The following is a 144,179-nucleotide window of genomic DNA, read 5'->3' as shown; positions in this document are numbered from 1 at the left end:
TAAATCGGAATTCGTAGTTCGGCTGATTTTAGAGGAATATTTGTAAGTTTCAAAAATGGACACTTAGAAACTTTTCTGGTGAAAAACTCACAATGGATTCCTCTGGAAGGAAATACAAGTTACTGGTAAGTACGCTTAGAATTACTTTTCATGGTCAGTGTTGGTCTAAAAGATGCAGCCCTGGGTTCTCTCCTGATAACAGGTGAGTAAATCGGAATTCGTACTTCGGCTGATTTTAGAGGAATATTTGTAAGTTTCAAAAATGGACACTTAGAAACTTTTCCGGTGAAAAAAACAAAATGGATTCCTATGGAAGGAAATACAAGTTACTGGTAAGTACGCTTAGAATTACTTTTCAGGGTCAATGCTGGTCTAAAAGATGCAGCACTGGGTTGTCTCCTGATAACAGGTGAGTAAATCGGAATTCATAGTTCAGCTGATTTTAGAGAAATATTTCTAAGTTTCAAAAATGGACACTTGGAAACTTTTCTGGTGAAAACCACACAATGAATTCCTATGGAAGGAAATACAAGTTACTGGTAAGTACGCTTAGAATTACTTTTCAGGGTCAGTGCTGGGCTAAAATATGCAGCACTGGGTTCTCTCCTGATAACAGGTGATTAAATCGGAATTCGTAGTTCGGCTGATTTTAGAGGTATATTTGTACATTTCAAAAATGGACACTTGAAACTTTTCTGGTAAAAACCTCACATTGGATTCCTATGGAATAAAATACAAGTTACTGGTAAGTACGCTTAGAATTACTTTTCAGGGTCAGTGCTGGGCTAAAAGATGCAGCACTGGGTTCTCTCCTGATAACAGGTGAGTAAATCGGAATTCGTACTTCGGCTGATATTAGAGGAATATTTGTAAGTTTCAAAAATGGACACTTAGAAACTTTTCCGGTGAAAACAACACAATGGATTACTATGGAAGGAAATACAAGTTACTGGTAAGTACGCTTAGAATTACTTTTCATGGTCAGTGCTGGTCTAAAAGATGCAGCCCTGGGTTCTCTCCTGATAACAGCTGAGTAAATCGGAATTCGTAGTTCAACTGCTTTTAGAGAAATATTTCTAAGTTTCAAAAATGGACACTTGGAAACTTTTCTGGTGAAAACCACACAATGGATTCCTATATAAGGAAATACAAGTTACTGGTAAGTACACTTAGAATTACTTTTCAGGGTCAGTGCAGGTCTGAAAGATGAAGCACTGGGTTCTCTCCTGATAACAGCTGAGTAAATCGGAATTCGTAGTTCAACTGATTTTAGAGCAATATTTCTAAGTTTCAAAAATGGACACTTGGAAACTTTTCTGGTGAAAACCACACAATGGATTCCTATGGAAGGAAATACAAGTTACTGGTAAGTACGCTTAGAATTACTTTTCAGGGTCAGTGCTGGGCTAAAAGATGCAGCACTGGGTTCTCTCCTGATAACAGGTGAGTAAATCTGAATTCGTAGTTCGGCTGATTTTAGAGGAATATTTGTAAGTTTCAAAAATGGACACTTAGACACTTTTCTGGTGAAAACCACACAATGGATTCCTATGGAAGGAAATACAAGTTACTGGTAAGTACGCTTAGAATTACTTTTCAGGGTCAGTGCTGGGCTAAAAGATGCAGCACTGGGTTCTCTCCTGATAACAGGTGAGTAAATCTGAATTCGTAGTTCGGCTGATTTTAGAGAAATATTTGTAAGTTTCAAAAATGGACACTTAGAATCTTTTCTGGTGAAATCCACACAATGGATTCCAATGCAAGGAAATACAAGTTACTGGTAAGTACGCTTAGAATTACTTTTCAGGGTCATTGCTGGCCTAAAAGATACAGCACTGGGTTGTCTCCTGATAACAGGTGAGTAAATCGGAATTCGTAGTTCGGCTGATTCTGGAGGAATATTTCTAAGTTTCAAAAATGGACACTTAGAAACTTTTCTGGTGAAAACCACACAACGGATTCCTATGGAAGGAAACACAAGTTACTGGTAAGTACGTTTAGAATTACTTTTCAGGGTCAGCACTAGTATAAAAGATGGAGCCCTGGGTTCTCTCCTGATAACAGGTGAGTAAATCGGAATTCTTAGTTCAACTGATTTTACAGGAATATTTGTAAGTTTAAAAAATGAACACTTAGAAACTTTTCTGGTGAAAACCTCACAACGGATTCCTATGGAAGGAAATACAAATTACTGGTAAGTACACTTAGAATTACTTTTCAGGGTCAGTGCTGGTCTGAAAGATGCTTTACTGGGTTCTCTCCTGATAACATCTGAGTAAATCGGAATTCGTAGTTCAACTGATTTTAGAGAAATATTTCTAAGTTTCAAAAATGGACACTTGGAAACTTTTCTGGTGAAGTCCACACAATGGATTCCTATGGAAGGAAATACAAGTTACTGGTAAGTACGCTTAGAATTACTTTTTATGGTCAATGCTGGTCTAAAAGATGCAGCACTGGGTTCTCTCCTGATAACGGGTGAGTAAATTGGAATTCGTAGTTCGGCTGATTTTAGAGGAATATTTGTAAGTTTCAAAAATGGACACTTAGAAACTTTTCTGGTGAAAACCTCACAATGGATTCCTATGGAAGGAAATACAAGTTACTGGTAAGTTCGCTTAGAATTACTTTTCAGGGTCAGTGCTGGGCTAAAATATGCAGCACTGGGTTCTCTCCTGATAACAGGTGATTAAATCGGAATTCGTAGTTCGGCTGATTTTAGAGGTATATTTGTACGTTTCAAAAATGGACACTTAGAAACTTTTCTGGTGAAAACCTCACAATGGATTCCTATGGAATAAAATACAAGTTACTGGTAAGTACTCTTAGAATTACTTTTCAGGGTCAATGCTGGGCTAAAAGATGCAGCACTGGGTTCTCTCCTGATAACAGGTGAGTAAATCGGAATTCGTACTTCGGCTGATATTAGAGGAATATTTGTAAGTTTCAAAAATGGACACTTAGAAACTTTTCCAGTGAAAACAACACAATGGATTACTATGGAAGGAAATACAAGTTACTGGTAAGTACGCTTAGAATTACTTTTCATGGTCAGTGCTGGTCTAAAAGATGCAGCCCTGGGTTCTCTCCTGATAACAGCTGAGTAAATCGGAATTCGTAGTTCAACTGCTTTTAGAGAAATATTTCTAAGTTTCAAAAATGGACACTTGGAAAAAATTTCTGGTGAAAACCACACAATGGATTCCTATGGAAGGAAATACAAGTTACTGGTAAGTACACTTAGAATTACTTTTCAGGGACAGTGCAGGTCTGAAAGATGAAGCACTGGGTTCTCTCCTGATAACAGCTGAGTAAATCGGAATTCGTAGTTCAACTGATTTTAGAGCAATATTTCTAAGTTTCAAAAATGGACACTTGGAAACTTTTCTGGTGAAAACCACACAATGGATTCCTATGGAAGGAAATACAAGTTACTGGTAAGTACGCTTAGAATTACTTTTCAGGGTCAGTGCTGGGCTAAAAGATGCAGCACTGGGTTCTCTCCTGATAACAGGTGAGTAAAACTGAATTCGTAGTTCGGCTGATTCTGAAGGAATATTTCTAAGTTTCAAAAATGGACACTTAGAAACTTTTCTGGTGTAAACCACACAACGGATTCCTATGGAAGGAAACACAAGTTACTGGTAAGTACGCTTAGAATTACTTTTCAGGGTCAGCACTAGTATAAAAGATGGAGCCCTGGGTTCTCTCCTGATAACAGGTGAGTAAATCGGAATTCGTAGTTCAACTGATTTTACAGGAATATTTGTAAGTTTAAAAAATGAACACTTAGAAACTTTTCTGGTGAAAACCTCACAACGGATTCCTATGGAAGGAAATACAAGTTGCTGGTAAGTACACTTAGAATTACTTTTCAGGGTCCGTGCTGGTCTGAAAGATGCTTTACTGGGTTCTCTCCTGATAACATCTGAGTAAATCGGAATTCGTAGTTCAACTGATTTTAGAGAAATATTTCTAAGTTTCAAAAAAGGACACTTGGAAACTTTTCTGGTGAAAACCACACAATGAATTCCTATGGAAGGAAATACAAGTTACTGGTAAGTACGCTTAGAATTACTTTTTATGGTCAATGCTGGTCTAAAAGATGCAGCACTGGGTTATCTCCTGATAACGGGTGAGTAAATCGGAATTCGTAGTTCGGCTGATTTTAGAGGAATATTTCTAAGTTTTAAAAATGGACACTTAGAAACTTTTCTGGTGAAATCCACACAATGGATTCCTATGGAAGGAAATACAAGTTACTGGTTAGTATGCTTAGAATGACTTTTCAGGGTCAGTGCTGGGCTAAAAAATGCAGCACTGGGTTCTCTCCTGATAACAGGTGAGTAAAGCGGAATTCGTAGTTTGGCTGATTTTAGAGGAATATTTGCAAGTTTCAAAAATGGACACTTAGAAACTTTTCTGTTGAAAACCATGCAATGGATTCCTATGGAAGGAAATACAAGTTACTGGTAAGTACGCTTAGAATTACTTTTCATGGTCAGTGTTGGTCTAAAAGATGCAGCCCTGGGTTCTCTCCTGATAACAAGTGAGTAAATCGGAATTCGTACTTCGGCTGATTTTAGAGGAATATTTGTTAAGTTTCAAAAATGGACACTTAGAAACTTTTCCGGTGAAAAAAACACAATGGATTCCTATGGAAGGAAATACAAGTTACTGGTAAGTACGCTTAGAATTACTTTTCACGGTCAATGCTGGTCTAAAAGATGCAGCACTGGGTTGTCTCCTGATAACAGGTGAGTAAATCGGAATTCATAGTTCAGCTGATTTTAGAGAAATATTTCTAAGTTTCAAAAATGGACACTTGGAAACTTTTCTGGTGAAAACCACACAATGAATTCCTATGGAAGGAAATACAAGTTACTGGTAAGTACGCTTAGAATTACTTTTTATGGTCAATGCTGGTCTAAAAGATGCAGACATGGGTTCTCTCCTGATAACGGGTGAGTAAATCGGAATTCGTAGTTCGGCTGATTTTAGAGGAATATTTGTAAGTTTCAAAAATGGACACTTAGAAACTTTTCTGGTGAAAACCTCACAATGGATTCCTATGGAATAAAATACAAGTTACTGGTAAGTACGCTTAGAATTACTTTTCAGGGTCAGTGCTGGGCTAAAAGATGCAGCACTGGGTTCTCTCCTGATAACAGGTGAGTAAATCGGAATTCGTACTTCGGCTGATATTAGAGGAATATTTGTAAGTTTCAAAAATGGACACTTAGAAACTTTTCCGGTGAAAACAACACAATGGATTACTATGGAAGGAAATACAAGTTACTGGTAAGTATGCTTAGAATTACTTTTCATGGTCAGTGCTGGTCTAAAAGATGCAGCCTTGGGTTCTCTCCTGATAACAGGTGAGTAAATCGGAATTCGTACTTCGGCTGATTTTAGAGGAATATTTGTAAGTTTCAAAAAAGGACACTTAGAAACTTTTCCGGTGAAAACAACACAATGGATTCCTATAGAAGGAAATTCAAGTTACTGGTAAGTACGCTTAGAATTACTTTTCAGGGTCAGTGCTGGTCTGAAAGATGCAGCACTGGGTTCTCTCCTGATAACAGCTTAGTAAATCAGAATTCGTAGTTCAACTGCTTTTAGAGAAATATTTCTAAGTTTCAAAAATGGACACTTGGAAACTTTTCTGGTGAAAACCACACAATGGATTCCTATGGAAGGAAATACAAGTTACTGGTAAGTACACTTAGAATTACTTTTCAGGGTCAGTGCAGGTCTGAAAGATGAAGCACTGGGTTCTCTCCTGATAACAGCTGAGTAAATCGGAATTCGTAGTTCAACTGATTTTAGAGCAATATTTCTAAGTTTCAAAAATGGACACTTGGAAACTTTTCTGGTGAAAACCACACAATGGATTCCTATGGAAGGAAATACAAGTTACTGGTAAGTACGCTTAGAATTACTTTTCAGGGTCAGTGCTGGGCTAAAAGATGCAGCACTGGGTTCTCTCCTGATAACAGGTGAGTAAATCTGAATTCGTAGTTCGGCTGATTTTAGAGGAATATTTGTAAGTTTCAAAAATGGACACTTAGACACTTTTCTGGTGAAAACCACACAATGGATTCCTATGGAAGGAAATACAAGTTACTGGTAAGTACGCTTAGAATTACTTTTCAGGGTCAGTGCTGGGCTAAAAGATGCAGCACTGGGTTCTCTCCTGATAACAGGTGAGTAAATCTGAATTCGTAGTTCGGCTGATTTTAGAGAAATATTTGTAAGTTTCAAAAATGGACACTTAGAATCTTTTCTGGTGAAATCCACACAATGGATTCCAATGCAAGGAAATACAAGTTACTGGTAAGTACGCTTAGAATTACTTTTCAGGGTCATTGCTGGCCTAAAAGATGCAGCACTGGGTTGTCTCCTGATAACAGGTGAGTAAATCGGAATTCGTAGTTCGGCTGATTCTGGAGGAATATTTCTAAGTTTCAAAAATGGACACTTAGAAACTTTTCTGGTGAAAACCACACAACGGATTCCTATGGAAGGAAACACAAGTTACTGGTAAGTACGTTTAGAATTACTTTTCAGGGTCAGCACTAGTATAAAAGATGGAGCCCTGGGTTCTCTCCTGATAACAGGTGAGTAAATCGGAATTCTTAGTTCAACTGATTTTACAGGAATATTTGTAAGTTTAAAAAATGAACACTTAGAAACTTTTCTGGTGAAAACCTCACAACGGATTCCTATGGAAGGAAATACAAATTACTGGTAAGTACACTTAGAATTACTTTTCAGGGTCAGTGCTGGTCTGAAAGATGCTTTACTGGGTTCTCTCCTGATAACATCTGAGTAAATCGGAATTCGTAGTTCAACTGATTTTAGAGAAATATTTCTAAGTTTCAAAAATGGACACTTGGAAACTTTTCTGGTGAAAACCACACAATGAATTCCTATGGAAGGAAATACAAGTTACTGGTAAGTACGCTTAGAATTACTTTTTATGGTCAATGCTGGTCTAAAAGATGCAGCACTGGCTTCTCTCCTGATAACGGGTGATGAATCGGAATTCGTAGTTCGGCTGATTTTAGAGGAATATTTCTAAGTTTCAAAAATGGACACTTAGAAACTTTTCTGGTGAAGTCCACACAATGGATTCCTATGGAAGGAAATACAAGTTACTGGTAAGTACGCTTAGAATTACTTTTTATGGTCAATGCTGGTCTAAAAGATGCAGCACTAAGTTCTCTGCTGATAACGGGTGAGTAAATTGGAATTCGTAGTTCGGCTGATTTTAGAGGAATATTTGTAAGTTTCAAAAATGGACACTTAGAAACTTTTCTGGTGAAAACCTCACAATGGATTCCTATGGAAGGAAATACAAGTTACTGGTAAGTTCGCTTAGAATTACTTTTCAGGGTCAGTGCTGGGCTAAAATATGCAGCACTGGGTTCTCTCCTGATAACAGGTGATTAAATCGGAATTCGTAGTTCGGCTGATTTTAGAGGTATATTTGTACGTTTCAAAAATGGACACTTAGAAACTTTTCTGGTGAAAACCTCACAATGGATTCCTATGGAATAAAATACAAGTTACTGGTAAGTACTCTTAGAATTACTTTTCAGGGTCAATGCTGGGCTAAAAGATGCAGCACTGGGTTCTCTCCTGATAACAGGTGAGTAAATCGGAATTCGTACTTCGGCTGATATTAGAGGAATATTTGTAAGTTTCAAAAATGGACACTTAGAAACTTTTCCAGTGAAAACAACACAATGGATTACTATGGAAGGAAATACAAGTTACTGGTAAGTACGCTTAGAATTACTTTTCATGGTCAGTGCTGGTCTAAAAGATGCAGCCCTGGGTTCTCTCCTGATAACAGCTGAGTAAATCGGAATTCGTAGTTCAACTGATTTTAGAGCAATATTTCTAAGTTTCAAAAATGGACACTTGGAAACTTTTCTGGTGAAAACCACACAATGGATTCCTATGGAAGGAAATACAAGTTACTGGTAAGTACGCTTAGAATTACTTTTCAGGGTCAGTGCTGGGCTAAAAGATGCAGCACTGGGTTCTCTCCTGATAACAGGTGAGTAAAACTGAATTCGTAGTTCGGCTGATTCTGAAGGAATATTTCTAAGTTTCAAAAATGGACACTTAGAAACTTTTCTGGTGTAAACCACACAACGGATTCCTATGGAAGGAAACACAAGTTACTGGTAAGTACGCTTAGAATTACTTTTCAGGGTCAGCACTAGTATAAAAGATGGAGCCCTGGGTTCTCTCCTGATAACAGGTGAGTAAATCGGAATTCGTAGTTCAACTGATTTTAGAGAAATATTTCTAAGTTTCAAAAAAGGACACTTGGAAACTTTTCTGGTGAAAACCACACAATGAATTCCTATGGAAGGAAATACAAGTTACTGGTAAGTACGCTTAGAATTACTTTTTATGGTCAATGCTGGTCTAAAAGATGCAGCACTGGGTTATCTCCTGATAACGGGTGAGTAAATCGGAATTCGTAGTTCGGCTGATTTTAGAGGAATATTTCTAAGTTTTAAAAATGGACACTTAGAAACTTTTCTGGTGAAATCCACACAATGGATTCCTATGGAAGGAAATACAAGTTACTGGTTAGTATGCTTAGAATGACTTTTCAGGGTCAGTGCTGGGCTAAAAAATGCAGCACTGGGTTCTCTCCTGATAACAGGTGAGTAAAGCGGAATTCGTAGTTTGGCTGATTTTAGAGGAATATTTGCAAGTTTCAAAAATGGACACTTAGAAACTTTTCTGTTGAAAACCATGCAATGGATTCCTATGGAAGGAAATACAAGTTACTGGTAAGTACGCTTAGAATTACTTTTCATGGTCAGTGTTGGTCTAAAAGATGCAGCCCTGGGTTCTCTCCTGATAACAAGTGAGTAAATCGGAATTCGTACTTCGGCTGATTTTAGAGGAATATTTGTTAAGTTTCAAAAATGGACACTTAGAAACTTTTCCGGTGAAAAAAACACAATGGATTCCTATGGAAGGAAATACAAGTTACTGGTAAGTACGCTTAGAATTACTTTTCACGGTCAATGCTGGTCTAAAAGATGCAGCACTGGGTTGTCTCCTGATAACAGGTGAGTAAATCGGAATTCATAGTTCAGCTGATTTTAGAGAAATATTTCTAAGTTTCAAAAATGGACACTTGGAAACTTTTCTGGTGAAAACCACACAATGAATTCCTATGGAAGGAAATACAAGTTACTGGTAAGTACGCTTAGAATTACTTTTTATGGTCAATGCTGGTCTAAAAGATGCAGACATGGGTTCTCTCCTGATAACGGGTGAGTAAATCGGAATTCGTAGTTCGGCTGATTTTAGAGGAATATTTGTAAGTTTCAAAAATGGACACTTAGAAACTTTTCTGGTGAAAACCTCACAATGGATTCCTATGGAATAAAATACAAGTTACTGGTAAGTACGCTTAGAATTACTTTTCAGGGTCAGTGCTGGGCTAAAAGATGCAGCACTGGGTTCTCTCCTGATAACAGGTGAGTAAATCGGAATTCGTACTTCGGCTGATATTAGAGGAATATTTGTAAGTTTCAAAAATGGACACTTAGAAACTTTTCCGGTGAAAACAACACAATGGATTACTATGGAAGGAAATACAAGTTACTGGTAAGTATGCTTAGAATTACTTTTCATGGTCAGTGCTGGTCTAAAAGATGCAGCCTTGGGTTCTCTCCTGATAACAGGTGAGTAAATCGGAATTCGTACTTCGGCTGATTTTAGAGGAATATTTGTAAGTTTCAAAAAAGGACACTTAGAAACTTTTCCGGTGAAAACAACACAATGGATTCCTATAGAAGGAGATTCAAGTTACTGGTAAGTACGCTTAGAATTACTTTTCAGGGTCAGTGCTGGTCTGAAAGATGCAGCACTGGGTTCTCTCCTGATAACAGCTTAGTAAATCAGAATTCGTAGTTCAACTGCTTTTAGAGAAATATTTCTAAGTTTCAAAAATGGACACTTGGAAACTTTTCTGGTGAAAACCACACAATGGATTCCTATGGAAGGAAATACAAGTTACTGGTAAGTACACTTAGAATTACTTTTCAGGGTCAGTGCAGGTCTGAAAGATGAAGCACTGGGTTCTCTCCTGATAACAGCTGAGTAAATCGGAATTCGTAGTTCAACTGATTTTAGAGCAATATTTCTAAGTTTCAAAAATGGACACTTGGAAACTTTTCTGGTGAAAACCACACAATGGATTCCTATGGAAGGAAATACAAGTTACTGGTAAGTACGCTTAGAATTACTTTTCAGGGTCAGTGCTGGGCTAAAAGATGCAGCACTGGGTTCTCTCCTGATAACAGGTGAGTAAATCTGAATTCGTAGTTCGGCTGATTTTAGAGGAATATTTGTAAGTTTCAAAAATGGACACTTAGACACTTTTCTGGTGAAAACCACACAATGGATTCCTATGGAAGGAAATACAAGTTACTGGTAAGTACGCTTAGAATTACTTTTCAGGGTCAGTGCTGGGCTAAAAGATGCAGCACTGGGTTCTCTCCTGATAACAGGTGAGTAAATCTGAATTCGTAGTTCGGCTGATTTTAGAGAAATATTTGTAAGTTTCAAAAATGGACACTTAGAATCTTTTCTGGTGAAATCCACACAATGGATTCCAATGCAAGGAAATACAAGTTACTGGTAAGTACGCTTAGAATTACTTTTCAGGGTCATTGCTGGCCTAAAAGATGCAGCACTGGGTTGTCTCCTGATAACAGGTGAGTAAATCGGAATTCGTAGTTCGGCTGATTCTGGAGGAATATTTCTAAGTTTCAAAAATGGACACTTAGAAACTTTTCTGGTGAAAACCACACAACGGATTCCTATGGAAGGAAACACAAGTTACTGGTAAGTACGTTTAGAATTACTTTTCAGGGTCAGCACTAGTATAAAAGATGGAGCCCTGGGTTCTCTCCTGATAACAGGTGAGTAAATCGGAATTCTTAGTTCAACTGATTTTACAGGAATATTTGTAAGTTTAAAAAATGAACACTTAGAAACTTTTCTGGTGAAAACCTCACAACGGATTCCTATGGAAGGAAATACAAATTACTGGTAAGTACACTTAGAATTACTTTTCAGGGTCAGTGCTGGTCTGAAAGATGCTTTACTGGGTTCTCTCCTGATAACATCTGAGTAAATCGGAATTCGTAGTTCAACTGATTTTAGAGAAATATTTCTAAGTTTCAAAAATGGACACTTGGAAACTTTTCTGGTGAAAACCACACAATGAATTCCTATGGAAGGAAATACAAGTTACTGGTAAGTACGCTTAGAATTACTTTTTATGGTCAATGCTGGTCTAAAAGATGCAGCACTGGCTTCTCTCCTGATAACGGGTGATGAATCGGAATTCGTAGTTCGGCTGATTTTAGAGGAATATTTCTAAGTTTCAAAAATGGACACTTAGAAACTTTTCTGGTGAAGTCCACACAATGGATTCCTATGGAAGGAAATACAAGTTACTGGTAAGTACGCTTAGAATTACTTTTTATGGTCAATGCTGGTCTAAAAGATGCAGCACTAAGTTCTCTGCTGATAACGGGTGAGTAAATTGGAATTCGTAGTTCGGCTGATTTTAGAGGAATATTTGTAAGTTTCAAAAATGGACACTTAGAAACTTTTCTGGTGAAAACCTCACAATGGATTCCTATGGAAGGAAATACAAGTTACTGGTAAGTTCGCTTAGAATTACTTTTCAGGGTCAGTGCTGGGCTAAAATATGCAGCACTGGGTTCTCTCCTGATAACAGGTGATTAAATCGGAATTCGTAGTTCGGCTGATTTTAGAGGTATATTTGTACGTTTCAAAAATGGACACTTAGAAACTTTTCTGGTGAAAACCTCACAATGGATTCCTATGGAATAAAATACAAGTTACTGGTAAGTACTCTTAGAATTACTTTTCAGGGTCAATGCTGGGCTAAAAGATGCAGCACTGGGTTCTCTCCTGATAACAGGTGAGTAAATCGGAATTCGTACTTCGGCTGATATTAGAGGAATATTTGTAAGTTTCAAAAATGGACACTTAGAAACTTTTCCAGTGAAAACAACACAATGGATTACTATGGAAGGAAATACAAGTTACTGGTAAGTACGCTTAGAATTACTTTTCATGGTCAGTGCTGGTCTAAAAGATGCAGCCCTGGGTTCTCTCCTGATAACAGCTGAGTAAATCGGAATTCGTAGTTCAACTGCTTTTAGAGAAATATTTCTAAGTTTCAAAAATGGACACTTGGAAAAAATTTCTGGTGAAAACCACACAATGGATTCCTATAGAAGGAAATACAAGGTACTGGTAAGTACACTTAGAATTACTTTTCAGGGACAGTGCAGGTCTGAAAGATGAAGCACTGGGTTCTCTCCTGATAACAGCTGAGTAAATCGGAATTCGTAGTTCAACTGATTTTAGAGCAATATTTCTAAGTTTCAAAAATGGACACTTGGAAACTTTTCTGGTGAAAACCACACAATGGATTCCTATGGAAGGAAATACAAGTTACTGGTAAGTACGCTTAGAATTACTTTTCAGGGTCAGCGCTGGGCTAAAAGATGCAGCACTGGGTTCTCTCCTGATAACAGGTGAGTAAAACTGAATTCGTAGTTCGGCTGATTCTGAAGGAATATTTCTAAGTTTCAAAAATGGACACTTAGAAACTTTTCTGGTGTAAACCACACAACGGATTCCTATGGAAGGAAACACAAGTTACTGGTAAGTACGCTTAGAATTACTTTTCAGGGTCAGCACTAGTATAAAAGATGGAGCCCTGGGTTCTCTCCTGATAACAGGTGAGTAAATCGGAATTCGTAGTTCAACTGATTTTACAGGAATATTTGTAAGTTTAAAAAATGAACACTTAGAAACTTTTCTGGTGAAAACCTCACAACGGATTCCTATGGAAGGAAATACAAGTTGCTGGTAAGTACACTTAGAATTACTTTTCAGGGTCCGTGCTGGTCTGAAAGATGCTTTACTGGGTTCTCTCCTGATAACATCTGAGTAAATCGGAATTCGTAGTTCAACTGATTTTAGAGAAATATTTCTAAGTTTCAAAAAAGGACACTTGGAAACTTTTCTGGTGAAAACCACACAATGAATTCCTATGGAAGGAAATACAAGTTACTGGTAAGTACGCTTAGAATTACTTTTTATGGTCAATGCTGGTCTAAAAGATGCAGCACTGGGTTATCTCCTGATAACGGGTGAGTAAATCGGAATTCGTAGTTCGGCTGATTTTAGAGGAATATTTCTAAGTTTTAAAAATGGACACTTAGAAACTTTTCTGGTGAAATCCACACAATGGATTCCTATGGAAGGAAATACAAGTTACTGGTTAGTATGCTTAGAATGACTTTTCAGGGTCAGTGCTGGGCTAAAAAATGCAGCACTGGGTTCTCTCCTGATAACAGGTGAGTAAAGCGGAATTCGTAGTTTGGCTGATTTTAGAGGAATATTTGCAAGTTTCAAAAATGGACACTTAGAAACTTTTCTGTTGAAAACCATGCAATGGATTCCTATGGAAGGAAATACAAGTTACTGGTAAGTACGCTTAGAATTACTTTTCATGGTCAGTGTTGGTCTAAAAGATGCAGCCCTGGGTTCTCTCCTGATAACAAGTGAGTAAATCGGAATTCGTACTTCGGCTGATTTTAGAGGAATATTTGTTAAGTTTCAAAAATGGACACTTAGAAACTTTTCCGGTGAAAAAAACACAATGGATTCCTATGGAAGGAAATACAAGTTACTGGTAAGTACGCTTAGAATTACTTTTCAGGGTCAATGCTGGTCTAAAAGATGCAGCACTGGGTTGTCTCCTGATAACAGGTGAGTAAATCGGAATTCATAGTTCAGCTGATTTTAGAGAAATATTTCTAAGTTTCAAAAATGGACACTTGGAAACTTTTCTGGTGAAAACCACACAATGAATTCCTATGGAAGGAAATACAAGTTACTGGTAAGTACGCTTAGAATTACTTTTTATGGTCAATGCTGGTCTAAAAGATGCAGACATGGGTTCTCTCCTGATAACGGGTGAGTAAATCGGAATTCGTAGTTCGGCTGATTTTAGAGGAATATTTGTAAGTTTCAAAAATGGACACTTAGAAACTTTTCCGGTGAAAACAACACAATGGATTACTATGGAAGGAAATACAAGTTACTGGTAAGTATGCTTAGAATTACTTTTCATGGTCAGTGCTGGTCTAAAAGATGCAGCCTTGGGTTCTCTCCTGATAACAGGTGAGTAAATCGGAATTCGTACTTCGGCTGATTTTAGAGGAATATTTGTAAGTTTCAAAAAAGGACACTTAGAAACTTTTCCGGTGAAAACAACACAATGGATTCCTATAGAAGGAAATTCAAGTTACTGGTAAGTACGCTTAGAATTACTTTTCAGGGTCAGTGCTGGTCTGAAAGATGCAGCACTGGGTTCTCTCCTGATAACAGCTTAGTAAATCAGAATTCGTAGTTCAACTGCTTTTAGAGAAATATTTCTAAGTTTCAAAAATGGACACTTGGAAACTTTTCTGGTGAAAACCACACAATGGATTCCTATGGAAGGAAATACAAGTTACTGGTAAGTACACTTAGAATTACTTTTCAGGGTCAGTGCAGGTCTGAAAGATGAAGCACTGGGTTCTCTCCTGATAACAGCTGAGTAAATCGGAATTCGTAGTTCAACTGATTTTAGAGCAATATTTCTAAGTTTCAAAAATGGACACTTGGAAACTTTTCTGGTGAAAACCACACAATGGATTCCTATGGAAGGAAATACAAGTTACTGGTAAGTACGCTTAGAATTACTTTTCAGGGTCAGCACTAGTATAAAAGATGGAGCCTTGGGTTCTCTCTTGATAACAGGTGAGTAAATCGGAATTCGTAGTTCAACTGATTTTACAGGAATATTTGTAAGTTTAAAAAATGAACACTTAGAAACTTTTCTGGTGAAAACCTCACAACAGATTCCTATGGAAGGAAATACATGTTGCTGGTAAGTACACTTAGAATTACTTTTCAGGGTCAGTGCTGGTCTGAAAGATGCAGCACTGGGTTCTCTCCTGATAACATCTGAGTAAATCGGAATTCGTAGTTCAACTGATTTTAGAGAAATATTTCTAAGTTTCAAAAATGGACACTTGGAAACTTTTCTGGTGAAAACCACACAATGAATTCCTATGGAAGGAAATACAAGTTACTGGTAAGTACGCTTAGAATTACTTTTTATGGTCAATGCTGGTCTAAAAGATGCAGCACTGGGTTATCTCCTGATAACGGGTGAGTAAATCGGAATTCGTAGTTCGGCTGATTTTAGAGGAATATTTCTAAGTTTTAAAAATGGACACTTAGAAACTTTTCTGGTGAAATCCACACAATGGATTCCTATGGAAGGAAATACAAGTTACTGGTTAGTATGCTTAGAATGACTTTTCAGGGTCAGTGCTGGGCTAAAAAATGCAGCACTGGGTTCTCTCCTGATAACAGGTGAGTAAAGCGGACTTCGTAGTTTGGCTGATTTTAGAGGAATATTTGCATGTTTCAAAAATGGACACTTAGAAACTTTTCTGTTGAAAACCATGCAATGGATTCCTATGGAAGGAAATACAAGTTACTGGTAAGTACGCTTAGAATTACTTTTCAGGGTCAATGCTGGTCTAAAAGATGCAGCACTGGGTTGTCTCCTGATAACAGGTGAGTAAATTGGAATTCATAGTTCAGCTGATTTTAGAGAAATATTTCTAAGTTTCAAAAATGGACACTTGGAAACTTTTCTGGTGAAAACCACACAATGAATTCCTATGGAAGGAAATACAAGTTACTGGTAAGTACGCTTAGAATTACTTTTTAAGGTCAATGCTGCTCTAAAAGATGCAGCACTGGGTTCTCTCCTGATAACGGGTGAGTAAATCGGAATTCGTAGTTCGGCTGATTTTAGAGGAATATTTGTAAGTTTCAAAAATGGACACTTAGAAACTTTTCTGGTGAAAACCTCACAATGGATTCCTATGGAAGGAAATAAAAGTTACTGGTAAGTATGCTTAGAATTACTTTTCAGGGTCAGTGCTGGGCTAAAATATGCAGCACTGGGTTCTCTCCTGATAACAGGTGATTAAATCGGAATTCGTAGTTCGGCTGATTTTAGAGGTATATTTGTACGTTTTAAAAATGGACACTTAAAAACTTTTCTGGTGAAAACCTCACATTGGATTCCTATGGAATAAAATACAAGTTACTGGTAAGTACGCTTAGAATTACTTTTCAGGGTCAGTGCTGGGCTAAAAGATGCAGCACTGGGTTCTCTCCTGATAACAGGTGAGTAAATCGGAATTCGTACTTCGGCTGATATTAGAGGAATATTTGTAAGTTTCAAAAATGGACACTTAGAAACTTTTCCGGTGAAAACAACACAATGGATTACTATGGAAGGAAATACAAGTTACTGGTAAGTACGCTTAGAATTACTTTTCATGGTCAGTGCTAGTCTAAAAGATGCAGCCCTGGGTTCTCTCCTGATAACAGGTGAGTAAATCGGAATTCGTACTTCGGCTGATTTTAGAGGAATATTTGTAAGTTTCAAAAATGGACACTTGGAAACTTTTCTGGTGAAAACCACACAATGGATTCCTGTGGAAGGAAATACAAGTTACTGGTAAGTACACTTAGAATTACTTTTCAGGGTCAGTGCTGGGCTAAAAGATGCAGCACTGGGTTCTCTCCTGATAACAGGTGAGTAAATCTGAATTCGTAGTTCGGCTGATTTTAGAGGAATATTTGTAAGTTTCAAAAATGGACACTTAGACACTTTTCTGGTGAAAACCACACAATGGATTCCTATGGAAGGAAATACAAGTTGCTGGTAAGTACGCTTAGAATTACTTTTCAGGGTCAGTGCAGGTCTGAAAGATGAAGCACTGGGTTTTCTCCTGATAACAGCTGAGTTAATCGGAATTCGTAGTTCAACTGATTTTAGAGCAATATTTCTAAGTTTCAAAAATGGACACTTGGAAACTTTTCTGGTGAAAACCACACAATGGATTCCTATGGAAGGAAATACAAGTTACTGGTAAGTACGCTTAGAATTACTTTTCAGGGTCAGTGCTGGGCTAAAAGATGCAGCACTGGGTTCTCTCCTGATAACAGGTGAGTAAATCTGAATTCGTAGTTCGGCTGATTTTAGAGGAATATTTGTAAGTTTCAAAAATGGACACTTAGACACTTTTCTGGTGAAAACCACACAATGGATTCCTATGGAAGGAAATACAAGTTACTGGTAAGTACGCTTAGAATTACTTTTCAGGGTCAGTGCTGGGCTAAAAGATGCAGCACTGGGTTCTCTCCTGATAACAGGTGAGTAAATCTGAATTCGTAGTTCGGCTGATTTTAGAGAAATATTTGTAAGTTTCAAAAATGGACTCTTAGAATCTTTTCTGGTGAAATCCACACAATGGATTCCAATGGAAGGAAATACAAGTTACTGGTAAGTACGCTTAGAATTACTTTTCAGGGTCATTGCTGGCCTAAAAGATGCAGCCCTGGGTTCTCTCCTGATAACAGGTGAGTAAATCGGAATTCGTACTTCGGCTGATTTTAGAGGAATATTTGTAAGTTTCAAAAATGGACACTTGGAAACTTTTCTGGTGAAAACCACACAATGGATTCCTGTGGAAGGAAATACAAGTTACTGGTAAGTACACTTAGAATTACTTTTCAGGGTCAGTGCAGGTCTGAAAGATGAAGCACTGGGTTCTCTCCTGATAACAGCTGAGTAAATCGGAATTCGTAGTTCAACTGATTTTAGAGCAATATTTCTAAGTTTCAAAAATGGACACTTGGAAACTTTTCTGGTGAAAACCACACAATGGATTCCTATGGAAGGAAATACAAGTTGCTGGTAAGTACGCTTAGAATTACTTTTCAGGGTCAGTGCTGGGCTAAAAGATGCAGCACTGGGTTCTCTCCTGATAACAGGTGAGTAAATCTGAATTCGTAGTTCGGCTGATTTTAGAGGAATATTTGTAAGTTTCAAAAATGGACACTTAGACACTTTTCTGGTGAAAACCACACAATGGATTCCTATGGAAGGAAATACAAGTTACTGGTAAGTACGCTTAGAATTACTTTTCAAGGTCAGTGCTGGGCTAAAAGATGCAGCACTGGGTTCTCTCCTGATAACAGGTGAGTAAATCTGAATTCGTAGTTCGGCTGATTTTAGAGAAATATTTGTAAGTTTCAAAAATGGACACTTAGAATCTTTTCTGGTGAAATCCACACAATGGATTCCAATGGAAGGAAATACAAGTTACTGGTAAGTACGCTTAGAATTACTTTTCAGGGTCATTGCTGGCCTAAAAGATGCAGCACTGGGTTGTCTACTGATAACAGGTGAGTAAATCGGAATTCGTAGTTCGGCTGATTCTGGAGGAATATTTCTAAGTTTCAAAAATGGACACTTAGAAACTTTTCTGGTGAAAACCACACAACAGATTCCAATGGAAGGAAACACAAGTTACTGGTAAGTACGCTTAGAATTACTTTTCAGGGTCAGCACTAGTATAAAAGATGGAGCCCTGGGTTCTCTCCTGATAACAGGTGAGTAAATCGGAATTCGTAGTTCAACTGATTTTACAGGAATATTTGTAAGTTTAAAAAATGAACACTTAGAAACTTTTCTGGTGAAAACCTCACAACGGATTCCTATGGAAGGAAATACAAGTTACTGGTAAGTACACTTAGAATTACTTTTCAGGGTCAGTGCTGGTCTGAAAGATGCTTTACTGGGTTCTCTCCTGATAACATCTGAGTAAATCGGAATTCGTAGTTCAACTGATTTTAGAGAAATATTTCTAAGTTTCAAAAATGGACACTTGGAAACTTTTCTGGTGAAAACCGCACAATGAATTCCTATGGAAGGAAATACAAGTTACTGGTAAGTACGCTTAGAATTACTTTTTATGGTCAATGCTGGTCTAAAAGATGCAGCACTGGGTTCTCTCCTGATAACGGGTGATGAATCGGAATTCGTAGTTCGGCTGATTTTAGAGGAATATTTCTAAGTTTCAAAAATGGACACTTAGAAACTTTTCCGGTGAAGTCCACACAATGGATTCCTATGGAAGGAAATACAAGTTACTGGTTAGTACGCTTAGAATGACTTTTCAGGGTCAGTGCTGGGCTAAAAAATGCAGCACTGGGTTCTCTCCTGATAACAGGTGAGTAAAGCGGAATTCGTAGTTTGGCTGATTTTAGAGGAATATTTGCAAGTTTCAAAAATGGACACTTAGAAACTTTTCTGTTGAAAACCATGCAATGGATTCCTATGGAAGGAAATACAAGTTACTGGTAAGTACGCTTAGAATTACTTTTCAGGGTCAATGCTGGTCTAAAAGATGCAGCACTGGGTTGTCTCCTGATAACAGGTGAGTAAATCGGAATTCATAGTTCAGCTGATTTTAGAGGAATATTTGTACGTTTCAAAAATGGACACCTAGAAACTTTTCAAGTGCAAGCCACACAATGGATTCCTATGAAAGGAAATACAAGTCACTGGTAAGTATGCTTAGAATGACTTTTCAGGGTCAGTGCTAGTCTAAAAGATGCAGCCCTGGGTTCTCTCCTGATAACAGGTGAGTAAATCGGAATTCGTAGTTCGGCTGATTTTAGAGGAATATTTGTATGTTTCAAAAATGGACAATTAGAAACTTTTCTGGTGAAAAACTCACAATGGATTCCTATGGAAGGAAATACAAGTTACTGGTAAGTACGCTTAGAATTACTTTTCAGGGTCAGTGCTGGGCTAAAAGATGCAGCACTGGGTTCTCTCCTGATAACAGGTGAGTAGATCGGAATTCGTACTTCGGCTGATGTTAGAGGAATATTTGTAAGTTTCAAAAATGGACACTTAGAAACTTTTCCGGTGAAAACAACACAATGGATTCCTATGGAAGGAAATACAAGTTACTGGTAAGTACGCTTAGAATTACTTTTGATGGTCAGTGTTGGTCTAAAAGATGCAGCCCTGGGTTCTCTCCTGATAACAAGTGAGTAAATCGGAATTCGTACTTCGGCTGATTTTAGAGGAATATTTGTTAAGTTTCAAAAATGGACACTTAGAAACTTTTCCGGTGAAAAAAACACAATGGATTCCTATGGAAGGAAATACAAGTTACTGGTAAGTACGCTTAGAATTACTTTTCAGGGTCAATGCTGGTCTAAAAGATGCAGCACTGGGTTGTCTCCTGATAACAGGTGAGTAAATCGGAATTCATAGTTCAGCTGATTTTAGAGAAATATTTGTAAGTTTCAAAAATGGACACTTAGAATCTTTTCTGGTGAAATCCACACAATGGATTCCAATGGAAGGAAATACAAGTTACTGGTAAGTACGCTTAGAATTACTTTTCAGGGTCATTGCTGGCCTAAAAGATGCAGCACTGGGTTGTCTACTGATAACAGGTGAGTAAATCGGAATTCGTAGTTCGGCTGATTCTGGAGGAATATTTCTAAGTTTCAAAAATGGACACTTAGAAACTTTTCTGGTGAAAACCACACAACAGATTCCTATGGAAGGAAACACAAGTTACTGGTAAGTACGCTTAGAATTACTTTTCAGGGTCAGCACTAGTATAAAAGATGGAGCCCTGGGTTCTCTCCTGATAACAGGTGAGTAAATCGGAATTCGTAGTTCAACTGATTTTACAGGAATATTTGTAAGTTTAAAAAATGAACACTTAGAAACTTTTCTGGTGAAAACCTCACAACGGATTCCTATGGAAGGAAATACAAGTTACTGGTAAGTACACTTAGAATTACTTTTCAGGGTCAGTGCTGGTCTGAAAGATGCTTTACTGGGTTCTCTCCTGATAACATCTGAGTAAATCGGAATTCGTAGTTCAACTGATTTTAGAGAAATATTTCTAAGTTTCAAAAATGGACACTTGGAAACTTTTCTGGTGAAAACCGCACAATGAATTCCTATGGAAGGAAATACAAGTTACTGGTAAGTACGCTTAGAATTACTTTTTATGGTCAATGCTGGTCTAAAAGATGCAGCACTGGGTTCTCTCCTGATAACGGGTGATGAATCGGAATTCGTAGTTCGGCTGATTTTAGAGGAATATTTCTAAGTTTCAAAAATGGACACTTAGAAACTTTTCTGGTGAAGTCCACACAATGGATTCCTATGGAAGGAAATACAAGTTACTGGTTAGTACGCTTAGAATGACTTTTCAGGGTCAGTGCTGGGCTAAAAAATGCAGCACTGGGTTCTCTCCTGATAACAGGTGAGTAAAGCGGAATTCGTAGTTTGGCTGATTTTAGAGGAATATTTGCAAGTTTCAAAAATGGACACTTAGAAACTTTTCTGTTGAAAACCATGCAATGGATTCCTATGGAAGGAAATACAAGTTACTGGTAAGTACGCTTAGAATTACTTTTCAGGGTCAATGCTGGTCTAAAAGATGCAGCACTGGGTCGTCTCCTGATAACAGGTGAGTAAATCGGAATTCATAGTTCAGCTGATTTTAGAGGAATATTTGTACGTTTCAAAAATGGACACCTAGAAACTTTTCAAGTGCAAGCCACACAATGGATTCCTATGAAAGGAAATACAAGTCACTGGTAAGTATGCTTAGAATGACTTTTCAGGGTCAGTGCTAGTCTAAAAGATGCAGCCCTGGGTTCTCTCCTGATAACAGGTGAGTAAATCGGAATTCGTAGTTCGGCTGATTTTAGAGGAATATTTGTATGTTTCAAAAATGGACAATTAGAAACTTTTCTGGTGAAAAACTCACAATGGATTCCTATGGAAGGAAATACAAGTTACTGGTAAGTACGCTTAGAATTACTTTTCAGGGTCAGTGCTGGGCTAAAAGATGCAGCACTGGGTTCTCTCCTGATAACAGGTGAGTAAATCGGAATTCGTACTTCGGCTGATGTTAGAGGAATATTTGTAAGTTTCAAAAATGGACACTTAGAAACTTTTCCGGTGAAAACAACACAATGGATTCCTATGGAAGGAAATACAAGTTACTGGTAAGTACGCTTAGAATTACTTTTGATGGTCAGTGTTGGTCTAAAAGATGCAGCCCTGGGTTCTCTCCTGATAACAAGTGAGTAAATCGGAATTCGTACTTCGGCTGATTTTAGAGGAATATTTGTTAAGTTTCAAAAATGGACACTTAGAAACTTTTCCGGTGAAAAAAACACAATGGATTCCTATGGAAGGAAATACAAGTTACTGGTAAGTACGCTTAGAATTACTTTTCAGGGTCAATGCTGGTCTAAAAGATGCAGCACTGGGTTGTCTCCTGATAACAGGTGAGTAAATCGGAATTCATAGTTCAGCTGATTTTAGAGAAATATTTCTAAGTTTCAAAAATGGACACTTGGAAACTTTTCTGGTGAAAACCACACAATGAATTCCTATGGAAGGAAATACAAGTTACTGGTAAGTATGCTTAGAATTACTTTTTATGGTCAATGCTGGTCTAAAAGATGCAGACCTGGGTTCTCTCCTGATAACGGGTGAGTAAATCGGAATTCGTAGTTCGGCTGATTTTAGAGGAATATTTGTAAGTTTCAAAAATGGACACTTAGAAACTTTTCTGGTGAAAACCTCACAATGGATTCCTATGGAAAGAAATACAAGTTACTGGTAAGTACGCTTAGAATTACTTTTCAGGGTCAGTGCTGGGCTAAAATATGCAGCACTGGGTTCTCTCCTGATAACAGGTGATTAAATCGGAATTCGTAGTTCGGCTGATTTTAGAGGTATATTTGTACGTTTCAATAATGGACACTTAGAAACTTTTCTGGTGAAAACCTCACAATGGATTCCTATGGAATAAAATACAAGTTACTGGTAAGTACGCTTAGAATTACTTTTCAGGGTCAGTGCTGGGCTAAAATATGCAGCACTGGGTTCTCTCCTGATAACAGGTGATTAAATCGGAATTCGTAGTTCGGCTGATTTTAGAGGTATATTTGTACGTTTCAAAAATGGACACTTAGAAACTTTTCCGGTGAAAACCACACAATGGATTACTATGGAAGGAAATACAAGTTACTGGTAAGTACGCTTAGAATTACTTTTTATGGTCAATGCTGGTCTAAAAGATGCAGCACTGGGTTCTCTCCTGATAACAGGTGAGTAATGCGGAATTCGTGCTTCGGCTGATTTTAGAGGAATATTTGTAAGTTTCAAAAATGGACACTTAGAAACTTTTCCGGTGAAAACAACACAATAGATTCCTATGGAAGGAAATTCAAGTTACTGGTAAGTACACTTAGAATTACTTTTCAGGGTCAGTGCTGGTCTGAAAGATGCAGCACTGGGTTCTCTCCTGATAACAGCTGAGTAAATCGGAATTCGTAGTTCAACTGCTTTTAGAGAAATATTTCTAAGTTTCAAAAATGGACACTTGGAAACTTTTCTGGTGAAAACCACACAATGGATTCCTATGGAAGGAAATACAAGTTACTGGTAAGTTCACTTAGAATTACTTTTCAGGGTCAGTGCAGGTCTGAAAGATGAAGCACTGGGTTCTCTCCTGATAACAGCTGAGTAAATCGGAATTCGTAGTTCAACTGATTTTAGAGCAATATTTCTAAGTTTCAAAAATGGACACTTGGAAACTTTTCTGGTGAAAACCACACAATGGATTCCTATGGAAGGAAATACAAGTTACTGGTAAGTACGCTTAGAATTCCTTTTCAGGGTCAGTGCTGGGCTAAAAGATGCAGCACTGGGTTCTCTCCTGATAACAGGTGAGTAAATCTGAATTCGTAGTTCGGCTGATTTTAGAGGAATATTTGTAAGTTTCAAAAATGGACACTTAGACACTTTTCTGGTGAAAACCACACAATGGATTCCTATGGAAGGAAATACAAGTTACTGGTAAGTACGCTTAGAATTACTTTTCAGGGTCAGTGATGGGCTAAAAGATGCAGCACTGTGTTTTCTCCTGATAACAGGTGAGTAAATCTGAATTCGTAGTTCGGCTGATTTTAGAGAAATATTTGTAAGTTTCAAAAATGGACACTTAGAATCTTTTCTGGTGAAATCCCCACAATGGATTCCAATGGAAGGAAATACAAGTTACTGGTAAGTACGCTTAGAATTACTTTTCAGGGTCATTACTGGCCTAAAAGATGCAGCACTGGGTTGTCTCCTGATAACAGGTGAGTAAGTCGGAATTCGTAGTTCGGCTGATTCTGGAGGAGTATTTCTAAGTTTCAAAAATGGACACTTAGAAACTTTTCTGGTGAAAACCACACAACGGATTCCTATGGAAGGAAACACAAGTTACTGGTAAGTACGCTTAGATTTACTTTTCAGGGTCAGCACAAGTATAAAAGATGGAGCCCTGGGTTCTCTCCTGATAACAGGTGAGTAAATCGGAATTCGTAGTTCAACTGATTTTACAGGAATATTTGTAAGTTTAAAAAATGAATACTTAGAAACTTTTCTGGTGAAAACCTCACAACGGATTCCTATGGAAGGAAATACAAGTTACTGGTAAGTACACTTAGAATTACTTTTCAGGGTCAGTGCTGGTCTGAAAGATGCTTTACTGGGTTCTCTCCTGATAACATCCGAGTAAATCGGAATTCATAGTTCAACTGATTTTAGAGAAATATTTCTAAGTTTCAAAAATGGACACTTGGAAACTTTTCTGGTGAAAACCACACAATGAATTCCTATGGAAGGAAATACAAGTTACTGGTAAGTACGCTTAGAATTACTTTTTATGGTCAATGCTGGTCTAAAAGATGCAGCACTGGGTTCTCTCCTGATAACGGGTGATGAATCGGAATTCGTAGTTCGGCTGATTTTAGAGGAATATTTCTAAGTCTTAAAAATGGACACTTAGAAACTTTTCTGGTGAAGTCCACACAATGGATTCCTATGGAAGGACATACAAGTTACTGGTTAGTGCGCTTAGAATGACTTTTCAGGGTCAGTGCTGGGCTAAAAAATGCAGCACTGGGTTCTCTCCTGATAACAGGTGAGTAATGCGGAATTCGTAGTTTGGCTGATTTTAGAGGAATATTTGCAAGTTTCAAAAATGGACACTTAGAAACTTTTCTGTTGAAAACCATGCAATGGATTCCTATGGAAGGAATTACAAGTTACTGGTGAGTACGCTTAGAATTACTTTTCAGGGTCAATGCTGGTCTAAAAGATGCAGCACTGGGTTGTTTCCTGATAACAGGTGAGTAAATCGGAATTCATAGTTCAGCTGATTTTAGAGGTATATTTGTACGTTTCAAAAATGGACACTTAGGAACTTTTCTGGTGAAAACCTCACAATGGATTCCTATGGAAGGAAATACAAGTTACTGGTAAGTACGCTTAGAATTACTTTTCAGGGTCAGTGCTGGGCTAAAAGATGCAGCACTGGGTTCTCTCCTGATAACAGGTGAGTAAATCGGAATTCGTAGTTCAACTGATTTTAAAGCAATATTTCTAAGTTTCAAAAATGGACACTTGGAAACTTTTCTGGTGAAAAACTCACAATGGATTCTTATGGAAAGAAATACAAGTTACTGGTAAGTACGCTTAGAATTACTTTTCAGGGTCAGTGCTGGGCTAAAAGATGCAGCACTGGGTTCTCTCCTAATAACAGGTGAGTAAATCGGAATTCGTAGTTCGGCTGATTTTAGAGGAATATTTGGAAGTTTAAAAAATGGACACTTAGAAACTTTTCTGGTGAAAAACTCACAATGGATTCTTATGGAAAGAAATACAAGTTACTGGTAAGTACGCTTAGAATTACTTTTCAGGGTCAGTGCTGGGCTAAAAGATGCAGCACTGGGTTCTCTCCTGATAACAGGTGAGTAAATCGGAATTCGTACTTCGGCTGATGTTAGAGGAATATTTGTAAGTTTCAAAAATGGACACTTAGAAACTTTTCCGGTGAAAACAACACAATGGATTCCTATGGAAGGACATACAAGTTACTGGTAAGTACGCTTAGAATTACTTTTCATGGTCAGTGTTGGTCTAAAAGATGCAGCCCTGGGTTCTCTCCTGATAACAGGTGAGTAAATCGGAATTCGTAGTTCGGCTGATTTTAGAGGAATATTTGTAAGTTTAAAAAATGGACACTTAGAAACTTTTCCGGTGAAAAAAACACAATGGATTCCTATGGAAGGAAATACAAGTTACTGGTAAGTACACTTAGAATTACTTTTCAGGGTCAGTGCTGGTCTGAAAGATGCAGCACTGGGTTCTCTCCTGATAACAGCTGGGTAAATTGGAATTCGTAGTTCAACTGATTTTAGAGAAATATTTCTAAGTTTCAAAAATGGACACTTGGAAACTTTTCCGGTGAAAACCACACAATGGATTCCTATGGAAGGAAATTCAAGTTACTGGTAAGTACACTTAGAATTACTTTTTAGGGTCAGTGCTGGTCTGAAAGATGAAGCACTGGTTTCTCTCCTGATAACAGCTGAGTAAATCGGAATTCGTAGTTCAACTGATTTTAGAGCAATATTTCTAAGTTTCAAAAATGGACACTTGGAAACTTTTCTGGTGAAAACCACACAATGGATTCCTATGGAAGGAAATACAAGTCACTGGTAAGTAAGCTTAGAATTACTTTTCAGGGTCAGTGCTGGGCTAAAAGATGCAGTACTGGGTTCTCTCCTGATAACAGGAGAGTAAATCTGAATTCGTAGTTCGGCTGATTTTAGAGGAATATTTGTAAGTTTCAAAAATGGTCACTTAGACACTTTTCTGGTGAAAACCACACAATGGATTCCTATGGAAGGAAATACAAGTTACTGGTAAGTACGCTTAGAATTACTTTTCAGGGTCAGTGCTGGGCTAAAAGATGCAGCACTGTGTTCTCTCCTGATAACAGGTGAGTAAATCGGAATTCGTAGTTCAACTGCTTATAGAGAAATATTTCTAAGTTTCAAAAATGGACACTTGGAAACTTTTCTGGTGAAAACCACACAATGGATTCCTATGGAAGGAAATACAAGTTACTGGTAAGTTCACTTAGAATTACTTTTCAGGGTCAGTGCAGGTCTGAAAGATGAAGCACTGGGTTCTCTCCTGATAACAGCTGAGTAAATCGGAATTCGTAGTTCAACTGATTTTAGAGCAATATTTCTAAGTTTCAAAAATGGACACTTGGAAACTTTTCTGGTGAAAACCACACAATGGATTCCTATGGAAGGAAATTCAAGTTACTGGTAAGTACGCTTAGAATTACTTTTCAGGGTCAGTGCTGGGCTAAAAGATGCAGCACTGGGTTCTCTCCTGATAACAGGTGAGTAAATCTGAATTTGTAGTTCGGCTGATTTTAGAGGAATATTTGTAAGTTTCAAAAATGGACACTTAGACACTTTTCTGGTGAAAACCACACAATGGATTCCTATGGAAGGAAATACAAGTTACTGGTAAGTACGCTTAGAATTACTTTTCAGGGTCAGTGCTGGGCTAAAAGATGCAGCACTGTGTTCTCTCCTGATAACAGGTGAGTAAATCTGAATTCGTAGTTCGGCTGATTTTAGAGAAATATTTGTAAGTTTCAAAAATGGACACTTAGAATCTTTTCTGGTGAAATCCCCACAATGGATTCCAATGAAAGGAAATACAAGTTACTGGTAAGTACGCTTAGAATTACTTTTCAGGGTCATTGCTGGCTCAAAAGATGCAGCACTGGGTTGTCTCCTGATAACAGCTGAGTAAATCGGAATTCGTAGTTCAACTGCTTATAGAGAAATATTTCTAAGTTTCAAAAATGGACACTTGGAAACTTTTCTGGTGAAAACCACACAATGGATTCCTATGGAAGGAAATTCAAGTTACTGGTAAGTACGCTTAGAATTACTTTTTAAGGTCAATGCTGGTCTAAAAGATGCAGCACTGGGTTCTCTCCTGATAACGGGTGAGTAAATCGGAATTCGTAGTTCGGCTGATTTTAGAGGAATATTTGTAAGTTTCAAAAATGGACACTTAGAAACTTTTCTGGTGAAAACCACACAATGAATTCCTATGGAAGGAAATACAAGTTACTTGTAAGTATGCTTAGAATTACTTTTTATGGTCAATGCTGGTCTAAAAGATGCAGCACTAGGTTCTCTCCTGATAACGGGTGAGTAAATCGGAATTTGTAGTTCGGCTGATTTTAGAGGAATATTTGTAAGTTTCAAAAATGGACACTTAGAAACTTTTCTGGTGAAAACCTCACAATGGATTCCTATGGAAGGAAATACAAGTTACTGGTAAGTACGCTTAGAATTACTTTTCAGGGTCAGTGCTGGGCTAAAATATGCAGCACTGGGTTCTCTCCTGATAACAGGTGATTAAATCGGAATTCGTAGTTCGGCTGATTTTAGAGGTATATTTGTACGTTTCAAAAATGGACACTTAGAAACTTTTCCGGTGTAAACCACACAATGGATTACTATGGAAGGAGATTCAAGTTACTGGTAAGTACACTTAGAATTACTTTTCAGGGTCAGTGCTGGTCTGAAAGATGCAGCACTGGGTTCTCTCCTGATAACAGCTGAGTAAATCGGAATTCGTAGTTCAACTGCTTATAGAGAAATATTTCTAAGTTTCAAAAATGGACACTTGGAAACTTTTCTGGTGAAAACCACACAATGGATTCCTATGGAAGGAAATACAAGTTACTGGTAAGTTCACTTAGAATTACTTTTCAGGGTCAGTGCAGGTCTGAAAGATGAAGCACTGGGTTCTCTCCTGATAACAGCTGAGTAAATCGGAATTCGTAGTTCAACTGATTTTAGAGCAATATTTCTAAGTTTCAAAAATGGACACTTGGAAACTTTTCTGGTGAAAACCACACAATGGATTCCTATGGAAGGAAATTCAAGTTACTGGTAAGTACGCTTAGAATTACTTTTCAGGGTCAGTGCTGGGCTAAAAGATGCAGCACTGGGTTCTCTCCTGATAACAGGTGAGTAAATCTGAATTTGTAGTTCGGCTGATTTTAGAGGAATATTTGTAAGTTTCAAAAATGGACACTTGGAAACTTTGCTGGTGAAAACCACACAATGAATTCCTATGGAAGGAAATACAAGTTACTGGTAAGTACGCTTAGAATTACTTTTCAGGGTCAGTGCTGGGCTAAAAGATGCAGCACTGAGTTCTCTCCTGATAACAGGTGAGTAAATCGGAATTCGTAGTTTGGCTGATTTTAGAGGAATATTTGTACGTTTCAAAAATGGACACCTAGAAACTTTTCAAGTGCAAGCCACACAATGGATTCCTATGAAAGGAAATACAAGTCACTGGTAAGTATGCTTAGAATTACTTTTCAGGGTCAGTGCTGGTCTAAAAGATGCAGCACTGGGTTGTCTCCTGATAACAGGTGAGTAAATCGGAATTCATAGTTCAGCTGATTTTAGAGAAATATTTCTAAGTTTCAAAAATGGACACTTGGAAACTTTTCTGGTGAAAACCACACAATGAATTCCTATGGAAGGAAATACAAGTTACTGGTAAGTATGCTTAGAATTACTTTTTATGGTCAATGCTGGTCTAAAAGATGCAGCACTAGGTTCTCTCCTGATAACGGGTGAGTAAATCGGAATTCGTAGTTCGGCTGATTTTAGAGAAATATTTGTAAGTTTCAAAAATGGACACTTAGAAACTTTTCTGGTGAAAACCTCACAATGGATTCCTATGGAAGGAAATACAAGTTACTGGTAAGTACGCTTAGAATTACTTTTCAGGGTCAATGCTGGTCTAAAAGATGCAGCACTGGGTTGTCTCCTGATAACAGGTGAGTAAATCGGAATTCATAGTTCAGCTGATTTTAGAGAAATATTTCTAAGTTTCAAAAATGGACACTTGGAAACTTTTCTGGTGAAAACCACACAATGAATTCCTATGGAAGGAAATACAAGTTACTGGTAAGTATGCTTAGAATTACTTTTTATGGTCAATGCTGGTCTAAAAGATGCAGCACTAGGTTCTCTCCTGATAACGGGTGAGTAAATCGGAATTCGTAGTTTGGCTGATTTTAGAGGAATATTTGTAAGTTTCAAAAATGGACACTTAGAAACTTTTCTGGTGAAAACCTCACAATGGATTCCTATGGAAGGAAATACAAGTTACTGGTAAGTACGCTTAGAATTACTTTTCAGGGTCAGTGCTGGGCTAAAATATGCAGCACTGGGTTCTCTCCTGATAACAGGTGATTAAATCGGAATTCGTAGTTCGGCTGATTTTAGAGGTATATTTGTACGTTTCAAAAATGGACACTTAGAAACTTTTCCGGTGAAAACCACACAATGGATTACTATGGAAGGAAATACAAGTTACTGGTAAGTACGCTTAGAATTACTTTTTATGGTCAATGCTGGTCTAAAAGATGCAGCACTGGGTTCTCTCCTGATAACAGGTGAGTAATGCGGAATTCGTGCTTCGGCTGATTTTAGAGGAATATTTGTAAGTTTCAAAAATGGACACTTAGAAACTTTTCCGGTGAAAACAACACAATAGATTCCTATGGAAGGAAATTCAAGTTACTGGTAAGTACACTTAGAATTACTTTTCAGGGTCAGTGCTGGTCTGAAAGATGCAGCACTGGGTTCTCTCCTGATAACAGCTGAGTAAATCGGAATTCGTAGTTCAACTGCTTTTAGAGAAATATTTCTAAGTTTCAAAAATGGACACTTGGAAACTTTTCTGGTGAAAACCACACAATGGATTCCTATGGAAGGAAATACAAGTTACTGGTAAGTTCACTTAGAATTACTTTTCAGGGTCAGTGCAGGTCTGAAAGATGAAGCACTGGGTTCTCTCCTGATAACAGCTGAGTAAATCGGAATTCGTAGTTCAACTGATTTTAGAGCAATATTTCTAAGTTTCAAAAATGGACACTTGGAACCTTTTCTGGTGAAAACCACACAATGGATTCCTATGGAAGGAAATACAAGTTACTGGTAAGTACGCTTAGAATTCCTTTTCAGGGTCAGTGCTGGGCTAAAAGATGCAGCACTGGGTTCTCTCCTGATAACAGGTGAGTAAATCTGAATTCGTAGTTCGGCTGATTTTAGAGGAATATTTGTAAGTTTCAAAAATGGACAGTTAGACACTTTTCTGGTGAAAACCACACAATGGATTCCTATGGAAGGAAATACAAGTTACTGGTAAGTACGCTTAGAATTACTTTTCAGGGTCAGTGATGGGCTAAAAGATGCAGCACTGTGTTTTCTCCTGATAACAGGTGAGTAAATCTGAATTCGTAGTTCGGCTGATTTTAGAGAAATATTTGTAAGTTTCAAAAATGGACACTTAGAAACTTTTCTGGTGAAAACCACACAACGGATTCCTATGGAAGGAAACACAAGTTACTGGTAAGTACGCTTAGATTTACTTTTCAGGGTCAGCACAAGTATAAAAGATGGAGCCCTGGGTTCTCTCCTGATAACAGGTGAGTAAATCGGAATTCGTAGTTCAACTGATTTTACAGGAATATTTGTAAGTTTAAAAAATGAATACTTAGAAACTTTTCTGGTGAAAACCTCACAACGGATTCCTATGGAAGGAAATACAAGTTACTGGTAAGTACACTTAGAATTACTTTTCAGGGTCAGTGCTGGTCTGAAAGATGCTTTACTGGGTTCTCTCCTGATAACATCCGAGTAAATCGGAATTCATAGTTCAACTGATTTTAGAGAAATATTTCTAAGTTTTAAAAATGGACACTTGGAAACTTTTCTGGTGAAAACCACACAATGAATTCCTATGGAAGGAAATACAAGTTACTGGTAAGTACGCTTAGAATTACTTTTTATGGTCAATGCTGGTCTAAAAGATGCAGCACTGGGTTCTCTCCTGATAACGGGTGATGAATCGGAATTCGTAGTTCGGCTGATTTTAGAGGAATATTTCTAAGTCTTAAAAATGGACACTTAGAAACTTTTCTGGTGAAGTCCACACAATGGATTCCTATGGAAGGACATACAAGTTACTGGTTAGTGCGCTTAGAATGACTTTTCAGGGTCAGTGCTGGGCTAAAAAATGCAGCACTGGGTTCTCTCCTGATAACAGGTGAGTAATGCGGAATTCGTAGTTTGGCTGATTTTAGAGGAATATTTGCAAGTTTCAAAAATGGACACTTAGAAACTTTTCTGTTGAAAACCATGCAATGGATTCCTATGGAAGGAATTACAAGTTACTGGTGAGTACGCTTAGAATTACTTTTCAGGGTCAATGCTGGTCTAAAAGATGCAGCACTGGGTTGTTTCCTGATAACAGGTGAGTAAATCGGAATTCATAGTTCAGCTGATTTTAGAGGTATATTTGTACGTTTCAAAAATGGACACTTAGGAACTTTTCTGGTGAAAACCTCACAATGGATTCCTATGGAAGGAAATACAAGTTACTGGTAAGTACGCTTAGAATTACTTTTCAGGGTCAGTGCTGGGCTAAAAGATGCAGCACTGAGTTCTCTCCTGATAACAGGTGAGTAAATCAGAATTCGTAGTTTGGCTGATTTTAGAGGAATATTTGTACGTTTCAAAAATGGACACCTAGAAACTTTTCAAGTGCAAGCCACACAATGGATTCCTATGAAAGGAAATAGAAGTCACTGGTAAGTATGCTTAGAATTACTTTTCAGGGTCAGTGCTAGTCTAAAAGATGCAGCACTGGGTTCTCTCCTAATAACAGGTGAGTAAATCGGAATTCGTAGTTCGGCTGATTTTAGAGGAATATTTGGAAGTTTAAAAAATGGACACTTAGAAACTTTTCTGGTGAAAAACTCACAATGGATTCTTATGGAAAGAAATACAAGTTACTGGTAAGTACGCTTAGAATTACTTTTCAGGGTCAGTGCTGGGCTAAAAGATGCAGCACTGGGTTCTCTCCTGATAACAGGTGAGTAAATCGGAATTCATACTTCGGCTGATGTTAGAGGAATATTTGTAAGTTTCAAAAATGGACACTTAGAAACTTTTCCGGTGAAAACAACACAATGGATTCCTATGGAAGGACATACAAGTTACTGGTAAGTACGCTTAGAATTACTTTTCATGGTCAGTGTTGGTCTAAAAGATGCAGCCCTGGGTTCTCTCCTGATAACAGGTGAGTAAATCGGAATTCGTAGTTTGGCTGATTTTAGAGGAATATTTGTAAGTTTAAAAAAATGGACACTTAGATACTTTTCCGGTGAAAAAAACACAATGGATTCCTATGGAAGGAAATACAAGTTACTGGTAAGTACACTTAGAATTACTTTTCAGGGTCAGTGCTGGTCTGAAAGATGCAGCACTGGGTTCTCTCCTGATAACAGCTGGGTAAATTGGAATTCGTAGTTCAACTGATTTTAGAGAAATATTTCTAAGTTTCAAAAATGGACACTTGGAAACTTTTCTGGTGAAAACCACACAATGGATTCCTATGGAAGGAAATACAAGTTACTGGTAAGTTCACTTAGAATTACTTTTCAGGGTCAGTGCAGGTCTGAAAGATGAAGCACTGGGTTCTCTCCTGATAACAGCTGAGTAAATCAGAATTCGTAGTTTGGCTGATTTTAGAGGAATATTTGTACGTTTCAAAAATGGACACCTAGAAACTTTTCAAGTGCAAGCCACACAATGGATTCCTATGAAAGGAAATAGAAGTCACTGGTAAGTATGCTTAGAATTACTTTTCAGGGTCAGTGCTAGTCTAAAAGATGCAGCACTGGGTTCTCTCCTAATAACAGGTGAGTAAATCGGAATTCGTAGTTCGGCTGATTTTAGAGGAATATTTGGAAGTTTAAAAAATGGACACTTAGAAACTTTTCTGGTGAAAAACTCACAATGGATTCTTATGGAAAGAAATACAAGTTACTGGTAAGTACGCTTAGAATTACTTTTCAGGGTCAGTGCTGGGCTAAAAGATGCAGCACTGGGTTCTCTCCTGATAACAGGTGAGTAAATCGGAATTCATACTTCGGCTGATGTTAGAGGAATATTTGTAAGTTTCAAAAATGGACACTTAGAAACTTTTCCGGTGAAAACCACACAATGGATTCCTATGGAAGGAAATTCAAGTTACTGGTAAGTACACTTAGAATTACTTTTTAGGGTCAGTGCTGGTCTGAAAGATGAAGCACTGGTTTCTCTCCTGATAACAGCTGAGTAAATCGGAATTCGTAGTTCAACTGATTTTAGAGCAATATTTCTAAGTTTCAAAAATGGACACTTGGAAACTTTTCTGGTGAAAACCACACAATGGATTCCTATAGAAGGAAATACAAGTCACTGGTAAGTAAGCTTAGAATTACTTTTCAGGGTCAGTGCTGGGCTAAAAGATGCAGTACTGGGTTCTCTCCTGATAACAGGAGAGTAAATCTGAATTCGTAGTTCGGCTGATTTTAGAGGAATATTTGTAAGTTTCAAAAATGGTCACTTAGACACTTTTCTGGTGAAAACCACACAATGGATTCCTATGGAAGGAAATACAAGTTACTGGTAAGTACGCTTAGAATTACTTTTCAGGGTCAGTGCTGGGCTAAAAGATGCAGCACTGGGTTCTCTCCTGATAACAGGTGAGTAAATCGGAATTCGTAGTTCAACTGCTTATAGAGAAATATTTCTAAGTTTCAAAAATGGACACTTGGAAACTTTTCTGGTGAAAACCACACAATGGATTCCTATGGAAGGAAATACAAGTTACTGGTAAGTTCACTTAGAATTACTTTTCAGGGTCAGTGCAGGTCTGAAAGATGAAGCACTGGCTTCTCTCCTGATAACAGCTGAGTAAATCGGAATTCGTAGTTCAACTGATTTTAGAGCAATATTTCTAAGTTTCAAAAATGGACACTTGGAAACTTTTCTGGTGAAAACCACACAATGGATTCCTATGGAAGGAAATTCAAGTTACTGGTAAGTACGCTTAGAATTACTTTTCAGGGTCAGTGCTGGGCTAAAAGATGCAGCACTGGGTTCTCTCCTGATAACAGGTGAGTAAATCTGAATTTGTAGTTCGGCTGATTTTAGAGGAATATTTGTAAGTTTCAAAAATGGACACTTAGACACTTTTCTGGTGAAAACCACACAATGGATTCCTATGGAAGGAAATACAAGTTACTGGTAAGTACGCTTAGAATTACTTTTCAGGGTCAGTGCTGGGCTAAAAGATGCAGCACTGTGTTCTCTCCTGATAACAGGTGAGTAAATCTGAATTCGTAGTTCGGCTGATTTTAGAGAAATATTTGTAAGTTTCAAAAATGGACACTTAGAGTCTTTTCTGGTGAAATCCCCACAATGGATTCCAATGAAAGGAAATACAAGTTACTGGTAAGTACGCTTAGAATTACTTTTCAGGGTCATTGCTGGCTCAAAAGATGCAGCACTGGGTTGTCTCCTGATAACAGGTGAGTAAATCGGAATTCGTTGTTCGGCTGATTCTGGAGGAATATTTCTAAGTTTCAAAAATGAACACTTAGAAACTTTTCTGGTGAAAACCACACAACGGATTCCTATGGAAGGAAACACAAGTTACTGGTAAGTACGCTTAGAATTACTTTTCAGGGTCAGCACTAGTATAAAAGATGGAGCCCTGGGTTCTTTCCTGATAACAGGTGAGTAAATCGGAATTCGTAGTTCAACTGATTTTACAGGAATATTTGTAAGTTTAAAAAAATGAACACTTAGAAACTTTTCTGGTGAAAACCTCACAACAGATTCCTATGGAAGGAAATACAAGTTACTGGTAAGTACACTTAGAATTACTTTTCAGGGTCAGTGCTGGTCTGAAAGATGCTTTACTGGGTTCTCTCCTGATAACATCTGAGTAAATCGGAATTCGTAGTTCAACTGATTTTAGAGAAATATTTCTAAGTTTCAAAAATGGACACTTGGAAACTTTTCTGGTGAAAACCACACAATGAATTCCTATGGAAGGAAATACAAGTTACTGGTAAGTACGCTTAGAATTACTTTTTATGGTCAATGCTGGTCTAAAAGATGCAGCACTGGGTTCTCTCCTGATAACAGGTGAGTAAAGCGGAATTCGTAGTTTGGCTGATTTTAGAGGTATATTTGTACGTTTCAAAAATGGACACTTAGGAACTTTTCTGGTGAAAACCTCACAATGGATTCCTATGGAAGGAAATACAAGTTACTGGTAAGTACGCTTAGAATTACTTTTCAGGGTCAGTGCTGGGCTAAAAGATGCAGCACTGAGTTCTCTCCTGATAACAGGTGAGTAAATCAGAATTCGTAGTTCGGCTGATTTTAGAGGAATATTTGTAAGTTTCAAAAATGGACACTTAGAAACTTTTCTGGTGAAAAACTCACAATGGATTCCTCTGGAAGGAAATACAAGTTACTGGTAAGTACGCTTAGAATTACTTTTCATGGTCAGTGTTGGTCTAAAAGATGCAGCCCTGGGTTCTCTCCTGATAACAGGTGAGTAAATCGGAATTCGTACTTCGGCTGATTTTAGAGGAATATTTGTAAGTTTCAAATATGGACACTTAGAAACTTTTCCGGTGAAAAAAACACAATGGATTCCTATGGAAGGAAATACAAGTTACTGGTAAGTACGCTTAGAATTACTTTTCAGGGTCAATGCTGGTCTAAAAGATGCAGCACTGGGTTGTCTCCTGATAACAGGTGAGTACATCGGAATTCATAGTTCAGCTGATTTTAGAGAAATATTTCTAAGTTTCAAAAATGGACACTTGGAAACTTTTCTGGTGAAAACCACACAATGAATTCCTATGGAAGGAAATACAAGTTACTGGTAAGTACGCTTAGAATTACTTTTCAGGGTCAATGCTGGTCTAAAACATGCAGCACTGGGTTGTCTCCTGATAACGGGTGAGTAAATCGGAATTCGTAGTTCGGCTGATTTTAGAGGAATATTTGTAAGTTTCAAAAATGGACACTTAGAAACTTTTCTGGTGAAAACCTCACAATGGATTCCAATGGAAGGAAATACAAGTTACTGGTAAGTACGCTTAGAATTACTTTTCAGGGTCAGTGCTGGGCTAAAATATGCAGCACTGGGTTCTCTCCTGATAACAGGTGTTTACATCGGAATTCGTAGTTCGGCTGATTTTAGAGGTATATTTGTACGTTTCAAAAATGGACACTTAGAAACTTTTCTGGTGAAAACCTCACAATGGATTCCTATGGAATAAAATACAAGTTACTGGTAAGTACGCTTAGAATTACTTTTCAGGGTCAGTGCTGGGCTAAAAGATGCAGCACTGGGTTCTCTCCTGATAACAGGTTAGTAAATCTGAATTCGTAGTTCGGCTGATTTTAGAGGAATATTTGCAAGTTTCAAAAATGGACACTTAGAAACTTTTCTGGTGAAAACCTCACAATGGATTCCTATGGAAGGAAATACAAGTTACTGGTAAGTACGCTTAGAATTACTTTTCAGGGTCAATGCTGGTCTAAAAGATGCAGCACTGGGTTGTCTCCTGATAACAGGTGAGTAAATCGGAATTCATAGTTCAGCTGATTTTAGAGAAATATTTCTAAGTTTCAAAAATGGACACTTGGAAACTTTTCTGGTGAAAACCACACAATGAATTCCTATGGAAGGAAATACAAGTTACTGGTAAGTATGCTTAGAATTACTTTTTATGGTCAATGCTGGTCTAAAAGATGCAGCACTAGGTTCTCTCCTGATAACGGGTGAGTAAATCGGAATTCGTAGTTCGGCTGATTTTAGAGGAATATTTGTAAGTTTCAAAAATGGACACTTAGAAACTTTTCTGGTGAAAACCTCACAATGGATTCCTATGGAAGGAAATACAAGTTACTGGTAAGTACGCTTAGAATTACTTTCCAGGGTCAGTGCTGGGCTAAAATATGCAGCACTGGGTTCTCTCCTGATAACAGGTGATTAAATCGGAATTCGTAGTTCGGCTGATTTTAGAGGTATATTTGTACGTTTCAAAAATGGACACTTAGAAACTTTTCCGGTGAAAACCACACAATGGATTACTATGGAAGGAAATACAAGTTACTGGTAAGTACGCTTAGAATTACTTTTCAGGGTCAGTGCTGGGCTAAAAGATGCAGCACTGTGTTCTCTCCTGATAACAGGTGAGTAAATCTGAATTCGTAGTTCGGCTGATTTTAGAGAAATATTTGTAAGTTTCAAAAATGGACACTTAGAGTCTTTTCTGGTGAAATCCCCACAATGGATTCCAATGAAAGGAAATACAAGTTACTGGTAAGTACGCTTAGAATTACTTTTCAGGGTCATTGCTGGCTCAAAAGATGCAGCACTGGGTTGTCTCCTGATAACAGGTGAGTAAATCGGAATTCGTTGTTCGGCTGATTCTGGAGGAATATTTCTAAGTTTCAAAAATGAACACTTAGAAACTTTTCTGGTGAAAACCACACAACGGATTCCTATGGAAGGAAACACAAGTTACTGGTAAGTACGCTTAGAATTACTTTTCAGGGTCAGCACTAGTATAAAAGATGGAGCCCTGGGTTCTTTCCTGATAACAGGTGAGTAAATCGGAATTCGTAGTTCAACTGATTTTACAGGAATATTTGTAAGTTTAAAAAAATGAACACTTAGAAACTTTTCTGGTGAAAACCTCACAACAGATTCCTATGGAAGGAAATACAAGTTACTGGTAAGTACACTTAGAATTACTTTTCAGGGTCAGTGCTGGTCTGAAAGATGCTTTACTGGGTTCTCTCCTGATAACATCTGAGTAAATCGGAATTCGTAGTTCAACTGATTTTAGAGAAATATTTCTAAGTTTCAAAAATGGACACTTGGAAACTTTTCTGGTGAAAACCACACAATGAATTCCTATGGAAGGAAATACAAGTTACTGGTAAGTACGCTTAGAATTACTTTTTATGGTCAATGCTGGTCTAAAAGATGCAGCACTGGGTTCTCTCCTGATAACAGGTGAGTAAAGCGGAATTCGTAGTTTGGCTGATTTTAGAGGTATATTTGTACGTTTCAAAAATGGACACTTAGGAACTTTTCTGGTGAAAACCTCACAATGGATTCCTATGGAAGGAAATACAAGTTACTGGTAAGTACGCTTAGAATTACTTTTCAGGGTCAGTGCTGGGCTAAAAGATGCAGCACTGAGTTCTCTCCTGATAACAGGTGAGTAAATCAGAATTCGTAGTTCGGCTGATTTTAGAGGAATATTTGTAAGTTTCAAAAATGGACACTTAGAAACTTTTCTGGTGAAAAACTCACAATGGATTCCTCTGGAAGGAAATACAAGTTACTGGTAAGTACGCTTAGAATTACTTTTCATGGTCAGTGTTGGTCTAAAAGATGCAGCCCTGGGTTCTCTCCTGATAACAGGTGAGTAAATCGGAATTCGTACTTCGGCTGATTTTAGAGGAATATTTGTAAGTTTCAAATATGGACACTTAGAAACTTTTCCGGTGAAAAAAACACAATGGATTCCTATGGAAGGAAATACAAGTTACTGGTAAGTACGCTTAGAATTACTTTTCAGGGTCAATGCTGGTCTAAAAGATGCAGCACTGGGTTGTCTCCTGATAACAGGTGAGTACATCGGAATTCATAGTTCAGCTGATTTTAGAGAAATATTTCTAAGTTTCAAAAATGGACACTTGGAAACTTTTCTGGTGAAAACCACACAATGAATTCCTATGGAAGGAAATACAAGTTACTGGTAAGTACGCTTAGAATTACTTTTCAGGGTCAATGCTGGTCTAAAACATGCAGCACTGGGTTGTCTCCTGATAACGGGTGAGTAAATCGGAATTCGTAGTTCGGCTGATTTTAGAGGAATATTTGTAAGTTTCAAAAATGGACACTTAGAAACTTTTCTGGTGAAAACCTCACAATGGATTCCAATGGAAGGAAATACAAGTTACTGGTAAGTACGCTTAGAATTACTTTTCAGGGTCAGTGCTGGGCTAAAATATGCAGCACTGGGTTCTCTCCTGATAACAGGTGTTTACATCGGAATTCGTAGTTCGGCTGATTTTAGAGGTATATTTGTACGTTTCAAAAATGGACACTTAGAAACTTTTCTGGTGAAAACCTCACAATGGATTCCTATGGAATAAAATACAAGTTACTGGTAAGTACGCTTAGAATTACTTTTCAGGGTCAGTGCTGGGCTAAAAGATGCAGCACTGGGTTCTCTCCTGATAACAGGTTAGTAAATCTGAATTCGTAGTTCGGCTGATTTTAGAGGAATATTTGCAAGTTTCAAAAATGGACACTTAGAAACTTTTCTGGTGAAAACCTCACAATGGATTCCTATGGAAGGAAATACAAGTTACTGGTAAGTACGCTTAGAATTACTTTTCAGGGTCAATGCTGGTCTAAAAGATGCAGCACTGGGTTGTCTCCTGATAACAGGTGAGTAAATCGGAATTCATAGTTCAGCTGATTTTAGAGAAATATTTCTAAGTTTCAAAAATGGACACTTGGAAACTTTTCTGGTGAAAACCACACAATGAATTCCTATGGAAGGAAATACAAGTTACTGGTAAGTATGCTTAGAATTACTTTTTATGGTCAATGCTGGTCTAAAAGATGCAGCACTAGGTTCTCTCCTGATAACGGGTGAGTAAATCGGAATTCGTAGTTCGGCTGATTTTAGAGGAATATTTGTAAGTTTCAAAAATGGACACTTAGAAACTTTTCTGGTGAAAACCTCACAATGGATTCCTATGGAAGGAAATACAAGTTACTGGTAAGTACGCTTAGAATTACTTTTCAGGGTCAGTGCTGGGCTAACATATGCAGCACTGGGTTCTCTCCTGATAACAGGTGATTAAATCGGAATTCGTAGTTCGGCTGATTTTAGAGGTATATTTGTACGTTTCAAAAATGGACACTTAGAAACTTTTCCGGTGAAAACCACACAATGGATTACTATGGAAGGAAATACAAGTTACTGGTAAGTACGCTTAGAATTACTTTTTATGGTCAATGCTGGTCTAAAAGATGCAGCACTGGGTTCTCTCCTGATAACAGGTGAGTAATGCGCAATTCGTGCTTCGGCTGATTTTAGAGGAATATTTGTAAGTTTCAAAAATGGACACTTAGAAACTTTTCCGGTGAAAACAACACAATGGATTCCTATGGAAGGAAATTCAAGTTACTGGTAAGTACACTTAGAATTACTTTTCAGGGTCAGTGCTGGTCTGAAAGATGCAGCACTGGGTTCTCTCCTGATAACAGCTGAGTAAATCGGAATTCGGAGTTCAACTGCTTTTAGAGAAATATTTCTAAGTTTCAAAAATGGACACTTGGAAACTTTTCTGGTGAAAACCACACAATGGATTCCTACGGAAGGAAATACAAGTTACTGGTAAGTTCACTTAGAATTACTTTTCAGGGTCAGTGCAGGTCTGAAAGATGAAGCACTGGGTTCTCTCCTGATAACAGCTGAGTAAATCGGAATTCGTAGTTCAACTGATTTTAGAGCAATATTTCTAAGTTTCAAAAATGGACACTTGGAAACTTTTCTGGTGAAAACCACACAATGGATTCCTATGGAAGGAAATACAAGTTACTAGTAAGTACGCTTAGAATTCCTTTTCAGGGTCAGTGCTGGGCTAAAAGATGCAGCACTGGGTTCTCTCCTGATAACAGGTGAGTAAATCTGAATTCGTAGTTCGGCTGATTTTAGAGCAATATTTCTAAGTTTCAAAAATGGACACTTGGAAACTTTTCTGGTGAAAACCACACAATGGATTCCTATGGAAGGAAATACAAGTTACTGGTAAGTTCACTTAGAATTACTTTTCAGGGTCAGTGCAGGTCTGAAAGATGAAGCACTGGGTTCTCTCCTGATAACAGCTGAGTAAATCGGAATTCGTAGTTCAACTGATTTTAGAGCAATATTTCTAAGTTTCAAAAATGGACACTTGGAAACTTTTCTGGTGAAAACCACACAATGGATTCCTATGGAAGGAAATACAAGTTACTTGTAAGTACGCTTAGAATTCCTTTTCAGGGTCAGTGCTGGGCTAAAAGATGCAGCACTGGGTTCTCTCCTGATAACAGGTGAGTAAATCTGAATTCGTAGTTCGGCTGATTTTAGAGGAATATTTGTAAGTTTCAAAAATGGACACTTAGACACTTTTCTGGTGAAAACCACACAATGGATTCCTATGGAAGGAAATACAAGTTACTGGTAAGTACGCTTAGAATTACTTTTCAGGGTCAGTGATGGGCTAAAAGATGCAGCACTGTGTTTTCTCCTGATAACAGGTGAGTAAATCTGAATTCGTAGTTCGGCTGATTTTAGAGAAATATTTGTAAGTTTCAAAAATGGACACTTAGAAACTTTTCTGGTGAAAACCACACAACGGATTCCTATGGAAGGAAACACAAGTTACTGGTAAGTACGCTTAGATTTACTTTTCAGGGTCAGCACAAGTATAAAAGATGGAGCCCTGGGTTCTCTCCTGATAACAGGTGAGTAAATCGGAATTCGTAGTTCAACTGATTTTACAGGAATATTTGTAAGTTTAAAAAATGAATACTTAGAAACTTTTCTGGTGAAAACCTCACAACGGATTCCTATGGAAGGAAATACAAGTTACTGGTAAGTACACTTAGAATTACTTTTCAGGGTCAGTGCTGGTCTGAAAGATGCTTTACTGGGTTCTCTCCTGATAACATCCGAGTAAATCGGAATTCATAGTTCAACTGATTTTAGAGAAATATTTCTAAGTTTTAAAAATGGACACTTGGAAACTTTTCTGGTGAAAACCACACAATGAATTCCTATGGAAGGAAATACAAGTTACTGGTAAGTACGCTTAGAATTACTTTTTATGGTCAATGCTGGTCTAAAAGATGCAGCACTGGGTTCTCTCCTGATAACGGGTGATGAATCGGAATTCGTAGTTCGGCTGATTTTAGAGGAATATTTCTAAGTCTTAAAAATGGACACTTAGAAACTTTTCTGGTGAAGTCCACACAATGGATTCCTATGGAAGGACATACAAGTTACTGGTTAGTGCGCTTAGAATGACTTTTCAGGGTCAGTGCTGGGCTAAAAAATGCAGCACTGGGTTCTCTCCTGATAACAGGTGAGTAATGCGGAATTCGTAGTTTGGCTGATTTTAGAGGAATATTTGCAAGTTTCAAAAATGGACACTTAGAAACTTTTCTGTTGAAAACCATGCAATGGATTCCTATGGAAGGAATTACAAGTTACTGGTGAGTACGCTTAGAATTACTTTTCAGGGTCAATGCTGGTCTAAAAGATGCAGCACTGGGTTGTTTCCTGATAACAGGTGAGTAAATCGGAATTCATAGTTCAGCTGATTTTAGAGGTATATTTGTACGTTTCAAAAATGGACACTTAGGAACTTTTCTGGTGAAAACCTCACAATGGAATCCTATGGAAGGAAATACAAGTTACTGGTAAGTACGCTTAGAATTACTTTTCAGGGTCAGTGCTGGGCTAAAAGATGCAGCACTGAGTTCTCTCCTGATAACAGGTGAGTAAATCAGAATTCGTAGTTTGGCTGATTTTAGAGGAATATTTGTACGTTTCAAAAATGGACACCTAGAAACTTTTCAAGTGCAAGCCACACAATGGATTCCTATGAAAGGAAATAGAAGTCACTGGTAAGTATGCTTAGAATTACTTTTCAGGGTCAGTGCTAGTCTAAAAGATGCAGCACTGGGTTCTCTCCTAATAACAGGTGAGTAAATCGGAATTCGTAGTTCGGCTGATTTTAGAGGAATATTTGGAAGTTTAAAAAATGGACACTTAGAAACTTTTCTGGTGAAAAACTCACAATGGATTCTTATGGAAAGAAATACAAGTTACTGGTAAGTATGCTTAGAATTACTTTTCAGGGTCAGTGCTGGGCTAAAAGATGCAGCACTGGGTTCTCTCCTGATAACAGGTGAGTAAATCGGAATTCGTACTTCGGCTGATGTTAGAGGAATATTTGTAAGTTTCAAAAATGGACACTTAGAAACTTTTCCGGTGAAAACAACACAATGGATTCCTATGGAAGGACATACAAGTTACTGGTAAGTACGCTTAGAATTACTTTTCATGGTCAGTGTTGGTCTAAAAGATGCAGCCCTGGGTTCTCTCCTGATAACAGGTGAGTAAATCGGAATTCGTAGTTCGGCTGATTTTAGAGGAATATTTGTAAGTTTAAAAAAATGGACACTTAGAAACTTTTCCGGTGAAAAAAACACAATGGATTCCTATGGAAGGAAATACAAGTTACTGGTAAGTACACTTAGAATTACTTTTCAGGGTCAGTGCTGGTCTGAAAGATGCAGCACTGGGTTCTCTCCTGATAACAGCTGGGTAAATTGAAATTCGTAGTTCAACTGATTTTAGAGAAATATTTCTAAGTTTCAAAAATGGACACTTGGAAACTTTTCCGGTGAAAACCACACAATGGATTCCTATGGAAGGAAATTCAAGTTACTGGTAAGTACACTTAGAATTACTTTTTAGGGTCAGTGCTGGTCTGAAAGATGAAGCACTGGTTTCTCTCCTGATAACAGCTGAGTAAATCGGAATTCGTAGTTCAACTGATTTTAGAGCAATATTTCTAAGTTTCAAAAATGGACACTTGGAAACTTTTCTGGTGAAAACCACACAATGGATTCCTATAGAAGGAAATACAAGTCACTGGTAAGTAAGCTTAGAATTACTTTTCAGGGTCAGTGCTGGGCTAAAAGTTGCAGTACTGGGTTCTCTCCTGATAACAGGAGAGTAAATCTGAATTCGTAGTTCGGCTGATTTTAGAGGAATATTTGTAAGTTTCAAAAATGGTCACTTAGACACTTTTCTGGTGAAAACCACACAATGGATTCCTATGGAAGGAAATACAAGTTACTGGTAAGTACGCTTAGAATTACTTTTCAGGGTCAGTGCTGGGCTAAAAGATGCAGCACTGGGTTCTCTCCTGATAACAGGTGAGTAAATCGGAATTCGTAGTTCAACTGCTTATAGAGAAATATTTCTAAGTTTCAAAAATGGACACTTGGAAACTTTTCTGGTGAAAACCACACAATGGATTCCTATGGAAGGAAATACAAGTTACTGGTAAGTTCACTTAGAATTACTTTTCAGGGTCAGTGCAGGTCTGAAAGATGAAGCACTGGGTTCTCTCCTGATAACAGCTGAGTAAATCGGAATTCGTAGTTCAACTGATTTTAGAGCAATATTTCTAAGTTTCAAAAATGGACACTTGGAAACTTTTCTGGTGAAAACCACACAATGGATTCCTATGGAAGGAAATTCAAGTTACTGGTAAGTACGCTTAGAATTACTTTTCAGGGTCAGTGCTGGGCTAAAAGATGCAGCACTCGGTTCTCTCCTGATAACAGGTGAGTAAATCTGAATTTGTAGTTCGGCTGATTTTAGAGGAATATTTGTAAGTTTCAAAAATGGACACTTAGACACTTTTCTGGTGAAAACCACACAATGGATTCCTATGGAAGGAAATACAAGTTACTGGTAAGTACGCTTAGAATTACTTTTCAGGGTCAGTGCTGGGCTAAAAGATGCAGCACTGTGTTCTCTCCTGATAACAGGTGAGTAAATCTGAATTCGTAGTTCGGCTGATTTTAGAGAAATATTTGTAAGTTTCAAAAATGGACACTTAGAGTCTTTTCTGGTGAAATCCCCACAATGGATTCCAATGAAAGGAAATACAAGTTACTGGTAAGTACGCTTAGAATTACTTTTCAGGGTCATTGCTGGCTCAAAAGATGCAGCACTGGGTTGTCTCCTGATAACAGGTGAGTAAATCGGAATTCGTTGTTCGGCTGATTCTGGAGGAATATTTCTAAGTTTCAAAAATGAACACTTAGAAACTTTTCTGGTGAAAACCACACAACGGATTCCTATGGAAGGAAACACAAGTTACTGGTAAGTACGCTTAGAATTACTTTTCAGGGTCAGCACTAGTATAAAAGATGGAGCCCTGGGTTCTTTCCTGATAACAGGTGAGTAAATCGGAATTCGTAGTTCAACTGATTTTACAGGAATATTTGTAAGTTTAAAAAAATGAACACTTAGAAACTTTTCTGGTGAAAACCTCACAACAGATTCCTATGGAAGGAAATACAAGTTACTGGTAAGTACACTTAGAATTACTTTTCAGGGTCAGTGCTGGTCTGAAAGATGCTTTACTGGGTTCTCTCCTGATAACATCTGAGTAAATCGGAATTCGTAGTTCAACTGATTTTAGAGAAATATTTCTAAGTTTCAAAAATGGACACTTGGAAACTTTTCTGGTGAAAACCACACAATGAATTCCTATGGAAGGAAATACAAGTTACTGGTAAGTACGCTTAGAATTACTTTTTATGGTCAATGCTGGTCTAAAAGATGCAGCACTGGGTTCTCTCCTGATAACAGGTGAGTAAAGCGGAATTCGTAGTTTGGCTGATTTTAGAGGTATATTTGTACGTTTCAAAAATGGACACTTAGGAACTTTTCTGGTGAAAACCTCACAATGGATTCCTATGGAAGGAAATACAAGTTACTGGTAAGTACGCTTAGAATTACTTTTCAGGGTCAGTGCTGGGCTAAAAGATGCAGCACTGAGTTCTCTCCTGATAACAGGTGAGTAAATCAGAATTCGTAGTTCGGCTGATTTTAGAGGAATATTTGTAAGTTTCAAAAATGGACACTTAGAAACTTTTCTGGTGAAAAACTCACAATGGATTCCTCTGGAAGGAAATACAAGTTACTGGTAAGTACGCTTAGAATTACTTTTCATGGTCAGTGTTGGTCTAAAAGATGCAGCCCTGGGTTCTCTCCTGATAACAGGTGAGTAAATCGGAATTCGTACTTCGGCTGATTTTAGAGGAATATTTGTAAGTTTCAAATATGGACACTTAGAAACTTTTCCGGTGAAAAAAACACAATGGATTCCTATGGAAGGAAATACAAGTTACTGGTAAGTACGCTTAGAATTACTTTTCAGGGTCAATGCTGGTCTAAAAGATGCAGCACTGGGTTGTCTCCTGATAACAGGTGAGTACATCGGAATTCATAGTTCAGCTGATTTTAGAGAAATATTTCTAAGTTTCAAAAATGGACACTTGGAAACTTTTCTGGTGAAAACCACACAATGAATTCCTATGGAAGGAAATACAAGTTACTGGTAAGTACGCTTAGAATTACTTTTCAGGGTCAATGCTGGTCTAAAACATGCAGCACTGGGTTGTCTCCTGATAACGGGTGAGTAAATCGGAATTCGTAGTTCGGCTGATTTTAGAGGAATATTTGTAAGTTTCAAAAATGGACACTTAGAAACTTTTCTGGTGAAAACCTCACAATGGATTCCAATGGAAGGAAATACAAGTTACTGGTAAGTACGCTTAGAATTACTTTTCAGGGTCAGTGCTGGGCTAAAATATGCAGCACTGGGTTCTCTCCTGATAACAGGTGTTTACATCGGAATTCGTAGTTCGGCTGATTTTAGAGGTATATTTGTACGTTTCAAAAATGGACACTTAGAAACTTTTCTGGTGAAAACCTCACAATGGATTCCTATGGAATAAAATACAAGTTACTGGTAAGTACGCTTAGAATTACTTTTCAGGGTCAGTGCTGGGCTAAAAGATGCAGCACTGGGTTCTCTCCTGATAACAGGTTAGTAAATCTGAATTCGTAGTTCGGCTGATTTTAGAGGAATATTTGCAAGTTTCAAAAATGGACACTTAGAAACTTTTCTGGTGAAAACCTCACAATGGATTCCTATGGAAGGAAATACAAGTTACTGGTAAGTACGCTTAGAATTACTTTTCAGGGTCAATGCTGGTCTAAAAGATGCAGCACTGGGTTGTCTCCTGATAACAGGTGAGTAAATCGGAATTCATAGTTCAGCTGATTTTAGAGAAATATTTCTAAGTTTCAAAAATGGACACTTGGAAACTTTTCTGGTGAAAACCACACAATGAATTCCTATGGAAGGAAATACAAGTTACTGGTAAGTATGCTTAGAATTACTTTTTATGGTCAATGCTGGTCTAAAAGATGCAGCACTAGGTTCTCTCCTGATAACGGGTGAGTAAATCGGAATTCGTAGTTCGGCTGATTTTAGAGGAATATTTGTAAGTTTCAAAAATGGACACTTAGAAACTTTTCTGGTGAAAACCTCACAATGGATTCCTATGGAAGGAAATACAAGTTACTGGTAAGTACGCTTAGAATTACTTTTCAGGGTCAGTGCTGGGCTAAAATATACAGCACTGGGTTCTCTCCTGATAACAGGTGATTAAATCGGAATTCGTAGTTCGGCTGATTTTAGAGGTATATTTGTACGTTTCAAAAATGGACACTTAGAAACTTTTCCGGTGAAAACCACACAATGGATTACTATGGAAGGAAATACAAGTTACTGGTAAGTACGCTTAGAATTACTTTTTATGGTCAATGCTGGTCTAAAAGATGCAGCACTGGGTTCTCTCCTGATAACAGGTGAGTAATGCGCAATTCGTGCTTCGGCTGATTTTAGAGGAATATTTGTAAGTTTCAAAAATGGACACTTAGAAACTTTTCTGGTGAAAACAACACAATGGATTCCTATGGAAGGAAATTCAAGTTACTGGTAAGTACACTTAGAATTACTTTTCAGGGTCAGTGCTGGTCTGAAAGATGCAGCACTGGGTTCTCTCCTGATAACAGCTGAGTAAATCGGAATTCGTAGTTCAACTGCTTTTAGAGAAATATTTCTAAGTTTCAAAAATGGACACTTGGAAACTTTTCTGGTGAAAACCACACAATGGATTCCTACGGAAGGAAATACAAGTTACTGGTAAGTTCACTTAGAATTACTTTTCAGGGTCAGTGCAGGTCTGAAAGATGAAGCACTGGGTTCTCTCCTGATAACAGCTGAGTAAATCGGAATTCTTAGTTCAACTGATTTTAGAGCAATATTTCTAAGTTTCAAAAATGGACACTTGGAAACTTTTCTGGTGAAAACCACACAATGGATTCCTATGGAAGGAAATACAAGTTACTAGTAAGTACGCTTAGAATTCCTTTTCAGGGTCAGTGCTGGGCTAAAAGATGCAGCACTGGGTTCTCTCCTGATAACAGGTGAGTAAATCTGAATTCGTAGTTCGGCTGATTTTAGAGGAATATTTGTAAGTTTCAAAAATGGACACTTAGACACTTTTCTGGTGAAAACCACACAATGGATTCCTATGGAAGGAAATACAAGTTACTGGTAAGTACGCTTAGAATTACTTTTCAGGGTCAGTGATGGGCTAAAAGATGCAGCACTGTGTTTTCTCCTGATAACAGGTGAGTAAATCTGAATTCGTAGTTCGGCTGATTTTAGAGAAATATTTGTAAGTTTCAAAAATGGACACATAGAATCTTCTCTGGTGAAATCCCCACAATGGATTCCAATGGAAGGAAATACAACTTACTGGTAAGTACGCTTAGAATTACTTTTCAGGGTCATTACTGGCCTAAAAGATGCAGCACTGGGTTGTCTCCTGATAACAGGTGAGTAAGTCGGAATTCGTAGTTCGGCTGATTCTGGAGGAATATTTCTAAGTTTCAAAAATGGACACTTAGAAACTTTTCTGGTGAAAACCACACAACGGATTCCTATGGAAGGAAACACAAGTTACTGGTAAGTACGCTTAGATTTACTTTTCAGGGTCAGCACTAGTATAAAAGATGGAGCCCTGGGTTCTCTCCTGATAACAGGTGAGTAAATCAGAATTCGTAGTTCAACTGATTTTACAGGAATATTTGTAAGTTTAAAAAATGAATACTTAGAAACTTTTCTGGTGAAAACCTCACAACGGATTCCTATGGAAGGAAATACAAGTTACTGGTAAGTACACTTAGAATTACTTTTCAGGGTCAGTGCTGGTCTGAAAGATGCTTTACTGGGTTCTCTCCTGATAACATCTGAGTAAATCGGAATTCATAGTTCACCTGATTTTAGAGAAATATTTCTAAGTTTCAAAAATGGACACTTGGAAACTTTTCTGGTGAAAACCACACAATGAATTCCTATGGAAGGAAATACAAGTTACTGGTAAGTACGCTTAGAATTACTTTTCAGGGTCAGTGCTGGGCTAAAAGATGCAGCACTGAGTTCTCTCCTGATAACAGGTGAGTAAATCGGAATTCGTAGTTTGGCTGATTTTAGAGGAATATTTGTACGTTTCAAAAATGGACACTTAGGAACTTTTCTGGTGAAAACCTCACAATGGATTCCTATGGAAGGAAATACAAGTTACTGGTAAGTACGCTTAGAATTACTTTTCAGGGTCAGTGCTGGGCTAAAAGATGCAGCACTGAGTTCTCTCCTGATAACAGGTGAGTAAATCAGAATTCGTAGTTCGGCTGATTTTAGAGGAATATTTGTAAGTTTCAAAAATGGACACTTAGAAACTTTTCTGGTGAAAAACTCACAATGGATTCCTCTGGAAGGAAATACAAGTTACTGGTAAGTACGCTTAGAATTACTTTTCATGGTCAGTGTTGGTCTAAAAGATGCAGCCCTGGGTTCTCTCCTGATAACAGGTGAGTAAATCGGAATTCGTACTTCGGCTGATTTTAGAGGAATATTTGTAAGTTTCAAATATGGACACTTAGAAACTTTTCCGGTGAAAAAAACACAATGGATTCCTATGGAAGGAAATACAAGTTACTGGTAAGTACGCTTAGAATTACTTTTCAGGGTCAATGCTGGTCTAAAAGATGCAGCACTGGGTTGTCTCCTGATAACAGGTGAGTACATCGGAATTCATAGTTCAGCTGATTTTAGAGAAATATTTCTAAGTTTCAAAAATGGACACTTGGAAACTTTTCTGGTGAAAACCACACAATGAATTCCTATGGAAGGAAATACAAGTTACTGGTAAGTACGCTTAGAATTACTTTTCAGGGTCAATGCTGGTCTAAAACATGCAGCACTGGGTTGTCTCCTGATAACGGGTGAGTAAATCGGAATTCGTAGTTCGGCTGATTTTAGAGGAATATTTGTAAGTTTCAAAAATGGACACTTAGAAACTTTTCTGGTGAAAACCTCACAATGGATTCCAATGGAAGGAAATACAAGTTACTGGTAAGTACGCTTAGAATTACTTTTCAGGGTCAGTGCTGGGCTAAAATATGCAGCACTGGGTTCTCTCCTGATAACAGGTGTTTACATCGGAATTCGTAGTTCGGCTGATTTTAGAGGTATATTTGTACGTTTCAAAAATGGACACTTAGAAACTTTTCTGGTGAAAACCTCACAATGGATTCCTATGGAATAAAATACAAGTTACTGGTAAGTACGCTTAGAATTACTTTTCAGGGTCAGTGCTGGGCTAAAAGATGCAGCACTGGGTTCTCTCCTGATAACAGGTTAGTAAATCTGAATTCGTAGTTCGGCTGATTTTAGAGGAATATTTGCAAGTTTCAAAAATGGACACTTAGAAACTTTTCTGGTGAAAACCTCACAATGGATTCCTATGGAAGGAAATACAAGTTACTGGTAAGTACGCTTAGAATTACTTTTCAGGGTCAATGCTGGTCTAAAAGATGCAGCACTGGGTTGTCTCCTGATAACAGGTGAGTAAATCGGAATTCATAGTTCAGCTGATTTTAGAGAAATATTTCTAAGTTTCAAAAATGGACACTTGGAAACTTTTCTGGTGAAAACCACACAATGAATTCCTATGGAAGGAAATACAAGTTACTGGTAAGTATGCTTAGAATTACTTTTTATGGTCAATGCTGGTCTAAAAGATGCAGCACTAGGTTCTCTCCTGATAACGGGTGAGTAAATCGGAATTCGTAGTTCGGCTGATTTTAGAGGAATATTTGTAAGTTTCAAAAATGGACACTTAGAAACTTTTCTGGTGAAAACCTCACAATGGATTCCTATGGAAGGAAATACAAGTTACTGGTAAGTACGCTTAGAATTACTTTTCAGGGTCAGTGCTGGGCTAAAATATACAGCACTGGGTTCTCTCCTGATAACAGGTGATTAAATCGGAATTCGTAGTTCGGCTGATTTTAGAGGTATATTTGTACGTTTCAAAAATGGACACTTAGAAACTTTTCCGGTGAAAACCACACAATGGATTACTATGGAAGGAAATACAAGTTACTGGTAAGTACGCTTAGAATTACTTTTTATGGTCAATGCTGGTCTAAAAGATGCAGCACTGGGTTCTCTCCTGATAACAGGTGAGTAATGCGCAATTCGTGCTTCGGCTGATTTTAGAGGAATATTTGTAAGTTTCAAAAATGGACACTTAGAAACTTTTCCGGTGAAAACAACACAATGGATTCCTATGGAAGGAAATTCAAGTTACTGGTAAGTACACTTAGAATTACTTTTCAGGGTCAGTGCTGGTCTGAAAGATGCAGCACTGGGTTCTCTCCTGATAACAGCTGAGTAAATCGGAATTCGTAGTTCAACTGCTTTTAGAGAAATATTTCTAAGTTTCAAAAATGGACACTTGGAAACTTTTCTGGTGAAAACCACACAATGGATTCCTACGGAAGGAAATACAAGTTACTGGTAAGTTCACTTAGAATTACTTTTCAGGGTCAGTGCAGGTCTGAAAGATGAAGCACTGGGTTCTCTCCTGATAACAGCTGAGTAAATCGGAATTCTTAGTTCAACTGATTTTAGAGCAATATTTCTAAGTTTCAAAAATGGACACTTGGAAACTTTTCTGGTGAAAACCACACAATGGATTCCTATGGAAGGAAATACAAGTTACTAGTAAGTACGCTTAGAATTCCTTTTCAGGGTCAGTGCTGGGCTAAAAGATGCAGCACTGGGTTCTCTCCTGATAACAGGTGAGTAAATCTGAATTCGTAGTTCGGCTGATTTTAGAGGAATATTTGTAAGTTTCAAAAATGGACACTTAGACACTTTTCTGGTGAAAACCACACAATGGATTCCTATGGAAGGAAATACAAGTTACTGGTAAGTACGCTTAGAATTACTTTTCAGGGTCAGTGATGGGCTAAAAGATGCAGCACTGTGTTTTCTCCTGATAACAGGTGAGTAAATCTGAATTCGTAGTTCGGCTGATTTTAGAGAAATATTTGTAAGTTTCAAAAATGGACACATAGAATCTTCTCTGGTGAAATCCCCACAATGGATTCCAATGGAAGGAAATACAACTTACTGGTAAGTACGCTTAGAATTACTTTTCAGGGTCATTACTGGCCTAAAAGATGCAGCACTGGGTTGTCTCCTGATAACAGGTGAGTAAGTCGGAATTCGTAGTTCGGCTGATTCTGGAGGAATATTTCTAAGTTTCAAAAATGGACACTTAGAAACTTTTCTGGTGAAAACCACACAACGGATTCCTATGGAAGGAAACACAAGTTACTGGTAAGTACGCTTAGATTTACTTTTCAGGGTCAGCACTAGTATAAAAGATGGAGCCCTGGGTTCTCTCCTGATAACAGGTGAGTAAATCAGAATTCGTAGTTCAACTGATTTTACAGGAATATTTGTAAGTTTAAAAAATGAATACTTAGAAACTTTTCTGGTGAAAACCTCACAACGGATTCCTATGGAAGGAAATACAAGTTACTGGTAAGTACACTTAGAATTACTTTTCAGGGTCAGTGCTGGTCTGAAAGATGCTTTACTGGGTTCTCTCCTGATAACATCTGAGTAAATCGGAATTCATAGTTCACCTGATTTTAGAGAAATATTTCTAAGTTTCAAAAATGGACACTTGGAAACTTTTCTGGTGAAAACCACACAATGAATTCCTATGGAAGGAAATACAAGTTACTGGTAAGTACGCTTAGAATTACTTTTCAGGGTCAGTGCTGGGCTAAAAGATGCAGCACTGAGTTCTCTCCTGATAACAGGTGAGTAAATCGGAATTCGTAGTTTGGCTGATTTTAGAGGAATATTTGTACGTTTCAAAAATGGACACTTGGAAACTTTTCTAGTGAAAACCACACAATGAATTCCTATGGAAGGAAATACAAGTTACTGGTAAGTATGCTTAGAATTACTTTTTATGGTCAATGCTGGTCTAAAAGATGCAGCACTAGGTTCTCTCCTGATAACGGGTGAGTAAATCGGAATTCGTAGTTCGGCTGATTTTAGAGGAATATTTGTAAGTTTCAAAAATGGACACAGAAACTTTTCTGGTGAAAACCTCACAATGGATTCCTATGGAAGGAAATACAAGTTACTGGTAAGTACGCTTAGAATTACTTTTCAGGGTCAATGCTGGTCTAAAAGATGCAGCACTGGGTTGTCTCCTGATAACAGGTGAGTAAATCGGAATTCATAGTTCAGCTGATTTTAGAGAAATATTTCTAAGTTTCTAAAATGGACACTTGGAAACTTTTCTGGTGAAAACCACACAATGAATTCCTATGGAAGGAAATACAAGTTACTGGTAAGTATGCTTAGAATTACTTTTTATGGTCAATGCTGGTCTAAAAGATGCAGCACTAGGTTCTCTCCTGATAACGGGTGAGTAAATCGGAATTCGTAGTTCGGCTGATTTTAGAGGAATATTTGTAAGTTTCAAAAATGGACACTTAGAAACTTTTCTGGTGAAAACCTCACAATGGATTCCTATGGAAGGAAATACAAGTTACTGGTAAGTACGCTTAGAATTACTTTTCAGGGTCAGTGCTGGGCTAAAATATGCAGCACTGGGTTCTCTCCTGATAACAGGTGATTAAATCGGAATTCGTAGTTCGGCTGATTTTAGAGGTATATTTGTACGTTTCAAAAATGAACACTTAGAAACTTTTCCGGTGAAAACCACACAATGGATTCCTATGGAAGGAAATACAAGTTACTGGTAAGTACGCTTAGAATTACTTTTCAGGGTCAGTGATGGGCTAAAAGATGCAGCACTGTGTTTTCTCCTGATAACAGGTGAGTAAATCTGAATTCGTAGTTCGGCTGATTTTAGAGAAATATTTGTAAGTTTCAAAAATGGACACTTAGAATCTTTTCTGGTGAAATCCCCACAATGGATTCCAATGGAAGGAAATACAACTTACTGGTAAGTACGCTTAGAATTACTTTTCAGGGTCATTACTGGCCTAAAAGATGCAGCACTGGGTTGTCTCCTGATAACAGGTGAGTAAGTCGGAATTCGTAGTTCAACTGCTTTTAGAGAAATATTTCTAAGTTTCAAAAATGGACACTTGGAAACTTTTCTGGTGAAAACAACACAATGGATTCCTATGGAAGGAAATACAAGTTACTGGTAAGTTCACTTAGAATTACTTTTCAGGGTCAGTGCAGGTCTGAAAGATGAAGCACTGGGTTCTCTCCTGATAACAGCTGAGTAAATCGGAATTCGTAGTTCAACTGATTTTAGAGCAATATTTCTAAGTTTCAAAAATGGACACTTGGAAACTTTTCTGGTGAAAACCACACAATGGATTCCTATGGAAGGAAATACAAGTTACTGGTAAGTACGCTTAGAATTCCTTTTCAGGGTCAGTGCTGGGCTAAAAGATGCAGCACTGGGTTCTCTCCTGATAACAGGTGAGTAAATCTGAATTCGTAGTTCGGCTGATTTTAGAGGAATATTTGTAAGTTTCAAAAATGGACACTTAGACACTTTTCTGGTGAAAACCACACAATGGATTCCTATGGAAGGAAATACAAGTTACTGGTAAGTATGCTTAGAATTACTTTTCAGGGTCAGTGATGGGCTAAAAGATGCAGCACTGTGTTTTCTCCTGATAACAGGTGAGTAAATCTGAATTCGTAGTTCGGCTGATTTTAGAGAAATATTTGTAAGTTTCAAAAATGGACACTTAGAATCTTTTCTGGTGAAATCCCCACAATGGATTCCAATGGAAGGAAATACAAGTTACTGGTAAGTACGATTAGAATTACTTTTCAGGGTCATTACTGGCCTAAAAGATTTAGCACTGGGTTGTCTCCTGATAACAGGTGAGTAAGTCGGAATTCGTAGTTCGGCTGATTCTGGAGGAATATTTCTAAGTTTCAAAAATGGACACTTAGAAACTTTTCTGGTGAAAACCACACAACGGATTCCTATGGAAGGAAACACAAGTTACTGGTAAGTACGCTTAGATTTACTTTTCAGGGTCAGCACTAGTATAAAAGATGGAGCCCTGGGTTCTCTCCTGATAACATCTGAGTAAATCGGAATTCATAGTTCAACTGATTTTAGAGAAATATTTCTAAGTTTCAAAAATGGACACTTGGAAACTTTTCTGGTGAAAACCACACAATGAATTCCTATGGAAGGAAATACAAGTTACTGGTAAGTACGCTTAGAATTACTTTTCAGGGTCAGTGCTGGGCTAAAATATGCAGCACTGAGTTCTCTCCTGATAACAGGTGAGTAAATCGGAATTCGTACTTCGGCTGATTTTAGAGGAATATTTGTACGTTTCAAAAATGGACACTTAGAAACTTTTCCGGTGAAAAAAACACAATGGATTCCTATGGAAGGAAATACAAGTTACTGGTAAGTACGCTTAGAATTACTTTTCAGGGTCAACGCTGGTCTAAAAGATGCAGCACTGGGTTGTCTCCTGATAACAGGTGAGTAAATCGGAATTCGTAGTTTGGCTGATTTTAGAGGAATATTTGTACGTTTCAAAAATGGACACCTAGAAACTTTTCTAGTGAAAACCACACAATGAATTCCTATGGAAGGAAATACAAGTTACTGGTAAGTATGCTTAGAATTACTTTTTATGGTCAATGCTGGTCTAAAAGATGCAGCACTAGGTTCTCTCCTGATAACGGGTGAGTAAATCGGAATTCGTAGTTCGGCTGATTTTAGAGGAATATTTGTAAGTTTCAAAAATGGACACAGAAACTTTTCTGGTGAAAACCTCACAATGGATTCCTATGGAAGGAAATACAAGTTACTGGTAAGTACGCTTAGAATTACTTTTCAGGGTCAATGCTGGTCTAAAAGATGCAGCACTGGGTTGTCTCCTGATAACAGGTGAGTAAATCGGAATTCATAGTTCAGCTGATTTTAGAGAAATATTTCTAAGTTTCAAAAATGGACACTTGGAAACTTTTCTGGTGAAAACCACACAATGAATTCCTATGGAAGGAAATACAAGTTACTGGTAAGTATGCTTAGAATTACTTTTTATGGTCAATGCTGGTCTAAAAGATGCAGCACTAGGTTCTCTCCTGATAACGGGTGAGTAAATCGGAATTCGTAGTTCGGCTGATTTTAGAGGAATATTTGTAAGTTTCAAAAATGGACACTTAGAAACTTTTCTGGTGAAAACCTCACAATGGATTCCTATGGAAGGAAATACAAGTTACTGGTAAGTACGCTTAGAATTACTTTTCAGGGTCAGTGCTGGGCTAAAATATGCAGCACTGGGTTCTCTCCTGATAACAGGTGATTAAATCGGAATTCGTAGTTCGGCTGATTTTAGAGGTATATTTGTACGTTTCAAAAATGAACACTTAGAAACTTTTCCGGTGAAAACCACACAATGGATTCCTATGGAAGGAAATACAAGTTACTGGTAAGTACGCTTAGAATTACTTTTCAGGGTCAGTGATGGGCTAAAAGATGCAGCACTGTGTTTTCTCCTGATAACAGGTGAGTAAATCTGAATTCGTAGTTCGGCTGATTTTAGAGAAATATTTGTAAGTTTCAAAAATGGACACTTAGAATCTTTTCTGGTGAAATCCCCACAATGGATTCCAATGGAAGGAAATACAACTTACTGGTAAGTACGCTTAGAATTACTTTTCAGGGTCATTACTGGCCTAAAAGATGCAGCACTGGGTTGTCTCCTGATAACAGGTGAGTAAGTCGGAATTCGTAGTTCAACTGCTTTTAGAGAAATATTTCTAAGTTTCAAAAATGGACACTTGGAAACTTTTCTGGTGAAAACAACACAATGGATTCCTATGGAAGGAAATACAAGTTACTGGTAAGTTCACTTAGAATTACTTTTCAGGGTCAGTGCAGGTCTGAAAGATGAAGCACTGGGTTCTCTCCTGATAACAGCTGAGTAAATCGGAATTCGTAGTTCAACTGATTTTAGAGCAATATTTCTAAGTTTCAAAAATGGACACTTGGAAACTTTTCTGGTGAAAACCACACAATGGATTCCTATGGAAGGAAATACAAGTTACTGGTAAGTACGCTTAGAATTCCTTTTCAGGGTCAGTGCTGGGCTAAAAGATGCAGCACTGGGTTCTCTCCTGATAACAGGTGAGTAAATCTGAATTCGTAGTTCGGCTGATTTTAGAGGAATATTTGTAAGTTTCAAAAATGGACACTTAGACACTTTTCTGGTGAAAACCACACAATGGATTCCTATGGAAGGAAATACAAGTTACTGGTAAGTATGCTTAGAATTACTTTTCAGGGTCAGTGATGGGCTAAAAGATGCAGCACTGTGTTTTCTCCTGATAACAGGTGAGTAAATCTGAATTCGTAGTTCGGCTGATTTTAGAGAAATATTTGTAAGTTTCAAAAATGGACACTTAGAATCTTTTCTGGTGAAATCCCCACAATGGAGTCCAATGGAAGGAAATACAAGTTACTGGTAAGTACGATTAGAATTACTTTTCAGGGTCATTACTGGCCTAAAAGATTTAGCACTGGGTTGTCTCCTGATAACAGGTGAGTAAGTCGGAATTCGTAGTTCGGCTGATTCTGGAGGAATATTTCTAAGTTTCAAAAATGGACACTTAGAAACTTTTCTGGTGAAAACCACACAACGGATTCCTATGGAAGGAAACACAAGTTACTGGTAAGTACGCTTAGATTTACTTTTCAGGGTCAGCACTAGTATAAAAGATGGAGCCCTGGGTTCTCTCCTGATAACAGGTGAGTAAATCGGAATTCGTAGTTCAACTGATTTTACAGGAATATTTGTAAGTTTAAAAAATGAATACTTAGAAACTTTTCTGGTGAAAACCTCACAACGGATTCCTATGGAAGGAAATACAAGTTACTGGTAAGTACACTTAGAATTACTTTTCAGGGTCAGTGCTGGTCTGAAAGATGCTTTACTGGGTTCTCTCCTGATAACATCTGAGTAAATCGGAATTCATAGTTCAACTGATTTTAGAGAAATATTTCTAAGTTTCAAAAATGGACACTTGGAAACTTTTCTGGTGAAAACCACACAATGAATTCCTATGGAAGGAAATACAAGTTACTGGTAAGTACGCTTAGAATTACTTTTCAGGGTCAGTGCTGGGCTAAAATATGCAGCACTGAGTTCTCTCCTGATAACAGGTGAGTAAATCGGAATTCGTACTTCGGCTGATTTTAGAGGAATATTTGTACGTTTCAAAAATGGACACTTAGAAACTTTTCCGGTGAAAAAAACACAATGGATTCCTATGGAAGGAAATACAAGTTACTGGTAAGTACGCTTAGAATTACTTTTCAGGGTCAACGCTGGTCTAAAAGATGCAGCACTGGGTTGTCTCCTGATAACAGGTGAGTAAATCGGAATTCGTAGTTTGGCTGATTTTAGAGGAATATTTGTACGTTTCAAAAATGGACACCTAGAAACTTTTCAAGTGCAAGCCACACAATGGATTCCTATGAAAGGAAATACAAGTCACTGGTAAGTATGCTTAGAATTACTTTTCAGGGTCAGTGCTAGTCTAAAAGATGCAGCCCTGGGTTCTCTCCTGATAACAGGTAAGTAAATCGGAATTCGTAGTTCGGCTGATTTTAGAGGAATATTTGTAAGTTTCAAAAATGGACACTTAGAATCTTTTCTGGTGAAAAACTCACAATGGATTCCTCTGGAAGGAAATACAAGTTACAGGTAAGTACGCTTAGAATTACTTTTCAGGGTCAGTGCTGGGATAAAAGATGCAGCACTGGGTTCTCTCCTGATAACAGGTGAGTAAATCGGAATTCGTACTTCGGCTGATGTTAGAGGAATATTTGTAAGTTTCAAAAATGGACACTTAGAAACTTTTCTGGTGAAAACCTCACAATGGATTCCTATGGAAGGAAATACAAGTTACTGGTAAGTACGCTTAGAATTACTTTTCAGGGTCAGTGCTGGGCTAAAATATGCAGCACTGGGTTCTCTCCTGATAACAGGTGATTAAATCGGAATTCGTAGTTCGGCTGATTTTAGAGGTATATTTGTACGTTTCAAAAATGGACACTTAGAAACTTTTCTGGTGAAAACCTCACAATGGATTCCTATGGAAGGAAATACAAGTTACTGGTAAGTACGCTTAGAATTACTTTTCAGGGTCAGCACTAGTATAAAAGATGGAGCCCTGGGTTCTCTCCTGATAACAGGTGAGTAAATCGGAATTCGTAGTTCAACTGATTTTACAGGAATATTTGTAAGTTTAAAAAATGAACACTTAGAAACTTTTCTGGTGAAAACCTCACAACGGATTCCTATGGAAGGAAATACAAGTTACTGGTAAGTACACTTAGAATTACTTTTCAGGGTCAGTGCTGGTCTGAAAGATGCTTTACTGGGTTCTCTCCTGATAACATCTGAGTAAATCGGAATTCGTAGTTCAACTGATTTTAGAGAAATATTTCTAAGTTTCAAAAATGGACACTTGGAAACTTTTCTGGTGAAAACCACACAATGAATTTCTATGGAAGGAAATACAAGTTACTGGTAAGTACGCTTAGAATTACTTTTTATGGTCAATGCTGGTCTAAAAGATGCAGCACTGGGTTCTCTCCTGATAACGGGTGATGAATCGGAATTCGTAGTTCGGCTGATTTTAGAGGAATATTTCTAAGTCTTAAAAATGGACACTTAGAAACTTTTCTGGTGAAGTCCACACAATGGATTCCTATGGAAGGACATACAAGTTACTGGTTAGTGCGCTTAGAATGACTTTTCAGGGTCAGTGCTGGGCTAAAAAATGCAGCACTGGGTTCTCTCATGATAACAGGTGAGTAATGCGGAATTCGTAGTTTGGCTGATTTTAGAGGAATATTTGCAAGTTTCAAAAATGGACACTTAGAAACTTTTCTGTTGAAAACCATGCAATGGATTCCTATGGAAGGAAATACAAGTTACTGGTGAGTACGCTTAGAATTACTTTTCAGGGTCAATGCTGGTCTAAACAATGCAGCACTGGGTTGTCTCCTGATAACAGGTGAGTAAATCGGAATTCATAGTTCAGCTGATTTTAGAGGTATATTTGTACGTTTCAAAAATAGACACTTAGGAACTTTTCTGGTGAAAACCTCACAATGGATTCCTATGGAAGGAAATACAAGTTACTGGTAAGTACGCTTAGAATTACTTTTCAGGGTCAGTGCTGGGCTAAAAGATGCAGCACTGAGTTCTCTCCTGATAACAGGTGAGTAAATCAGAATTCGTAGTTTGGCTGATTTTAGAGGAATATTTGTACGTTTCAAAAATGGACACCTAGAAACTTTTTAAGTGCAAGCCACACAATGGATTCCTATGAAAGGAAATAGAAGTCACTGGTAAGTATGCTTAGAATTACTTTTCAGGGTCAGTGCTAGTCTAAAAGATGCAGCCCTGGGTTCTCTCCTAATAACAGGTGAGTAAATCGGAATTCGTAGTTCGGCTGATTTTAGAGGAATATTTGTAAGTTTAAAAAATGGACACTTAGAAACTTTTCTGGTGCAAAACTCACAATGGATTCTTATGGAAAGAAATACAAGTTACTGGTAGGTACGCTTAGAATTACTTTTCAGGGTCAGTGCTGGGCTAAAAGATGCAGCACTGGGTTCTCTCCTGATAACAGGTGAGTAAATCGGAATTCGTACTTCGGCTGATGTTAGAGGAATATTTGTAAGTTTCAAAAATGGACACTTAGAAACTTTTCCGGTGAAAACAACACAATGGATTCCTATGGAAGGACATACAAGTTACTGGTAAGTACGCTTAGAATTACTTTTCATGGTCAGTGTTGGTCTAAAAGATGCAGCCCTGGGTTCTCTCCTGATAACAGGTGAGTAAATCGGAATTCGTACTTCGGCTGATTTTAGAGGAATATTTGTAAGTTTCAAAAATGGACACTTAGAAACTTTTCCGGTGAAAAAAACACAATGGATTCCTATGGAAGGAAATACAAGTTACTGGTAAGTACACTTAGAATTACTTTTCAGGGTCAGTGCTGGTCTGAAAGATGCAGCACTGGGTTATCTCCTGATAACTGCTGGGTAAATCGGAATTCGTAGTTCAACTGATTTTAGAGAAATATTTCTAAGTTTCAAAAATGGACACTTGGAAACTTTTCCGGTGAAAACCACACAATGGATTCCTATGGAAGGAAATACAAGTTACTGGTAAGTACACTTAGAATTACTTTTCAGGGTCAGTGCTGGTCTGAAAGATGAAGCACTGGGTTCTCTCCTGATAACAGCTGATTAAATCAGAATTCGTAGTTCAACTGATTTTAGAGCAATATTTCTAAGTTTCAAAAATGGACACTTGGAAACTTTTCTGGTGAAAACCACACAATGGATTCCTATGGAAGGAAATACAAGTCACTGGTAAGTAAGCTTAGAATTACTTTTCAGGGTCAGTGCTGGGCTAAAAGATGCAGTACTGGGTTCTCTCCTGATAACAGGAGAGTAAATCTGAATTCGTAGTTCGGCTGATTTTAGAGGAATATTTGTAAGTTTCAAAAATGGTCACTTAGACACTTTTCTGGTGAAAACCACACAATGGATTCCTATGGAAGGAAATACAAGTTACTGGTAAGTACGCTTAGAATTACTTTTCAGGGTCAGTGCTGGGCTAAAAGATGCAGCACTGGGTTCTCTCCTGATAACAGGTGAGTAAATCGGAATTCGTAGTTTGGCTGTTTTTAGAGGAATATGTGTACCTTTCAAAAATGGACACTTAGAATCTTTTCTGGTGAAATCCACACAATGGATTCCTATGGAAGGAAATAGAAGTTACTGGTAAGTACGCTTAGAATTACTTTTCAGGGTCATTGCTGGCCTAAAAGATGCAGCACTGGGTTCTCTCCTGATAACAGGTGAGTAAATCGGAATTCGTAGTTCGGCTGATTTTAGAGGAATATTTCTAAGTTTCCAAAATGGACACTTAGAAACTTTTCTGGTGAAAACTACACAATGGATTCCTATGGAAGGAAACACAAGTTACTGGTAAGTACGCTTAGAATTACTTTTCAGGGTCAGCGCTGGTATAAAAGATGGAGCCCTGGATTCTCTCCTGATAACAGGTGAGTAAATCGGAATTCGTAGTTCAACTGATTTTACAAGAATATTTGTAAGTTTGAAAAATGAACACTTAGAAACTTTTCTGGTGAAAACCTCACAACAGATTCCTATGGAAGGAAATACAAGTTACTGGTAAGTACACTTAGAATTACTTTTCAGCGTCAGTGCTGGTCTGAAAGATGCTTTACTGGGTTCTCTCCTGATAAAATCTTAGTAAATCGGGATTCGTAGTTCAACTGATTTTAGAGAAATATTTCTAAGTTTCAAAAATGGACACTTGGAAACTTTTCTGGTGAAATCCACACAATGGATTCCTATGGAAGAAAATACAAGTTACTGGTTAGTATGCTTAGAATGACTTTTCAGGGTCAGTGCTGGGCTAAAAGATGCAGCACTGGGTTCTCTCCTGATAACAGGTGAGTAAAGCGGAATTCGTAGTTTGGCTGATTTTAGAGGAATATTTGCAAGTTTCAAAAATGAACACTTAGAAACTTTTCTGTTGAAAACCATACAATGGATTCCTATGGAAGGAAATACAAGTTACTGGTAAGTACGCTTAGAATTACTTTTCAGGGTCAATGCTGGTCTAAAAGATGCAGCACTGGGTTGTCTCCTGATAACAGGTGAGTAAATCCGAATTCATAGTTCCGCTCGTTTTAGAGGAATATTTGTAAGTTTCAAAAATGGACACTTAGACACTTTTCTGGTGAAAACCACACAATGGATTCCTATGGAAGGAAATACAAGTTACTAGTAAGTATACTTAGAATTACTTTTCAGGGTCTGTGCTGGGCTAAAAGATGCAGCACTGGGTTCTCTCCTGATAACAGGTGAGTAAATCGGAATTCGTAGTTCGGCTGATTTTAGAGGAATATTTGTAAGTTTAAAAAATGGACACTTAGAAACTTTTCTGGTGAAAATCACACAATGGATTCCAATGGAAAGAAATACAAGTTACTGGTAAGTACACTTAGAATTACTTTTCAGGGTCAGTGTTGGTCTAAAAGATGCAGCCTTGGGTTCTCTCCTGATAACAGGTGAGTAAATCAGAATTCGTAGTTCAACTGATTTTACAGGAATATTTGTAAGTTTAAAAAATGAACACTTAGAAACTTTTCTGGTGAAAACCTCACAATGGATTCCTGTGGAAGGAAATACAAGTTACTGGTAAGTACGCTTAGAATTACTTTTCAGGGTCAGTGCTGGTCTGAAAGATGCAGCACTGGGTTCTCTCCTGATAACAGGTGAGTAAATTGGAATTCGTAGTTCAACTGATGTTACAGGAATATTGTTAAGTTTCAAAAATGGACACTTAGAAACTTTTCTGGTGAAAACCACACAATGGATTCCTATGGAAGGAAGTACAAGTTACTAGAAAGTACGCTTAGAACTACTTTTCAGGGTCAGTGCTGGGCTAAAAGATGCAGCACTGGGTTCTCTCCTGATAACAGGTGAGTAAATCGGAATTCGTAGTTCGGCTGATTTTAAAGGAATATTTCTCAGTTTCAAAAACGGACACTTGGAAACTTTTCTGGTGAAAACCACACAATGGATTCCTATGGAAGGAAATGCAAGTTACTGGTAAGTACGCTTAGAATTACTTTTCAGGGTCAGTGCTGGTCTAAAAGATGCAGCACTGGGTTCTCCCCTGATAACAGGTGAGTAAATCAGAATTCAGCTGATTTTAGAAGAATATTTGTACAATGATGAAGAAAGGGGGTGGGGTCTGAGGTGACGTGTGCAAACACGCCCTTTGGCTCATTTTAAGTTGGGGAATTAATTCCTCTTCAATCTTGCGGTCCCCTGGGGGCCATCTAGTCCACCAGGTCCCTCAAGTATGTGCCAGGGAGCTGCGTTGCAGAGGTGTTCAGAGGCCAAGCCCCTTTTTTACAACACTCTGCAATGCAGCTCCGTGTCGCTTACAGGAGGTATCTGGTGGGCTAGTTGACCCCTAGGGGACCTCTGGATTGAAGAGGAATTGATTTCCCAACTTAAAACATGCCACAGGGCGTGTTTGCACACATATCACCTCAGGCCCGCCCCCTACCTTCACCACTGTGCAAACGCGCACCGTGGCATGTTTTAAGTTAGGGTATTAAGTCCCCTCGAATCCTGAGGTCTCCTGGCGGCCAACTAGCCCACCAGGTACCTCCAGTATGCGCCAGGGAGCTGCGTTGCAGAGAGGTGTTAAGAGGCCACGCCCCTTTTTACAACACTCTGCAACTCTGCTCCGTGGCGCTTACTGGAGGTACCTGGTAAGCTAGTTGGCCCCTAGGGGACCTCTGGATTGAAGAGAGATGAATTCCCCAACTTAAAACGTGCCACAGGGCATGTTTTCACAGTATCACCTCAGGCCCTGACCCCCTACCTTCACCACTGTGCAAACGCACCCTGTGGCACATTTTAAGTTGGGGGATTAAGTCCCCTTGAATCCTGAGGTCCCCTGACGGCCAACTAGACCACCAGGTATCTCCGGAAAGCGCCACGGAGCTGCGTTGCAGAGAGGTGTAAAAAGGGGCGTGGCCTCTTTACACCTCTCCCTGGCGCATACTGGAGGTTCCTTGTGGGCTAGTTGGCACCCAGGGACCCCAGTATTCAAGGGGAATTAGTTTCCCCTCTGCAAACGTGCCAGGGGGAGCGTTTGCAGATTGGTGTAAGGAGGGGGAGTGGCCTCTTTCTTTTCTTCTTTTTTTTAGAAGGGGGGCCCCCCTTCTTTTTCTATTTTTTGGGTCCTGGGGACCCCATCTCCCAGGGCCTGCCCCCAATTTTTATTTATAAAAAAAAATCAGGAAGGGGGCCGCGTGGCCCCCCTACTGAGGCCATAATTTGCCCCGGGGACCCCATCCCCTGGGGCATGGCCCTTTTTAAAAAAAATATTTACTTTTTGTTTAGGTGGGCTATGTAGCCCCCCTCCTCTGGCCACTTTAAGACCCCAGGGACCCCATCCCCCGGGGCCGGCCATTGTTTTTTTTATTTTTTATTTTTTTATTTTGTAATGGTGGAGGGGAGTCACGTGGCCCCCCTCCCAGGCCACTCATGGTCCCGGGGACCCCAACCCCTGGGGCCTGGCCTCCGTTGGGGGCCGTGGGGGGGTCCCCAATCCCCCCACGGTCCCAGCCGGCTCCCCACGTCCTGCGGGAGCCGGCATTGCTTTTCCGCATGGGGAGCAGCTAACATGCTGTTCCCCATGTGGAAAAGCAATCAGCTTTGCTTCATTGAAGCGAGAGCAGGTTTCCCTGCTCTCGCTTCAATCATTTGTCATTGCAAACTACAGTGTCCCGGGGGTGGGCACCCCGGGACACTGCAGGAGCTGGCCCTGGGGGGTGGTGGTCCCCAGGGCCTATACAAGGCTCCAGGAGGGGGACTGCGTGGCCCCCTCCCACATTTACAAGTTGCCCCAGAGGGTGGCGGTCCCTGGGGGGGCCTGAGAGACCCTCACCCCTAATTATTTCAAGACCCGGGGGGTGGCAGTCCCCACCCATGTTCAAAAAGCCCCGGGGGTGGCAGTCCCCGGGGCTGTAGGGGGGCCATAAGCCTCCCCGCATATACTATGTTTGAGCCCCGGGGGTGGCGGTCCCCGGGGCAGTGTGGGGGGGATTGGGACCCCCCACACTTTTTTTTTATTATGCCCCTGGGATTTGGCCCCACCGGGGAAAATAAGCATATTCAGCGCGGGAGCCCGCGCTGAATTTTTTTATCTATCTGGATGATCCGCGCATCCAGCGCGCATCCTCCCATTAAAAAAAAAATCCCTTGTGGGACCCCCTGAGCAGGCCTAGGGAGTCAGGGTGTTTCTACCCTGCCCCCTTGTCGCGTTTTGTGTCGTTTCTTTTTGGCTTTCTTGTGCCTCAGTTCTACCGAGGCACAAGAGGGCTGCCAACACTTCCTGATTCAGAGTGTTGGCAGCCAATTAAAATTCAGCTCGTGATCGGGAGGGTGCGCGGATCCTCTGAGGCCATAGATATATGTACTTTTAACTCTAATTTTCTCAGGAACTACTGAACGTATTTACACCATTTAAGCAAAAGGCACGAGTCTGAACTGAGGACTACCTCTTTGCCAAATTTAGTGTAATTCTGTTAAGCAGTTTGGGCTGTAGCTGCGGCTAAAGGTCCTATGGGAAAATGCATGGGGAAAATGTGTTTTGGGACCCCCCTTTTTTCTCGGCCCCCGCTTGACGAATCACCGTGAAACTTTCAGGATAGAAGCGGACTGGAGCTGGCCAAAAGTTTTGAAAGGTTTGCGAAGATTCGTCAATCGGCGCCAAAGTTATTCCAAATAGAATGTTGCGGATTTCCTATGAAAAATAGGTCCTAACTATATCTACCTACTGGCGACCGCCAGTAGGTAATATATATATATTATCTGCTGGCGGTCGCAAGTAGATAGTTATAGTTAGGACCTATTTTCCATAGGAAATCCGCAACATTCTATTCCCAATAAGTCCGGTTGATGAATCCTCATGAAATTGTCCAAACTTTTGGCCAGCTCCGCTCCGCTCCTACCCTGAAAGTTTTGTGGTGATTCGTCAAGCGGGGGCCGAGAAAAAAGGGGGGTCCCAAAATGCATTTTCCCCATGCAATTTCCCATAGGATCTGTTGTCGCAGCTACAGCCCGAACCGCTGAACGGAATGACACCAAATTTGGCAAAGAGGTAGTCCTCAGTTCAGACTCGTGCCTTTTGCATATATGGTGTGAATCCGTTCAGTAGTTCCTGAGAAAATTAGAGTTAAAAGTACATAAATATCTATGGCCGCGGAGGATCCGCGGACCATACACGCACCGTAAGCGCACCCTCCCCGAACTGAGTGCGCACCCTCCCGATCTCACGCTGAATACTAATTGGCTGTCGAGTGTCTCCCTACATTCGAAACCAGGAACTGTTGGCAGCCATTTTCTGCCTCGGTAGAAGCGAGGCTGAAGAAGCAAGGGGAAAAAGTGTGTAAAACATATAAAGGGGGCAGAGTGGAAATACTCTGACCCTCTAGAGGTGGTTAGGGGGTCCCAGAAGGACCCCCTGGGGCCCCCCTTTTTAAAAAAAATAAAAACGGCGAATTGCGCGCACAGTGCGCCCATCCTATCGCGTTGGATGCACGGATTCTCACGCGGTGGGTTCGCGGATTCAAGGGAAAAAAAATGAAATTGTTGGGAGATAAAGATTAAGCTTAAGTGTTTTGTTCTTGAGTGGCTCTAAAAAGAGCCGTTGTGTTCATTCAGAGTTTTTGGTACTTATAAGTAAGTACCTATACAGAGTCTAAAGTTGTTGAGGAAGACTCTGTTTCCTTCATCAGTAAAGTGTACTCCATCTCTCCTATGCATCTCTTGCATGTGAAAGCTCAGATTGTTATTGTAAATGGACCCCATTCTGTAGTCTCGGAGAAAAGCAGAAACAGATTTATTCACATGTTTCCTAGCTTTCTCAATCTGTGGACAAAAATGATCGGACCAGTTCCATTTCTGCCTTTGGCATATGTTAGAATACACAAAGGCAGTTTTAGGGAAAAGTGAAATCAGTTCTGCAAAGGTGTCCTTCATAAGCATTTCCAGACCTACCCCAGTCAAAGTGCCTAGGTCATTGCCACCACAGTGCACTATTATGAGGTCAGGGTGTTAGATTTGCATGAAGGATTTCACCAATGGCATCAATTGGTGCCACTTTAACCCTCTCTGTCCAATCCATTTAATGTCTACATTTGGCAAACCTAGGTCTTTGTGAATGCCTTTGTTTTCTGCATACCTTTGGCTCCAGAAAATGTAGCTCTGTCCCACAATCCACACTGTAAGCATCTTGTAAGGAGGTCTGGATGCACTCAGATGGTCTCTGTAAATGAAATGGCAGTTTGGAAAGTAAGATGTTTGTAAAATGGTGGCTAAGATGCAATTTTGAAAAAAGACAAGAAATCATTGGTTGTTTGACAACCTTCTACACTGAAAGGTAGGGTGCATATTTCTGTTTTTTAAACGCATGATTCTTATTGGTTAACAAAAACTTATTGTAAGGAACATTATATATGATAAGCTGATATGTTGAGAAGTCAAGCACACTTGCTGTTTTGATTAGCAACATTGTGTGTGCTGAACTTGTGACCTGTGTGCTCAGTACAGTATTCCATGACCTGTTTCTATGGTAACGGGCAGAAGGCAGATTGGGGGAAGGGTTGAAGTTTATGTAATTTGGAAAGGGTTGAAATGTTTAACCAATAGAAATGTGTTTGCTTTTGAATTTATGTGAGAAGGAATGTGATTTGATGTTTACATGTATATGTGTGGAAAATGAGAGGGAAACTTTGCCATTCTTTGGTTCTGCTGACAGGTGCACAGTGCAGAGATTCTGTATAAGAAAATCTGGTGTGTGCCTGATATCTGGTGTGTGACTGATATACTTCTTAATCTACAAAACATCTTGAAAGGTGAGTTATTTAATTGTGAGGGGATGTATGTAGACTATTTTTATTTTAATCAGACTAATGCATTTCTTCTGCTAAAGTGTAGGCAGTACCTTTTTTTCTCTACAATCTTATTGACAGTGTGTGTGCATGTAGAAACCATTTTGTGATATGGATTTGTTTTTTTCATGTGTTTGTAGACAGATAACTATGCAGTTTTTATATTTTGGTAGAATTAGAAACCAGTCATTGTTTATGAATTTGTGAAATGAGTTATGTTTCTGCAGTAAAATGTAGTACTCCTTGTAGATGAAGAAATGTGTTTTGGTATAGTGCAAGGGATAGTGTTGTTTGTCTAGAATCACACACAGAGCCTGTGTGCATTTGGGAACCACTGTGAGAGAAGCATTTAGTAACATTTTGTATTTGCTGACAGATAACTCTTTTAAAACCTGTCATGTTGTCAAGTTTTAGTAGCATTAGAAGCCACTCTTTGCTTATTCGTTGATTAAATGAGTCAGGCTTTGACACAAAAGTGCACTTTTGAAATATGCACATTGTGTGCAGTTCCCTTACCACTTCCATAGTAGTAAATAAGGTTTGGTAAACTCATAGGGATAGTGGTGCTTGTCTAGAATCACACTGTAAGTCTGTGTACATTTGGGAACCACTGTGAGAGAAGCGTTTGGTAACATCATGTATTTGCTGACAGATAACTGTTTTAAAACCTGTCATGTTGTCCAGTTTTAGTAGCATTAGAAGCCAGTCTTTGCTTATGCGTTGATTAAATGAGTCAGGCATTGACACTAAAGTGCAGTCGTGAAATATGTAGATTGTGTGCAGTTCCCTTACCACTTCCACTGTAGTGAATGAGTTTTGTTAAACTCCTAGGGATAGTGGTGCTTGTCTAGAATCACACTGTGAGTCTGTGTACATTTGCGAACCACTGTGAGAGAAGCGTCTGGTAACATCGTGTATTTGCTGACAGATAACTGTTTTAAAACATGTCATGTTGTGAAGTTTTAGTAGCATTAGAAGACAGTTATGGCTTATGCTTTCATTAAATGAGTTAGGTATTGACAGTAAAGTGCAGTCGTGAAATATGTAGATTGTGTGCAGTTCCCTTATCACTTCCACTGTAGTGAATGAGTTTGGGTAAACTCCTAGGGATAGTGGTGCTTGTGTAGAATCACACTGTGAGTCTGTGTGCATTTGGGAACCACTGTACGAGAAGCATTTGGTAACATCGTGTATTTGCTGACAGATAACTATTTAAAAACCTGTCATGTTGTTAAGTTTTAGTAGCATTAGAAGCCAGTCATTGCTTATGCTTTGATTAAATGAGTCAGGCATTGACACTAAAGTGCAGTCGTGAAATATGTAGATTGTGTGCAGTTCCCTTACCGCTTCCACTGTAGTGAATGAGTTTTGGTAAACTCCTAGGGATAGTGGTGTTTGTGTAGAATCACACTGTGAGTGTGTGTGCATTTGGGAACCACTGTGAGAGAAACATTTGGTAACATCGTGTATTTGCTGACAGATAACTATTTTAAAACCTGTCATGTTGTCAAGTTTTAGTAGCATTAGAAGGCAGTCATTGCTTATGCGTTGATTAAATGAGTCAGGCATTGACACTAAAGTGCAGTCGTGAAATATGTAGATTGTGTGCAGTTCCCTTACCACTTCCACTGTAGTGAATGAGTTTTGGTAAACTCCTAGGGATAGTGGTGCTTGTCTAGAATCACACTGTGAGTCTGTGTGCATTTGGGAACCACTGTGAGAGAAGCATTTGGTAACATTGTGTATTTGCTGACAGATAACTATTTTAAAACCTGTCATGTTGTCAAGTTTTAGTAGCATTAGAAGCCAGTCATTGCTTATGCGTTGATTAAATGAGTCAGGCATTGACACTAAAGTGCAGTCGTGAAATATGTAGATTGTGTGCCAGTTCCCTTACCACTTCCACTGTAGTGAATGAGTTATGTTAAACTCCTAGGGATAGTGGTGCTTGTCTAGAATCACACTGTGAGTCTGTGTGCATTTGGGAACCACTGTGAGAGAAGCGTTTGGTAACATCGTGTATTTGCTGGCAGATAACTGTTTTAAAACATGTCATGTTCTTAAGTTTTAGTAGCAGTAGAAGACAGTTATGGCTTATGCTTTCATTAAATGAGTCAGGTATTGACAGTAAAGTGTAATCGTGAAATATGTAGATTGTGTGCAGTTCCCTTACCACTTGCACCGTAGTGAATGAGTTTTGGTAAACTCCTAGGGATAGTGGTTGTTGTCTAGAATCACACTGTGAGTTTGTGTGCATTTGGGAACCACTGTGAGAGAAGCATTTGGTAACATTGTGTATTTGGTGGCAGATAAGTGTTTTAAAACCTGTCATGTTGTCAAGTTTTAGTAGCATTAGAAGCCAGTGTTTGCTTATGCATTGATAAAATGAGTCATGCTTTGACACTAAAGTGCAGTACCATGTAGTATTGTCTTCACTGCACCAGAACTGAAAATTTAACATTTTTACCCAGGCACTGTCCTAGAAGTAGTCTGATGATTTAGTCAGTTTCTAAGTACTTAGGCTGTGAACCATTCATTACCAAATAGACTGCTTCAAATGTCTATGCAGTAGTCATGTAGTTCTCTAACCACCTACACAGTTGTTTTTCACACCTTCAAATCCCTAGTCAGTATCTATACACTTACAGGAAACACCCTGTCACTCCCTTTGCAGTCTTCTAGTGACCCATTCAGCACCATGTAGTAATCCATTCACTGTGCCAAAACCCAAACACTTATAAATTCACCAAGACACTCTCTTTCCAGTACTCTAATGATTCAGTCACTGCCTAAGTTTTCATGCACTGAGCCAGGCCTTAGCACATGGACTGCTTCAAACCCCTATGCACTATGCATGCAGTCTTCTAACCACCTAGACACTTGTCTTTTACCCTTTCAATTCCCTAGTCAGTATCCATATAGTCCAGCAAACATCCTGTCACTCCCTTTGCACTCTTCTAGTGACCCATTCAGTACCAAGTACTAATCCATTCCCTGTGCGAAAAGCCTATAACTCATAAATTCATCCTGGCAGTCTCCTTGCTGTAGTCTAATCATTCAGTCAGTACCCAAGTACTCATACAGTGAGCCAGGCCTTAGCACATGGACTGCTTTAAATGCCTATCCAGTATGCATTCAGTCCTCTAATCAGCTACACAGTTGTCTTTCACACTTTCAATTCCCCAGTTAGTATTCATACACTTCTAGCAAACACCCTGTTACTCAGCCAGTGTGTCTCCTTTTAGTACTGTAATCATTCAGTCAGTTAGCATGTAGTCTTTTAGTGAGGTAGGCTTTAGGGCATGAACTGCTTCAAAGTAGTATGCACTATGTATGTAGTGTTTTAATCATTGTCACACTTGTGGATCAGTCCTATAGTTTCTTAGTCAGTTTTTATATAAAATGTGTTTGTACAGTAATGGAATACTGTAAATTTGAAAGTTATTAATATACATTTTTTTGTGATTCTTTTTTGCAGATACTGTTTTTCAACGTTAAAATAGAGAAATTATGTCAGAACAAAAAAGAAAAAGAAAAGAACAGAGACAGGAGGATTATTTGAAGAAACATCAACCACAAGTATTGAATGAACAAGATAATGTGGCTAAAAGGAAAAAATCTTCTGGTAAGATCACGGAGCAATTTATTAAAAATGTTTGTAGGAGCAAACTGAATGTAGATAATGCTGCAACTTCAGAAAATTTTTTAAGTAAGAAAAAAAATCAAAATAAGAGGAAAAGTAAAAAAGCAAATGTTCAGTCAAAGGAGATAAAGTATGGTAAAAGAAGACAAAATCAGTATAAGGAATTACGCAAAAAAATATTTTACAAGAGAGTAGTGCATAATTTGCTGAAAGATGTGAAGAAATATAAAAAGAGAGTTTTATTTTATAAAAAGAAGAAGCATATTGAAAGCATTGTGGAAAAGGCTTTTGAAGTAAAAAGGAAACTGTTTATTTTAGTGTTAAACAGAATTTGATCACTAGATAAACCAATATATGTAATGAAGGCCAAAAGTAGGAGGAAAAGTTATTAATAAAAAAAACAATTTGTGATGTTTTTTTGGGAGAATGGAAACACAGTTCTAGTTCAGAGCCTTTTTTTAATGAAGAGAGTTATTCACTAAGTGAAAAATTATTGTATGCAGTTGACACCAGTGGTAGAGGTTATGAGGTTAGTGATGGTTGTCCAATGGAGAAAGCGAAAATGGTTGAAAGAAATGCAGAAGAAGTGATATCTGATGAAGTTTTAGGGAGACGTGCTAAAAACCCTGTGTACACTTGGAATTGCAGTAGTGTTTGTAGTGTACGACAGGAATCTATTGAAACATTATACAGTTTTTTACGAGTCTATACTAAAAAAAGTGTAAAACAAAAGATTAAGCTGTTGCAAGGACTAGACCCTAGCAGAGTGAGAAAACATACTGGTTTGCAAGGTCATTCTCTGGCTTGTCTTTCTAGGAAAGTTTGTGAAAGTGTTTTTCACCATTTCAGAATGCTGGCAGTACATCATACTCAAATGCGGAAGTTAGTGAGAAGGTTGTATTATGCAAAAAGTCCAGCACTAAAGTTAAGTGAGTTGAACAGTGCTCTTTTACGTGGTTCAGTTTCAGATGTGAAGCAGGTCTGTGAGGATATTGAGTTTTGTTACTTTGGGCCTCAGCAAGAGAGTGAAGAAACTGACACATTAGTAGAACAAAATGTTGAAGACAATGTAGAACCTGTAATTACAGAAACATTTGAGGATGAAATCACAAAGTTTAAGGTAATTTCAGGTGAAAGACCAAATGTTTCTTGTATTTGTTGTCGGCGAAGTCATTATAAAAATCAGACTAGGGGTGTCAATCTGTATTTAAAAAGTGAAATAGAAGATAATGATAAGTGGATGGAATTTGCAACTTATTTGTTGGTAGAGAATTGTTTTGATTTGGGATGTGAGCAGCGTATTTGCAAATATTGTTATAATAAATTAGATGAGAATAAAATGCCTGCTAGAGCTGTTCATAATAATCTAGAGTTGGTTGCTATTCCTCCAGAGCTGATAGATTTAAATACGTATGAGTCTATTCTGATACAATGTGTTCACCCGTTTCAGTCTATTGTTCGTATGGAGCCCAAAACAAGTAAATTACCTCCATCAGAGTTGCAAAGAGGATTGGAAGGAAGAGTTGTGTATTTACCATTAGATTTAAGGAAAAATGTTGAAACTATTGGTGAAGATCATGCAGAAAATGACCCACTAGTCATTCTAGTTAATGGTGTTCCTACTAAGAATAAGAAAATCTGGCAAGAGTTAGTGGATGTTAGAAAAGTACAAAAGGCATCATTGTATCTGTTAAAAAATAATGAGTACTATAGAAATGTGTTTGTTGGAGAAGAAGAAATAGATTTAGCAGAAGATAGTGAAACATTAAGTGGACACATTGAAAAAGTGGACATGTCCAGATGTGAAGAGATCTATGAACATTACAGTGTACATCCACTTCATTCCAAAGAGGTGATGGGGAATACAATTGAGTTGTTTCAAATGAAAAAAGCAACAGGAAGTCCCATGAGTGTATGGGAAGAGAGCTTGGAAGCTCGTTGTTTCCCGCAGTTGTTTCCAACAGGAAAAGGTGGACGATATGATGAACTTCCTGTGCAGATTCCTGCATCTGAATATCGGACAACAAGATTATATGCAGAAGATCCAAGATTTCGACAATGTATACCTTATATGTTTCATCTTCTGTTTGAAAGTGACTTGTCTGGACTTTCATATGCAGTAAATCACATTTTAAACACTGGAATGCATCTTCAAAATATAACTGCAAAGGATTTTATGGATAAAGTGCATCAGAGAGATGATCATTTAGAATCTCAGTTGATTAATCTGATGGCATGTCAGTGTGGGACTAATGAATATTGGTACCGTCGACATGGAGAACTGAAATGTATGCTACGGAACTTGGGAACTCCTACACGGTTTGTTACACTAAGCTGTGCTGAGTATGCTTGGGATGATTTACTTGAATTTCTTCGAGAGGCAAATTCCAATATAAAAAATATTGAGTACAAGACACCTGGAGAATTGTGCTCTTTGGATCCTGTCAATGTATGCAGATATTTCAATCATATATTTGAAGCTATGATGTCTTTCATCTGCAATAAAAAGAATCCTCCTCTTGGAGAAGTTGTGGATTTCTTTTGGAGAAAGGAGTATCAAGCAAGAGGTGCTCCTCACATACATATGTTGTTATGGGTCAAGGACGCCCCCAAATTTGGAACAGATTCAGATGAAACTGTTTTGTCTTTCATTGAAAATTATGCTACATGTGCTCTTCCAAATAGCAGAGAAGAGAAAAACTTAAAACAGCAAGTCTTACGATTTCAAAGCTACAGGTGTGGAAAATACTGTCGACGAAAGTACAAGTCAAAGGATAAGTTCTATACCAAATGTCGTTTTGGATTTCCACGTCCTGTATTATCCAAAGAAAGAGTGAACAGTTTTATGTCAGCTGTACGACATACCATAACAAGAAAGTCTCCGAAAAACACCTACAACTTAAGAAGAAGCGAAGAATCAAAATGCTACAATCCAGTTATTTTATCCATGTGGAACGCTAACATGGATATTCAGTATGTTGCGGACAATTCCATTGCTGTTGCTCGATATGTAACGTCTTACATTACTAAATCAGAAAAGACTGAATTGAAAGAAATGTGGGAAGATATTTCTCACGAGAAGACTCTAAGTAAGAAATTATACAGTTTCAGTTTGAAGATGTTATCGCATCGTGAAATTGGAGCATATGAATGTTCAGATCGGTTATCATCTGCAAGTCTATATTCCAAAAGTAGAAGAATCATTTGGGTGAGTCTAGGTCTTGCAGGAATGCGAAATCGGGTACTGAAATCTGTTCAAGAAATTGAATATTTAGCAGAAAATGACCCTAAAAGTACAGATATTTTGAAAACTAATATGTTGGACACATACTATCCAAAGAGAAGTCATCATCTTGAGATCATGTGTCTCAATGAAGTGCTGCAAAACTACACTTTTAAACGGAATATTACAGAGAACATTAACGATGGAAAATATGGAGTGATTGGTTCTGAAGGATGTCTGGTGAAACAAAGGAAAGGAAATTTAACTAATCACAGAAAACTGAGTTGCGACACTGGTGACAAAAGGGAATTTTACTATTTAGCCCTTTTGCAAATGTTCAAACCATGGCGTTCTGAACTGGAATTACTTGGAGATTTTCCCAGCTATGAAGATTCATTTAATGCTTGTAAAGATAGCATACAATGCAGTGCTTTCGCAAATTATGTCAAAATGTTGAATGATGAAATTGATCAAGAAGCTACAATTGCAGCTGAGATTGCTAGAGACAGTTCTCAAGACAGTCAATGTTCTGCTGCACTGAGTCAAGATCCACTAGGACAACCAATTGTTGAAAATGAAGCAGCGATTGCAATGAATGAGGTGGAAACAGCAATGTATCAAGCACAAGAAGATGCAATACAGTTAGGAAACTTGGAAGAGCAACTAAATGTTGAACAGAAACAAATATATCAGCAAGTGAAAGAGCAGATTGACCATGGATTACTTCATGAAAAGAGAGTGTGCTCATGTACATCATTTCAACCTATCCGAATGTATGTGAATGGTCAAGCTGGAACAGGAAAGAGTTTCTTAATTAAAGTAATTACAAGTTATCTGCAAAAAACAACTGAGTCGCATTTGTCTTGTGTTGTCACTGCTCCAACTGGGTTGGCAGCACATAACATTCAAGGAATTACTTTACATCGTTTACTAATGCTGCCAGTAGAGCATGAGAACAAATTGGAATACCACAAGCTATCTGGAGAAGCTTGTTGTGAAGTTTCAAGAGTGCTGAAGAAAATTAAACTTCTCATTATTGATGAGGTGAGCATTCTTTCAAACTTGATGCTTGCCTTTGTGCATTTAAGAATGCAGCAAATTCTTAAAATAGAGTATGATGTGTTATTTGGAGGAAAACACGTCATAGTTTTTGGAGATCTACTGCAACTGACACCGGTAAAAGGACAACCGGTATTTAAAACACTTGCCCATGAAGATACCAGAAAGTCTCTTGGCAGTGTTGGTAATGTGAACATTTGGAGTAATTTTGAATACAAAGAACTGACAACAAATATGCGACAGGCAAATGATGCTGAATATGGAAGTATTCTTCAAGATATAAGAATTGGAATTCTTTCAAAAAAAGGGAAAGAAGCTTTAGAGAGTCGATTACTTTGCAATGTCTTTCCAAATAAAAATGCAGTTCCTGCAAAAGTGTACGTGGAAATTGCTATAAATAAGTCGGTGATTTGCTTAATGCCAACACTGCGTGAGTGTTCAATATTCAACGAAGAATTATTAAAATTGGAAAATGAAGAAATTGTAAAAATGGAAGCCATCGATAAAATACTACATGAAGGAATCACTATTATTTTGATGGGTAAGTTGAGATCAAAACTAGATTGTTTAGAAAAAAAAATATGTAAAACTGCTGGTTTGGAAAAGACACTGTATGCGTGTGTAAACTGTCAGGTAATTTTAAGGCATAATTTGGATGTAGAGAAAGGTTTAGTTAATGGTGCAATGGGCAAAGTGGTGGATTTTGTGAATTATCAGAAAAAAGAAGGAATTGAATTTTTTAAAATTTAATTTGATCAGATTGATGAAGTTAAAGAAATCGGTCGTTGTTCAGTTCGTTTTTTGCTTGTTAAAGATTTATATGTCCATAGGAAACAATTTCCATTTTCTCTGGCATATGCAGTGACTATTCATAAATCTCAAGGATTAAGTGTTGAGAGTGCATTGGTGAACATTGCATCTACTGTATTTAAAGAGGGTATGGCATATGTTGCTTTGTCACGAGTCAGAACATTATCTGGTTTGTTTTTGAGTGATTTTGATGAGACAAAGGTTACTGCAGATGCAAACTGTGTAAAAGAGTATAATAGGTTAAGAAGGGTGTATGCTCCAAATTTAGGTCAATATCCTGTATTTGAAAAGCGTATGGTTGGTCGAAAAAGAAGGTTAGAGAATATCTGTTCTGAAGGTATCAAGAAAAGAAAAGAACAAGATAATGTGATTGCAGGTAAAAAGAAATTGGACACTGTTGAAGAGATTGTTGGTTATCAGTTTGAAAATAGTTCTGGTGTCAACTGCTATGCTAATGTAGTGGTCAATGTTGTTTTTTATCTGGAAGGTTTGCAAGAACAAATTATGCAGAATCGGGAAAAAAGATTTTGTTCTCTGTTGCATTCTGTTTATGAAAATTTGACAACAGATAGAAGTAAAATACAATCTGTTTCAGATGTTCGTAATCTTTTGGATGTGTGTTCTGGTTCTACACAATTTACACAAAATATCCAACAAGATGCTCAGGAATTTTTAATGTATATGCTTACCATTTTTGAAAATGAAGGTGTAGAAATAGAAAATATTTTTGGCCTTTCTTACAAATGGGAACATTATTGTGAAAATTGCATGTATACATGTAGCACCAATGTAGACACTGAGAGATTTCTGTATTTAACATTACCAGACTGTAAATCAGTGTCTTTCAATAAATTAGTGAAAGGTGCAATTCAACACATGGAGTGTAGCCAATGTAAATCAGAAATGTTATCCACATTATTCTTAACAAAATATGGAAAATACATAATTTTGTCAGTCAGTCAGTCAAAAAGCTTTTATTCGATATGCAAGATATCTTGTAAGCACATAAAAAATACAATAGACACATGAAAATCACATTTACAAGAAGCCAGTATGAAATGCATAAGAATATAAAAAGGGCATAAATTTCCCATAATAAATTATCTAAAAAAAGAATTAAACAGCTACTGACAATCTCTTGCAGCGAATGAGCCAGGACCACTTTAAAAATTTCGCAATTCCACACACAAAGAGGGGGGAAGTGTCCGTAGTTAAAATACGCAGGGCTTCAAGGTGACTACGTGTGCCCATATTGCGACAGAGGGGTTTCAACCAGACACCCCTGGGCCTTGCATAGTCCGGGCAAACAAATAAGACATGTGCAATAGTCTCAACCTTGCTAGGGCAACACGCACAGTTGGGAGAAATGCGGGGCACAGGTGACCAACTCGATACCAATGCACCTAGGGGGAGGCATCCAACTCTAAATTTGAAGTAAAGGGCTCGGTCATAAGGGAGAGTTATCAAGTCCAGGTAGGGTTCAAAAGCCACAGTGTCTTTAATTTGCAAAAAGGCGACAGTCGACTTGCAGTGATTAGAGGTTGTATTTAACCGCTCCGCACACCAGTTCCAATAATGCGCCTTGACAACTTCTTTTGTAGGGGCTGAACGTGATGACCAGCAGCCTCCTAGACCGACATTCTCCAAAAGCTTTTTGGTGTCTCTAAGCCACTTTATTTTAGCCCAGCCCCCCAAACTCATAATTTCGCCCAAGGCAACAGCATAAGATTTCAATTCTTCACCCCTCCAGATTCTTGTCCATAACAAAAGCGGGCGAAGCTGGGCCTGGTCTTTAATATTTTTGCAGCCCATGTCCAACCGGACAGGTACGGATGGAGTACTCAGGGGGACGGAGATAAGGGATTTCAATAACTTACTCTCCGCTGTCTCTAGGTCTTTCAAACAACAGTGGCCCCACAATTCTGCCCCATACAAGGCTGATGACACTACTTTAGCCTTGTAAATATCAACTACTGGGGTGAGTGATCTTCTTGGAGAGGCCCTGAACTCCCTCATAAGGGCACCTCCCACTCTCCTGTGACTGAGGACCATTTTATCAATATGACTTGCCCAGGACATCCTATCCGTAATCCGGATGCCAAGGTAGTCGAATTCGGCTACTTTCTCTAGGGGGATCGAATTTAAAGTCGGAGGGCAGCCCAGTTTCTTAGGAGGATTTAGGACTAGATATTTTGTTTTATCCACATTTATTGTTAATCCTCTTGCATCACAGAACTCCTGAAATCGCGTTAATAATTTCTGGAGACCTTGAGGGGTCTTCGAAATCAGGAGCGTATCGTCCGCAAATAACAGGGTGGGGATCCGGACTCCACCGAGGCAGGGGGCATCGGCTGGTTCTTGCTGAAGATATTTTACCACCCCATTCACATAAAGTGAAAATAGGGTTGGTGCCAAGACGCAGCCCTGCCTTACGCCCCTAGAGACTGGAATCTTCTCAGTAAGTTCACCGTTTTTACCCCAACGGACCTGGGCAAAGGTATGGGCGTGAAGGCTGATAAGAAGTGACAAGATGTAAGGGGGTAAGCCCAGCTCGAGGAGTACCCTCCAAAGATCCTCTCGGGGAACTAGGTCAAAGGCAGTCTTCAGGTATATAAAAGCCAGATAAAGGCTGCCCTTGCCCAGCTCCACCACCTTCCACCCCAATAATACTAGCCTAAACACCTGCTCAATTGTCCCCATACCAACCCGAAAACCTGCCTGAAAGTCTGAAAGAATGTTATTCTCCTCCACCCAATGGAGAATCCTTCCAAGGATAGCTTTACCTGCTATCTTTTGGGTGGAGTCAATCAGACTTATGGGTCGGTAATTACCTGGAGCTTCCCTGCACCCTTTTTTATAAATTGGGACCACCACCGCCCCTTTCCAGGATTCAGGTACTGCCCCACCCATCATGATGTCATTAAGTAGCGCTGCTATGACCCGTGCCCATTCCGCTGGGTATGCCCTCATAAGGTCTCCCGGGAGGCCATCGGGACCCGCAGCCTTGCGTGGGGCTACCCACCCTATAACCCCCTCAAGTTCTAGCGGGGTAAAGAGATCGTAGGCATGCGGTTCAATTATATGCGTAAGAGCCATCCCCGCATTACAATCCCCATCTGGAGGGAGGTATAAAGACCCAAAGTGCTTTACCCAGCTTTGTGGCGAGATGTTACAGGGTCTCATAAGTGCATCGGGGTTATTCCGTGCACTTATAAGTTTCCAAAATGCCCTTGGATCTCTACTTTTGCTGGCCTGGAGCAGGTCATCCCAATATTTATCTTCCCACTCCCTCCTGGCTAGTTTAAGAGAGTTATTGTAGGCCCTCCTTGCTTCCTGTATCTCAAGACGGGACTTAGCTTTGATCGCCTCAACTAACTTAGCCTTTAGAACCCTACATGGTTGGGAATACCAACCGTCGGGGGGTTTTTTAGAGAGTTTATTACCCAATTTATTGTGGTGAAGAGTAAAGACATTAGTCAAGGCATCTGTCAGGGAGACGAAGAGGTGGAAACAGCAATGTATCAAGCACAAGAAGATGCAATACAGTTAGGAAACTTGGAAGAGCAACTAAATGTTGAACAGAAACAAATATATCAGCAAGTGAAAGAGCAGATTGACCATGGATTACTTCATGAAAAGAGAGTGTGCTCATGTACATCATTTCAACCTATCCGAATGTATGTGAATGGTCAAGCTGGAACAGGAAAGAGTTTCTTAATTAAAGTAATTACAAGTTATCTGCAAAAAACAACTGAGTCGCATTTGTCTTGTGTTGTCACTGCTCCAACTGGGTTGGCAGCACATAACATTCAAGGAATTACTTTACATCGTTTACTAATGCTGCCAGTAGAGCATGAGAACAAATTGGAATACCACAAGCTATCTGGAGAAGCTTGTTGTGAAGTTTCAAGAGTGCTGAAGAAAATTAAACTTCTCATTATTGATGAGGTGAGCATTCTTTCAAACTTGATGCTTGCCTTTGTGCATTTAAGAATGCAGCAAATTCTTAAAATAGAGTATGATGTGTTATTTGGAGGAAAACACGTCATAGTTTTTGGAGATCTACTGCAACTGACACCGGTAAAAGGACAACCGGTATTTAAAACACTTGCCCATGAAGATACCAGAAAGTCTCTTGGCAGTGTTGGTAATGTGAACATTTGGAGTAATTTTGAATACAAAGAACTGACAACAAATATGCGACAGGCAAATGATGCTGAATATGGAAGTATTCTTCAAGATATAAAAATTGGAATTCTTTCAAAAAAAGGGAAAGAAGCTTTGGAGAGTCGATTACTTTGCAATGTCTTTCCAAATAAAAATGCAGTTCCTGCAAAAGTGTACGTGGAAATTGCTATAAATAAGTCGGTGATTTGCTTAATGCCAACACTGCGTGAGTGTTCAATATTCAACGAAGAATTATTAAAATTGGAAAATGAAGAAATTGTAAAAATGGAAGCCATCGATAAAATACTACATGAAGGAATCACTATTATTTTGATGGGTAAGTTGAGATCAAAACTAGATTGTTTAGAAAAAAAAATATGTAAAACTGCTGGTTTGGAAAAGACACTGTATGCGTGTGTAAACTGTCAGGTAATTTTAAGGCATAATTTGGATGTAGAGAAAGGTTTAGTTAATGGTGCAATGGGCAAAGTGGTGGATTTTGTGAATTATCAGAAAAAAGAAGGAATTGAATTTTTTAAAATTTAATTTGATCAGATTGATGAAGTTAAAGAAATCGGTCGTTGTTCAGTTCGTTTTTTGCTTGTTAAAGATTTATATGTCCATAGGAAACAATTTCCATTTTCTCTGGCATATGCAGTGACTATTCATAAATCTCAAGGATTAAGTGTTGAGAGTGCATTGGTGAACATTGCATCTACTGTATTTAAAGAGGGTATGGCATATGTTGCTTTGTCACGAGTCAGAACATTATCTGGTTTGTTTTTGAGTGATTTTGATGAGACAAAGGTTACTGCAGATGCAAACTGTGTAAAAGAGTATAATAGGTTAAGAAGGGTGTATGCTCCAAATTTAGGTCAATATCCTGTATTTGAAAAGCGTATGGTTGGTCGAAAAAGAAGGTTAGAGAATATCTGTTCTGAAGGTATCAAGAAAAGAAAAGAACAAGATAATGTGATTGCAGGTAAAAAGAAATTGGACACTGTTGAAGAGATTGTTGGTTATCAGTTTGAAAATAGTTCTGGTGTCAACTGCTATGCTAATGTAGTGGTCAATGTTGTTTTTTATCTGGAAGGTTTGCAAGAACAAATTATGCAGAATCGGGAAAAAAGATTTTGTTCTCTGTTGCATTCTGTTTATGAAAATTTGACAACAGATAGAAGTAAAATACAATCTGTTTCAGATGTTCGTAATCTTTTGGATGTGTGTTCTGGTTCTACACAATTTACACAAAATATCCAACAAGATGCTCAGGAATTTTTAATGTATATGCTTACCATTTTTGAAAATGAAGGTGTAGAAATAGAAAATATTTTTGGCCTTTCTTACAAATGGGAACATTATTGTGAAAATTGCATGTATACATGTAGCACCAATGTAGACACTGAGAGATTTCTGTATTTAACATTACCAGACTGTAAATCAGTGTCTTTCAATAAATTAGTGAAAGGTGCAATTCAACACATGGAGTGTAGCCAATGTAAATCAGAAATGTTATCCACATTATTCTTAACAAAATATGGAAAATACATAATTTTAATGATGCAACGTTGTACAGCTGACGGAAGAAAATTGGATACTTTAATAAAACAATTTGTAGCAGCACAACTATCAATATCAGGAAGGACTTTTGTAGCAATTGCAATAATGTTCCATGATGGTCCTTCCACCACATCTGGACATTACACTGCCTATCTAAAATGGGACAAAGGCTGGACACTTTGTAATGATGCCCAGTTGGTTTTCAAACAAAGTTTGCCTAGTGAATTACCAAATTCTTACCTAATATTTTTAAAGCCAAAGTTTTAGGAAGATAATTCACTCTCTGAGGAATTTAATATTATAATTTAATAGGACTACCATTGGATAATTTACATAAAGAAGAAGTGCAAAAATACCATTTGGCCTCAAGGAAAGGTATATTTTTGAATTATGGACTTTTTGGTGGTCATTTATTCGGTGATTATTTTAATGCGGCAACATTTGCAGTTTTATAACTTAAAGTTATAAAATGTTGTAATCTGTAAGCATTTCATATATGTATGATTTTTATTTTCTGGTATTTTACTGAGAATAGTATGTTGGGTTTTTTCTAATTGTTTTTTTTTTGCCCGCTGTTAAGTGATGAGTACCATTGAAATCACTATTTCTAGTGAAATTCAATATATTCTGAGAACAGCGAAAAAGGCAAACAAATTACTTTGTGGAAATTATGTTGTGTTGTAAAAAATTTATTATTACATGTTATCATTTTTTTTTCTTTTCTTTCACAGATCCAAATTTTAAAATAAGCAATTTTTAAGAATTTATATTTGAATGAAAAACAGAAAGAAATTATACAATTTTTTATTCCTATTACTGTGAAGGTAAGTTTAACTAAGTCTCAATATGCAGAATGAAAAGACCTGCAAGAAGCTACAAAGTTGAAACATGTTTCTAATAACACTCTGTTTATGTAGTTTTGAAATCTGACCATAATCAGATATCATGTGACCTGCAAAAAAAGAGATTTGAGGGGTTCATAATATTTCACCTTTTTAGCTGTTGAAGGACCGCAATCATTTCAATCATTCTTCTTTGAACATCTTTGCAGACAAAACTCTGTGCTTACTTTTATCATTCGCAAGGAATTTCAAAAACGGAAATATGTCACTTTTTGTAACATAGTTATTGTGTAAGATACTGTTTTATATTTAGAAAGAGAGGAAAAGGCACTCTGTGCACTTTTTATACTCCATGTAAATACAACCTCATCATGCAGACCACTTTGCGTTGATAGGGTGTTCTATAAGTGTTGTTGTGCATGATTGCAGTGAATACTCATAGAACAAGACACATGTCTAGATTTATCAGAAATCATTAATCTCGATATGTGTGTGAATGCTGTAACATTCTAAAATTGGTGTGGGAAAGCACAACAAGGATAATTGTTTTCATTTCTCCACATTTTTATATCTTCAATGTATGCTGAAATGTTCAGCATACATTGAAGGAGAAAAATGCATTTTCTCATTGTTTTTTTGCAGGAAGGTGTGTCTTCCTGCATAAAAACAAACAGCATATGACACAGATATCCTTGCACTATGGTGCAAGGGTGCCTGTGTCACCACATGGCTGCAGTTTAAGCAGCCGTGCAGAGAGAAGCATAGATTTGCAACATATTTATCGTACATATGTTGCATCCCTGTGCTTCGGAAGTACTACAGCACACTGCAGTTAAAGAGGTTACTGTGTGATGCTGCAGCACTTCCTCATAGTTCTGCACTTATACATTCACCATACGCTACTAATGCATTCATTCAGTCAATTACGTACTACACATACATTCATCTAAACTTTCACACACTAACAAAGAAATGTAGCTCTTTTTTTAAACCAGGAAAGTTAGTTCTTACAAGAACTTTTTTTTTTCTTCTTTTATAATTTTTTTTGGGTTTTCTGAACAATTTTTAATTTTTTGGGGTTTTTCTGCAAAAAAAAAACAAAAAACAAAACAGGAGAAACCAAACAATGAACTTCAGGGAACAATAAAAAAAACAAAAAAAACCTAGCAAATGTGACTTTCTTGGCGGCGGCAGATCAGATCGATCGACTGCTGACTATAGCACAAAGTCGCATTGCATTTAGTGCAGAGCACTTTTAAAAATTTAAATTGAGGACGGATGTCCAAGGTTTGGGCTGATGGATGCACTCTTGATGTGCTCGGCTGAGATGAGGTGGATGGCGCAGGAGCAGGAGTGTTTCTCATCCGTCGGCACTCTTCTCGTGCAAGATTGTTTGGATGAAGGGTCCTCATGTGCTTCATCATACTTGCCGTGCCGCAAGAGCATTTCTTGTTAGGATCCCCTCACGATAGGACTCTTTTGCAAATCTTGCATGTGACCAAGGTGGCATTGGTCTTATTCTGCCCCTCGGGAAAAGTAAAACATTTCCACACCACTGAAGAAAAACGTTTTTTGAGTGGTGCCTCTGGCAAAAATTCATCCCCAGAAGTATGAGGTGATGCAGGTGATGCCTGCTGCACTGAAGCCATTCTTGGTTGAAAAAAATTAGAGCTAAGTGTAAGCTTAGTCTAAAAAATCTTCTTCTTTTCAAAGAGATGGTGCTCTAAAGAAGGTCAAAGAAGAATGATTGAAATGGGTGGGGTCTTTCAATAGTTAGAAGAGGAAGTGTATTGAACCAATCAAATCTCTTTTTTTGCAGGTCACATGGGACCCGCACACCCTGCGCTTACGCAGCACGCACCCAGCGCGCATCCGCGAAATTGAATTAAAAAAAAATTATAGGATTAGATGTAAAAATGTATTCGTTTCAAGACTAGTTTAGAGTTTGTCTTCAATTAATATTCACATGAAATACATATATATATGTTTTTTTAATGTTAAATATTTTGCGTGATCCGCGCACCTACCGCGTCATAGATGCAGATGACGCGTCGCGGAAGCGCGTAAACGTCGCGTTATGTACATCGAACGTGTCGCGTATAGGCTGGGAGTCGAGTACCGGTTGCATTGCGAATGCGCACTAAACACGTACCCAACACGTACCATGTGCGGATGCTATCGCGTAGGGATTGAGAACGGTGCGCATAGGGTGCGCGGATCCAATAAACATTGAAAAAAATATATATAAAATAAAGTTTTTCACATATAGTTAAAAAAATATTTTGAAAAATATAAAAAAATATGTTTGAAAAACCCATTAAGTTCAAATAATATTTTTTAATTTTTTAAAGAATTAATTGAAAAAATAAGTTTAAAAAATGGTGATAAAAAAGTATTTTAAAAAAACTTAATTAATTAAATTGACACACTGAATTTGAAAAATATAGAAATCCAATTAAAATCATTAAACATGATATCTTTATAGATAAGTTATAGATAGGAATTAGCATTTAAAAAACCTTTGAAATTCACTGAAAAAACCATAGGTTTCATGCACGTTATAGTTAGGAATTGGCATTTAAAAAACCTTTGAAATTCACTGAAAAAACCAAAGGTTTCAGGGGCATTATAGTTAGGAATTGGCATTTAAAAAACCTTAGAAATTCACTGAAAAAACCATAGGTTTCAGGGGTGTTATAGTTAGCTGGACATTTCCCTCTTACAAAACCCTAGAAATTCCCCTGTTATAGTTAGTTCAGCTTACTATAATTCGCGCCCCCGCAATGCACTGCTGATGACGTCACATATTACATCACTCATGACATGGTCAGTGACATCACTGATGACATCACTGATGACATCTCAAATGACATCACTGATGACATCACTGATGACGTCATCCATGTGATAAATGAGTGCATCTTCTCACACCCTAATATAACCTTTGATACACTGACTCAAAATTTCCGACGGCCATTTTTAAAACCATAGATACTCCAATACGAATAACTACATACCCACTTATTATCTCTTAGGTCTACATACACCTCCACTCACTCACCTGTACAGTCACTCATTCTTACAGTCACTCCGTACAAGACTATAATATGCATTTATACACCTACATAGACACTCACACACCACCAATCATCCATAGAGGTACTTTCACACCTAGTCAGTCATGCAAATAATTAATCACACTCCCATTTACTCACCTACGCAGTTATACACACTCAAGTTCACTTACTCATAAAAATAGTACCACATTCTTACGCTCTTATACAATTGTTGATACAAGCACACACTCATCCATACAGCCACTCTCACAATCACACACTCTCACATATACCCAGTTATATACTCTTACACACATATACCCTGCCTTTCACATATGTATTTACTCACACATGTACCACTGAGATATACATTCAATCACTAACTCACCCATACATACACTCACCCAACCATACAGTCCATCACAGATGCACTCTTAAAACCATGCACCCATAGAATCAGCCACTCACACATCTATGCAGAGAGTCACACACACCCTACCCACACAACCACTCAGGCACCCATACAGATACTCAGACAACCAATCAATAACCCATATAGGCACTCATATAGCTATTCACAAAACCATGCAGCCACTTATACACCAACAGACAGACAGATACAGACATTCACACAGTTTAGTCACTAGTCTGCAGTAAGATACATTTAATGACTCACTTATAGAGGTGTATAAATGCATATGATAGTCCTGTACTGACTGACTGTATGAGTGATTCTACAGGTGAGTGAGTGGAGGTGTGTGTAGACCTAAGAGTCAATGAGTGGGTATGTAGTTATTGGTATTGGAGTATCTATGGTTTTGAGAATGGCTGTCTGAAATATTGAGTCGGTGTATCAAAGGTTATAATAGGGTGTGAGAAGATGCACTAATTTATTACATGGATGATGTCATCAGTGATGTCATTTGAGATGCCATCAGTGATGTCATCAGTGATGTCACTGACCATGTCATGAGTGATGTAATATGTGATGTCATCAGCAGTGCATTGCAGGGGTGCACGAGTTATAGTTAGCTGAACTAACTATAATGGGGGAATTTCTAGGGTTTTGTACGAGGGAAATGTCCAGCTAACTATAACACCCCTGAAACCTATGGTTTTTTCAGTGAATTTCTAAGGTTTTTTAAATGGCAATACCTAACTATAACGTGCATGAAACCTATGGTTTTTTCAGTGACTATATATATATTATCTACTGGCGGTCGCCAGTAGATAGTTATAGTTAGGACCGTGTTTCCATAGGAAATCTGAAAATTCTATTTTGAATAACTTTGGTGCCGGTTGACGGATCCTCGCGAAATTTTCAAAACTAATGGGGCGCTCCGCTCAGCTCCTACCCTGGAAGTCTCGGGGTATTTCGTCAAGCAGGGGCTGAGAAAAAAGGGGGGTCCCAAAACGCGTTTTCCCCATGCATTTTCCCGTAGGACCTTTAGTCGGAGGTACAGCCCGAACAGCTGAAGAGAATTACTTGAAATTTGGCAAAGAGGTAGTCCTCAGGTCAGGGATGTGCCTTTTGCATATATGGTGTCAATCTGTTCAGTAGTTCCTGAGAAAATTGCAGTTAAAAGCACATAAATATCTATAGCCGCGCACCGTGCGCGCACCGTGCCGTGCGCGAGTGTAATTCTGATTGGTGGATTCATGTCAGTCAACATTCAAATCGGTAGAAATCAGGAAGTGTCGGCCGCCATTTTATGTGCGACAGTAAAAAAGAAAGGTGGAGAACGTGAAAAGGGGGCAGGGTACAGAGTTCCTGACCCCCTAGCTTTTGTCAGGGGGTCCCTGAAGGACCATGGAGGGTGAAAAAAACATTTTTTTTTTTTTTTAAATCGCGGGGTGCGCGCACGGTGCGCGCACGGCGGAAAAAAATCATTAAAAAAATAGAATTAAAAATCAAATTTAAGTGTTTAGATGTTAGTTGGCTCTAAAAAGAGCCGTTGTGTTAATTGAGGAACAGAGGAACAAAAAAATGACAACAATTATAGGGTGCCGCACGTGTGCTGCTGTATCTTGCTCTCTATTAGGGGAATGCTGGTGTCCCCATAAGAGAGAAGAGCATTGCACGCATTGCACCGTATATGCACCCTCTTAAATAGAGGGTGTTTATCCAGAGGAACAGAAGCAGGTGAAGCTGCCGCCGCAGATGAAGTGCTTAGCTGAGCTGCCGATGATGTGCTCGGCTGAGATGCTGCGGATGTGCTCGGCTGAGCTGCTGGAGGGTTTTCTCTAGCAGCTCGAGCATAAGCCACAGGATGCACATCTCTAACGTGCCTGATCATAGTGAAGATACTAAAAGAGTATTTCTTTTTAGGATCTCCTCTTGATAAGACACCATTACAAATAGTGCAGGTGACTTTTGGAGCATTCACTTTCTTCTGCCCCTCTGGAAAAGTGAAAAATTGCCATATAAAAGAGTTTTTTTGTTTCCTCTGTCTCTGTGGCACAAGGGTCTCCTGCTCACTCCCAGAAGATGACTGCTGCGCTGCCATTCTCAAGTACTGGAGTACTGGAAAAGCTGCTCAGCTCCTTCTCCCAGGGAATCAGAAGTAATAATGAGGGGAGTGGGTGTGGTGTTGGAAGTTTCTGGAACTGAAACTACTATAAACCAATGAAAAGTGTTGTTTCTAAATCACATGACCTGAAACTACTATAAACCAATGAAAAGTGTTGTTTCTAAATCACGGTGCGTGCACGGAGCACGCACGCATGCACCTACACAGCACGCACGCATGCACGTACGCGCACGGAGCATGCACGCATGCGCGTACGGAGCCCGCGCGTACGGAGCACGCACGACGTACGCATGCGCACGTGGAGCACGTACAAATGCGCACACAGAGCACGTACGCATGCATGCACCGTGCACGCACCGTGCGTGCCGTGCACGCACCGTGCACACCGTGCGCGCACCATGCATGCACCGTCAAAAACACTTTAAAAAAAAATAATAATTAAAAGTGTTTATAAGTTTATAGAAGATATTAACTATGCTGTTCAACTCTATCCAAATTTTTTAAAAAAACTGAGCCATTCCATATTACAGGATAAAGTTAATCTATAACTATATATATAGGTAGCTTATTGTAAAATAAATATTTAAAAAATATAATAATACATTCATAAATTAGCATTTAAAAAACCTTGCAAATTCACTTAAAAAACCATTGATTTCACACACGTTATAGTTAGGAATTAGCATTTAAAATACCTTGCAAATTCACTAAAAAAACATAGGTTTCACACACGTTATAGTTAAGAATTAGCATTTAAAAAACCTTATAAATTCACTGAAAAAAACATAGGTTTCACACAAGTTATAGTTAGGAATTAGCATTTAAAAAACCTTGCAAATTCACTGAAAAAACCATAGGTTTCACACATGTTATAGTTAGCTGGACATTTCACTCGTAAAAAACCAATGAAATTCCCCCGTTATAGTTAGTTCAGCTAACTATAACTCGCGCGCCCGCAATCCACTGCTGATGACGTCACATATTACATCACTCATGACATGGTCAGTGACATCACTCATGACATCACTGATGACATCTCAAATGACATCAATGATGACATCACTGATGACGTCATCCATGTGATAAATTACCACATCTTCTCACACCCTAATATAACCTTTGATACACCGACTCAAAATGTAAGAGTTCCATTTTCAAAACCATACATACTGCAATACCAATAACTACATACCCATTTATTAACTCTTAGGTCTACATACACCTCCACTCATTCACCTATACAGTCACTCATACTTACAGTCACTCCATACAAAACTATCATATGCATTTATACACCTATATAGACACTCACACACTACCAATCATCCATAGAGGTACTCTCACACCTACTCAGTCATGCAAATAATCACACTCCCATTTACTCACCTATGCGGTTATACACACTCAAGTTCACTTACTCATAAAAATAGTATCTCATTCTTACGCTTTTATAGAATCATTGACACAAGGACATACTCATCCATACAGTCACTCTCACAATCACACACTCTCACATCTACCCACTTATATACTCTTACACGCATATATGCTGCCTTTCACATATGTAGTTAGTCACAAATGTACCACAGAGATATACATTCAATCCTTAACACACCCATACATACAATAACTCAACCATACAGTCCATCACAGATGCACTCTTAAAACCATGCACTCATAGAATCACCCACTCACACATCTATGCATAGAGTCACACACACCCTACCCACACAAACACTCAGGAACCCATACAGATACTGAAACAAGCAATCAATAACTCATATAGACACTTATATAGGTATTCACAAAACCATGCCGCCACTTATACACCAACATACAGACACATACAAACATTTACACAGTTTAGTCACTAGTCTGCAGTAAGATACATTTAATGACTCACTTACAGAGTCAGTTACGCACCACAGAAAATCATCCATTTACACACTTGTACACCCACTCATTCTTCAACAGGCCTTTCCCTATATATATTAAACATATTAAAATTGTTCAGAAACACATACTCAATGGATGATGTCATCAGTGATGTCATTTGAGATGTCATCAGTGATGTCATGAGTGATGTCACTGACCATGTCATGAGTGATGTAATATGTGACATCATCAGCAGTGGATTGCGGGCGCGCGAGTTATAGTTAGCTGAACTAACTATAACGGGGGAATTTCATTGGTTTTTTACGAGTGAAATGTCCAGCTAACTATAACATGTGTGAAACCTATGGTTTTTTCAGTGAATTTGCAAGGTTTTTTAAATGCTAATTCCTAACTATAACGTGTGTGAAACCTATGGTTTTTTCAGTGAATATATATATATAAAAATTCTATTTGGAATAACGTTGGCGCCCATTGACGAATCTTCACAAAGTTTTCCAAACTTTTGGCCAGCTCCGGTCCGCTCCTATCCTGAAAATTTCACTGTGATTCGTCAAGCGGGGGCCGAGAAAAAAGGGGGGTCCCAATATGTGTTTTCCCCATGCATTTTCCCATAGGACCTGTTGACGCAGCTACAGCCCGAACTGCTGAATGGAATTACACCAAATTTGGCAAAGAGGTAGTCCTCAGTTCAGACTCGTGCCTTTTGCTTAAATGGTGTAAATCTGTTCAGTAGTTCAAGAGAAAATTAGAGTTAAAAAGATAGATATATCTGGGCGGAGCCTAACCACACATCTCATCGTGAGATCTGATTGGCTGTCAGTACTTCATCCAAGAAGTGTTGGCAGTCATCTTGGCACCAATATACATGATAGCACCTCATTAAAAAGCATTGCAGTTTATAGAAGGTTTTAAGACTTTAGTTACATTATAAATCATTTGTTGATGGTACCATACTCATTTTAGGAATTGTGGTGTGTTCTAAGTTGATTTTACCATGTGAAAAAGCCTTCTGCTGTGATCTCATGAATCATGTTTGAGAGAAAACTATTTTCTCATGCTTTTCACACAGAGGTTTGGAAGGTGATCTATAAGCTAAACTGAGAGCATATTTTCTGTAAAATCACATTATCTTTCTCAGTCATGTGAGAATGAAGTCTGACATTCTCAGTAAAACATGCACATCCAACAAGGGCAGAGACTGTCAGTTGATTCCTTTGTGTTCTACTGCAGCTTCCCAGAGTGTTCTATAGAGCAACTAGAGCGCTAACAGTCCTACTTATGACAAATGTATTGCACACCTGAAGCCATCTTGATAGGAATAAAGAGGTAACTCTTAAAACATTTAATTTAAAAAGGAACAAAAGGAGGGGGTTCATTTTGCCATAACAAGTATGATTAGTGCTTCAGAAAGAAAAATTAGGGCATATTTTGAGTGACTTCTCAAATCCTCTTCTATTTCATTAAAAAATTCTGACATGCAGACTGAAACATGCACTTTCAATACCAGCAGCAGACTTCCCTGGTGAGCAGTAGCTTTACTACAGTGATCTAATAAGCAACTAGAGTGCTAACATTCTGAATTTATGGCAAATGTGTGACACATCTGAATGCCTTCTTGATGGAATCAAAGTAAAAAACTGAAAGTATTTTCTACTGAGGAGACTGTAGTAAATGAGGAAATTAGGAAACTTCATAACAAATAAATCTCCCAAGATGGCCACCAGAGACAAAAGAGCCCAAATGTAGCCCAAATATCACCCAGATGTAGCCCAAGTATAGCCCAATGACAGAATGTCCCAGAGTGTTCTTACGAACAACTAGAGCGCTTACTGTCTTACTTATGACAAAAGTATGGCACACCTGAAGCCATCTTGATTGGAATAAACTGGTAACACTTAAAACATTTAATTTAAAAAGGAACACAATGAGGGGGTTCATTTTGCCATAGAATTTATGATTAGTGCTGAAGAAAGAAAAATTAGGGCACATTTTGAGTGACTTCCCAAATCCTCTTCTATTTCATTAAAAAATTATTTTATGCAGACTGAAACATGCACTTTTAATACCAGCAGCAGACTTCCGTGGTGAGCAGTAGCTTTACTACAGTGATCTAATGAGCAACTAGAGTGCTAACATTCAGAATTTATGGTAAATGTGTGACATATCTGAATACCTTCTTGATGGAATCAAAGTAAAAAACTGAAAGCATTTCCTACTGAGGAGACTGCAGTAAATGAGGAAATTAGGAAACTTCATAACAAATAAATCTCCCAAGATGGCCACCAGAGACAAAAGAGCCCAAATGCAGCACAAATATCAGCATTTTTGTCATGAACATGCCTGCTAAACGGTATTGGTTAATCTGCTTTCCATCCCAGTAGCAGCATGGCTTATTCCATTCTGTAGTTAGTCGATACATCTTTGTCTGTAGATGGGTTTTTAAGTCTTTAGAGGTATACAGCTTGGTGCACATACAGTTGAATGTACCGTCTTCTGCTGTATTTGGCATTAGCTAGTTTTTCTCCCTTTCTCTTTGTCTTCTAGAGCGTTGCCTCACGCCCTGAGTTGTAACCAGGAGTGTAGGTGCATCCCCGACTTTTTGCGGGTAAGGAGACTACGCAGTCTGCACGCTTGACAAATGTTTATGTACGAGACATTTGTATTAGTTTAAAGAAAAAGAGTAGTTTTGTTCAGCATATTCATGTACTATTGTTTCTGTTTTACCTTCAGGTGATTAAGTCACATCACTACGGTGCCACATATCCACGGATAAGTAGGTACTTCTGTAGGTTGTATCGTTCTTTTTATTTCACTCTTTAGTCACTCACGATCTTGCAGTAGTGTTACCTTTTGGTCCTGACGAAAGCCATAGTCATTGGGTAGACACAGGTTGGCTGAAACATGTTGACCCACGAGGGCGTGGCCCTATAACGTTTGTGGACACGCTCCCCTCACAATTTCTGCTGTTTTTAGTTTGGTGTCATTGGATACAGAATAAAATTTATTTTCCAATGATGATCAATTTTAAACCACTTTCTTCTACAAACTGCATTTAGATTCACCACACTTATGACAGCTTTCTCAGTCTGAGTTTATCGACCCTCCCAATTACAGGAATCAAAACATCCCGGAGCTCCTCCTTATTACAGTAAACAAAGGAGTAGCAGCTCTATAACTACACCAGGTGTAGTTATGGGAGGTCCCAGATGATGAAGCATGCCACTTCGGTGGGTGATGGGACTTGGCCCTCTTCATGAGGACTCTTTTCATTTTTGAATGTGCTGACCTGTCACTTTTTTCCTTTTGAATGTTTGGCTTAGACCCGCAGACTCTTTTTGTTGTGTTGATTCAAGTGATTTGGGGATTTGTCTGCGCAGGTCTTTAAAATTCCCTCAGACCCTATGACCAGTTGTTTTGTATTATTATTGTGTGCAGCTACGGCTGCGGGTCTTCCTGTACGTCATACACCCAGCAGTGCTGTTGTGTTTCTCTTTAGTTGTCCATCCTCATAGGTGTGTTACAGCCTTTTTACAGACTAGTTGTGTTTGTTTGACTCCCCTTTAGCAACATGACAGAACTCACAGGCTTGGCTTTTGATGATGAGATGGCCCGCCTCATATTGACTACCACTCCAAGTATCCTAGAAATCACGTACAACCCGGCAGTAGCAACGGGTGACGACTGGGCGAAACTTCTCATTTTGAAGAAATCGCACACTCGCACCAGCATTCATGGTGCCATTTTGACAGAGTATTTGCGGGGGAATTGTGCACCTACTGGCCTAATCGTTACCAACACACCCCGCCTCTTCTTGCAGGATAAAGTCTTTCTCAAGGATTGGGCCCTGATAGCGTGGCGTTGCACTCGCGATTGGCTTATTTTGATCATTAGCACTGCCAAACGCATCGCCGACGCTATCATGATTGAGATCCAAATACTAGAAGGACAGATTAAGACAACTTTGTCCCATTCCATCTACAAAAAGAATCTCGATGATAACAACAAGTCTAATAAAGACTTTCGAGATGGCATACTGTCATCCAAGATAGAAAAATTTAAGAAAGACTTGGCCAAATTTTCCTTTGAACGCGTCTATCCCTACACACAAGAGAACTACGTACCACCTGAGTTCAATAGGAAAGGTAGACGATTTGGCTCTAACTACTCTTCTTCTGGATCAGAAGATTGGTCTAGCGACTCTGATTCCACCACTCAAGAGTCAGCACGAAACAGAGGTAGAGGCAGTAATTCCAGGCGCAACTGGCGAGGGAATCAACAACCACAATGGTGGCAACCTCCACCATGGCAATATCCCAATCCCCCTTTTCCGCCGAACATGATGCCTTTCAATCCCCCTCCACAGTTCTTCTACAACCAGCCTTTTTTAGGCCAGGGCCGGGGACGTTCGAGGGGACGAAGAAGAGGCCAGCAAACCCCAAACCAAACGAGGGTTCATTGGAGCCCACCTCCACCAACATCACCACGGCACCTCCGCAGCTTGGCGAAGGGCCCAGCAGGGGCGGGACCCAGCAGCAGCTAGTGGTCAATCTCAGTTCTTACACCTTAACCGCCATGGAAGAGAAGGTCCTCAACAAAGGTTTGGGCTTTGTCCCGACCAATACGGGTGATCCGTTCACTCTCCAATGCGAGCTTGCCAAGTTCTTTCGAAAAATAAGATTGCATTTTTTCTTTCATGACAAGAGCCACGAAGACATTACTCTGGCAGATGGTGTGACGGATAGTGGCCTCAGAAATAAATCCACATTCAATCCACCTACACATGCCTTGCCACCTCATGTTCTTGCTTTCGAGACAGCGGTCACGAAAGAAACCTCTGCCATGATGAATAAACCAACTCATCAGTATCACAATCTACCTAACCTAGAGAAGCAGGCTCTGTCCTCTCTGTCCAGGAACTCTACAATTATCATCAAACCTGCCGACAAGGGAGGGGCGATTGTGATCCTAGATGCTCTTGACTACAAGGCAGAGTGTTTAAGACAGCTCAGCAATGAGAGATTTTACAAAATCCTCAACCAAGATCCCACACTGCGCATTAAAAAAGAAATCTCGGAACTTGTCCATGAGGCTAAACTAGAAGGTTGGATTTCGGCACGAGAAGCAGAATTTTTGGTGACTGAACATCCGGTCACCCCGTACTTCTACGTTCTGCCCAAAATCCACAAGACCCAACGCCCACCCCCCGGGAGACCGATCATCTCTGGGTTGGGCTCTTTACTTGAACCCCTCTCAACGTTTGTGGATGTTTTTCTTAGACCTTTGGTTAAAACCATGCCGACATACTTGCAGGATACCAAGGAAGTCTTACAACTACTTCCAGATCTAGACTTCAACACTGACACGGATTTTCTCGTCAGCTTTGACGTAGAATCCCTGTATACCTGCATCCCTCAGATGGAGACTCTCGAAGCTATCAGAGGGCTCCTTGAAGAAAACAGTACTGGGTTTAGTTCGCCAGTGGGATTCATTATGGAGTGTGCCAGGCTGGCTATGACTGAAATTTTTTTTCAGTTCGAACACCAGTTGTACCTTCAAACATCTGGTACATCTATGGGCAGTGTTTTTGCTCCCAGCCTGGCGAATCTATATGTACACTTGTTCGAACAACAATGTGTCCTGTGTACTAATAACCCTTTCCGTGACTGTATAGTCACATGGAAACGCTATATTGATGATATTTTCGTCATATGGCGAGGTGACTGCGAAATTCTAGAGACCTTTCATCTGTGGCTCAATGAACAGAATTCCTTCCTTAATTTCACCATGGAAGCAAGCAAACTGAGTCTACCATTCCTTGACCTTCTCATCTTCCCAACAGCCAACGGAATAGGGAGTGAGCTGTATACCAAGCCCATGGCCAGGAACTCTCTCTTGTCTTACGACAGTTTCCACCCCAAATCACTCAGGTCCGGTCTACCGTTTGGGCAATTTCTTCGACTGCGACGGAACTGCACTGACACAGAGAAGTTCAGAGAGCATGCTGACGTCCTTGCGAAGAATTTAAGGGCTAGGCAGTACCCTGCGAAATTGATCAAACAATCATACAAGCGGGCCAGCAATAATAATCGCGATGCCCTATTAGAACCATCTGTACCCAAGGCCACCTTGGACAGATTGACATGTGTGCAGACGTTCAGCACCCATTCTAATCAACTACAAAAAATCATACGAAAAAACTGGCGCATTTTGAATGTGGGACAGATACATCTTAGCCCCCCGCTTTTTTCGTTCAAGAGGAGCACTAACCTGCGGGACACATTAGTACACACGCGCCCTAAGAACAGAGCGATCATCAAGACCAACACCCTGTGGAATTTGCCTCCTGTTCAAGGACATCATGCATGTGGCAACTGTGCTGCTTGCCCTAACACTAGACACACTACAGAAGTAGACATAGGGACCAACAAACCCTGGAGGCAGATCAAACACACTAACTGCAACAGTGAGAGGGTTATCTATTTGATCACTTGTCCCTGCAACTTGAGGTACGTGGGCATGACCACCAGGAAGGTGAAACTCAGGATAATGGAACACAAAAGCACCATCAGATGTCAAAGGCAGGCAACCCGCATGACCAGACACTTTGTTGAACACAAGCATAGTCCTGATGACATTAGGTGGACGGTTTTAGAACAACCTTTCATTCCGCCCCACATGACCGATATATCCACTTTCCTATTCAGAAAGGAGCAACGCTGGGTTTTTACACTCAGAAGTGACACGACAGGGCTAAACGAGTCAATTCCTTGGACTTCGTTATAATACTCTAGGGTCTGAGCCCATTCTGTTGGTACTGGGGCCCATTATTTTTGGGTCGTGTTCTGTGTCGAGTCTCTAGATACAACACACCAGTCTGACAAGCATCTCTAGTTTAATCGAGTGGCGCTCTAGTCAGAGTTGTCAAGTATCCCTAGTATACAACATTTTCACAGCGAGAAAGATATTCTCTTGCGTGACGACTAGAGCTTGGTGACGGTCATTATCAATAAACTCAAGACGCATTCACCTTGTCTACCCATAGTTAAACCTGATTAGTCTGTTCTCCTGGTCGTACTACCATAGACGGAGAAACATGGGGCCGAGATTGTATCTTCTAGGGATACCTCTGTTCGAGGTATTACGCCATTCTGGCTATGAGCGCGCTACATATAGCTCAAACTACAGCTTGCACGCTCTGCACCCTTGTCCTAACCTAACCTTGTCTACCCGTAGTTAAACTTGATTAGTCTGTTCCCCCGGCCGTACTACCATAAACGGAGAAACATGGGGCCGAGATTGCATCTTCTAGGGATACCTCTGTTCGAGGTATTACGCCATTCAGGCTATGAGCGCGCTGCATATAGCTCAAACTACATTTTGCACGCTCTGCACCCTTGTCCTAACCTCATTTGTCTGGTCATCCTGGTCAATCATGGTCAGTCAACATAATAAGTGTAGTTCAGGGTTTTGTTGTTCAGAACGGGGAAATGTGGGGCAGAGATGGTATCTTTTAGCGATACTTTTTGTCCGATGCATTACATCGCTCAGGTTACGAGCGCCCTCGATTATTGCCCAAACTACGATTCCCATGAACCTTTGGAATACACACGCACGCTCAGGGCACGTTCCACGTCATCGCGCCTCTACGCGATGATTGGCTCGCTGTCCGGAGCGTCACACAGTTGAAAGGCAGGCTTACGAGGCCCCCGTCACGCTCGTTACAACCAGGAAGAAAGTCCGGGGTAACGACGGACAGGTAAGCCAGCTCCCTACACCTTAGTACACACTTATTTGGTCTTTGCACTTGACTCTACCATTAAGATAGGGCTTAGAGCCACCCGTGATGGATGTGTGTAACTTTATCAGCATTTTTGTCATGGACATGCTTTAATTGCACTTGACTCTACCATAAAGATGGGGCTTAGAGCCACCCGTGATTGATGTGTGTAACTTTATCAGCATTTTTGTCATGAACATGCCTGCTAAACGGTATTGGTTAATCTGCTTTCCATCCCAGTAGCAGCATGGCTTATTCCATTCTGTAGTTAGTCGATACATCTTTGTCTGTAGATGGGTTTTTAAGTCTTTAGAGGTATACAGCTTGGTGCACATACAGTTGAATGTACCGTCTTCTGCTGTATTTGGCATTAGCTAGTTTTTCTCCCTTTCTCTTTGTCTTCTAGAGCGTTGCCTCACGCCCTGAGTTGTAACCAGGAGTGTAGGTGCATCCCCGACTTTTTGCGGGTAAGGAGACTACGCAGTCTGCACGCTTGACAAATGTTTATGTACGAGACATTTGTATTAGTTTAAAGAAAAAGAGTAGTTTTGTTCAGCATATTCATGTACTATTGTTTCTGTTTTACCTTCAGGTGATTAAGTCACATCACTACGGTGCCACATATCCACGGATAAGTAGGTACTTCTGTAGGTTGTATCGTTCTTTTTATTTCACTCTTTAGTCACTCACGATCTTGCAGTAGTGTTACCTTTTGGTCCTGACGAAAGCCATAGTCATTGGGTAGACACAGGTTGGCTGAAACATGTTGACCCACGAGGGCGTGGCCCTATAACGTTTGTGGACACGCTCCCCTCACAATTTCTGCTGTTTTTAGTTTGGTGTCATTGGATACAGAATAAAATTTATTTTCCAATGATGATCAATTTTAAACCACTTTCTTCTACACACTGCATTTAGATTCACCACACTTATGACAGCTTTCTCAGTCTGAGTTTATCGACCCTCCCAATTACAGGAATCAAAACATCCCGGAGCTCCTCCTTATTACAGTAAACAAAGGAGTAGCAGCTCTATAACTACACCAGGTGTAGTTATGGGAGGTCCCAGATGATGAAGCATGCCACTTCGGTGGGTGATGGGACTTGGCCCTCTTCATGAGGACTCTTTTCATTTTTGAATGTGCTGACCTGTCACTTTTTTCCTTTTGAATGTTTGGCTTAGACCCGCAGACTCTTTTTGTTGTGTTGATTCAAGTGATTTGGGGATTTGTCTGCGCAGGTCTTTAAAATTCCCTCAGACCCTATGACCAGTTGTTTTGTATTATTATATAGAACATAGTCCTGAGAGCACGATTGAAAATGAAAACTAGATATAGTATATGGTATAAACTATGCACCAAAAAGTGTGATATAAGATGAACCGGGGCGTGAAATATAATATGTAATACATTGTGCGCAATGACAGATTCATTGGAGAGCGCGAGATAGCACAGGCACTAGCGCGTGCTATGCGATATGCGCCTTGGAGTGTAATATGCACAGGGCAGTGTTGTGTAAACTTGCTAGTCTCTAAAGTTGTAATATAAAATATGTGCTGGGGAGTGTAACGTTGCATATGCACTGTGACAAAGATATGGATCCCAGATTGTAATATGTATGGCATAGCGCTGTGCGTTATAACATAGGCATCGAGGAAGGCACGTTAGATGGGGCAATATAACCCGTGCGAAGGCAAGTGTGGCATGACATATTCACGGGGTGGTGTTACAGTGCACATGGGCTAGAGAGTGTCATAGCATACGCACTAGCTGGTGGAATACAACACAGAGGTGTGTGGCACTCGTCGGGCACTGGTGGGTGTAAAACAGCATTGGGCTCAGCCAGGAGCATGCTGTGACTCTCAAGTGAGGTTTGTCTCCTTTCCAGAGAGTAAAATAAAAGTATTACACATCCGGCGGTGGATGTGTGTTTTATTAACCGTGAGGGGGGTTTCTTGCATAGTTTGGTCGAATTTTTGTCGATTCCCCTTTGAATGGCTTGGTATGTATGTGTATTAAATGTGCCCGTCAATAGCTACCCATGTTTGTATAAATAAACGACAAGGGTGTCTACTTGGAGAGTACCCACTGGCGGGGGCGCCGGGATTAGTCACGGTAGGGGACACGTCAGAGCTTCACTAGCGGTGTAAATACATTCCACGTGGATTCATCGTGTGCATAGTCATTTTTTAATGAATATCACGCAAATCGTCATGGTGATAGGTACATACGGTTTATCCAGCATGTCCTAGGTGTTTCTATAAATATATTTTAAATAATAAAAAACAAAGGCCGGCCCTGGGGAATGGGGTCCCTGGGGCCATAAGTGTCCTGAGGAGGGGGGCAATGCAGCCCCCCTCCTAAAGATATTTTTTTTTTAAAAAGGCCATGACCCGGGGGTTGGGGTCCCCGGGGCCGATTAAGGCCTTGGGAAGGGGCCACCCGGCCAATAAATTAGAAAAAAAAAGGGGGGCCACACAGCCCTCCTTCTTAAAAAAATAAAATAAATAAAAGACCGGCATCGAGCCAGAGGCCACGTCCCCTCCTTGCAGCAATCTGCAAATGCGCCCCCTGGCCAGTTGTAAGTTGGGGAATTAATTCCCCTTCAATACTGAGGGTCCCCGAGGGCCAACTAGCCCAACAGGTATCTCCAGTATGCACCAGGGAGCTGCGTTGCAGACAGGTGTTCTGAGGCCACGCCCCTTTTTACACCTCTATACAACGCAGCTCTGTGGCGCTTACTGAAGGTACCTAGTGGGCTAGTTTGACCCTAGGGACCCTTAGGATTCAAGGGGACTTAATCTCTCAACTTAGAACGGCCACAGGGCACGTTTACACAGTGGTGAAGGGAGGGGACGGGGCCAGAGGTGACGTGTGCAAACACGCCCTGTGGCGCGTTTTAAGTTGGGGAAATAATTCCCTTTCAATCCTGAGGGACCCTGGGGGCCAACTAGCCCACCAGGTGCTTCCAGTAAGTGCCACTGCGCTGCATTGCAGAGAGGTGGTCTAGGCCGTGCCCCGTTTTACATCTCTCTGCAACGCAGCTCTGTGGCGCTTACTGAAGGTACCTAGTGGGCTAGTTTGACCCTAGGGACCCTTAGGATTCAAGGGGACTTAAGCTCTCAACTTAGAATGGCCACAGGGCACGTTTACACAGTGGTGAAGGGAGGGGACGGGGCCAGAGGTGACGTGTGCAAACACGCCCTGTGGCGCGTTTTAAGTTGGGGAAATAATTCCCTTTTAATCCTGAGGGACCCTGGGGGCCAACTAGCCCACCAGGTGCTACCAGTAAGCGCCACTGCTCTGCGTTGCAGAGAGGTGGTGCGGCCGTGCCCCTTTTTACACCTCTCTGCAATGGCGCTTACTGGACGTACCTAGTGGGCTATTTTGCACCTAGGGACCCTCAGGATTCAAGAGGACTTAATCTCCCTACTAAAAATGGCCACAGGGCGTGTTTACACAGTGTTGAAGGGAGGGGACGGGGCCTGAGTTAACGTGTGCAAACACGTCCTGTGGCGCATTTTAAGTTGGGGAAATAATTCCCCTTCAATCCTGAGGGACCCTGGGGGCCAACTAGCCCACCAGGTGCTTCCAGTAAGTGCCACTGCGCTGCGTTGCAGAGAGGTGGTCTAGGCTGTGCCCCGTTTTACATCTCTCTGCAACGCAGCTCTTTGGTGCTTACTGGAGGTACCTAGTGGTCTAGTTGGACCCTAGGGACCCTCAGGATTTAAGGGGACTTAATCTCCCAACTTAAAACGCCCACAGGGCGTGTTTACACAGTGGGGAATGGAGGGGACGGGGCCTGAGGTGACGTGTGCAAACACGCCCTGTGGCGCATTTTAAGAGGTAGTTTTAATCCCCTGCCCTATTATATACTAGGGGCTTACAGAGGAGGTCATGCTAATCACAGGAGGACCCCAACGCATAGTGTTCCCTAATGTATGTAGGTGTTTTCACTGTATTCTAAGTGTCTTTTAACATAGCACTGGCACTAGGACTGGTTAGTCAGACTCAGTTACCACCAGTATCCATCTGAAAAAGTTGAGGGTACAGGATGATTTTGCAACAAGGCTTCTTTTTGCTCTTCTCTTTGTTCTTTCTGCACGTTATCTTTCTTCCTGCACTTTTCTTCGTCTTTGAGGACTTCTGTTGCTTCTTTCTGCATTTCTTTTTTTTCTTTCTGTGCGTTTTTTCTTCTTTCTTGACATATCCTATCTCTGTAGGCATAGTTAGAAATTAGCATTTAAAAAACCTTTTAAATTCACTGAAAAAACCATAGGTTTCAGGCACGTTATAGTTAGGAATTAGCATTTAAAAAACCTTAGAAATTCACTGAAAAAACCATAGGTTTCAGGGGCGTTATAGTTAGCTGGACTTTTCACTCGTACAAAACCATTGAAATTCCCCCGTTATAGTTAGTTCAGCTAACTATAACTCGCCCGCCCGCAATGCACTGCTGATGACGTCACATATTACATCACTCATGACATGGTCAGTGACATCACTCATGACATCACTGATGACATCTCAAATGACATCACTGATGACATCATCCATGTAATAAATCAGTGCATCTTCTCACCTCCTCTACCCCTAATATAACCTTTGATACACACATTCAAAAATAGAAACTAAATTTTTCTAGACAACGGACATACCAATACCAGGTACAACAACCTATTCAGTAATTCTAAGATCCACATACACATCCACTCATTCACCAACAGTCCTATACAATCACTCATACATGTACTCACTCATCATATGTACTCATACACCTATACATCCTGTTACACAACGCCACTCATCCATAGAGTTACTCACACACATAGTCACTCATGCTAATAAAGAATCAAACATCCATTTGCTTGCATATACAGTTATACACACACCACCACACTTACTTCTACAGAAACTTACACATACTTAGTCTTTTAAACATTCACTTATAGAAACACATACTTATACTCACTTATATACACCAATAGTCACATATACTAGTTTAAAACATATGTAGTTACTCATAAAGACACTATTGAGACAGTCATTCACTCACTAACACACCCATGCACACACATTTTTTTTCTTTCTGTGCATTTTTTCTTCTTTCTTCACATGTCCTATCTCTGTAGGCATAGTTAGAAATTATCATTTAAAAAACCTTTGAAATTCACAGAAAAAACCATAGGTTTCAGGCACGTTATAGTTAGGAATTAGCATTTAAAAAACCTCAGAAATTCACTGAAAAAACCATAGGTTTCAGGGGTGTTATAGTTAACTGGACTTTTCACTTGTACAAAACCATTGAAATTCCCCCGTTATAGTTAGTTCAGCTAACTATAACTCGCGCGCCCGCAATGCACTGCTGATGACGTCACATATTACATCACTCATGACATGGTCAGTGACATCACTCATGACATCACTGATGACATCTCAAATGACATCACTGATGACATCACTGATGACATCATCCTTGTGATAGAGTGGCAGACCTCCTCTCACCCTAATATAACCTTTGATACACACATTCAAAAATAGAGACTAAAATTTTCAAAACAATGGACATACCAATACCAGTTACAACAACCTCTTCAGTAATTCTAAGATCCACATACACATCCACTCATTCACCAACAGTCCTATACAGTCACTCATACATGTACTCACTCATCATATGTACTCATACACCTATACATCCTGTTACACAATGCCACTCATCCATAGAGTTACTCACACACATAGTCACTCATGCTAATAAAGAATCAAACATACATTTACTTGCATATACAGTTATATACACACCACCACACTTACTTCTACGGAAACTTACACATACTTAGTCTTTTAAACAATCACTTATAGAAACACATACTTATTCATACAGGAATTCTTTCAATCTCTCACTCTCACATATACTCACTTATATACACCAATAGTCACATATACTAGTTTAAAACATATGTAGTTACTCATAAAGACACTATTGAGACAGTCATTCACTCACTAACACACCCATGCACACACTCATCCACCCATACAGTCCTGCACACATGCTGTCTTCAACACATACAGACAGTGAGTCACTCATTCATGCACCTGTGCACTACGTAATAACCCCCACCGAACCATACACACACTCAGACACTCATACTGATACTCAAAAAAGACAACTAATAACCTATATAGACACTCATGTAGCTACTCACCAACCCATGCAGCCACTTACACACAAAGTGAGAGACTGATTCAGATATTTACATATTTAAACATTACTCACTAAGCCATGTATTCACTAAGATGCACTTAATCAGTCAGTTATACAATCAATTTTTCAAATCATCCATTTAGACACTTATATACCCATTTATTCTTCCATCGACCTTGAGATATACATATATAAAACATATGTAATTTTCAGAAAAACACACATTCACTGGATGATGTCATCAGTGATGTCATTTGAGATGTCATTAGTGATGTCATGAGTGATGTCACTGACCATGTCATGAGTGATGTAATATGTGACGTCATCAGCAGTGCATTGCGGGTGCTCGAGTTATAATTAGCTGAACTAACTATAACAGGGGAATTTCAATGGTTTTGTACGAGTAATAAGTCCAGCTAACTATAACGCCCCAGAAACCTATGGTTTTTTCAGTGAATATTTATATATATATGTATATATATGGCAATAAACCTTTCTTTGGACGATCCTCTGTTCTCCGGATCAAGAAGGGAACGGACTCCACTTTTGTTTTACCCAAATTAATTTATTTTTTTGAATTCGTGCGCTCTGCCGCCATGACGCGTTTCGGGCTCTGCAGCCCTTGATCACATGACGTGCCCCTTGCATTTGTCCCGTTTTTAAAGTGCCAGTGCATAAATGCTTGCCATAGGCATAGACAAAATACTACCATGCCGTAAGTGTTTGTATCTCAAATATTTGTTCCATTATTACATGATGTAACTGTAAAATACATTACAAAAATTGTCACATGTCTCATAATTCATGACTTTTGAGCTGTTGGCTCACTTATCATAAAGTGCACTTGTGTACGTATAAATACATAAATAAACAGCACTTATAAAATCAGAGAAATACAAATGGTAAACACATGTTTAAAATACCTAAACATGATTAACATTAGCATACAAGTATCGATCAAATATTAGCAGCATGGTTTTTTGACTGTGCAAAATTGGCAAATAAAGTGCAAAATTGTGTTTAGATATCACCTGTGCACAATCCAGTCTAGAACCGAATTGGTTAATCCTACATATCCATCTATAAATTTAAGATTTATAAGAATGGAAGGAAAGTCAAGGGGAAAAGAAAGGGGAAAAAGAAAGAAGAGAGGAGAAAAAGATTAAGAATATATATATATATATAAATATATATTTTTTGTAATTTTCATTTTTGAGGGCCTTTGAGGAATAAGACTGTATCATTGACTTTTGTTAAGGAGTACCGGTTACCCAGTTTTTCATAAACTCCCTAAAGCCACGTATACAGATCTTCTGTGGTGTTTAACCCATGTGGGCTTTTGCTGTCCAATTCAAGGATATACTTAGTCTCTAATTTCCTGAGGAGAGCCTCACGATCTCCGCCCCTTCTAAGAGCAGGAATACAGTCAATGACAAAGTATTTAAGGAATTGTGTGCTGCTTTCATGAAATTCCCTAAATGTATATATATGTATATATGTATATATGTTATCTATTGGCGGTCGCCAGTAGATAGTTATAATTAGGACCTATTTTCCATAGGAAATCCGCAACATTCTATTTGGAATAACGTTGGCGCCGGTTGACGAATCTTCGCGAAATTTTCCAAACTTTTGGCCAGCTCTGCTCCGCTCCAACCCTGAAAGTTTTGCGGTGATCCGTCAAGCGGAGGCCGAGAAAAAAGGGGGGTCCCAAAACGCGTTTTCCCAATGCAATTTCCCATAGGATCTGTTGTCGCAGCTACAGCCCGAACCGCTGAACGAATGACACCAAATTTGGCAAAGAGGTAGTCCTCAGTTCAGACTCGTACCTTTTGCATATATGGTGTGAATCTGTTCAGTAGTTCCTGAGAAAATTAGGGTAAAAAAGTTAGTGATATCTATGGCCGTGGTGGATCTGCGGACCATACCCGCACCGTAAGCGCACCCTCCCCGAACCGAGCGCGCACCTTCCCGATCGCGCGCTGAATGCTAATTGGCTGTCGAGTGTCTCTCTACATTCGAAACCAGGAACTGTTGGCGGCCATTTTCTGCCTCGGTAGAAGCGAGGCTGAAGATGCAAGTGGAATAAGTGTGTAAAACATATAAAGGGGCAGAGTGGAAATACTCTGACCCTCTAGAGGTGCTTAGGGGGTCCCAGAAGGACCCTCTGGGGCCCCCTTTTTTTTGTGAGGGGATGTATGTAGACTATTTTGATTTTAATCAGACTAATGTATTTTTCCTGCTAAAGTGTAGGGAGTACTTTTTTTCTCTACAATGTGTGTGCATGTAAAAACCATTCTGTGATAAGCATTTGTGTTTTTCATGTGTTTGTAAACAGATGACTGTGCAGTTTTTATATTTTGGTAGAATTAGAAACCAGTCATTGTTTATGAATTTGTGAAATGAGTTATGTTATGTTTCTATACTAAAATGTAGTACTACTTCTAGATGAAGAAATGTGTTTTGGTATAGTGCAAGGGATAGTGTTGTTTGTCTAGAATCACACAGTGAGTCTGTGGGCATTTGGGAACAACTGTGAGAGAAGCATTTGGTAACATCGTGTATTTGCTGACAGATAACTCTTTTAACTTGTCATGTTGTGAAGTTTTAGTAGCAATAGAAGACAGTTATGGCTTATGATTTGATTAAATGAGTCAGGCTTTGACAGAAAAGTGCAGTCCTGAAATATGTAGATTGTGTTCAGTTCCCTTACCAGTTGCACTGTAGTGAATGAGTTTTGGTAAACTCATAGGGATAGTGGTGCTTGTCTAGAATCACACTGTGAGTTAGTGTGTATTTGGGATCAGTGTGAGAGAATCATTTGGTAACATCATGTATTTGCTTACAGATAACGTTTTTAAAACCTGTCATGTTGTGAAGTTTTAGTAGCATTAGAATCCAGTCTTTGCTTATGCGTTGATTAAATGAGTCATGCTTTGACACTGATGTGCTGTACTTAAATATGTAGATTGTGTTCAGTACCATTAACTCTTCCAGACTAGTGAATGAGTTTTGGTAAACTCCTAGGATAGTGTTGATTGTCTAAAATCACACTGTGAGTCTGTGTGCATTTGGGTAAGGATTGTGAGAGAAGCATTTGGTAACATCGTGTATTCACTGACTGATAACTGTTTTAAAACCTGTCATGTTGTCAAGTTTTAGTAGCATTAGAAGCCAGTCTTTGCTTATGCGTTGATTAAATTAGTCAGGCATTGACATTAAAGTGTAGTCGTGAAATATGTAGATTGTGTGCAGTTCCTTTACCACTTCCACTGTAGTGAATGAGTTTTGGTAAACTCCTAGGGATAGTGTTGTTTGTCTAGAATCACACTGTGAGTCTGTGTGCATTTGGGAACCACTGTGAGAGAAGTGTTTGGTAACATCGTGTATTTGCTGACAGATAAGTTTTGTAAAACATGTCATGTTGTCAAGTTTTAGTATCATTAGAAGACAGTTATGGCTTATGCTTTCATTATATGAGTCAGGCATTGACAGTAAATTGCAGTTGTGAAATATGTAGCATGTGTGCAGTTCCCTTACCACTTGCGCTGTAGTGAATGAGTTTTGGTAAACTCATAGGGATAGTGGTGCTTGTCTAGAATCACACTGTGAGTTAGTGTGTATTTGGGATCACTGTGAGAGAAGCATTTGGTAACATCATGTATTTGCTGACAGATAACTGTTTTAAAACCTGTCATGTTGTGAAGTTTTAGTAGGATTAGAATCCAGTCTTTGCTTATGCGTTGATTAAATGAGTCATGCTTTGACACTGATGTGGTGTACTTAAATATGTAGATTGTGTGCAGTACCATTAACTCTTCCAGAGTAGTGAATTAGTTTTGGTAAACTCCTAGGATAGTGTTGCTTGTCTAAAATCACACTGTGAGTCTGTGTGCATTTGGGTAATGATTGTGAGAGAAGCATTTGGTAACATTGTGTATTTGCTGACATATACCTGTTTTAAAACCGGTCATGTTGTGAAGTTTTAGTAGCATTAGAAGCCAGTCTTTGCTTATGCTTTGATTATATGAGTCAGGCGTTGACATAAAAGTGCAGTCCTGATATATGAATATTGTGTGCAGTTCGCTTACCACTTCCACAGTAGTGAATGATTTTTGGTAAACTCCTAGGTATAGTGGTTGTTGTCTAGAATCACACTGTGAGTCTGTGTGCATTTGAGAACCACTGTGAGAGAAGCATTTGGTAACATCGTGTATTTGCTGACAGATAACTAATTTAAAACCTCTCATGTTGTCAAGTTTTAGTAGCATTAGAAGCTAGTCTTTGCTTATGCATTGATAAAATGAGTCAGGGTTTGACACTAAGGTGCAGTACCCTGTACTATTCTGTTCACTGTGGCAGAACTGAAAATTTAAACGTTTTACCTAAGCACTGTCCTAGAAGTAGTCTGATTATTTAGTCAGTTTCTAAGTACCAAATAGACTGCTTCAAATGTCTATGCAGTATGCATGTAGTGTTCTAACATACTATACACTTGTCTTTTACACCTTCAATTCCCTAGTCAGTATCCATACACTTCCAGGAAACATCCTGTCACTTCCTTTGCAGTCCTCTAGAGACCCATTCAACAGCATGTACTAATCCATTCACTGTGCCAAAACCCAAACACTAATAAATTCACCAAGACACTCTCTTTCCAGTACTCTAATGATTCAGTCACTGCCTAAGTATTCATGCACTGAGCCAGGACTTTTTCAAACCCCTATCCACTATGCATGCAGTCCTCTAAGCACCTACACACTTGTCTTTCACACCTTCAATTCCCCAGTCAGTATCCGTTCACTTCCAGCAAACACCCTGTCACTCCATTTGCACTCCTCTAGTGACCCATTCAGCATCATGTACTGATCCATTCACTGCGCCAAACCCTAATAAATTCACCCATGCACTCTCCTTGCAGTACTCTAATCATTCAGTCAGTACCCAAGTACTCATCCAGTGACCCAGGCCTTAGTATATGGACTGCTTCAAACCCTTATCCACTATACATGCAGTCCTCTAACCACCTACACAATTGTCTTTCTCACCTTCAATTCCCTAGTCAGTATCCATACACTTCCAGGAAACACCCTGTCACTCCCTTTGCAGTCCTCTAGTGACCCATTCAGCACCATGTACTAATCCATTCACTGTGCTAAAACCCAAACACTTATAAATTCACCAAGATACCATCTTTGCAGTAATCTAATCATTCAGTCAGTGCCTAAGAATTCATACACTGAGCCAGGCCTTAGCACATGGACTGCTTCAAACCCCTATGCACTATGCATGCAATCTTCTAACCACCAAGACACTTGTCTTTCACACTTTCAATTTCCTAGTCAGTATCCACACAGTCCAGCACTCGTGACTGCCTTTGCACTCCTCTAGTGACCCATTCAGTACCAAGTACTAATCCATTCCCTGTGCGAAAAGCCTAGCACTTATAAATTCACCTAGGCACTCTCCTTGCTGTACTCTAATCATTCAGTCAGTACCCAAGTAGTCATGCAGTGAGCCAGGCCTTAGCACATGGACTGCTTTAAATGCCTATGCAGTATGGATGCAGTCCTCTAATCACCTACACAGTTGTCTTTCACACCTTCAATTCCCTAGTCAGTATTCATACACTTCTAGCAAACACCCTGTTACTCACCCAGTGTTTCTCCTTATAGTACTGTAATCATTTAGTCAGTTAGCATGTAGTCTTTTAGTGAGGTAGGCTTTAGGGCATGAACTGCTTCAAAGTAGTATGCACTATGCATGTAATGTTTTAACGATCGTCACACTTGTGGTTCAGAGCTATAGTTTCTTAGTCAGTTTTTATATAAAATGTGTTTGTACAGTAATGGAATAGTTTCAATTTGAAAGTTATTAATATACATTTATTTGTGATTCTTTTTTACAGATACAGAACAGGAGTGTTTCTCATCTGTTTGCACTCTTCTCGTGCAAGATTGTTTGGATGAAGGGTACTTAGGTGTTTCATCATACTTGCTGTGCCGCACGAGTATTTTTTGTTAGGATCCCCTCGTAACAGAACTCTTAGGCAAATCTTGCGAATGAAGAAGGTGGCATTGGTCTTTGTTTGCCCCTTGGAAAAAGTTAAAAATGTCTTCACCACTGAAGAAAAACGTTGTGGGCGTGGTGCCTTCTGCAAAAACAATTCCTCAGATTCGGTAAATATTTTAAAGCGGCAACATTTACAGTTTTTGTAAGTTAAACTTATAAAATTTTGTTAGCTGTATACATTCTATATATCTGTGATTTGTTTCTTGTGGTATTTTGTTGAGAATACCATGTTTTTGTTTTTTTAACAATCTTTCTGATTGTCCAGGTCTATCGTCGACATCCGTGGTTCCCACAGGAGAGTTCCGCCTTGTTGTTTTGTATTATTGTTGTTACATTTTGTTTATTAGTTTATTGTTTATATTTATGTTAATAAAAAAATAAAGTTTGAAAATAGTTTATCGTTTATATATTTATTATTATAAAAACAAAAGTTGAAAAAAAAAATAATAATGTTTTTGGTTGTTCTCTTAACTGCTGTGTGACTCTTTCTTGTTCTTATTACTGTTATTTGATGGAGTCCACCATGTTGTTAAATTTTGGGGCACTTATCGCTGGAATACAGGTGATATCTGCAGTTTGCACCAACTTCTGAATAGTGTGTTAGATTTATCTCAACTTTACTTCCGTTAAAGTGCTGATAATGAAATGGAGAGTAGCCGTTCCCGTGCAAAAAGACATGAGGTGCACCTTTGCGATTTATTCTAAATACTAAAATCCTGTATTGTATTGCACTGAGGTATTGGCTGCACTTACAGTGTACACACAAAATCTATTAAGAAATCTCATTGTATTTATATTGATTGGGAATAGTGCGTCAGGTGCTGGATCTTGACGAGATACACTGCTCAGTTCGTATATTGTTGTGCACATGAAAAAAATCACATCACAACTTTCACACCAATTGCAATGCGAAACAAATTCCGGCGATAAGACACGTTAGCACCAGGGATTTTACACATGCTTTCTGCTGGTGTTAAGCAGGACAACTACCTGCACCATGAAAGGGAACACAGCCAAGAGCCACACCAGAACACCCACAGGTGCCATAGAGTCAATGAGCATGATACAGGGATACCCATGAGGGCCAGAAGACTCATCTCAACAACTCCAGGACCGCCAATGCCCCCTAAACCCACATCTTCGTAAGTGTGTCCCTGTGATCATTGTCTTAGCATGATAGGCACGAGCCCTGCAACATCACAGTGTGCTGTCACCTCAGCGTTGGCAGTGAGCCTGGATGTGTAGCTACGTACGCATCCTCCTGCATGCACAACTGGCGTGTGCTGGTCTGTTGTTCACAGGTCAGTGCAGGGGTGTGCCTATCCGGCAAGGGGAACGGAGTGTTTCGGACATGTCCGTGTACAGGAAGTGCGGTAAGTGTGTCCCTGTGTTCTGGTGTGGCCTGTTACAAGAGCCGCAGCAGTTGATGTTGTAAAGTGGCATGCACCACCTCCAAACGGCACTGTGATGTTGTAGTTGGAATGTAGCACGACATGAGCAAATAGGCATTACAAATGGCGTGCCGTACGAGTGCACGAGATACATCAGCTCAACGTACAAAAGTGTGGGGCTCGTGGGAGGGAGGAGCAGCCGTTTGGCAACATAACACACAGTGAACTCGACCATGTGCCACATGCTGGGCATCTCATCCATGATGGTCGCAGACATCCCACAACACCAACGACTGGCCTTTGTACACATCCTGTATGAATGCAGCGTGGTTTTCACCCCTATGCTTGTTCAGTGGTGTGATGTTGGCAGGTTGTGTGACTTGTGCTCCTTGTTGGTGTGTTTCATTTTGGCCATTGTTAGTCTATATGTGTGTTGTACTTAATTGTGCATGTGTGCCATTCTGCCCATCTCCCCCCTCCCCCCACTCGATGCTTCTTCCTCTTCCTAGTGCTGTTGTGTCTATAATGTTGTTGCTGCACACATAAATATATGTAAAGAATACATTAGAATAGTTCCTTGATTCTTTTAGGTTTCAAAACTTCTCTATTGGTTTCTTTTTAATTTTCCATATGAACCGTTTTTTTTAATATTCAAAAACACATAGAAGTCAGAAGTGCAACGTATTCTATCAACACACTTTCTAGAACATTCTACAATATGTGCTGGTTAAAAGTTCATAAATTTTTTTAAACTTTACGATATTTTTTTGTAACATTTTCTTGAACATTTAACGACTCGTGCAGGTTAAAAGTTGACGATTGTTTTAAGTTCAAACAATGCCTTCCAAATGCAAGTAGCAGGTGTGGTTGAGCTGAGCAAATTTTATCCTATGATATGTACTCCACGTTGAAACTGCTTTTTCTTAACCAATCACAAAGATGCTTTTCCACAAAACTAATGTGCACCCTACTTTTAAAAAAGAATGCTTTTCATGATATCTTCAGAGATAAGTTATAGATAGGAATTAGCATTTAAAAAACCTTTGAAATTCACTGAAAAAAAACATAGGTTTCATGCACGTTATAGTTAGGAATTGGCATTTAAAAAACCTTTGAAATTCACTGAAAAAACCAAAGGTTTCAGGGGCGTTATATTTAGGAATTTTCATTTAAAAAACCTTAGAAATTCACTGAAAAAAACATAGGTTTCAGGGGTGTTATAGTTAGCTGGACATTTCCCTCGTACAAAACCCTAGAAATTCCCCTGTTATAGTTAGTTCAGCTAACATTTAATTTAAAAAGGAACAAAATGAGGGGGTTCATTTTTCCATAAAAAGTATGATTAGTGCTGCAGAAAGAAAAATTAGGGCACATTTTGAGTGACTTCTCAAATCCTCTTCTATTTCATTAAAACATTCTGACATGCAGACTGAAACATGCACTTTCAATACCAGCAGCAGTTTTCCCTGGTGAGCAGTAGCTTTACTACAGTGATCTAATGAGCAAAAAGAGTGCTAACATTCTGAATTTATGGCAAATGTGTGACACATCTGAATTCCTTCTTGATGGAAACAAAGTAAAAAACTGAAAGTATTTCCTACTGAGGAGACTGCAGTAAATGAGGAAATTAGGAAACTTCATAACAAATAAGTCTCCCAAGATGGCCACCAGAGACAAAAGAGCACAAATGTAGCCCAAATATCACCCAGATGTAGCCCAAGTATAGCCCAATGACAGATTGTCCCAGTGTTCTTAAAAACAACTAGAGCGCTTACTGTCTTCATTATGACAAAAGTATGGCACACCTGAAGCCATCTTGATTGGAATAAACTGGTAACACTTAAAACATTTAATTTAAAAAGGAACACAATGAGGGGGTTCATTTTGCCATAGAAATTATGATTAATGCTGAAGAAAGAAAATGAGGGCACATTTTGAGTGACTTCTCAAATCCTCTTCTATTTCATTAAAAAATTCTGACATGCAGACTGAAACATGCACTTTTAATACCAGGAGCAGACTTCCATGGTGAACAGTAGTTTTACTACAGTGATCTAATGAGCAACTAGAGTGCTAACATTCAGAATTTATGGCAAATGTGTGACATATTTGAATACCTTCATGATGGAATCAAAGTAAAAAACTGAAAGCATTTCCTACTGCAGTACATGAGGAAATTAGGAAACTTCATAACAAATAAATCTCCCAAGATGGCCACCGGAGACAAAAGAGCCCAAATGTAGCCCAAAATCACCCAGATGTAGCCCAAATATAGCCCAATGACAGAAGTGTGCAAAACACTTATTATTTTGTGTTTTTGCAGTGTTATATAGTGCAGACTTGTCAGGTATTGGAGTGCTTTACATGAGCATTGGTTACATCACACAAGAACAAATTCATTTTGGTTGTAGACATGGGGAGACTAAGGGAATTGACCAGAATCACAGAATGTCGAGCTGAAGCAGAAACTCCAACCTGGTTCCCCAGTTGCAAAGTCTGCAGTTCTGGAAGTAACACCACATCCTCTCCCCTAAGTGCAACATTTAATCAAGTGGTCAACTGGATAAAAAAACATAAAAATAACAAATAATTTAAAAGTGCTTTGTCGCTATTTGAAAACTCAGAAAATGTATCCTTATTTTAGTCTTTTAGAGCACTAACCATAATTTTGATGCCAATAAGACCCTCTCATATATGTAATTTCTAAAGGAAATGCTCTAGGTATTACAGTTTTGATTACATCAAGAGGACGTCAGGCGTTCCACACTTTTGTAATAAATATAGAATGTTAGCAATCTAGTTGTTCATTAGGATACTGTTGAGAGGCAGAGGCCAGGGGCACGGACTCTGAAAATTGAAGGCAGGTAGGAGGGTGCAAAGGCAACAATTTAACCACACTGAGCAGGCAGGAAGGGCCGTGGCAGCACAACAGACGATGGAGGGCAGTGGAAAGGGGGGCAGGGGCAACAAACCAACAATACAGGACTTGCAAGAGAGGCTGTGGCAATGTATTAGACCATTGTGGGCAGAAGGAAGAGGCAATGGTAGTACAACCATAAATGCCAACAGACCCGATTCAGCCAGGAAACGTCCAATGTTTTTAAGCTCAAATGGGCTTTATTTGATCTGTCTCCTGTCTACAATCTCCTCTTTTTCAATGTAACTCAAAGGGGAAAATCAATACCCCAGTTTTTTTTCAAAATCTCCCTCTTACCAAGTTCAAAATGTTCGCAAGTATGGTACATTGGATCATGGAAGGAAATGGGGTAGGGACATGGACTTGGATAACAGAGGACAGGAGGGACATGGAGAGGTGCACCAAACTGACCCTGCAGGGCAGGCATCAGGGTTTGCAGCAGCACAATACACCACACAGGGCATGCGGGACGGGAGTGCAGCACAACAATCCATAGAAAGCAAGAGGGAGGGAACAGGACCATGCACATGGACAACAGAGAACAGAGGGGCAAGAGGCAATGGTAGCTAGCTGACCATAATGGACAGACAGGAGAGAAAGCTGCAGCATAACAGACCATAAAGGGCAGGAGGGACAGATCAGTGGCATTACAATGGAACAGACAAGCCAGGAGGGAGGGAGTAGGGGTCTGCACATGTAAACAGAGGGCTGGGGGCAAGGGGGCAGGGCAGGAGCAGCAAGATAGCCATGGAGGTCAGGCAGGATGGGCACTAGAAGCAAGACACACCATGAAGAGCAACAGTGAGACTGTGATGGCATACACACAGACCATGGAGGGAAGGTGGGAGGGGGTCAGGGGCAGCTAACTGACCACACAGGGAAGGTGGGAGGGGCCATGGCAGCACAGAAGACCATGCATGGCAAGTGGGAGGGTTAGTGGCAGCACAATGGCTATGATGGGCAAGAAGGAGGGTGCAGGGGCATGCAAAAAGGACGATGGAGGATAGAAGGGAGGGTCAGGACCTGTGCACAAGAAAGTTCAGGAGAAGGGGCCTCACAACAGACCGCACGGGGCAGGCAGGAGGAGCAGTTGCAGCACAACAGACCAAGGAGGGCAGAAGGGTGTGGCAGTACAATGGACCATGTAGGACAGGAGGAAGAGGATAGGGGCATGGCATGTGGACAGGCAGGGTGGAGGTGGCAGGGACAGGTTACAGTCATCTGACAATGCTAGGCAGGTGGGAGGGGAGTGGCAGCTCAACAGAACACTCAGAGTAGATAAGAGTGGCAGGTCCATGGAACAAGGTGGGCAAAAAGGATGGAGCAGGGGCATGCTCAAAGACATCGGAGGGCAGGGGGAAGGAGAATAGGGGCAGCAAGCTAAGCACAGAGTTTAAGCAGGAGGTCAATGATGGGGCATAGAATTGGGCAATGGAGGGCAGGAGGAGTGGACTGGTACATCATACTAAATTGAGGGCAGTGGCAGCACATCAGACCATGCATGGCAGGAGGGAGGAGGCTAGTCCATGGATTCACACAACAGAGGATAGGGAGGAGGGGGATGGGGCAGCAAGCTAACTGTTCAGAGAAGGTGGGTATTAGGAACTTTATTGTTTTTAAAACGTGTGTCTGTGCGAACTACTTAAAATATGAACAAGTATGCAGCATAATCTCCCTTTTATTCAGGAAGAAGAGGATGTTTGTGACTGTGACTCCGGGCTCACTTGGCAGAAACACCCCCTGACCCTCCACCCCCTATCGCAAAATGTAATGCCCGTGAAAAGGGTAGGTGAACACAGTGTTATATAGAACATAGTCCTGAAAGCACGATTGAAAATGAAAACTAGATATAGTGTATGGTATAAACTATGCACCAAAAAGTGTGATATAATATGAACCGGGCATGAAATATAATATGCAATACATTGTGCGCAATGACAGATTCATTGGAGAGCGCGAGATAGCACAGGCACTAGTGCGTGCTATGCGATATGCGCCTTGGAGTGTAATATGCCCAGGGCAGTGTTGTGTAACCTAACTAGTCTCTAAAGTTGTAATATAAAATATGTGCTGGGGAGTGTAACGTTGCATATGCACTGTGACAAAGATATGGATCCCAGATTGTAATATGTATGGCATAGCACTGTGCGTTATAACATAGGCATCGAGGAAGGCACGTTAGATGGGGCAATATAACCCGTGCGAAGACAAGTGTGGCATGACATATTCACGGGGTGGTGTTACAGTGCACATGGGCTAGAGAGTGTCATAGCATATGCACTAGCTAGTGGAATACAACACAGAGGTGTGTGGCACTCAGCAGGCAATGGTGGGTGTAACACAGCATTGGGCTCTGCCAGGAGCGCGCTGTGACTCTCAAGTGATGTTCGTCCCCTTTCCAGAGAGTAAAATAAAAAGTATTACACATCCGGCAGTGGATGTGTGTTTTATTAACCGTGAGGGGGGTTTCTTGCATAGTTTTGGTCGAATTTTTGTCGAATCCCCTTTGAATGGCTTGGTGTGCATGTGTATTAAATGTGCCCGTCAATAGCTACTCATGTTTGTATAAATAAACGACAAGGGTGTCTACCAGGATTAGGCACGGTAGGGCATCAGACATGTCAGAGCTTCACTAGTGGTGTAAATACATTCCACGTGGATTCATTGTATGCATAATCGCCTTTTAATGAATATCACGGAAATCGTCATGGTGATAGGTACGTACGGTTTGTCCAGCATGTCCTAGGTGTGTCTATAAATATATATTTTTTAAAAATAATAAAAAACAGTGGCCGGCCCTGGGGATTGGGGTCAAAAAAATATAATTAGAAGACAGACCCTGGGGGATGGGGTCATCAGTGCCAATAAATTAGAATAAGAAGGGGAACCACACAGCCCCCCTTCTTAAAAAATGTAAATAAATAAAAGACTGGCATCGTGCCGGAGGCCACGCCCTCTCCTTGCAGCACTCTGCAAACGCGCCCCCTGGCGAGTTGTAAATTGGGGAATTAATTCCTCTTCAATACTGAGGGTCCCTGAGGGCCAACTAGCCCAACAGGAATCTCCAGTATGCCCCAGGGAGCTGCGCTGCAGACAGGTGTTCTGAGGCCAAGCCCCTTTTTACACCTCTCTGCAACGCAGCTCTGTGGTGCTTACTGGAGGTACCTAGTGGTCTAGTTTGACCCTAGGGACCCTTAGGATTCAAGGGGACTTAATCTCTCAACTCAGAACAGCCACAGGGCGCGTTTACACAGTGGTGAAGGGAGGGGACGGGGCCTGAGGTGACGTGTGCAAACACGCACTATGGCACGTTTTAAATTGGGGATATAATTTCCCTTCAATACTGAGGGCCCCTGGGGGCTAACTAGCCCACCAAGTGCTTCCAGTAAGCGCCACTGAGCTGCATTGCAGAGAGGTGGTCCAGGCCGTGCCACTTTTTACACCTCTCTGCAACGCAGCTCTGTGGCACTTACTGGAGGTACCTAGTGGGCTAGTTGGACCCTAGGGACCCTCAGGATTCAAATGAACTTATCTCCCAACTAAAAACGGACACAGGGCGTGTTTACACAGTGGTGAAGGGAGGGGACGGGGCCTGAGTTAACGTGTGCAGAGGTAGTTTTAATCCCCCTGCCCTATTATATACTAGGGGCTTACAGAGGAGGTCATGCTAATCACAGGGGGACCCCAACGCATAATGTTCCCTAGTGTATGTAGGTGTTTTCACTGTATTCTAAGTGTCTCTTAACATAGCACTGGCTCTAGGACTGGTTAGTCAGACTCAGTTACCACCAGTATCCGTCTGAAAAAGTTGAGGGTACAGGATGATTTTGCAACAAGGCTTCTTTCTGCTCTTCTTTTTGTTCTTTCTGCACGTTATCCTTCTTCCTGCACTTTTCTTCGTCTTTGAGGACTTCTGTTGCTTCTTTCTGCACTTATTTTTTTTCTTTCTGTGCATTTTTTCCTCTTTCTTCACATGTCCTATCTCTGTAGGCATAGTTAGAAATTATCATTTAAAAAACCTTTGAAATTCACAGAAGAAACCATAGGTTTCAGGCACGTTATAGTTAGGAATTAGCATTTAAAAAACCTCAGAAATTCACTGAAAAAACCATAGGTTTCAGGGGTGTTATAGTTAACTGGACTTTTCACTTGTACAAAACCATTGAAATTCCCCCGTTATAGTTAGTTCAGCTAACTATAACTCGCGCGCCCGCAATGCACTGCTGATGACGTCACATATTACATCACTCATGACATGGTCAGTGACATCACTCATGACATCACTGATGACATCTCAAATGACATCACTGATGACATCACTGATGACATCATCCTTGTGATAGAGTGGCAGACCTCCTCTCACCCTAATATAACCTTTGATACACACATTCAAAAATAGAGACTAAAATTTTCAAAACAATGGACATACCAATACCAGTTACAACAACCTCTTCAGTAATTCTAAGATCCACATACACATCCACTCATTCACCAACAGTCCTATACAGTCACTCATACATGTACTCACTCATCATATGTACTCATACACCTATACATCCTGTTACACAATGCCACTCATCCATAGAGTTACTCACACACATAGTCACTCATGCTAATAAAGAATCAAACATACATTTACTTGCATATACAGTTATATACACACCACCACACTTACTTCTACGGAAACTTACACATACTTAGTCTTTTAAACAATCACTTATAGAAACACATACTTATTCATACAGGAACTCTTTCAATCTCTCACTCTCACATATACTCACTTATATACACCAATAGTCACATATACTAGTTTAAAACATATGTAGTTACTCATAAAGACACTATTGAGACAGTCATTCACTCACTAACACACCCATACACACACTCATCCACGCATACAGTCCTGCACACATGCTGTCTTCAACACATACAAACAGTGAGTCACTCATTCATGCACCTATGCACTACGTAATACCCCCCACCGAACCATGCAGACACTCAGACTGATACTCAAAAAACCAACTAATAACCTATATAGACACCTATGTAGCTACTCACCAACCCATGCAGCCACTTATACACAAAGTGAGAGACTGATACAGATATTTACATATTTAAACATTACTCACTAAGCCATGTATTCACTATGATACACTTAATCAGTCAGTTACACAATCAATTTTTCAAAAACAAATCATCCATTTAGACACTTATATACCCATTTATTCTTCCATCGACCTTGAGATATACATATATAAAACATATTTAATTTTCAGAAAAACACACATTCACTGGATGATGTCATCAGTGATGCCATCAGTGATGTCATTTGAGATGTCATCAGTGATGTCATGAGTGATGTCACTGACCATGTCATGAGTGATGTAATATGTGACGTCATCAGCAGTGCATTGCGGGCGCGCGAGTTATAGTTAGCTGAACTAACTATAACGGGGGAATTTCAATGGTTTTGTACAAGTGAAAAGTCCAGCTAACTATAACACCCCTGAAACCTATGATTTTTTCAGTGAATATCTGAGGTTTTTTAAAAGCGAATTCCTAACTATAACGTGCCTGAAACCTATGGTTTTTTCTGTGAATATATATATACATATTATCTACTGGCGCTCGCCAGTAGATAGTTATAGTTAGGACCGAATTCCCATAGGAAATCTGAAAATTCTATTTTGAATAACTTTGGCGCCGGTTGACTTATCTTCGTGAAATTTTCAAAACTAATGGGGCGCTCCGCTCAGCTCCTACCCTGAAAGTCTCGGGTGATTCGTCAAGCGGGGGCTGAGAAAAAAGGGGGGTCCCAAAACGCGTTTTCCCCATGCATTTTCCCATAGGACATTTAGTCGAAGGTACAGCCCGAACGGCTGAACAGAATTACTTGAAATTTGGCAAAGAGGTGGTCCTCAGGTCAGGCATGTGTCTTTTGCTTAAATGGTGTAAATCCGTTCAGTAGTTCCTGAGAAAATCAAAAGTAAAATCACATATATATCTGGGCGGAGCCTAACCACACATCTCATCGTGAGATCTGATTGGCTGTCAGCACTTCATCCAAGAAGTGTTGGCAGCCGTCTTGGGACCAATATACATGATAGCACCTCATTAAAAAGCACTGCAGTTAATAGAAGGTTTTAAGACTTTAGTTACATTATAAATCATTTGTTGATGGTACCATACTCATTTTAGGAATTGTGGTGTGTTCTAAGGTGATTTTACCATGTGAAAAAGCCTTCTGCTGTGATATCATGAATCATGTTTGAGAGAAAACTATTTTCTCATGCTTTTCCCACAGAGGAAGGGGATCTATAAGCTAACTGAGAGCATATTTTCTGTAAATTCACATTATCTTTCTCAGTCATGTGAGAATGAAGTCTGACATTCTCAGTAAAACATGTACATCCAACAAGGGCAGAGACTGTCAGTTGATTCCTTTGTGTTCTACTGCAGCTTCCCAGAGTGTTCTAAAGAACAACTAGAGCGCTAACAGTCCTACTTATGACAAACGTATGGCACACCTGAAGCCATCTTGGTTGGAATAAAGTGGTAGTTCTTAAAACATTTAATTTAAAAAGGAACAAAATGAGGGGGTTCATTTTGCCATAGAAAGTATGATTAGTGCTGCAGAAAGAAAAATTAGGGCACATTTTGAGTGACTTCTCAAATCCTCTTCTATTTCATTAAAAAGTTCTGACATGCAGACTGAAACATGCACTTTCAATACCAGCAGCAGACTTCCCTGGTGAGCAGTAGCTTTACTACAGTGATCTAATGAGCAACTAGAGTGCTAACATTCAGAATTTATGGCAAATGTGTGACACATCGGAATGCCTTCTTGATGGAACCAAGTAAAAAACTGAAAGTATTTCCTACTGAGGAGACTGCAGTAAATGAGGAAATTAGAAAACTTCATAATAAATAAATCTCCCAAGATGGCCACCAGAGACAAAAGAGCCCAAATGTAGACAAATATCACCCAGATGTAGCCCAAGTATAGCCCAATGACGGAATGTCCCAGAGTGTTCTAACGAACAACTAGAGCGCTAACAGTCTTACTTATGACAAAAGTATGGCACACCTGAAGCCATCTTGATTGGAATAAAGAGGTAACACTTAAAACATTTAATTTACAAAGGAACAAAATGAGGGGGTTCATTTTGCCATAGAAATTATGATTAGTTCTGCAGAAAGAAAAATTAGGGCACATTTTAACTTCTCAAATCCTCTTCTATTTCATAAACAAATTCTGACATGCAGACTGAAACATGCACTTTGAATACCAGCAGCAGACTTCCCTGGTGAGCAGTAGTTTTACTACAGTGATCTAATGAGCAACTAGAGTGCTAACATTCAGAATTTATGGCAAATGTGTGACACATCTGAATGCCTTCTTGATGGAACCAAAATAAAAAACTGAAAGTATTCCCACTGAGGAGACTGCAGTAAATGAGGAAATTAGGAAACTTCATAACAAATAAATCTCCTAAGATGGCCACCAGAGACAAAAGAGCCCAAATGTAGCCCAAATATCACCCAGATGTAGCCCAAGTATAGCCTAATGACAGAATGTCACAGAGTGTTCTTAAGAACAACTAGAGCGCTTACTGTCTTACTTATGACAAAAGTATGGCGCACCTGAAGCCATCTTGATTGGAATAAACTGGTAACACTTAAAACATTTATTTTAAAAAGGAACACAATATGGGGGTTCATTTTGCCATAGAAATTATGATTAGTGCTGAAGAAAGAAAAATTAGGGCACATTTTGAGTGACTTCTCAAATCCTCTTCTATTTCATTAAAAAATTCTGATGCAGACTGAAAAATGCACTTTTAATACCAGCAGCAGACTTCCGTGGTGAGCAGTAGCTTTACTACAGTGATCTAATGAGCAACTGAGTGCTAACATTCAGAATTTATGGCAAATGTGTGACATATCTGAATACCTTCTTGATGGAATCAAAGTAAAAAACTGAAAGCATTTCCTACTGAGGAGACTGCAGTAAATGAGGAAATTAGGAAACTTCATAACAAATAAATCTCCCAAGATGGCCACCAGACACAAAAGAGCCTAAATGCAGCACAAATATCACCCAGATGTAGCCCACATGTAGCCCAATGACAGAAGTGTGCAAAAACCACTTATTTTTATGTATTTGCAGTTTTATATAGTGCAGACTTGTCAGGTATTGGAATGCTTAACATGAGCATTGGTTACATCACACAAGATCAAATTCATTTTTGTTGTAGACATGGGGAGATTAAGTGATTTGACCACAATCGCAGAATGTTGAGCTGAAGCAGAAACTCCAACCTGGTTCCCCAGTTGCAAAGTCTGCAGCTCTGGAAGTAACACCACATCCTCTCGCCAAGGTGCAACATTTAATCAAGTGGTCAACTGGATAAAAAAACATAAAGATTACAAATAATTTAAAAGTTCTTGGTCGCTATTTGAAAACTCAGAAAATATGTCCTCTTTTTAGTTATTTAGAGCACTAACCATAATTTTGATGCAAATAAGACCCTCTCATATATGTAATTTCTAAAGGAAATACTCTAGGTATTACAGTTTTGATTACATCAAGATGACGTCAGGCGTTCCACACTTTTGTAATAAATATAGAATGTTAGCAATCTAGTTGTTCATTGGGATACTGTTGAGAGGCAGAGGCCAGGGGCACGGACACTGAAAATTGAAGGCAGGTAGGAGAGTGCAGAGGCAACAATTTGACCACACTGGGCGGGCAGGAAGGGCAGTGGCAGAACAACAGACTATGGAGGGCAGTGGAAAGGGGGGCAGGGGCAACAAACCAACAATACAGGACTGGCAAGAGAGGCTGTGGCAATATAATAGACCATTGTGGGCAGAAGGAAGAGGCAGTGGTAGTACAACCATACATGCCAACAAACCCGTTTCAGCCAGGAAACGTCCAATGTTTTTAAGCTCAGATGGGCTTTATTTGATCTGTCTACTGTCTACTGTCTACAATCTCTTCTTTTTCAATGTAACTCAAAGGGGAAAATCAATACCCCAGTTTTTTTTCAAACTCTCCCTCTTACCAAGTTCAAAATGTTCGCAAGTATGGTACATTGAATCATGGTAGGCAGGAGGAATTGGTGTAGGGACATGGACTCGGATAACAGAGGACAGGAGGGACATGGAGAGGTGCACCAAACTGACCCTACAGGGCAGGCATCAGGGTTTGCAGCAGCACAATACACCACACAGCGCATGCGGGACGGGAGTGCAGCACAACAATCCATAGAAAGCAATAGGGAGGGGACAGGACCATGCACATGGACAACAGAGAACAGATGGGAAAGAGGCAATAGTAGCTAGCTGACCATAATGGACAGACAGGAGAGAAAGCTGCAGCATAACAGACCATAAAGGGCAGGAGGGACGGATCAGGGGCATAACAATGGAACAGACAAGCCAGGAGGGAGGGAATAGGGGGTCTGCACATGGAAACAGAGGGCTGGGGGCAAGGTGGCAGGGCAGGAGCAGCAAGATGACCATGGAGGTCAGGCAGGATGGGCACTAGAAACAAGACACACCATGGAGAGCAACAATGAGACTATGGTGGCATACACACAGACCATGGAGGGAAGGTGGGAGGGGGTCAGAGGCAGCTAGCTGACCAGACAGGGAAGGTGGGAGGGGCCATGGCAGCACAGAAGACCATGCATAGCAAGCGGGAGGGTTAGTGGCAGCACAATGGCTATGATGGGCAAGAAGGAGGGTGCAGGGGCATTCACCAAGGACGATGGAGGATAGAAGGGATGATCAGGACCTGGGCACAGACAAGAGAGTTCAGGGGAAGGGGCCTCACAACAGACCGCACGGGGCAGGCAGGAGGAGGAGTTGCAGCACAACAGATTAGGGAGGGCAAAATGGACCATGGAGGACAGGAGGAAGGGGATAGGGGCATGGCATGTGGACAGGCAGGGTGGAGGTGGCAGGGACAGGTTACAGTCATCTGACAATGCTAGGCAGGTGGGAGGGGAGTGGCAGCTCAACAGAACACTCAGAGTAGATAGGAGTGGCAGGTCCATGGAACATAGTGGGCAAAAAGGATGGAGCAGGGGCATGCACAAAGATATCGGAGGGCAGGGGGAAGGAGAATAGGGGCAGCAAGCTAAGCACAGAGGCTAAGCAGGAGGTCAATGATGGGCCATAGAATTGGGCAATGGAGGGCAGGAGGAGTGGACTGGTACATCATGCTAAATGGAGGGCAGTGGCAGCACATCAGACCATGCATGGCAGGAGGGAGGAGGCTAGTCCATGGATTCAGACAACAGAGGATAGGGAGGAGGTGGATGGGGCAGCAAGCTAACTGTTCAGAGAAGGTGGGTATTAGGAACTTTATTGTTTTTAAAATGTGTGTCTGTGCGAACTACTTAAAATATGAACAAGTATGCAGCATACTTTTATTCAGGAAGAAGAGGACGTTTGTGACTGTGACTCCGGGCTCACTTAGCAGAAACACCCCCTGACCCTCCACCTCCCATCGCAAAATGTAATGCCTGTGAAAAGGGTAGGTGGACGCAGTGTTATATAGAACATAGTCCAGAGAGCACGATTGAAAATGAAAACTAGATATAGTATATGGTATAAACTATGCACCAAAAAGTGTGATATAAGGTGAACCGGGGCGTGAAATATAATATGCAATACATTGTGCGCAATGCCAGATTCATTGGAGAGTGCGAGATAGCACAGGCACTAGCGCGTGCTAAGCGATATGCGCCTTGGAGTGTAATATGCACAGGGCAGTGTTGTGTAACCTAACTAGTCTCTAAAGTTGTAATATAAAATATGTGCTGGGGAGTGTAACGTTGCATATGCACTGTGACAAAGATATGGATCCCAGATTGTAATATGTATGGCATAGCGCTGTGCGTTATAACATAGGCATCGAGGAAGGCACGTTAGATGGGGCAATATAACCCGTGCGAAGGCAAGTGTGGCATGACATATTCACGGGGTGGTGTTACAGTGCACATGGGCTAGAGAGTGCCATAGCATACACACTAGCTGGTGGAATACCCATGCCCCTATCCCCTTCCTCCTGTCGTCCATGGTCCATTTTACTGCCACACCCTTCTGCCCTCTATTGTCTGTTGTGCTGCAACTGCTCCTCCTGCCTGCCCTGCGTGGTCTGTTGTGAGACCCCTTCCCCTGAACTCTCTTGTCTGTGCCCAGGTCCTGACCCTCCCTTCTATCCTCCATGGTCCTTTGTGCATGCCCATGCACCCTCCTTCTTGCTCATCATAGCCATTGTGCTGCCACTAACCCTCCCGCTTGCCATGCATGGTCTTCTGTGCTGCCATGGCTCCTCCCACCTTCCCTGTGTGGTCAGCTAGCTGCCCCTGACCCGCTCCCACTTTCCGTCAATGGTCTGTATGTATACAATCACAGTCTCACTGTTGCTCTCCATGGTGTGTCTTGTTTCTAGTGCCCATCCTGCCTGACCTCCATGGTTATCTTGCTACTCCTGCCCTGCCCCCTTGCCCCCAGCCCTCTGTTTCCAAGTGCAGACCCCTATTCCCTCCCTCCTGGCTTGTCTGTTCCATTGTAATGCCCCTGATCCGTCCCTCCTGCCCTTTATGGTCTGTTATGCTGCAGCTTTCTCTCCTGTCTGTCCATTATGGTCAGCTAGCTACCATTGCCTCTTTCCCCTCTGTTCTCTGTTGTTCATGTGCATGGTCCTGTCCCCTCCCTATTGCTTTCTATGGATTGCTGTGCTGCACTCCCGTCCCGCATGCCCTGTGTGGTGTATTGTGCTGCTGCGAACCCAGATGCTAGCCCTGTAGGGTCAGTTTGGAGCACCTCTCCATGTCCCTCCTGTCCTCTGTTATCCGAGTCCATGTCCCTACCCCAATTCCTCCTGCCTACCATGATCCAATGTACGATACTTGCGAACATTTTGAACTTGGTAAGAGGGAGATTTTGAAAAAAACTGGGGTATTGATTTTCCCCTTTGAGTTACATTGAAAAAGAGGAGACTGTAGACAGGAGACAGATCAAATAAAGCCCATTTGAGCTTAAAAACATTGGACGTTTCCTGGCTGAAACGGGTCTGTTGGCATGTATGGTTGTACTAACACTGCCTCTTCCTTCTGCCCACAATGGTCTATTATATTGCCACAGCCTCTCTTGCCAGTCCTGTATTGTTAGTTTGTTGCCCCTGCCCCCCTTTCCACTGCCCTCCATAGTCTGTTGTGCTGCCACTGCCCTTCCTGCCTGCCCACTGTGGTCAAATTGTTGCCTCTGCACTCTCCTACCTGCGTCTGCCTCTCAACAGTATCCCAATGAACAACTAGATTGCTAACATTCTATATTTATTACAAAAGTTTGGAACGCCTGACGTCATCTTGATGTAATCAAAACTGTAATACCTTGAGCATTTCCTTTAGAAATTACATATATGAGAGGGTCTTATTTGCATCAAAATTATGGTTAGTGCTCTAAAAAGCTAAAATGAGGACATATTTTCTGAGTTTTCAAGTAGCGATAAAGAACTTTTACATTATTTGTAATCTTTATGTTTTTTTATCCAGTTGACCACTTGATTAAATGTTGCACCTAGGGGAGAGGATGTGGTGTTACTTCCAGAGCTGCAGACTTTGCAACTGGGGAACCAGGTTGGAGTTTCTGCTTCAGCTCAACATTCTGTGATTCTGGTCAAATCACTTAATCTCCCCATGTCTACAACCAAAATGAATTTGATCTTGTGTGATGTAACCAATGCTCATGTAAAGCACTCCAATACCTGACAAGTCTGCACTATATAAAACTGCAAATACACAAAAAATAATTGTTTTGCACACTTCTGTCATTGGGCTACATGTGGGCTACATCTGGGTATATTTGTGCTGCATTTGGGCTCTTTTGTCTCTGGTGGCCATCTTGGGAGATTTATTTGTTATGAAGTTTCCTAATTTCCTCATTTACTGCAGTCTCCTCAGTAGGAAATACTTTCAGTTTTTTACTTTGGTTCCATCAAGAAGGCATTCAGATGTGTCACACATTTGTCATAAATTCTGAATGTTAGCACTCTAGTTGCTCATTAGATCACTGTAGTAAAGCTACTGCTCACCAGGGAAGTCTGCTGCTGGTATTCAAAGTGCATGTTTCAGTCTGCATGTCAGAATTTGTTTATGAAACAGAAGAAGATTTGAGAAGTCAAAATGTGCCCTCATTTTTCTTTCTGCAGCACTAATCATAATTTATATGGCAAAATGAACCCCCTCATTTTGTTTCTTTGTAAATTAAATGTTTTAAGTGTTACCACTTTATTCCAATCAAGATGGCTTCAGGTGTGCCATACTTTTGTCATAAGTAAGACTCTTAGCGCTCTAGTTGTTCGTTAGAACACTCTGGGACATTCTGTCATTGGGCTATACTTGGGCTACATCTGGGTGATATTTTGATACATTTGGGCTCTTTTGTCTCTGGTGGCCATTTTGGGAGACTTATTTGTTGTGAAGTTTCCTAATTTCCTCATTTACTACAATCTCCTCAGTAGGAAATACTTTCAGTTTTTTACTTTGATTCCATCAAGAAGGCATTCAGATGCGTCACACATTTGCCATAAATTCAGAATGTTAGCACTCTAGTTGCTTTTTAGATCACTTTAGTAAAGCTACTGCTCACCAGGGAAGTCTGCTGCTGGTGTTGAAAGTGCATGTTTCAGTCTGCATGTCAGAATTTTTTAATGAAATAGAAGAGGATTTGAGAAGTCACTCAAAATGAGCCCTCATTTTTCTTTCTGCAGCACTAATAATACTTTCTATGGCAAAATGAACCCCCTCATTTTGTTCCTTTTTAAATTAAATGTTTTAAGAGCTACCACTTTATTCCAATCAAGATGGCTTCAGGTGTGCAATAAGTTTATCATAAGTAGGACTGTTAGCGCTCTAGTTGTTCTTTAGAACACTCTGGGAAGCTGCAGTAGAACACAAAGGAATCAACTGACAGTCTCTGCCCTTTTTGGATGTACATGTCTGAGAAAGATAATGTGAATTTGCAGAAAATATGCTCTCAGTTTAGCTTATAGATCACCTTCCAAACCTCTGTGGGAAAAGCATGAGAAAATAGTTTTCTCTCAAACATGATTCATGATATCACAGCAGAAATCTTTTTCACATGGTAAAATCACCTTAGAACACACTACAATTCCTAAAATGAGTATGGTACCATCAATAAATGATTTATAATGTAACTAAAGTCTTAAAACCTTCTATTAACTGCAATGCTTTTTAATGAGGTGCTATCATGTATATTGGTTCCAAGATGGCTGCCAACACTTCTTGGATGAAGTACTGACAGCCAATCAGATCTCACGATGAGATGTGTGGTTAGGCTCTGCCCAGCTATATCTATCATTTTAACTCGAATTTTCTCAGGAACTACTGAACGGATTTACACCATTTAAGCAAAAGGCATGAGACTGTACTGAGGACTACCTCTTTGCCAAATTTGGTGTAATTCCGTTCAACCGTTCGGGGTGTAGCTACGTTAACAGGTCCTATGGGAAAATGCATGGGGAAAACGTGTTTTGGGACCCCCCTTTATTCTCGGCCCTCGCTTGACGAATCACCGTGAAATTTTCAGCATAGGAGTGGACCGGAGCTGGCCAAAAGTTTGGAAAATTTTGCAAAGATTCATCAATCGGCGCCAACGTTATTCCAAATAGAATGTTGCGGATTTCCCATGGAAAATAGGTCCTAACTATAACTACCTACTGGCGACTGCCAGTAGGTAATATATAGCGTTCCCCTGTTACTGGACCTTCTGGCCCTTCAGGGTGGCCTCACAAAAATGGGTACAGGGCAGCCCATCACCACCTTCCTGGCAAAACAAACAATGTGAGGCCCAATACGGTTGCAATGGCTTTATTTCCAAAGTCTCAAAAGCACCTGTTCCATGCATTTAACATTTCGGCTCCTGCCTTGCTCACAAACTGGAACACAAGCGCCCAGGTGTGCTCGAGCGTTATTTAATTCGGTGCATCACGTGACTGAAGTCATGAACTAACTCTCCCAAGGTGCATTGTGCATATTTTCAACAATACTGGCAATAATTACATATTTTTAAATGAAGCACGATATCAAATGGAGTTTCATTTCAAACAGTCAATTGAGTGCAATATTACCGCTGCTCTTGTTTGGTATCTTTGACTCCGGAGCGGCCATTAACTCAGTGCACGATCATGACAGGATGTCCCCCTGCCTGAATCCCTTCCACGCGCCGACCTTTTTGCTGAAGTAGCAATCCTTCGTAGGTTGGGAGGCGCGAGTGAGGCTAGCTCCTCATTATATATATATATTTACATTTAGGCAGAGCCCAAAGAGATGCTGAGCTTGTCCAGATAGGCAGGGGTGCCAATCGTGCATATGTTTGTTGTAGATGATACGTGCCAGTATTTGTTTTCAAAATAATTGTTCAACAGCAAATCTGTATGCCTAATGGGTTATCATTAACTAGCCTGTTTTAACGCTTTATAAACCATATTATCTATGACAATAACACTTTACTGTGTTTTTAAAATAACAATGAAATTAGAAGTCAGGCCCTTGTGTGTTGTCTTCATGGATGGTCAGAGTTCTAATATCTGTGATGGCATGTAATCTATTTGCATGCATCTCAATCATCTTTTTCTGATCTGTTTTTTTCATTGCCATGCCCATTCAAATAAATCCCTAATCAAAACTTATTCCAAGAGGACTCCTCATGCATACAAATTCATCATGACACACACACGGATATGCATGTGCATCTTTATGTTGTGACAGATTTTTAAAATGTATCGTTCTAAAGTTATAGAAGGCCATTTTGGGACGGAAAAGTCCCCTGCATGGTGATGGAAGAGTACCCCTACTCTGAATGCCCCAGCTGCATCACTATCTGGAACCCTGGTAGTAAGATTTGGTCATAGTCGAACACACATAATCTGTGTCCTACTACTTGCCACTCATAATGCTTAAACAATTTTTCATAGTAGACCTAGCCAAGAAAAGCACCACATTTGTAAACAAGGACTGAAGACTTCTTTTTTAACAAATTTTAAGACCTGTTCAATATCTTGATCAATTGAATAAAATATTCCAGCCTAATCCAACTATGCATCAGTCTATAAAAACATATAAAGCGCAAAATAAAGCATTTAAGCAAAAAATGTGTTCATATGTAAACATAGATTTGATGTATTTATGATGTTTTTTAAATATTAATATGAATATTATCATTGCCAAAGTGTATTTTTCCAATCTCACCAGAGCGACAATCCTCATTTCTCATTTTCCTTTCCAATTATTTCCTGAATCATCTATCAAATTTGTTTGTTACAGGTGATATAGCCATTGGGTTTTACACATTGACCATTTGAAATTGCAAGTTACGTCCTCCAAAGAGGTAGATTCCAGGATGGAGTCCCTTCAGTTTCTGAGTTCTCAACATTCTTTCAAAGGTATCAATAACATTCTCTGTCAAGGCAGATCTTAAGTAGGGGTGGGAGCAATTTTCTCTGGCGTAATTACCAGAAAATTACTGCAAAATTACTCATAATCATGCATAATTACATGAGTAGCACAGTCCAGCATTTAGTGCTATTTACTTAATGAAAAATGCACCCTTGTGTCCAGAGTGGGTCTGAGGAAGCATTTTGCGCTAAGAAAATAGTACTAAATGGTAAAAGATACGAACAGCAGTAGCCAGCAGCTGCTTGCACTTTTTTCATTCATTGTTCCTGTGCTCCTGCGGTAGGATTTTTTCCCCAAATTACTCTTAATTACTCAAGCTGGCATAGTTGCATTATTTCAGTGATTTTCATTTCATTTCAATTTTGCATCACAAGAGTAACGCATAATTACTGAAATTACTCCGATTACTGATGCGTAACTAAAATGTTGCCAAGGCCTGATCCTTAGACGCAGCTTATCTGTTGCCCCATATTCAGTAGCATTCTTTGTCAAGTTCTGTTTGAAACTGCCCCGACAGAATATGCTCCTAAGGGGTGTGAGGGATTCCCCCTATGCAGACTCAGCATGGGAGGACCTCCCACACATAACATTTCAGAGGGGAGGCCTGCACCCTAGCCTATCTGGCAGCTAAGAAATAATAACATCTCTGAAGCTGCAAGGCACCGGCTGATGTCTCTGTGGTAGGGGCTCCAGTAAGTAATGAGAGGCCCTCTCCTTCCGGTAACAAGGAAGGTAGGCCAGACCTGCAAAGACGCACTGTTAGCAGATGAGGCCTAGGCAGCGGGCACTGGGGAGGTGCCTTTTATTTTATGTAAAGTGCTGCCTGCAGTGCTGGGCCCAGGGACTGGTGTACTCATTTTTGTCTACCATTTGCAGCAGCCTGTGCCCTGTGCCGCAGGCTAACATAGAAACAAAGTAGCGAATTATTGTTACAACTTGGTAAACAGTGATTGGTTTTCTCTCTTTCTAGCTGTTGTCAAGGAGTCCTTCTTTACTTGATAAGTAAAAGACCTGTAGATATGGGCTGCGTCTATGAAGGAGACATTAGCTTGCCAGCCAGCCCCCACATTCAGAATCATGGTCAGACTAGAGAAAAAGACAAGAGCAAAAATGTCTGTGTTTGTATTTCTTGGCCTAGCCACAGCCCTGCTAAATCAAAGTCATGTGATGTAAAAACCCAGAGGCAGTGATGTATGGGGATTACAGAAAACATCAGACTTACCCTGGGAAAGAAGTCATGGTGCAAACAAACAGGTGAGAAGAGGGCAGCTGTTTTGTTTTTGCTTCCCCTTACTTTGATAGTCCCTTGCTGTAAAAGGGATGCCTCCCATTAAAAGTGCACAATATTTTGCAATGAGCAGCTGAGAGGAGGAAGGAAGATAGAATTATGTATTTAAATTGGCAAGAGAATGATCCTGATGCCAAGCGTAAAGGTGTTGGACCACTTATGTTATTGCCCGAACCCCTCTCAGAGGGGCAAGGGGCATACAAGGCTGCTGGGCCCAACCGTGGGGCTTGAGGCCTTTTACTCTTGATGTCCTGGGGACTGACAATTATACAACTGGGCCAAGAACCTCTTCTGCACTTGACTCTCAGTAGTAACGTGGATGAGCCGTCCAAGGCTCCTTCATGGGAGGAGGTGGCTACAGGATAAGGAATACAGGCTCACAAATCAAAAAGCGTGAAGCAACAGCAATAAATCATCGTCCAGCCAAATACTCACTTTAATGAAAAAAGATAAGTATTTTATTTCTACTGCTAGCCAACAGAAAGGCAAAAAATACAACATTCACAAGCAATTTGACAGTTCCCCCATGCAGTTGGGGTTCCAGTGTTTCATTGGCAATTCCCAGCCCCACTTCATTCTCTCTATAGCTATAGTGGTACTAGCAGCAAGTGCACCCCAGTGCTGAAAGGCCCAAAGTCAGTCTTACCTGCACCGGCGGGCATGAAGCATCTGGAGTTCTTAAGTGCGCTATGACCATGGGAGCATGGAGTGGCAACAGCTAAGTTCAGGTGAATGTGCCGCTTGCGGCCCTTATGGCTGCACTTAGTAGTTGCAGAGTCTCACATACAGTCACTCTCCAGAAGTGACCAGAGGATCTTTGTGTTTCCTCCTGTGGGGTAAGTATCTAATCCGTTTCCTGGTGGGGGTTGTTGATCCTGATGCGGGTTCCTCACCTGGGTGATGGATTGCCGGCACTCCCTCTGTGTCCTCACTTCTCCGGTGGAGTTGCAGATTAGGTTGCTGTTCTTGATGCTTCCAGTGCCCCTCTCTGGGGCACCGTATTCTCACAGAATACGAGCTACCGCCCTATTAGCAGTGTGAAGTCCTTGGCGGCGGCCCCTCCTGACATACAGGGTCATAGCCTGCTACCACACAAGACCATGGCCCTTACTGCATTGTAGTCTGTTGAAGGCGGGCCCTCCACGGATACAGGGTTGTTGGCACAGCACTACACTTGGGCTCCAGCCCGATCAGCGCAGCACAACACACAGCTCCAATAATTCTGGCTGTCTGGCATAAAGAGGTTGTCAACTTTGTCCTGCACTCGGGCACTAGCCATCTCTTCACACATTGCAAAGGGAGTCCACTCAACAGTGCTCCCCATTGGAGCTTGCTCCCTCCAATGCTCTCCTCTTCTTCACTGGGCTAACTGGACTTGGCAAGCAGGAAGTCACTGGTGCTCAAGGCTCCAGGGCAGGTGGTCTTGGATTCCCTGGGTGATGTTATCACCCAGCAGGGAGATTAGCATCCCTTGGACTCTGGTCCTGTTCAAATGCAGATGTCTTGCTGAGCTTCCTCTCCTCACACAGCCAATCTGGCCACTTGGCAGATATTTATGGTCTCAAACTCCCCTTCTTATTGTCCATTTCCAGACACCAAATGTTACTTAGGGTCTGAGTCATTGATGTTTTATGTTGAGGGGTCTGCTTCTTTTGAAGTGTCCACTCCTCTGCTCTCTCTTCCTCTGAAAAGCAGTCTATCACAGCAGGAGGGACTACACTGATAGCCCCACAACACAGGCCATGGAAGTGACCAGAGTTCAAACCTGGATGTCACCCACAAAGATATGTGTATCAAAAGGTTAGCTCAGGGCCCCAGCCCTACTCTTTATTGTTCTCTAATCTGACCCATCTCCATCCTGAGATGTGCACAGGCCCCTTCCTTGTGACCTCTCACTAAATCAAAGAGCACCCTTTGAAGTGTAAGGGGGAAACCTGGCTCCCCCTTTTCGAATGTGTGTCCCACCCAGCTAACAAGAATGCAGCAATGCACACATCTCTCTGGGGGGATTTCTCTACCTCCTCCTCATGTTCCACCATGCAGACTTCTCAAACTGGAAGTCAGGTCACTCCATGTATTGAACCATCCACAGGCACACATGCATCCAGTGCATATATACAACCTACACACATTGCACAGCACTGTGCCTTTTATGTACTGTACCACTCATAGGCACATGTACATTTAGCATGCGCATGCTGCACAGCACTGCATCTTTCACGTATTTTGCCACTTATAGGCACACATACATCTATAATTTTCATTTGATATGCACACACTGCACAGCCATACATCCCCCATGTATTGCATAACTAATGGGCATGCATACTCCCAGCACAGTCACTCACCATGTACACACCTCTCAGTATTGCACTATCCCTATGTTGTACCTTTCCCAGGCACACATACACCCAGTGCAGATACACCACTTCTATGCTGCGCAGCAATTCGCATCAAACTGATGTAGGCCAAGGGTGAGATAAGCACACAGCAGTGGAACTTTAAAAACAAGTGAGCCTGAAGTCCTCACTACAGTGACATACCGTGGGGTGAAGTGACTTTACAGATACCATGTTTAGATACGACCAATCTTGACACATGGTAAATTGATTAGCTCACCATACTGTCAACACTCTGTTTTCTCCATAAGTTCAGTAGCGCATACCTTCCCAGTAGCGGAGCGAGTTGAGACCAGAATTGTGAACCCTTGTCCACCAGGAGGGTCTAGTGCTCTCCATTTTCCCCCCCCCCCAAGCTCCCCCATACCACCCATGTGACCGATTGGTTCACAGTACAAAGTGCACCTTACTGCCTTGACGGAGGTCCAACTGTGAAACGACCTACCTTCCACACAATAACTCTTATTCCCCGTCCAGGACACATACTGAACTATCTTGTGCCCAATTCATTTCTCCAAATATGCAACTGATTTACATGTACATTGTGTGCACACCACACCACTGGGTTGCATTCCACATATAAGACGGTGCCTATCATTCAACCCATTAAGTCACACCACCTGCTATGGATACCGGCCCCTTTAGGACCCGGTCACCACCTTCACTGAACTACACATAAGGGCTCCCCGTACAAATTAGATTTCATCCAATTACTGCTATGTTTTCTTTGATCAATATGTATGCCGTTGGACCATTGGCACTGCTATGACACATAATACTCCCAAGATGGCGACCTGCACATGACAGAATTGGTGTGCCAGTTTCCAGCTGTCCCATCTCGGAAGCCCGATTTAGGCCGATACACACAGCAGAATTTATCACTCCCACCCTGGCAGAACCTGGGGTAGGTCAGCAGTACAATGATACCACCGTCTGTTGTTAGTACATATTCCCCGTGCTCCATTTTCTCACTCCTAGATGGGTCGTGCTACCCTCTACCCACTTCAGAGCCCGACAACATTTTAGTATCCTACCGGCTCATTGAATGCCTCCCGTCTCTCGTTTCAGGACCATCGGTACGCTAATATGAGTCTGTTCTAGCCAGTCCGATTGGGGCACCTTATCCTTTAAGACTGGGGGATGCACTATATGAATGGGCAATTGCATACATCAGCCTAGTGCCTTGGTGGAGAGGCTTGCGCTAGCTTCGTGATTGATCGGCAGTGGAGTTTGATTTTTTTTATATGATAATAACTCACTGCATTTCCACAGTGCCGGCCTCTTCTGTGGTCCTTACTTTTCAGGTGTACAATATTGACATGTACCGAAATGGAGTGCGATTTGCATCCCAATACTGTTAATGTCATTGTTTTAAGATGATAATGTTTTTAAATGGTCTTACTTCCTCCCTTTCCCTAGGCTTGTCCTAAGAAGGTATACTAGACATCCATGTGATGTGTACAAGGTTTGGTATTTATTTACACACACTAGTTCACTAGCCCTTCATGAGTTGAAAAGGATTACAGGTCCTGATGAAAAACCATCATCCTTTGGACAATAATGGGCATGAAACATGTTGACCCTTGACTTACACTATCTGTAGCTGGAGTGGACCATTACATCCACCTCTCACTCAACTCACGTTTTAACCATGACAAAGGAACCCAGTGATTAAATTAGCCTCTGGACACCTTTAGTTCTTTTTATCGCACATTCCTCCTTCATTCTATTCACATCCAACCACTCACCACACCTCACTCTTCACATCAACCAAAAACAGAAGAATTCCAGCAAAGAACTCCCCTGAGGGGCCTGTTTGGCACTGCAGCGCCGCTCAACGAGGAGCTGCCCAATGATGAAGCATGATACCCTTCAGGGTAAAAGGATCACTCCCCTGACTCAACCCTCTGGCAAACCTAGAATTGCACACATGAACTGCATACCTCTTGTCTTTAAAAACAGGTTAAGAAGGACCTACTCTCTTCTATTGATCACTGCATGGTATGCTGCCATCACTGCACCCATGTTGCTTAACCCTTGGTGAAGGAAATAGCCTTCCACCACTAGGAAGGTAGCACTTTGGGAGCCCCTTCCAATCCAACAAGACCGCTGTTGTAATTTGTAGTTAAGTATTTTGTATCAGTATCGCCTCTTTCCAATTTCTTTCTCTCCCCTTACTCCTTCTTTCTTTCTTACTCCCATTCCCCCTCCTACAATATTGTACCTTCCATTCTCTTGAGACCGTTATGTTTGACGGTTAGAATGTTGATGCTCTGAGGTATTCTGACAGCTGCGGTGGCTGAGAGGCTGCTGTTATCTACAATAAAATACTTATTAAAATTATTCTTGTCCCTTCATAACACTGGCGACGAGGATGGGATCTGAACGCAAACATTTGGGTGGACAGATTTCCACTTCTCAGGATAAGTGAAATAATTATTATGATTGGCGAAGCTGAGCACTTAAGTGTGATTCATCTTTCTTCTGCGTATCATCAAATAGAGCTTCATCCTGAATCTAAATCCCACATCATTCATAACATCTTTTGGTGCGTTCATGTACTGAAGTATGCTGTTTGGCCTTGCATCTGCAGCTGCAGTATTCCAGAGAGTTATGCAACAAATACTCAAAGGCATGAAAAATTTACTCTGTTTCCAGGACAATATCCTGATTTAGGGGGCTTCAAGAAATCCTCATAATGATACTTTAAAACAGGTCTTACAGGCACTTAAGGAGGCTGACTATAAAAAAGGATAAATGCAAAATGTATGTGGATTTGGTGGATTATTTAAGGCACACGATTTCAAAACAGAGTGTTAAGCCTAAGTTGGATTTGGTAAAAGCTATAGGAGAGACACCTACACCTACGAACAAAGAGGAAGTAAAATCTTTTCTTGAACTGGTTGAGTACATGATTATGTAAGAAATTTAGCTGCTATCACTGCCCCTTTCAGAAGTTTGTTAAAAAAAAGGGTTGCAATTTTTGTGGAATGCGGACTGCCAGAAATCTTTTGATCTAACAAAGGAAGCCATCATCAATGCTCCTTCTTTAGGTAATTTTGACATAAAGCGCAAGACTGTGTTAACCAGCAGTAAAGATATTGGGGCATCTCTTACCCAAATTGTAGATGGCAAAGTGTAACTATGACACAGTGGAACGTGAAGCTCTGTGCTGATTAACTGTATTGTGTCTTCTTCTAATTTCCATGCTACATCTTAGATTACTATTATATTTGTTCAATTCACATTGTCATGTTAATGTTTTTCTTTTTTTCCACCAGAGCCGGAGTAGGAGAAGGGCTAGTTGCCACACCGCCTGTCTGTTGTGAGTAACGACGCGCTCTGTTATAACGCTCCCATCAGCTCAGACCTTAATTAAGTGGGGTAGCACAATACTGGGTAAATCGGACCTGGTATTGGCTTGCAAAGCTAGTAACTACAGCAACTCTTATACTCTAAGTACCAGCCTAGCAGGACTGTAAGACTACGGATAATTTCCTCAGTTGTCCGGTCCTGATGAATTGCCACAAGACCCATTAGGAGCTAACAGAGGCAAGAAACTTGTCGACCTTGCACACCACACAGGCCCTTTAGGACCATTGTATCCGGTTAGGGCTTCACTGTTTTTAGTTAGGCTAGAGAGTCCCAGGAATAAAATTTAGGTAGTAGGGCCTCCCTAAACCTATTTTAAAGTACCACTCTACACCCACTACACTACTTATTCCATACACCCCCACGCACCCAACGGATTCACCAAAAAGATCTCCGCTATAGAGCCCCTTCGCGGGTGGCCGTCAGGCATTGCAGCGTCCACCCGATGAGGAGCACGTTTCACAGACCTGAACACTCTCACTAAGAAACTGCACATCAACTTTTTATACAATGTTTTTCTTTTACCTCATACTTTGCATAGGTTGCCAAAATGTTTTTCATAACTCTTATTATAGGAGGGAGAAGTGTTCTAATTTGCAGTTAAGTATTTTGTATTATTATCCCCTCTTTCCAATTCCTTTCTCTTCTCTTAATGCTTCCTTCTTTCTTACTCCCGTACCTCCTCCCACAATATGGTACCTTCCATTCTCGTGAGACTGTTGTGTTTGACAGTTTGAATGTTCATGCTTTGAGGTATTCTGACTACTGCGGTGGCTGAGAAGCTGCTCTTATCTACAATAAAATACTTACCTAAATTCTTCTTGTCACTTCGTAATAACCACAAGCCATGAGACAAGCCTATGTACTGGCACACTTGCATGATCTGGGTTTGCCTTTGACAAAATAATTCAGCTCTAGGGATTTAGACATCACTACAGTTGGAAATTCAGGGTAGGGGTGCACGTCGATCACCATGAAGAGGACTTTTCTGTCCCAACCGATGCCCCTCCCAGATTAGAACACCCCAAACCAGTTCATAACCTGGACAGGTTGGGTGATCAGATTGATAAAACAAGCTGTAAAGTCTATCAGCGTTTCTATGACTCAATCCAGCTCTGTGCTCCACTACAACTATTTGTTGGAAATTGGGTTACAGGTTGACTGGACTCTACTCAAGCAGCAACCACAATCTCTGTCAGGGTGTAACACAAGCAAATCCCAAATTAATCTGTGCTTAACCCTCTGTTAGCTTGTCACAAAAGCAGTAAGGCTTAACTTAGAGGCAATGCGTAAAGTATTTATGTAGCATTTTATACAGTAATAAGGTGAAACACAACACATGAAAAATCCCACACCAATTTTAAAAAAATAATGTAGAATTGAATACATATTTTAAGACCAAAACAACAAAAATCCAATCAGTGGACTCAGGGATATTCAATTTTAAAGGTTTAAGTGAAAATAGTGTCAATAAATACAAAGGGGCAGATTTACAAGCCCCGTACGCCACATTTGAGCTGCCGTTGCGTCACTTTTGTGACACAGCGGCGGCGCAAAGCCAGCGCCATGCTGCGGGGTATTTACAATGTGACGCATCTAGGGAGATGCGTCACGTTGTAAAGCCCTGCGCCACATGTGGGCGTTCCAGCGCAGGGGGGGGCGTTCCGGCAGGAACTCCTCCTAAAAGTGGCTGAGTGAAATCTACAAGATTTCACTCAGTCACTTTTACGGCCATGCTGCGTCAAAACCCTGCGCCTGCTTGAAGCAGGCGTAAGGGTTGACGCAGCATGTTAAGCATAGGGGCACCCCGAGCCTTGCTGGAGCTGGTGTCGCGCTTGCGACATGACTCCAGCAATGCATCACCTTTACGGGAGCAGACGCGTCACACATCTGTCTATTCTTGCCCCATGGTGCACCGCATTGTAAATGCGGCACATCCATGGTGGCGCAAGAGGTGTCTGCCATGACGCAAAATAACTGCCGTATCCCTGTTGATATGCAGGAATGCGGCAGTTATTGTAAATCTGCCCCAAAGCACCCAGTGAGGTTATCGGGCGTGCCGGACTGGGACAAAGTCACAAGTTCAGGCCCACCGTGATGGAGCGCATGCTGGATACAGGGACCCAGTTAAGGAAGCTGAACAAGAGCACCTTAAATTCTGGTTGTAGGGTGATGCAAAGTCCTTGCATTGGGTTGCACTGGTCGACGTCAAGAAACCGTCAACGTGGACTTGCAATGTGGGGTCCTGCATCGAGATGCATGGAGCAGTGAAGTTAGCAACCGTCAACAGGAGTTTGTGACGCAAGGTCTTTTGTCATTGTCGAGGAAGTCCCTTGGGCTTGTTAAGACCTGCGCAATGACATGCCGATACCGAGGTCACAGTGCGTTGCTCAGGGCTGGTGCTGGCAAGGCCACTGGGCTAGTGAAGACTTGCAGTTGAGATGTATTGTGCTGCATTGAGCTGGGACAGTTGTTGGCGTCGAGATGTGTTGGGCCGGGTTGGGCTTGCGAGCTGCTGAGGCGATGTGTGGTCCTACGTTGGAGCTGTGAGGAGCTGATTTGCACTGGGCCAGTTGTTGATGTCAGAGATGCATGGCACAGAAAAGCCTGTTCTGTCACTTTGGGTTTGAGAACTGGAGGTCTGTCGAGTGACCCTGGAGACCTTGGAGTCCTGGGACGCACAGGCAGGCTGGTGTCAGCAGGGCAGCTCACAGCAGAAGAGTCATGAGGCAACACCAGCAGTTCTTGAGAGGCAGCAGCAGTCCTTGGGCAGTAAAGTCGGAGAGCAGGGCACGCATCACAGCTGGGCAGTCATTCTTCCTGGCAGAGTCCACAGGTCCACAAGTGACCTGATGAGTTGGGCTCTGAGGTCCAATATTTATACTTGGCACCCACTTTGAAGTAGGAGACGTTTCTAGAGGTTTCCACCCCCCTGAGGTGTCAGGTATCCCCTTCCTTCCTGCCCTGTCATCAGCTTGCCAGGGACACAAAATTCTAGTGATAAACCCTTTGTGGTAGTGTTAAGGCACAGCCTTTGTGATGTGCAAATGTGGTAGGTGCCAATTCCTCCCCCTCGTTAAGTCAGAGTGGCCCATCTTGCCAACACCTAGCCTTTGCCTCACTGTCTGGTAGAAAAACACAATGGCCAACTGTCAGCTATATCTATTCACTACTGCAAAGCCTACCTCTCCCTAACTCAGTCTCAGGGCCTGGAGGGTTCCCTAAGGGAACACCAAGTGGTGAGCCTAGGCTGTACTGGTAGGCCGTCCGTAGATGGGGATCTCCTAGTGTCAGGAGAACTTGGAGTGTCTGTAAGCAGACCGCCATCAGTTCTGGTGTCTGGCAGTGCCGCTCCTAAGTGGAGGGTGCAGAAGTCCAGATGGAGGGGTGAGAGGGGGAGAGAGTCCCCAGTAGGAAAACCAGTGGGTCAGGGGCCAGCCAGAAGGGCTGAGCCTCCTAGGAGTTAACATGGTGAAACCACTTATGTCTTGGGGTCTTCGCACACTGTCAGATGGACAGGGGTAGGGAGATCTGTGCCAGGCAGATTGTCACACAACACATGAGAGATGTGTTACCCTCTGGGGGTATGCGTGCTCTCCAGGAAGTCGTGGTGCATCAGGCGGGTGCTCAGCCGCAGGGTTTAGTCCCTGGGTTATGAGGCCAGGTTCCGGTTCTGCCTGACCTGGAGGGAGGGACATCTGTAAGCAGTGTCCTGACTGATTTGTCTTCTGGGGTACCACTCCAGGTGGGAGGGTGCTGAACTCTGGAAGAGGGTGCAGAGGGAGGAAATCCTTGCCTCTGACTAAGGGTGGGCATAATTGGCGCAGAACTCCACAAAATTGAACAAGAACTCCGTGAATTCCGCAACTTCGCTCCGCCAACAGAGACCTCATATATTTAT

The sequence above is a fragment of the Triturus cristatus genome, chromosome 1_1 (genome assembly GCF_964204655.1).
Source record: "Triturus cristatus chromosome 1_1, aTriCri1.1, whole genome shotgun sequence".
NCBI lineage: Eukaryota > Metazoa > Chordata > Amphibia > Caudata > Salamandridae > Triturus > Triturus cristatus.
Note: the sequence above shows the minus strand (reverse complement) of the source record.